Source organism: Schistocerca nitens, chromosome 2, assembly GCF_023898315.1.
Source record: "Schistocerca nitens isolate TAMUIC-IGC-003100 chromosome 2, iqSchNite1.1, whole genome shotgun sequence".
NCBI classification, from domain to species: domain Eukaryota; kingdom Metazoa; phylum Arthropoda; class Insecta; order Orthoptera; family Acrididae; genus Schistocerca; species Schistocerca nitens.
The window spans coordinates 1125858101-1126002279 of NC_064615.1; positions in this window are offsets into that span (position 1 = coordinate 1125858101).

The following is a 144179-nucleotide window of genomic DNA, read 5'->3' on the forward strand; positions in this document are numbered from 1 at the left end:
ACTGTCGAACTGCATTCCTGAGGTAGCATTGAATTGTTGTCCCCAAGTTGGCGCTGTGTCAGCAGCGCGTTTTGGCGGAGTGGACTCACTTTCTTCCTCGCTCTCTGAAACTTCGCCTTCAGACGACACAATAGCCTCCGCAACAATGCTTGCTTCATAATCAGATTCGTCATCTGTGGTGTCAACAGTGGAATCCTCGTCTGATGGAATTTCACACAATAATCGTTCGATTTCTTCATCTCGTAAGCCTCTTCTTGACATTTTCATTTTCAAACAACAGCCTGAATCCAAGTAAAGAATACGTAAGCAAAACAAAATGGAGAAAGAGCTAAAATAAGTCACAACACAATTAAAAACTAAACTTTGTAGCGGAGGATTTCGAATTTTATACTAGGAAACGAAATGCAATAGAATACTGCTACATGCACGGTGGTACAAATAATATACCACCAAAATAAATTGTATATAAATAACGGAAGATTGTGCATATGAATGTATACATGGGTTCATACCGTAGCTGTGACGTCCAAGATATGGAAAAAACACAGGCGCAACAAGAAATTCGTTATAAACCACTATTCACACGCAAAAACCATGCACAACTCAGCACGCAGCTTTCACAGTTGTAATCTATGCAATTCTTGGCGGGAACTGATTCCTTATAGGCAGTGAGTGCCATCTGTCTGATAAGTAGAGAACTAGGTGAGCATATTAGAGTGGTGGTCGTGCAGTTAAACCACTGTGCAAAGAGCCAAGAAAATTTTCAAAAGGTGGTATACTACGTATACCACCGTGCTCCAAAGAGTTACTGCATCCCTCGCTTCCTCACATTGACGAATTAACACACAATTTGCGTCCATATGAAATACTCTGGATTCCCTGCATTGTCCTTCTAAATCAAGATACGTTTCTACGGAAACGATTGGATTTTCTTTGGGGTTTCGAGTATCTCTTTTCCGATGCATTATTCCTCCTTTACTGCATTCCTCGCTAACCCACATTGACGAATTAACACACAATTTGCGTCCATATGAAATACTCTGGATTCCCTGCATTGTCCTTCTAAAACGAGATACGTTTCTACGGAAACGATAGGATTTTCTTTGGGGTTCCGAGTATCTCTTTTCCGATGCATTATTCCTCCTTTACTGCATCCCTCGCTCCCTCACATTGACGAATTAACACACAATTTGCGTCCATATGAAATACTCTGGATTCCCTGCATTGTCCTTCTAAATCGGGATTCGTTTCTACAGAAACGACAGGATTTTCTTTGGGGTTCCGAGTATCTCTTTTCCGATGCATTATTCCTCCTTTACTGCATCCCTCGCTCCCTCACATTGCCGAATTAACACACAAATTGCGTCCATATGAAATACTCTGGGTTCCCTGCATTATCTTTCTAAATCGATCTACGTTTCTACGGAAACGATAGGTTTTTCTTTTGGGAGTCGAGTATCTCTTTTCCGATGCATTATTCCGCCTTTACTGCTTCCCTCGCTCCCTCACATTGACGAATTAACACACAATTTGCGTCCATATTATATACTATGGATTCCCAGCATTGTCCTTCTAAATCGAGATACGTTTCTACGGAAACGATAGGATTTTCTTTGGGGTTCCGAGTATCTCTTTTCCTATGCATTATTCCTCCTTTACTGCATCCATCGCTCCCTCACATTGACGAATTAACACACAATTTGCGTCCATATGAAATACTCTGGATTCCCTGCATTGTCCTTCTAAATCAAGATACGTTTCTACGGAAACGATAGGATTTTCTTTGGGGTTCCGAGTATCTCTTTTCCGATGCATTATTCCTCCTTTACTGCATCCCTCGCTTCCTCACATTGACGAATTAACACACAATTTGCGTCCATACGAAATACTCTGGATTCCCTGCATTGTCCTTCTAAATCGAGATACGTTTCTACGGAAACGATAGGATTTTCTTTGGGGTTCCCAGTATCTCTTTTCCGATGCATTATTCCTCCTTTACTGCATCCCTCGCTCCCTCACATTGACGAATTAACACACAATTTGCGTCCATATGAAATACTTTGGATTCCCGGCATTGTCCTTCTAAATCGGGATACGTTTCTACGGAAATGATAGGATTTTCTTTGGGGTTCCGAGTATCTCTTTTCCGATGCATTATTCCCCCTTTACTGCATCCCTCGCTCCCGCACATTGACGAAATAACAACCAATTTGCGTCCATATGAAATACTCTGGATTCCTTGCATTGTCCTTCTAAATCGAGATACGTTTCTACGGAAACGATAGGATTTTCTTTGGGGTTCCAAGTATCTCTTTTCCGATGCATTATTCCTCCTTTACTGCATCCCTCGCTCCTTCACATTGCCGAATTAACACACAATTTGCGTCCATATGAAATACTCTAGGTTCCCTGCATTATCTTTCTAAAACGAGATACGTTTCTACGGAAACGATAGGATTTTCTTTTGGGAGCCGAGTATCTCTTTTCCGATGCATTATTCCTCCTTTACTGCATCTATTCCTCCTTTACTGCATCCCACGCTCCCTCACATTGACGAATTAACACACAATTTGCGTCCATATGAAATACTCTGGATTCCCTGCATTGTCCTTCTAAATCAAGATACGTTTCTACGGAAACGATTGGATTTTCTTTGGGGTTCCGAGTATCTCTTTTCCGATCATTATTCCTCCTTTACTGCATCCCTCGCTTCCTCACATTGACGAATTAACACACAATATGCGTCCATATGAAATACTCTGGATTCCCTGCATTGTCCTTCTAAATCGAGATACGTTTCTACGGAAACTATAGGATTTTCTTTGGGGTTCCGCGTATCTCTTTTCCGATGCATTATTCCTCCTTTACTGCATCCCTCGCTCCCTCACATTGACGAATTAACACACAATTTGCGTCCATATGAAATACCCTGGATTCCCTGCAATGTCCTTCTAAATCGAGATACGTTTCTACGGAAACGACAGGATTTTCTTTGGGGTTCCGAGAATCTCTTTTCCGATGCATTATTCCTCCTTTAGTGCATCCCTCGCTTCCTCACATTGACGAATTAACACACAATTTGCGTCCATATGAGATACTCTGTATTCCCTGCATTGTCCTTCTAAATCGAGATACGTTTCTACGGAAACGATAGGATTTTCTTTTGGGTTCCGAGTATCTCTTTTCCGATGCATTAATCCTCCTTTACTGCATCCCTCGCTCCCTCACATTGACGAATTAACACACAATTTGCGTCCATATGAAATACTCTGGATTCCCTGCATTGTCCTTCTAAATCGAGATACGTTTCTACGGAAACGATAGGATTTTCTTTGGGGTTCCGAGTATCTCTTTTCCGATGCATTATTCCTCCATTACTGCATCCCTCGCTCCCTCACATTGACGAATTAACACACAATTTGCGTCCATATGAAATACTCTGGATTCCCTGCATTGTCCTCCTAAATCGAGATACGTTTCTACGGAAACGATAGGATTTTCTTTGGGGTTCCGAGTATCTCTTTTCCGATGCATTATTCCTCCTTTACTGCATCCCTCGCTCCCTCACATTGACGAATTAACACACAATTTGCGTCCATATGAAATACTCTGTATTCCCTGCATTGTCCTTCTAAATCGGGATTCGTTTCTACGGAAACGACAGGATTTTCTTTGGGGTTCCGAGTATCTCTTTTCCGATGCATTATTCCTCCTTTACTGCATCCCTCGCTCCCTCACATTGACGAATTAACACACAAATTGCGTCCATATGAAATACTCTGGGTTCCCTGCATTATCTTTCTAAATCGAGCTACGTTTCCATGGAAACGATAGGATTTTCTTTTGGGAGTCGAGTATCTCTTTTCTGATGCATTATTCCTCCTTTACTGCATCCCTCGCTCCCTCACATTGACGAATTAACAAACAATTTGCGTCCATATGAAATACTCTGTATTCCCTGCATTGTCCTTCTAAATCAAGATACGTTTCTACGGAAACGATAGGATTTTCTTTGGGGTTCCGAGTTTCTCTTTTCCGATGCATTAATCCTCCTTTACTGCATCCCTCGCTCCCTCACATTTACGAATTAACACACAATTTGCGTCCATATGAAAAACTCTGGATTCCCTGCATTGTCCTTCCAAATCGAGATACGTTTCTACGGAAACGATAGGATTTTCTTTGGGGTTCCCAGTATCTCTTTTCCGATGCATTATTCCTCCTTTACTGCATCCCTCGCTCCCTCACATTGACGAATTAACACACAATTTGCGTCCATATGAAATACACTGGATTCCCTGCTATGTCCTTCTAAATCGAAATACGTTTCTACGGAAACGATAGGATTTTCTTTGGGGTTCCGAGTATCTCTTTTCCGATGCATTATTCCTCCTTTACTGCATCCCTTGCTCCCTGACATTGACGAATTAACACCGAATTTGCGTCCATATGAGATACTCTGGATTCCTTGCATTGTCCTTCTAAATCGAGATACGTTTCTACGGAAACGATAGGATTTTTTTTGGGAGTCGAGTATCTCTTTTCCGATGCATTATTCGTCCTTTACTGCATCTATTCCTCCTTTACTGCATCCCTCGCTCCATCACATTGACGAATTAACACACAATTTGCGTCCATATGAAATACTCTAGGTTCCCTGCATTATCTTTCTAAAACGAGATACGTTTCTACGGAAACGATAGGATTTTCTTTTGGGAGCCGAGTATCTCTTTTCCGATGCATTATTCCTCCTTTACTGCATCTATTCCTCCTTTACATCATCCCACGCTCCCTCACATTGACGAATTAACACACAATTTGCGTCCATATGAAATACTCTGGATTCCCTGCATTGTCCTTCTAAATCGAGATACGTTTCTACGGAAACGATAGGATTTTCTTTGGGGTTCCGCGTATCTCTTTTCCGATGCATTATTCCTCCTTTACTGCATCCCTCGCTCCCTCACATTGACGAATTAACACACAATTTGCGTCCATATGAAATACTCTGGATTCCCTGCAATGTCCTACTAAATCGAGATACGTTTCTACGGAAACGACAGGATTTTCTTTGGGGTTCCGAGAATCTCTTTTCCGATGCATTATTCCTCCTTTAGTGCATCCCTCGCTTCCTCACATTGACGAATTAACACACAATTTGCGTCCATATGAGATACTCTGTATTCCCTGCATTGTCCTTCTAAATCGAGATACGTTTCTACGGAAACGATAGGATTTTCTTTGGGGTACCGAGTATCTCTTTTCCGATGCATTAATCCTCCTTTACTGCATCACTCGCTCCCTCACATTGACGAATTAACACACAATTTGCGTCCATATGAAATACTCTGGATTCCCAGCATTGTCCTTCTAAATCGAGATACGTTTCTACGGAAACGACAGGATTTTCTTTGGGGTTCCGAGTATCTCTTTTCCGATGCATTATTCCTCCATTACTGCATCCCTCGCTCCCTCACATTGCCGAATTAACACACAATTTGCGTCCATATGAAATACTCTGGATTCCCTGCATTGTCCTCCTAAATCGAGATACGTTTCTACGGAAACGATAGGATTTTCTTTGGGGTTCCGAGTATCTCTTTTCCGATGCATTATTCCTCCTTTACTGCATCCCTCGCTCCCTCACAATGACGAATTAACACACAATTTGCTTCCATATGAAATACTCTGTATTCCCTGCATTGTCCTTCTAAATCGGGATTCGTTTCTACGGAAACGACAGGATTTTCTTTGGGGTTCCGAGTATCTCTTTTCCGATGCATTATTCCTCCTTTACTGCATCCCTCGCTCCCTCACATTGACGAATTAACACACAAATTGCGTCCATATGAAATACTCTGGGTTCCCTGCATTATCTTTCTAAATCGAGCTACGTTTCTATGGAAACGATAGGATTTTCTTTTGGGAGTCGAGTATCTCTTTTCCGATGCATTATTCCTCCTTTACTGCATCCCTCGCTCCCTCACATTGACGAATTAACACACAATTTGCGTCCGTATGAAATATTCTGGATTCCCTGCATTGTCCTTCTAAATCGAGATACGTTTCTACGGAAACGATAGGATTTTCTTTGGGGTTCCGAGTATCTCTTTTCCGATGCATTATTCTTCCTTTACTGCATCCCTCGCTCCCTCACATTGACGAATTAACACACAATTTGCGTCCATATGAAAACTCTGGATTCCCTGCATTGTCCTTCTAAATCGAGATACGTTTCTACGGAAACGACAGGATTTTCTTTGGGGTTCCGAGTATCTCTTTTCCGATGCATTATTCCTCCTTTACTGCATCCCTCGCTGACTCACATTGACGAATTAACACACAATTTGCGGCCATATGAAATACCCTGGATTCCCTGCATTGTCCTTCTAAATCGAGATACGTTTCTACGGAAACGATAGGATTTTCTTTTGGGAGCCGAGTATCTCTTTTCCGATGCATTATTCCTCCATTACTGCATCTATTCCTCCTTTACTGCATCCCACGCTCCCTCACATTGACGAATTAACATACAATTTGCGTCCATATGAAATACTCTGGATTCCCTGCATTGTCCTTCTAAATCAAGATACGTTTCTACGGAAACGATTGGATTTTCTTTGGGGTTCCGAGTATCTCTTTTCCGATCATTATTCCTCCTTTACTGCATCCCTCGCTTCCTCACATTGAGGAATTAACACACAATTTGCGTCCATATGAAATACTCTGGATTCCCTGCATTGTCCTTCTAAATCGAGATACGTTTCTACGGAAACGATAGGATTTTCTTTTGGGTTCCGAGTATCTCTTTTCCGATGCATTATTCCTCCTTTACTGCATCCCTCGCTCCCTCACATTGACGAATTAACACACAATTTGCGTCCATATGAAATACTCTGGATTCCCTGCATTGTCCTTTTAAATCGGGATTCGTTTCTACAGAAACGATATAATTTTCTTTGGGGTTCCGAGTATCTCTTTTCCGATGCATTATTCCTCCTTTACTGCATCCCTCGCTCCTTCACATTGCCGAATTAACACACAAATTGCGTCCATATGAAATACTCTGGGTTCCCTGCATTATCTTTCTAAATCGATCTACGTTTCTACGGAAACGATAGGTTTTTCTTTTGGGAGTCGAGTATCTCTTTTCCGATGCATTATTCCGCCTTTACTGCATCCCTCGCTCCCTCACATTGACGAATTAACACACAATTTGCGTCCATATGAAATACTCTGGATTCCCAGCATTGTCCTTCTAAATCGAGATACGTTTCTACGGAAACGATACGATTTTCTTTGGGGTTCCGAGTATCTCTTTTCCTGTGCATTATTCCTCCTTTACTGCATCCATCGCTCCCTCACATTGACGAATTAACACACAATTTGCGTCCATATGAAATACTCTGGATTCCCTGTATTGTCCTTCTAAATCAAGATACGTTTCTACGGAAACGATAGGATTTTCTTTGGGGTTCCGAGTATCTCTTTTTCGATGCATTATTCCTCCTTTACTGCATCCCTCGCTCCCTCACATTGACGAATTAACACACAATTTGCGTCCATATGAAATACTCTGGATTCCCTGCATTGTCCTTCTAAATCGAGATACGTTTCTACGGAAACGATAGGATTTTCTTTGGGGTTCCCAGTATCTCTTTTACGATGCATTATTCCTCCTTTACTGCATCCCTCGCTCCCTCACATTGACGAATTAACACACAATTTGCGTCCATATGAAATACTTTGGATTCCCGGCATTGTCCTTCTAAATCGGGATACGTTTCTACGGAAACGATAGGATTTTCTTTGGGGTTCCGAGTATCTCTTTTCCGATGCATTATTCCTCCTTTACTGCATCCCTCGCTCCCGCACATTGACGAAATAACAACCAATTTGCGTCCATATGAAATACTCTGAATTCCTTGCATTGTCCTTCTAAATCGAGATACGTTTCTACGGAAACGACAGGATTTTCTTTGGGGTTCCGAGTATCTCTTTTCCGATGCATTATTCCTCCTTTACTGCATCCCTCGCTCCCTCACATTGCCGAATTAACACACAATTTGCGTCCATATGAAATACTCTACGTTCCCTGCATTATCTTTCTAAAACGAGATACGTTTCTACGGAAACGATAGGATTTTCTTTTGGGAGCCGAGTATCTCTTTTCCGATGCATTATTCCTCCTTTACTGCATCTATTCCTCCTTTACATCATCCCACGCTCCCTCACATTGACGAATTAACACACAATTTGCGTCCATATGAAATACTCTGGATTCCCTGCACTGTCCTTCTAAATCAAGATACGTTTCTACGGAAACGATTGGATTTTCTTTGGGGTTCCGAGTATCTCTTTTCCGATCATTATTCCTCCTTTACTGCATCCCTCGCTTCCTCACATTGACGAATTAACACACAATTTGCGTCCATATGAAATACTCTGGATTCCCTGCAATGTCCTACTAAATCGAGATACGTTTCTACGGAAACGACAGGATTTTCTTTGGGGTTCCGAGAATCTCTTTTCCGATGCATTATTCCTCCTTTAGTGCATCCCTCGCTTCCTCACATTGACGAATTAACACACAATTTGCGTCCATATGAGATACTCTGTATTCCCTGCATTGTCCTTCTAAATCGAGATACGTTACTACGGAAACGATAGGATTTTCTTTGGGGTTCCGAGTATCTCTTTTCCGATGCATTAATCCTCCTTTACTGCATCACTCGCTCCCTCACATTGACGAATTAACACACAATTTGCGTCCATATGAAATACTCTGGATTCCCTGCATTGTCCTTCTAAATCGAGATACGTTTCTACGGAAACAACAGGATTTTCTTTGGGGTTCCGAGTATCTCTTTTCCGATGCATTATTCCTCCATTACTGCATCCCTCGCTCCCTCACATTGACGAATTAACACACAATTTGCGTCCATATGAAATACTCTGGATTCCCTGCATTGTCCTCCTAAATCGAGATACGTTTCTACGGAAACGATAGGATTTTCTTAGGGGTTCCGAGTATCTCTTTTCCGATGCATTATTCCTCCTTTACTGCATCCCTCGCTCCCTCACATTGACGAATTAACACACAATTTGCTTCCATATGAAATACTCTGTATTCCCTGCATTGTCCTTCTAAATCGGGATTCGTTTCTACGGAAACGACAGGATTTTCTTTGGGGTTCCGAGTATCTCTTTTCCTATGCATTATTCCTCCTTTACTGCATCCCTCGCTCCCTCACATTGACGAATTAACACACAAATTGCGTCCATATGAAATACTCTGGGTTCCCTGCATTATCTTTCTAAATCGAGCTACGTTTCTATGGAAACGATAGGATTTTCTTTTGGGAGTCGAGTATCTCTTTTCCGATGCATTATTCCTCCTTGACTGCATCCCTCGCTCCCTCACATTGACGAATTAACAAACAATTTGCGTCCATATGAAATACTCTGGATTCCCTGCATTGTCCTTCTAAATCAAGATATGTTTCTACGGAAACGATAGGATTTTCTTTGGGGTTCCGAGTTTCTCTTTTCCGATGCATTAATCCTCTTTTACTGCATCCCTCGCTCCCTCACATTTACGAATTAACACACAATTTGCGTCCATATGAAAAACTCTGTATTCCCTGCATTGACCTTCCAAATCGAGATACGTTTCTACGGAAACGACAGGATTTTCTTAGGGGTTCCCAGTATCTCTTTTCCGATGCATTATTCCTCCTTTACTGCATCCCTCGCTCCCTCACATTGACGAATTAACACACAATTTGCGTCCATATGAAATACACTGGATTCCCTGCTATGTCCTTCTAAATCGAAATACGTTTCTGCGGAAACGATAGGATTTTCTTTGGGGTTCCGAGTATCTCTTTTCCGATGCATTATTCCTCCTTTACTGCATCCCTTGCTCCCTCACATTGACGAATTAACACCGAATTTGCGTCCATATGAAATACTCTGGATTCCTTGCATTGTCCATCTAAATCGAGATACGTTTCTACGGAAACGATAGGATTTTCTTTTGGGAGTCGAGTATCTCTTTTCCGATGCATTATTCGTCCTTTACTGCATCTATTCCTCCTTTACTGCATCCCTCGCTCCCTCACATTGACGAATTAACACACAATTTGCGTCCATATGATATACTCCGGATTCCCTGCATTGTCCTTCTATATCGAGATACGTTTCTATGGAAACGATAGGATTTTCTATGGGGTTCCGAGTATCTCTTTTCCGAAGCATTATTCATCCTTTACTGCATCCCTCGCTCCCTCACATTGACGAATTAACACACAATTTGCGTCCATATGAAATACTCTGGATTCCCTGCATTGTCCTTCTAAATCGAGATACGTTTCTACGGAAACGATAGGATTTTCTTTGGGGTTCCGAGTGTCTCTTTTCCGATGCATTATTCTTCCTTTACTGCATCCCTCGCTCCCTCACATTGACGAATTAACACACAATTTGCGTCCATATGAAAACTCTGGATTCCCTGCATTGTCCTTCTAAATCGAGATACGTTTCTACGGAAACGACAGGATTTTCTTTGGGGTTCCGAGTATCTCTTTTCCGATGCATTATTCCTCCTTTACTGCATCCCTCGCTCCCTCACATTGACGAATTAACACACAATTTGCGTCCATATGAAATACTCTGGATTCCCTGCATTGTCCTTCTAAATCGAGATACGTTTCTACGGAAACGATAGGATTTTCTTTGGGGTTCCGAGTATCTCTTTTCCGATGCATTATTCCTCCTTTACTGCATCCCTCGCTCCCTCACATTGACGAATTAACACACAATTTGCGTCCATATGAAATACTTTGGATTCCCGGCATTGTCCTTCTAAATCGGGATACGTTTCTACGGAAACGATAGGATTTTCTTTGGGGTTCCGAGTATCTCTTTTCCGATGCATTATTCCTCCTTTACTGCATCCCTCGCTCCCGCACATTGACGAAATAACAACCAATTTGCATCCATATGAAATACTCTGGATTCCTTGCATTGTCCTTCTAAATCGAGATACGTTTCTACGGAAACGATAGGATTTTCTTTGGGGTTCCGAGTATCTCTTTTCCGATGCATTATTCCTCCTTTACTGCATCCCTCGCTCCCTCACATTGCCGAATTAACACACAATTTGCGTCCATATGAAATACTCTATGATCCCTGCATTATCTTTCTAAAACGAGATACGTTTCTACGGAAACGATAGGATTTTCTTTTGGGAGCCGAGTATCTCTTTTCCGATGCATAATTCCTCCTTTACTGCATCTATTCCTCCTTTACATCATCCCACGCTCCCTCACATTGATGAATTAACACACAATTTGCGTCCATATGAAATACTCTGGATTCCCTAAGCTGTCCTTCTAAAACAAGATACGTTTCTACGGAAACGATTGGATTTTCTTTGGGGTTCCGAGTATCTCTTTTCCGATCATTATTCCTCCTTTACTGCATCCCTCGCTTCCTCACATTGACGAATTAACACACAATTTGCGTCCATATGAAATACTCTGGATTCCCTGCATTGTCCTTCTAAATCGAGATACGTTTCTACGGAAACGATAGGATTTTCTTTGGAGTTCCGCGTATCACTTTTCCGATGCATTATTCCTCCTTTACTGCATCCCTCGCTCCCTCACATTGACGAATTAACACACAATTTGCGTCCATATGAAATACTCTGGATTCCCTGCAATGTCCTACTAAATCGAGATACGTTTCTACGGAAACGACAGGATTTGCTTTGGGGTTCCGAGAATCTCTTTTCCGATGCATTATTCCTCCTTTAGTGCATCCCTCGCTTCCTCACATTGACGAATTAACACACAATTTGCGTCCATATGAGATACTCTGTATTCCCTGCATTGTCCTTCTGAATCGAGATACGTTTCTACGGAAACGATAGGATTTTCTTTGGGGTTCCGAGTATCTCATTTCCGATGCATTAATCCTCCTTTACTGCATCACTCGCTCCCTCACATTGACGAATTAACACACAATTTGCGTCCATATGAAATACTCTGGATTCCCTGCATTGTCCTTCTAAATCGAGATACGTTTCTACGGAAACGATAGGATTTTCTTTGGGGTTCCCAGTATCTCTTTTCCGATGCATTATTCCTCCTTTACTGCATCCCTCGCTCCCTCACATTGACGAATTAACACACAATTGGCGTCCATATGAAATACTTTGGATTCCCGGCATTGTCCTTCTAAATCCGGAAACGTTTCTACGGAAACGATAGGATTTTCTTTGGGGTTCCGAGTATCTCTTTTCCGATGCATTATTCCTCCTTTACTGCATCCCTCGCTCCCGCACATTGATGAAATAACAACCAATTTGCGTCCATATGAAATACTCTGGATTCCTTGCATTGTCCTTCTAAATCGAGATACGTTTCTACGGAAACGATAGGATTTTCTTTGGGGTTCCGAGTATCTCTTTTCCGATGCATTATTCCTCCTTTACTGCATCCCTCGCTCCCTCACATTGCCGAATTAACACACAATTTGCGTCCATATGAAATACTCTATGTTCCCTGCATTATCTTTCTAAAACGAGATACGTTTCTACGGAAACGATAGGATTTTCTTTTGGGAGCCGAGTATCTCTTTTCCGATGCATTATTCCTCCTTTACTGCATCTATTCCTCCTTTACATCATCCCACGCTCCCTCACATTGACGAATTAACACACAATTTGCGTCCATATGAAATACTCTGGATTCCCTGCAATGTCCTTCTAAATCAAGATACGTTTCTAGGGAAACGATTGGATTTTCTTTGGGGTTCCGAGTATCTCTTTCCGATCATTATTCCTCCTTTACTGCATCCCTCGCTTCCTCACATTGACGAATTAACACACAATTTGCGTCCATATGAAATACTCTGGATTCCCTGCATTGTCCTTCTAAATCGAGATACGTTTCTACGGAAACGATAGGATTTTCTTTGGGGTTCCGCGTATCTCTTTTCCGATGCATTATTCCTCCTTTACTGCATCCCTCGCTCCCTCACATTGACGAATTAACACACAATTTGCGTCCATATGAAATACTCTGGATTCCCTGCAATGTCCTACTAAATCGAGATACGTTTCTACGGAAACGACAGGATTTGCTTTGGGGTTCCGAGAATCTCTTTTCCGATGCATTATTCCTCCTTTAGTGCATCCCTCGCTTCCTCACATTGACGAATTAACACACAATTTGCGTCCATATGAGATACTCTGTATTCCCTGCATTGTCCTTCTAAATCGAGATACGTTTCTACGGAAACTATAGGATTTTCTTTGGGGTTCCGAGTATCTCTTTTCCGATGCATTAATCCTCCTTTACTGCATCACTCGCTCCCTCACATTGACGAATTAACACACAATTTGCGTCCATATGAAATACTCTGGATTCCCTGCATTGTCCTTCTAAATCGAGATACGTTTCTACGGAAACGATAGGATTTTCTTTGGGGTTCCCAGTATCTCTTTTCCGATGCATTATTCCTCCTTTCCTGCATCCCTCGCTCCCTCACATTGACGAATTAACACACAATTGGCGTCCATATGAAATACTTTGGATTCCCGGCGTTGTCCTTCTAAATCGGGATACGTTTCTACGGAAACGATAGGATTTTCTTTGGGGTTCCGAGTATCTCTTTTCCGATGCATTATTCCTCCTTTACTGCATCCCTCGCTCCCGCACATTGATGAAATAACAACCAATTTGCGTCCATATGAAATACTCTGGATTCCTTGCATTGTCCTTCTAAATCGAGATACGTTTCTACGGAAACGATAGGATTTTCTTTGGGGTTCCGCGTATCTCTTTTCCGATGCATTATTCCACCTTTACTGCATCCCTCGCTCCCTCACATTGACGAATTAACACACAATTTGCGTCCATATGAAATACTCTGGATTCCCTGCAAGGTCCTACTAAATCGAGATACGTTTCTACGGAAACGACAGGATTTTCTTTGGGGTTCCGAGAATCTCTTTTCCGATGCATTATTCCTCCTTTAGTGCATCCCTCGCTTCCTCACATTGACGAATTAACACACAATTTGCGTCCATATGAGATACTCTGTATTCCCTGCATTGTCCTTCTAAATCGAGATACGTTTCTACGGAAACGATAGGATTTTCTTTGGGGTTCCGAGTATCTCTTTTCCGATGCATTAATCCTCCTTTACTGCATCCCTCGCTCCCTCACATTGACGAATTAACACACAAATTGCGTCCATATGAAATACTCTGGGTTCCCTGCATTATCTTTCTAAATCGAGCTACGTTTCTATGGAAACGATAGGATTTTCTTTTGGGAGTCGAGTATCTCTTTTCCGATGCATTATTCCTCCTTGACTGCATCCCTCGCTCCCTCACATTGACGAATTAACAAACAATTTGCGTCCATATGAAATACTCTGGATTCCCTGCATTGTCCTTCTAAATCAAGATACGTTTCTACGGAAACGATAGGATTTTCTTTGGGGTTCCGAGTTTCTCTTTTCCGATGCATTAATCCTCCTTTACTGCATCCCTCGCTCCCTCACATTTACGAATTAACACACAATTTGCGTCCATATGAAAAACTCTGGATTCCCTGCATTGACCTTCCAAATCGAGATACGTTTCTACGGAAACGATAGGATTTTCTTTGGGGTTCCCAGTATCTCTTTTCCGATGCATTATTCCTCCTTTACTGCATCCCTCGCTCCCTCACATTGACGAATTAACACACAATTTGCGTCCATATGAAATACACTGGATTCCCTGCTATGTCCTTCTAAATCGAAATACGTTTCTACGGAAACGATAGGATTTTCTTTGGGGTTCCGAGTATCTCTTTTCCGATGCATTATTCCTCCTTTACTGCATCCCTTGCTCCCTCACATTGACGAATTAACACCGAATTTGCGTCCATATGAAATACTCTGGATTCCTTGCATTGTCCATCTAAATCGAGATACGTTTCTACGGAAACGATAGGATTTTCTTTTGGGAGTCGAGTATCTCTTTTCCGATGCATTATTCGTCCTTTACTGCATCTATTCCTCCTTTACTGCATCCCTCGCTCCCTCACATTGACGAATTAACACACAATTTGCGTCCATATGATATACTCCGGATTCCCTGCATTGTCCTTCTATATCGAGATACGTTTCTATGGAAACGATAGGATTTTCTATGGGGTTCCGAGTATCTCTTTTCCGATGCATTATTCATCCTTTACTGCATCCCTCGCTCCCTCACATTGACGAATTAACACACAATTGGCGTCCATATGAAATACTTTGGATTCCCGGCATTGTCCTTCTAAATCGGGATACGTTTCTACCTAAACGATAGGATTTTCTTTGGGGTTCCGAGTATCTCTTTTCCGATGCATTATTCCTCCTTTACTGCATCCCTCGCTCCCGCACATTGATGAAATAACAACCAATTTGCGTCCATATGAAATACTCTGGATTCCTTGCATTGTCCTTCTAAATCGAGATACGTTTCTACGGAAACGATAGGATTTTCTTTGGGGTTCCGCGTATCTCTTTTCCGATGCATTATTCCTCCTTTACTGCATCCCTCGCTCCCTCACATTGACGAATTAACACACAATTTGCGTCCATATGAAATACTCTGGATTCCCTGCAATGTCCTACTAAATCGAGATACGTTTCTACGGAAACGACAGGATTTTCTTTGGGGTTCCGAGAATCTCTTTTCCGATGCATTATTCCTCCTTTACTGCATCCCTCGCTTCCTCACATTGACGAATTAACACACAATTTGCGTCCATATGAGATACTCTGTATTCCCTGCATTGTCCTTCTAAATCGAGATACGTTTCTACGGAAACGATAGGATTTTCTTTGGGGTTCCGAGTATCTCTTTTCCGATGCATTAATCCTCCTTTACTGCATCCCTCGCTCCCTCACATTGACGAATTAACACACAAATTGCGTCCATATGAAATACTCTGGGTTCCCTGCATTATCTTTCTAAATCGAGCTACGTTTCTATGGAAACGATAGGATTTTCTTTTGGGAGTCGAGTATCTCTTTTCCGATGCATTATTCCTCCTTGACTGCATCCCTCGCTCCCTCACATTGACGAATTAACAAACAATTTGCGTCCATATGAAATACTCTGGATTCCCTGCATTGTCCTTCTAAATCAAGATACGTTTCTACGGAAACGATAGGATTTTCTTTGGGGTTCCCAGTATCTCTTTTCCGATGCATTATTCCTCCTTTACTGCATCCCTCGCTCCCTCACATTGACGAATTAACACACAATTTGCGTCCATATGAAATACACTGGATTCCCTGCTATGTCCTTCTAAATCGAAATACGTTTCTACGGAAACGATAGGATTATCTTTGGGGTTCCGAGTATCTCTTTTCCGATGCATTATTCCTCCTTTACTGCATCCCTTGCTCCCTCACATTGACGAATTAACACCGAATTTGCGTCCATATGAAATACTCTGGATTCCTTGCATTGTCCATCTAAATCGAGATACGTTTCTACGGAAACGATAGGATTTTCTTTTGGGAGTCGAGTATCTCTTTTCCGATGCATTATTCGTCCTTTACTGCATCTATTCCTCCTTTACTGCATCCCTCGCTCCCTCACATTGACGAATTAACACACAATTTGCGTCCATATGATATACTCCGGATTCCCTGCATTGTCCTTCTATATCGAGATACGTTTCTATGGAAACGATAGGATTTTCTATGGGGTTCCGAGTATCTCTTTTCCGATGCATTATTCATCCTTTACTGCATCCCTCGCTCCCTCACATTGACGAATTAACACACAATTTGCGTCCATATGAAATACTCTGGATTCCCTGCATTGTCCTTCTAAATCGAGATACGTTTCTACGGAAACAATAGGATTTTCTTTGGGGTTCCGAGTATCTCTTTTCCGATGCATTATTCTTCCTTTACTGCATCCCTCGCTCCCTCACATTGACGAATTAACACACAATTTGCGTCCATATGAAAACTCTGGATTCCCTGCATTGTCCTTCTAAATCGAGATACGTTTCTACGGAAACGACAGGATTTTCTTTGGGGTTCCGAGTATCTCTTTTCCGATGCATTATTCCTCCTTTACTGCATCCCTCGCTGACTCACATTGACGAATTAACACACAATTTGCGGCCATATGAAATACTTTGGATTCCCTGCATTGTCCTTCTAAATCGAGATACGTTTCTACGGAAACGATCGGATTTTCTTTGGGGTTCCAAGTATCTCTTTTCCGATGCATTATTCCTCCTTTACTGCATCCCTCGTTCCCTCACATTGACGAATTAACACATAATTTGCGTCCATATGAAATACTCTGGATTCCCTGCATTGTCCTCCTAAATCGGGATTCGTTTCTACGGAAACGATAGGATTTTCTTTGGGGTTCCGAGTATCTCTTTTCCGATGCATTATTCCTCCTTTACTGCATCCCTCGCTCCCTCACATTGCCGAATTAACACACAAATTGCGTCCATATGAAATACTCTGGGTTCCCTGCATTATCTATCTAGATCGAGCTACGTTTCTACGGAAACGATAGGATTTTCTTTTGGGAGTCGAGTATCTCTTTTCCGATGCATTATTCCTCCTTTACTGCATCCCTCGCTCCCTCACATTGACGAATTAACACACAATTTGCGTCCGTATGAAATACTCTGGATTCCCTGCATTGTCCTTCTAAACCGAGATACGTTTCTACGGAAACGATATAATTTTCTTTGGGGTTCCGAGTATCTCTTTTCCGATGCATTATTCCTCCTTTTCTGCATCCCTCGCTCCCTCACATTGACGAATTAACACACAATTTGCGTCCATATGAAATACTCTGTATTCCCTGCATTGTCCTTCTAAATCAAGATACGTTTCTATGGAATCGATAGGATTTTCTTTAGGGTTCCGGGTATCTCTTTTCCGATGCATTATTCCTCCTTTACTGCATCCCTCGCTCCCTCACATTGACGAATTAACACACAATTTGCGTCCATATGAAATACTCTGGATTCCCTGCATTGTCCTTCCAAATCGAGATACGTTTCTACGGAAACGATAGGATTTTCTTTCGGGTTCCCAGTATCTCTTTTCCGATGCATTATTCCTCCTTTACTGCATCCCTCGCTCCCTCACATTGACGAATTAACACCCAATTTGCGTCCATATGAAATACTCTGGATTCCTTGCATTGTAATTCTAAATCGAGATACGTTTCTACGGAAACGATAGGATTTTCTTTTGGGAGACGAGTATCTCTTTTCCGATGCATTATTCCTCCTTTACTGCATCTATTCCTCCTTTACTGCATCCCTCGATCCCTCACATTGACGAATTAACACACAATTTGCGTCCATATGATATACTCCGGATTCCCTGCATTGTCCTTCTATATCGAGATACGTTTCTACGGAAACGATAGGATTTTCTTTGGGGTTCCGAGTATCTCTTTTCCGATGCATTATTCATCCTTTACTGCATCCCTCGCTCCCTCACATTGACGAATTAACACACAATTTGCGTCCATATGATATACTCTGGTTTCCCTGCATTGTTCTTCTAAATCGAGATATGTTTCTACGGAAACGATAGGATTTTCTTTCGGGTTCCGAGTATCTCTTTTCCGATGCATTATTCCTCCTTTACTGCATCCCTCGCTCCCTCACATTGACGAATTAACACACAATTTGCGTCCATATGAAAACTCTGGATTCCCTGCATTGTCCTTCTAAATCGAGATACGTTTCTACGGTAACGACAGGATTTTCTTTGGGGTTCCGAGTATCTCTTTTCCGATGCATTATTCCTCCTTTACTGCATCCCTCGCTCCCTCACATTGACGAATTAACACACAATTTGCGGCCATACGAAATACTCTGGATTCCCTGCATTGTCCTTCTAAATCGAGATACGTTTCTACGGAAACGATAGGATTTTATTTGGGGTTCCGAGTATCTATTTTCCGATGCATTATTCCTCCTTTACTGCATCCCTCGCTCCCTCACATTCACGAATTAACACACAATTTGCGTCCATATGATATACTCTGATTTCCCTGCATTGTCCTTCTAAATCGAGATACGTTTCCCTGGAAACGATAGGATTTTCTTTGGGGTTCCGAGTATCTCTTTTCCAATGCATTATTCCTCCTTTACTGCATTTCTCGCTCCCTCACATTGACGAATTAACACACAATTTGCGGCCATATGAAATACTCTGGATTCCCTGCATTGTCCTTCTAAAGCGGGATTCGTTTCTACGGAAACGACAGGATTTTCTTTGGGGTTTCGAGTATCTCTTTTCCGATGCATTATTCCTCCTTTACTGCATCCCTCGCTCCCTCACATTGCCGAATTAACACACAAATTGCGTCCATATGAAATACTCTGGGATCCCTGCATTATCTTTCTAAATCGAGCTACGTTTCTACAGAAACGATAGGATTTTCTTTTGGGAGTCGAGTATCTGTTTTCCGATGCATTATTCCTCCTTTACTACATCCCTCGCTCCCTCACATTGACGAATTAACACACAATTCGCGTCCATTTGAAATACTCTGGATTCCCTGCATTGTCCTTCTAAATCGAGATACGTTTCTACGGAAACGATAGGATTTTCTTTGGGGTTCCGAGTATCTCTTTTCCGATGCATTATTCCTCCTTTACTGCATCCCTCGCTCCCTCACATTGACGAATTAACACACAATTTGCGTCCATATGAAATACTCTGGATTCCCTGCATTGTCCTTCTAAATCAAGATACGTTTCTACGCAAACGATAGGATTTTCCTTGGGGTTCCGAGTATCTCTTTTCCGATGCATTATTCCTCCTTTACAGCATCCCTCGCTCCCTCACATTGACGAATTAACACACAATTTGCGTCCATATGAAATACTCTGGATTCCCTGCATTGTCCTTCTAAATCGAGATACGTTTCTACGGAAACGATAGGATTTTCTTTGGGGTTCCCAGTATCTCTTTTCCGATGCATTATTCCTCCTTTACTGCATCCCTCGCTCCCTCACATTGACGAAGTAACACACAATTTGCGTCCATATGAAATACTCTGTGTTCCCTGCATTGTCCTTCTAAATCGAGATACGTTTCTACGGAAACGATAGGATTTTCTTTGGTGTTCCGAGTATCTCTTTTCCGATGCATTATTCCTCCTTTACTGCATCCCTCGCTCCCTCACATTGCCGAATTAACACCCAATTTGCGTCCATATGAAATACTCTGGATTCCTTGCATTGTCCTTCTAAATCGAGATACGTTTTTACGGAAACGATAGGATTTTCTTTGGGGTTCCGAGTATCTCTTTTCCGATGCATTATTCCTCCTTTACTGCATCCCTCGCTCCCTCACATTGACGAATTAACACACAATTTGCGTCCAAATGAAATACTCTGGATTCCTTGCATTGTCCTTCTAAATCGAGATACGTTTCTACGGAAACGATAGGATTTTCTTTTGGGAGTCGAGTATCTCTTTTCCGATGCATTATTCCTCCTTTACTGCATCTATTCCTCCTTTACTGCATCCCTCGCTCCCTCACATTGACGAATTAACACACAATTTGCGTCCATATGATGTTGTTGTTGTTGTTGTGGTCTTCAGTCCTGAGACTGGTTTGATGCAGCTTTCCATGTTACTCTATCCTGTGCAGGCTTCTGCATCTCCCAGTACCTACTGCAACCTACATCCTTCTGAATCTGCTTAGTGTATTGATCTCTTGGTCTCCCTCAACGATTTTTACCCTCCACGCTGCCCTCCAATGCTAAATTTGTGATCGCTTGATGCCTTAAAACATGTCCTACCAACCGATCCCTTCTTCTAGTCAAGTTGTGCCACAAACTTCTCTTCTCCCCAATCCTATTCAATACCTCCTCATTAGTTACGTGATCTACCCACCTTATCCTCAGCATTCTTCTGTAGCACCACATTTCGAAAGCTTCTATTCTCTTCTTGTCCAAACTGGTTATCGTCCATGTTTCACTTCCATACATGGCTACACTCCATACAAATATTTTTAGAAACGACTTCCTGACACTTAAATCAATACTCGATGTTAACAAATTTCTCTTCTTCAGAAACGATTTCCTTGCCATTGCCAGTCTACATTTTATATCCTCTCTACTTCGACCATCATCAGTTATTTTACTCCCTAAATAGCAAAACTCCTTTACTACTTTAAGTGTCTCATTTCCTAATCTAATCCCCTCAGCATCACCCGATTTAATTTGACTACATTCCATTATCCTCGTTTTGCTTTTGTTGATATTCATCTTATATCCTCCTTTCAAGACACTGTCCATTCCGTTCAACTGCTCTTCCAAGTCCTTTGCTGTCTCTGACAGAATTACAATGTCATCGGCAAACCTCAAAGTTTTTACTTCTTCTCCATGGATTTTAGTACCTACTACAAATTTTTCTTTTCTTTCCTTTACTGCTTGCTCAATATACAGATTGAATAACATCGGGGAGAGGCTACAACCCTGTCTCACTCCTTTCCCAACCACTGCTTCCCTTTCATGCCCCTCGACTCTTATAACTGCCATCTGGTTTCTGTACAAATTGTAAATAGCCTTTCGCTCCCTGTATTTTACCCCTACCACCTTCAGAATTTGAAAGAGAGTATTCCAGTTAACGTTGTCAAAAGCTTTCTCTAAGTCTACAAATGCTAGAAATGTAGGTTTGCCTTTTCTTAATCTTTCTTCTAAGATAAGTCGTAAGGTTAGTATTGCCTCTCGTGTTCCAACATTTCTACGGAATCCAAACTGATCTTCCCCGAGGTCCGCTTCTACCAGTTTTTCCATTCGTCTGTAAAGAATTCGCGTTAGTATTTTGCAGCTGTGACTTATTAAACTGATAGTTCGGTAATTTTCACATCTGTCAACACCTGCCTTCTTTGGGATTGGAATTATTATATTCTTCTTGAAGTCTGTGGGTATTTCGCCTGTCTCATACATCTTGCTCACCAGATGGTAGAGTTTTGTCATGACTGGCTCTCCCAAGGCCATCAGTAGTTCTAATGGAATGTTGTCTACTCCCGGGGCCTTGTTTCGACTCAGGTCTTTCAGTGCTCTGTCAAACTCTTCACGCAGTATCTTATCTCCCATTTCATCTTCATCTACATCCTCTTCCATTTCCATAATACTGTCCTCAAGTACATCGCCCTTGTATAAACCCTCTATATACTCCTTCCACCTTTCTGCCTTCCCTTCTTTGCTTAGAACTGGGTTGCCATCTGAGCTCTTGATATTCATACAAGTGGTTCTCTTCTCTCCAAAGGTCTCTTTAATTTTCCTGTAGGCAGTATCTATCTTACCCCTAGTGAGACAAGCCTCTACATCCTTACATTTGTCCTCTAGCCATCCCTGCTTAGCCATTTTGCACTTTCTGTCGATCTCATTTTTGAGACGTTTGTATTCCCTTTTGCCTGCTTCATTTACTGCATTTTTGTATTTTCTCCTTTCATCAATTAAATTCAATATTTCTTCTGTTACCCAAGGATTTCTATTAGCCCTCGTCTTTTTACCTACTTGATCATCTGCTGCCTTCACTACTTGATCCCTCAGAGCTACCCATTCTTCTTCTACTGTATTTCTTTCCCCCATTCCTGTCAATTGTTCCCTTATGCTCTCCCTGAAACTCTCTACAACCTCTGGTTCTTTCAGTTTATCCAGGTCCCATCTCCTTAAATTCCCACCTTTTTGCAGTTTCTTCAGTTTCAATCTGCAGTTCATAACCAATAGATTGTGGTCAGAATCCACATCTGCCCCTGGAAATGTCTTACAATTTAAAACCTGGTTCCTAAATCTCTGTCTTACCATTATATAATCTATCTGATACCTATTAGTATCTCCAGGATTCTTCCAGGTATACAACCTTCTTTTATGATTCTTGAACCAAGTGTTAGCTATGATTAAGTTATGCTCTGTGCAAAATTCTACAAGGCGGCTTCCTCTTTCATTTCTTCCCCCCAATCCATATTCACCTACTACGTTTCCTTCTCTCCCTTTTCCTACTGACGAATTCCAGTCACCCATGACTATTAAATTTTCGTCTCCCTTCACTACCTGAATAATTTCTTTTATCTCGTCATACATTTCATCAATTTCTTCATCATCTGCAGAGCTAGTTGGCATATAAACTTGTACTACTGTAGTAGGCATGGGCTTTGTGTCTATCTTGGCCACAATAATGCGTTCACTATGCTGTTTGTAGTAGCTAACCCGCACTCCTATTTTTTTATTCATTATTAAACCTACTCCTGCATTACCTCTATTTGATTTTGTATTTATAACCCTGTAATCACCTGACCAAAAGTCTTGTTCCTCCTGCCACCGAACTTCACTAATTCCCACTATATCTAACTTTAACCTATCCATTTCCCTTTTTAAATTTTCTAACCTACCTGCCCGATTAAGGGATCTGACATTCCACGCTCCGATCCGTAGAATGCCAGTTTTCTTTCTCCTGATAACGACGTCGTCTTGAGTAGTCCCCACCCGGAGATCCGAATGGGGGACTATTTTACCTCCGGAATATTTTACCCAAGAGGACGCCATCATCATTTAATCATACAGTAAAGCTGCATGTAAAGCTGCATGTCCTCGGGAAAAATTACGGCTGTAGTTTCCCCTTGCTTTCAGCCGTTCGCAGTACCAGCACAGCAAGGCCGTTTTGGTTAATGTTACAAGGCCAGATCAGTCAATCATCCAGACTGTTGCCCCTGCAACTGCTGAAAAGGCTGCTGCCCCTCTTCAGGAACCACATGTTTGTCTGGCCTCTCAACAGATACCCCTCCGTTGTGGTTGGACCTACGGTACGGCCATCTGTATCGCTGAGGCACGCAAGCCTCCCCACCAACGGCAAGGTCCATGGTTCATGGGGGAAGTCCATATGATATACTCCGGATTCCCTGCATTGTCCTTCTATATCGAGATACGTTTCTACGGAAACGATAGTATTTTCTCTGGGGTTCCGAGTATCTCTTTTCCGATGCATTATTCATCCTTTACTGCATCCCTCGCTCCCTCTAATTGACGAATTAACACACAATTTGCGTCCATATGAAATACTCTGGATTCCCTGCATTGTCCTTCTAAATCGAGATACGTTTCTACCGAAACGATTGGATTTTCTTTGGGGTTCCGAGTATCTCTTTTCCGATGCATTATTCCTCCTTTACTGCATCCCTCGCTCCCTCACATTGACGAATTAACACACAATTTGCGTCCATATGAAAACTCTGGATTCCCTGCATTGTCCTTCTAAATCGAGATACGTTTCTACGGAAACGACAGGATTTTCTTTGGGGTTCCGAGTATCTCTTTTCCGATGCATTATTCCTCCTTTACTGCATCCCTCGCTAACTCACATTGACAAATTAACACACAATTTGCGGCCATATGAAATACTCTGGATTCCCTCCATTGTCCTTCTAAATCGAGATACGTTTCTACGGAAAAGATCGGATTTTCTTTGGGGTTCCAAGTATCTCTTTTCCGATGCATTATTCCTCCTTTACTGCATCCCTCGTTCCCTCACATTGACGAATTGACACTCAATTTGTGTCCATATGAAATACTCTGGATTCCCTTAATTGTCCTTCTAAATCGGGATTCGTTTCTACGGAAACGAAAGGATTTTCTTTGGGGTTCCGAGTATCTCTTTTCCGATGCATTATTCGTCCTTTACTGCATCCCTCGCTCCCTCACATTGACGAATTAACACACAATTTGCGTCCATATGAAATACTCTGGATTCCCTGCATTGTCCTTCTAAATCGAGATACGTTTCTACGGAAACGATAGGATTTTCTTTGGGGTTCCGAGTATCTCTTTTCATATGCATTATTCCTCCTTTACGGCATCCATCGCTCCCGCACATTGACGAATTAACACACAATTTGCGTCCATATGAAATACTCTGGATTCCCTGCATTGTCCTTCTAAATCAAGATACGTTTCTACGGAAACGATAGGATTTTCTTTGGGGTTCCGAGTATCTCTTTTCCGATGCATTATTCCTCCTTTACTACATCCCTCGCTCACTCACATTGCCGAATTAATACACAAATTGCGTCCATATGAAATACTCTGGGATCCCTGCATTATCTTTCTAAATCGAGATACGTTTGTACAGAAACGCTGGATTTTCTTTTGGGAGTCGAGTATCTCTTTTCCGATTCATCATTCCTCCTTTACTACATCCCTCGCTCCCCCACATTGACGAATTAACACACAATTCGCGTCCGTATGATATACTCTGGATTCCCTGCATTGTCCTTCTAAATCGAGATACATTTCTACGGAAACGATAGGATTTTCTTTGGGGTTCCGAGTATCTCTTTTCCGATGCATTATTCCTCCTTTACAGCATCCCTCGCTCCCTCACATTGACGAATTAACACACAATTTGCGTCCATATGAAATACACTGGATTCCCTGCATTGTCCTTCTAAATCGACATACGTTTCTATGGAAACGATAGGATTTTCTTTGGGGTTCCCAGTATCTCTTTTCCGATGCATTATTCCTCCTTTACTGCAACCCTCGCTCCCTCACATTGACGAAGTAACACACAATTTGCGTCCATATGAAATACTCTGTGTTCCCTGCATTGTCCTTCTAAATCGAGATACGTTTCTACGGAAACGATAGGATTTTCTTTGGGGTTCCGAGTATCTCTTTTAGGATGCATTATTCCTCCTTTACTGCATCCCTCGCTCCCTCACATTGACGAATTAACACCCAATTTGCGTCCATATGAAATACACTGGATTCCTTGCATTGTCCTTCTAAATCGAGATACGTTTCTACGGAAACGATAGGATTTTCTTTTGGGAGACGAGTATGTCTTTTCCGATGCATTATTCCTCCTTTACTGCATCTATTCATCCTTTACTGCATCCCTCGCTGCCTCACATTGACGAATTAACACACAATTTGCGTCCATATGATATACTCCGGATTCCCTGCATTGACCTTCTATATCGAGATACGTTTCTACGGAAACGATAGGATTTTCTTTGGGGTTCCAAGTATCTCTTTTCCGATGCATTATTCATCCTTTACTGCATCCCTCGCTCCCTCTAATTGACGAATTAACACACAATTTGCGTCCATATGAAATACTATGGATTCCCTGCATTGTCCTTCTAAATCGAGATACGTTTCTACCGAAACGATAGGATTTTCTTTGGGGTTCCGAGTATCTCTTTTCCGATGCATTATTCCTCCTTTACTGCATCCCTCGCTCCCTCACATTGACGAATTAACACACAATTTGCGTCCATATGAAAACTCTGGATTCCCTGCATTGTCCTTCTAAATCGAGATACGTTTCTACGGAAACGACAGGATTTTCCTTGGGGTTCCGAGTATCTCTTTTCCGATGCATTATTCGTCCTTTACTGCATCCCTCGCTCCCTCACATTGACGAATTAACACTCAATTTGCGTCCATATGAAATACTCTGGATTCCCTTAATTGTCATTCTAAATCGGGATTCGTTTCTACGGAAACGAAAGGATTTTCTTTGGGGTTCCGAGTATCTCTTTTCCGATGCATTATTCGTCCTTTACTGCATCCCTCGCTCCCTCACATTGACGAATTAACACACAATTTGCGTCCATATGAAATACTCTGGATTCCCTGCATTGTCCTTCTAAATCGAGATACGTTTCTACGGAAACGATAGGATTTTCTTTGGGGTTCCGAGTATCTCTTTTCCTATGCATTATTCCTCCTTTACTGCATCCATCGCTCCCGCACATTGACGAATTAACACACAATTTGCGTCCATATGAAATACTCTGGATTCCCTGCATTGTCCTTCTAAATCAAGATACGTTTCTACGGAAACGATAGGATTTTCATTGGGGTTCCGAGTATCTCTTTTCCGATGCATTATTCCTCCTTTACTGCATCCCTCGCTCCCTCACATTGACGAATTAACACACAATTTGCGTCCATATGAAATACTCTGGATTCCCTGCATTGTCCTTCTAAATCGAGATACGTTTCTACGGAAATGATAGGATTTTCTTTGGGGTTCCGCGTATCTCTTTTCCGATGCATTATTCCTCCTTTACTGCATCCCTCGCTCCCTCACATTGACGAATTAACACACAATTTGCGTCGATATGAAATACTCTGGCTTCCCTGCATTGTCCTTCTAAATCGAGATACGCTTCTACGGAAACGATAGGATTTTATTTGGGGTTCCGAGTATCTCTTTTCCGATGCATTATTCCTCCTTTACTGCATCCCTCGCTCCCTCACATTGACGAATTAACACACAATTTGCGTCCATATGAAATACTCTGGATTCCCTGCATTGTCCTTCTTAATCGAGATACGTTTCTACGGAAACGATAGGATTTTCTTTGGGGTTCCGAGTATCTCTTTTCCGATGCATTATTCCTCCTTTACTGCATCCCTCGATCCCTCACATTGACGAATTAACACACAATTTGCGTCCATATGAAATACTCTGCATTCCTTGCATTGTCCTTCTACATCGAGATACGTTTCTATGGAAACTATAGGATTTTCTTTGGGGTTCCGAGTATCTCTTTTCCTATGCATTATTCCTCCTTTACTGCATCCCTCGCTCCCTCACATTGCCGAATTAACACACAATTTGCGTCCATATGAAATACTCTGGGTTCCCTGCATTATCTTTCTAAAGCGAGATACGTTTCTACGGAAACGATAGGATTTTCTTTTGGGAGTCGAGTATCTCTTTTCCTATGCATTATTCCTCCTTTACTGCATCCCTCGCTCCCTCACATTGACGAATTAACACACAATTTGCGTCCATATGAAATACTCTGGATTCCCTGCATTGTCCTTCTAAATCGAGATACGTTTCTACGGAAATGATAGGATTTTCTTTGGGGTTCCGCGTATCTCTTTTCCGTTGCATTATTCCTCCTTTACTGCATCCCTCGCTCCCTCACATTGACGAATTAACACACAATTTGCGTCCATATGAAATACTCTGGATTCCCTGCATTGTCCTTCTAAATCGAGATACGTTTCTACGGAAACGATAGGATTTTATTTGGGGTTCCGAGTATCTCTTTTCCGATGCATTATTCCTCCTTTACTGCATCCCTCGCTCCCTCACATTGACGAATTAACACACAATTTGCGTCCATATGAAATACTCTGGATTCCCTGCATTGTCCTTCTAAATCGAGATACGTTTCTACGGAAACGATAGTATTTTCTTTTGGGAGTCGAGTATCTCTTTTCCGATGCATTATTCCTCCTTTACTGCATCCCTCGCTCCCTCACATTGACGAATTAACACACAATTTGCGTCCATATGATATACTCTGTATTCCCTGCATTGTCCTTTTAAATGGAGGTACGTTTCCCTGGAAACGATAGGATTTTCTTTGGGGTTCCGAGTATCTCTTTTCCAATGCATTATTCCTCCTTTACTGCATTTCTCGCTCCCTCACATTGACGAATTAACACACAATTTGCGTCCATATGAAACACTCTGGATTCCCTGCATTGTCCTTCTAAATCGGGATTCGTTTCTACGGAAACGACAGGATTTTCTTTGGGGTTCCGAGTATCTCTTTTCCGATGCATGATTCCTCCTTTACTGCATCCCTCGCTCCCTCACATTGCCGAATTAACACACAAATTGCGTCCATATGAAATACTCTGGGATCCCTGCATTATCTTTCTAAATCGAGCTACGTTTCTACAGAAACGATAGGATTTTCTTTTGGGAGTCGAGTATCTCTTTTCCGATGCATCATTCCTCCTTTACTACATCCCTCGCTCCCTCACATTGACGAATTAACACACAATTCGCGTCCATATGAAATACTCTGGATTCCCTGCATTGTCCTTCTAAATCGAGATACGTTTCTACGGAAACGATAGGATTTTCTTTGGGGTTCCGAGTATTTCTTTTCCGATGCATTATTCCTCCTTTACTGCATCCCTCGCTCCCTCACATTGACGAATTAACACACAATTTGCGTCCATATGAAATACTCTGGATTCCCTGCATTGTCCTTCTAAATCAAGATACGTTTCTACGGAAACGATAGGATTTTCTTTGGGGTTCCGAGTATCTCTTTTCCGATGCATTATTCCTCCTTTACAGCATCCCTCGCTCCCTCACATTGACGAATTTCACACAGTTTGCGTCCATATGAAATACTCTGGATTCCCTGCATTGTCCTTCTAAATCGAGATACGTTTCTACGGAAACGATAGGATTTTCTTTTGGGAGTCGAGTATCTCTTTTCCGATGCATTATTCCTCCTTTACTGCATCTATTCCTCCTTTACTGCATCCCTCGCTCCCTCACATTGACGAATTAACACACAATTTGCGTCCATATGATGTTGTTGTTGTTGTTGTGGTCTTCAGTCCTGAGACTGGTTTGATGCAGCTTTCCATGTTACTCTATCCTGTGCAGGCTTCTTCATCTCCCAGTACCTACTGCAACCTACATCCTTCTGAATCTGCTTAGTGTATTGATCTCTTGGTCTCCCTCTACGATTTTTACCCTCCACGCTGCCCTCCAATGCTAAATTTGTGATCGCTTGATGCCTTAAAACATGTCCTACCAACCGATCCCTTCTTCTAGTCAAGTTGTGCCACAAACTTCTCTTCTCCCCAATCCTATTCAATACCTCCTCATTAGTTACGTGATCTACCCACCTTATCTTCAGCATTCTTCTGTAGCACCACATTTCGAAAGCTTCTATTCTCTTCTTGTCCAAACTGGTTATCGTCCATGTTTCACTTCCATTCATGGCTACACTCCATACAAATATTTTTAGAAACGACTTCCTGACACTTAAATCAATACTCGATGTTAACAAATTTCTCTTCTTCAGAAACGATTTCCTTGCCATTGCCAGTCTACATTTTATATCCTCTCTACTTCGACCATCATCAGTTATTTTACTCCCTAAATAGCAAAACTCCTTTACTACTTTAAGTGTCTCATTTCCTAATCTAATCCCCTCAGCATCACCCGATTTAATTTGACTACATTCCATTATCCTCGTTTTGCTTTTGTTGATATTCATCTTATATCCTCCTTTCAAGACACTGTCCATTCCGTTCAACTGCTCTTCCAAGTCCTTTGCTGTCTCTGACAGAATTACAATGTCATCGGCAAACCTCAAAGTTTTTACTTCTTCTCCATGGATTTTAGTACCTACTACAAATTTTTCTTTTCTTTCCTTTACTGCTTGCTCAATATACAGATTGAATAACATCGGGGAGAGGCTAAAACCCTGTCTCACTCCTTTCCCAACCACTGCTTCCCTTTCATGCCCCTCGACTCTTATAACTGCCATCTGGTTTCTGTACAAATTGTAAATAGCCTTTCGCTCCCTGTATTTTACCCCTACCACCTTCAGAATTTGAAAGAGAGTATTCCAGTTAACGTTGTCAAAAGCTTTCTCTAAGTCTACAAATGCTAGAAATGTAGGTTTGCCTTTTCTTAATCTTTCTTCTAAGATAAGTCGTAAGGTTAGTATTGCCTCTCGTGTTCCAACATTTCTACGGAATCCAAACTGATCTTCCCCGAGGTCCGCTTCTACCAGTTTTTCCATTCGTCTGTAAAGAATTCGCGTTAGTATTTTGCAGCTGTGACTTATTAAACTGATAGTTCGGTAATTTTCACATCTGTCAACACCTGCCTTCTTTGGGATTGGAATTATTATATTCTTCTTGAAGTCTGTGGGTATTTCGCCTGTCTCATACATCTTGCTCACCAGATGGTAGAGTTTTGTCATGACTGGCTCTCCCAAGGCCATCAGTAGTTCTAATGGAATGTTGTCTACTCCCGGGGCCTTGTTTCGACTCAGGTCTTTCAGTGCTCTGTCAAACTCTTCACGCAGTATCTTATCTCCCATTTCATCTTCATCTACATCCTCTTCCATTTCCATAATACTGTCCTCAAGTACATCGCCCTTGTATAAACCCTCTATATACTCCTTCCACCTTTCTGCCTTCCCTTCTTTGCTTAGAACTGGGTTGCCATCTGAGCTCTTGATATTCATACAAGTGGTTCTCTTCTCTCCAAAGGTCTCTTTAATTTTCCTGTAGGCAGTATCTATCTTACCCCTAGTGAGACAAGCCTCTACATCCTTACATTTGTCCTCTAGCCATCCCTGCTTAGCCATTTTGCACTTTCTGTCGATCTCATTTTTGAGACGTTTGTATTCCCTTTTGCCTGCTTCATTTACTGCATTTTTGTATTTTCTCCTTTCATCAATTAAATTCAATATTTCTTCTGTTACCCAAGGATTTCTATTAGCCCTCGTCTTTTTACCTACTTGATCATCTGCTGCCTTCACTACTTGATCCCTCAGAGCTACCCATTCTTCTTCTACTGTATTTCTTTCCCCCATTCCTGTCAATTGTTCCCTTATGCTCTCCCTGAAACTCTCTACAACCTCTGGTTCTTTCAGTTTATCCAGGTCCCATCTCCTTAAATTCCCACCTTTTTGCAGTTTCTTCAGTTTCAATCTGCAGTTCATAACCAATAGATTGTGGTCAGAATCCACATCTGCCCCTGGAAATGTCTTACAATTTAAAACCTGGTTCCTAAATCTCTGTCTTACCATTATATAATCTATCTGATACCTATTAGTATCTCCAGGATTCTTCCAGGTATACAACCTTCTTTTATGATTCTTGAACCAAGTGTTAGCTATGATTAAGTTATGCTCTGTGCAAAATTCTACAAGGCGGCTTCCTCTTTCATTTCTTCCCCCCAATCCATATTCACCTACTACGTTTCCTTCTCTCCCTTTTCCTACTGACGAATTCCAGTCACCCATGACTATTAAATTTTCGTCTCCCTTCACTACCTGAATAATTTCTTTTATCTCGTCATACATTTCATCAATTTCTTCATCATCTGCAGAGCTAGTTGGCATATAAACTTGTACTACTGTAGTAGGCATGGGCTTTGTGTCTATCTTGGCCACAATAATGCGTTCACTATGCTGTTTGTAGTAGCTAACCCGCACTCCTATTTTTTTATTCATTATTAAACCTACTCCTGCATTACCTCTATTTGATTTTGTATTTATAACCCTGTAATCACCTGACCAAAAGTCTTGTTCCTCCTGCCACCGAACTTCACTAATTCCCACTATATCTAACTTTAACCTATCCATTTCCCTTTTTAAATTTTCTAACCTACCTGCCCGATTAAGGGATCTGACATTCCACGCTCCGATCCGTAGAATGCCAGTTTTCTTTCTCCTGATAACGACGTCGTCTTGAGTAGTCCCCACCCGGAGATCCGAATGGGGGACTATTTTACCTCCGGAATATTTTACCCAAGAGGACGCCATCATCATTTAATCATACAGTAAAGCTGCATGTAAAGCTGCATGTCCTCGGGAAAAATTACGGCTGTAGTTTCCCCTTGCTTTCAGCCGTTCGCAGTACCAGCACAGCAAGGCCGTTTTGGTTAATGTTACAAGGCCAGATCAGTCAATCATCCAGACTGTTGCCCCTGCAACTGCTGAAAAGGCTGCTGCCCCTCTTCAGGAACCACATGTTTGTCTGGCCTCTCAACAGATACCCCTCCGTTGTGGTTGGACCTACGGTACGGCCATCTCTATCGCTGAGGCACGCAAGCCTCCCCACCAACGGCAAGGTCCATGGTTCATGGGGGAAGTCCATATGATATACTCCGGATTCCCTGCATTGTCCTTCTATATCGAGATACGTTTCTACGGAAACGATAGTATTTTCTCTGGGGTTCCGAGTATCTCTTTTCCGATGCATTATTCATCCTTTACTGCATCCCTCGCTCCCTCTAATTGACGAATTAACACACAATTTGCGTCCATATGAAATACTCTGGATTCCCTGCATTGTCCTTCTAAATCGAGATACGTTTCTACCGAAACGATTGGATTTTCTTTGGGGTTCCGAGTATCTCTTTTCCGATGCATTATTCCTCCTTTACTGCATCCCTCGCTCCCTCACATTGACGAATTAACACACAATTTGCGTCCATATGAAAACTCTGGATTCCATGCATTGTCCTTCTAAATCGAGATACGTTTCTACAGAAACGATAGGATTTTCTTTGAGGTTCCGAGTATCTCTTTTCCCATGCATTATTCCTCCTTTACTGCATCCCTCGCTCCCTGACATTGACGAATTAACATACAATTTGCGTCCATATGAAATACTCTGGATTCCTTGCATTGTCCTTCTAAATCGAGATACGTTTCTACGGAAACGATAGGATTTTCTTTGGGGTTCCGAGTATCTCTTTAGAGATGCATTATTCCTCCTTTACTGCATGCCTCGCTCCCTCACATTGCCGAATTAACACACAATTTGCGTCCATATGAAATACTCTGGGTTCCCTGCATTATCTTTCTAAAACGAGATACGTTTCTACGGAAACGATAGGATTTTCTTTTGGGAGTCGAGTATCTCTTTTCCGATGCATTATTCCTCCTTTAATGCATCCCTCGCTCCCTCACATTGACGAATTAACACACAATTTGCGTCCATATGATATACTCTGGATTCCCTGCATTGTCCTTCTAAATCGAGATACGTTTCTACGGAAACGATGGGATTTTCTTTGGGGTTCCGAGTATCTCTTTTCCAATGCATTATTCCACTTTTACTGCATTTCTCGCTCCCTCACATTGACGAATTAACACACAATTTGCGTCCATATGAAATATTCTGGATTTCCTGCATTGTCCTTCTAAATCGAGATACGTTTCTACGGAACCGATAGGATTTTCTTTGGGGTTCCGTGTATCGCTTATCCGATGCATTATTCCTCCTTTACTGCATCCCTCGCTCCCTCACATTGACGAATTAACACACAATTTGCGTCCATATGGAATACTCTGGATTCCCTGCATTGTCCTTCTAAATCGAGATACGTTTCTACGGAAACGATAGGATTTTCTTTGGGGTTCCGAGTATCTCTTTTCCGATGCATTATTCCCCCTTTACTGCATCCCTCGCTCCCTCACATTGACGAATTAACACACAATTTGCGTCCATATGAAATACTCTGGATTCCCTGCATTGTCCTTCTAAATCAAGATACGTTTCCATGGAAACGATGGGATTTTCTTTGGGGTTCCGAGTATCTCTTTTCCGATGCATTACTCCTCCTTTACTGCATCCCTCGATCCCTCACATTGACGAATTAACACACAATTTGCGTCCATATGAAATACTCTGGATTCCCTGCATTATCCTTCTGAACCGAGATACGTTTCTACGGAAACGATAGGATTTTCTTTGGGGTTCCGCGTATCTCTTTCCGATGCATTATTCCTCCTTTACTGCATCCTTCGCTCCCTCACATTGACGAATTAACAAAGAATTTGCGTCCATATGAAATACTCTGGATTCCCTGCATTGTCCTTCTAAATCGAGATACGTTTCTACGGAAACGATATGATTTTCTTTGGGGTTCCGAGTATCTATTTTCCGATGAATTATTCCTCCTTTACTGCATCCCTCGCTCCCTGACATTGACGAATTAACACACAATTTGCGTCCATATGAAATACTCTGGATTCCCTGCATTGTCCTCCTAAATCGAGATACGTTTCTACGGAAACGATAGGATTTTCTTTGGGGTTCCGAGTATCTCTTTTCCGATGCATTATTAATCCTTTACTGCATCACTCGCTCCCTCACATTGACGAATTAACACACAATTTGCGTCCATATGAAATACTCTGGATTCCCTGCATTGTCCTTATAAATCGGGATTCGTTTCTACGGAAACGACAGGATTTTCTTTGAGGATCCGAGTCTCTCTTTTCCCATGCATTATTCCTCCTTTAATGCATCCCTCGATCCCTCACATTGCCGATTTAACACACAAATTGCGTCCATATGAAATACTCTGGGTTCCCTGCATTATCTTTCTAAATCGAGATACGATTCTACGGAAACGATAGGATTTTCTTTTGGGAGTCTAGTATCTCTTTTCCGATGCATTATTCCCCCTTTACTGTATCCCTCGCTCCCTCACATTGACGAATTAACACACAATTTGCGTCCATATGAAATACTCTAGATTTCCTGCATTGTCCTTCTAAATCGAGATACGTTTCTACGGAATCGATAGGATTTTCTTTGGGGTTCCGAGTATCTCTTTTCCGATGCATTATTCCCCCTTTACTGCATCCCTCGCTCCCTCACATTGACGAATTAACACACAATTTGCGTCCATATGAAATACTCTGGATTCCCTGCATTGTCCTTCTAAATCGAGATACGTTTCTACAGAAACGATAGGATTTTCTTTGAGGATCCGAGTCTCTCTTTTCCCATGCATTATTCCTCCTTTACTGCATCCCTCGCTCCCTGACATTGACGAATTAACATACAATTTGCGTCCATATGAAATACTCTGGATTCCTTGCATTGTCCTTCTAAATCGAGATACGTTTCTACGGAAACGATAGGATTTTCTTTGGGGTTCCGAGTATCTCTTTAGAGATGCATTATTCCTCCTTTACTGCATGCCTCGCTCACTCACATTGCCGAATTAACACACAATTTGTGTCCATATGAAATACTCTGGGTTCCCTGCATTATCTTTCTAAAACGAGATACGTTTCTACGGAAACGATAGGATTTTCTTTTGGGAGTCGAGTATCTCTTTTCCGATGCATTATTCCTCCTTTAATGCATCCCTCGCTCCCTCACATTGACGAATTAACACACAATTTGCGTCCATATGATATACTCTGGATTCCCTGCATGGTCCTTCTAAATCGAGATACGTTTCTACGGAAACGATAGGATTTTCTTTGGGGTTCCGAGTATCTCTTTTCCAATGCATTATTCCACTTTTACTGCATTTCTCGCTCCCTCACATTGACGAATTAACACACAATTTGCGTCCATATGAAATATTCTGGATTTCCTGCATTGTCCTTCTAAATCGAGATACGTTTCTACGGAACCGATAGGATTTTCTTTGGGGTTCCATGTATCGCTTATCCGATGCATTATTCCTCCTTTACTGCATCCCTCGCTCCCTCACATTGACGAATTAACACACAATTTGCGTCCATATGGAATACTCTGGATTCCCTGCATTGTCCTTCTAAATCGAGATACGTTTCTACGGAAACGATAGGATTTTCTTTGGGGTTCCGAGTATCTCTTTTCCGATGCATTATTCCCCCTTTACTGCATCCCTCGCTCCCTCACATTGACGAATTAACACACAATTTGCGTCCATATGAAATACTCTGGATTCCCTGCATTGTCCTTCTAAATCAAGATACGTTTCTATGGAAACGATGGGATTTTCTTTGGGGTTCCGAGAATCTCTTTTCCGATGCATTACTCCTCCTTTACTGCATCCCTCGATCCCTCACATTGACGAATTAACACACAATTTGCGTCCATATGAAATACTCTGGATTCCCTGCATTATCCTTCTAAATCGAGATACGTTTCTACGGAAACGATAGGATTTTCTTTGGGGTTCCGCGTATCTCTTTCCGATGCATTATTCCTCCTTTACTGCATCCTTCGCTCCCTCACATTGACGAATTAACACAGAATTTGCGTCCATATGAAATACTCTGGATTCCCTGCATTGTCCTTCTAAATCGAGATACGTTTCTACGGAAACGATATGATTTTCTTTGGGGTTCCGAGTATCTATTTTCCGATGCATTATTCCTCCTTTACTGCATCCCTCGCTCCCTGACATTGCCGAATTAACACACAAATTGCGTAAATATGAAATACTCTGGGTTCCCTGCATTATCTTTCTAAATCGAGAAACGATTCTACGGAAACGATAGGATTTTCTTTTGGGAGTCTAGTATCTCTTTTCCGATGCATTATTCCTCCTTTACTGTATCCCTCGCTCCCTCACATTGACGAATTAACACACAATTTGCGTCCATATGAAATACTCTAGATTTCCTGCATTGTCCTTCTAAATCGAGATACATTTCTACGGAAACGATAGGATTTTCTTTGGGGTTCCGAGTATCTCTTTTCCGATGCATTATTCCTCCTTTACTGCATCCCTCGCTCCCTCACATTGCCGAATTAACACACAAATTGCGTCCATATGAAATACTCTGGATTCCCTGCATTATCTTTCTAAATCGAGATACGATTCTATGGAAACGATAGGATTTTCTTTGGGGTTCCGTGTATCTCTTTTCCGATGCATTATTCCTCCTTTACTGTATCCCTCGCTCCTTCACATTGACGAATTAACACACAATTTGCGTCCATATGAAATACTCTGGATTCCCTGCATTGTCCTTCTAAATCGAGATACGTTTCTACGGAAACGATAGGATTTTCTTTGGGGTCCCGCGTATCTCTTTTCCGATGTATTATTCCTCCTTTACTGCATCCTTCGCTCCCTCACATTGACGAATTAACACACAATTTGCGTCCATATAAATTACTCTGGATTCCCTGCATTGTCCTTCTAAATCGAGATACGTTTCTACGGAAACGATAGGATTTTCTTTGGGGTTCCGAGTATCTCTTTTCCGATGCATTATTCCTCCTTTACTGCATGCCTCGCTCCCTCACATTGCCGAATTAACACACAATTTGCGTCCATATGAAATAGTCTGGGTTCCCTGCATTATCTTTCTAAATCTAGATACGTTTCTACGGAAACGATAGGATTTTCTTTTGGGAGTCGAGTATCTCTTTTCCGATGCATTATTCCTCCTTTAATGGATCCCTCGCTCCCTTACATTGACGAATTAACACACAATTTGCGTCCATATGATATACTCTGGATTCCCTGCATTTTTTTTCTAAATCGAGATACGTTTCTACGGAAACGATAGGATTTTCTTTGAGGTTCCGAGTATCTCTTTTCCAATGCATTATTCCACCTTTACTGCATTTCTCGCTCCCTCACATTGACGAATTAACACACAATTTGCGTCCATATGAAATATTCTGGATTCCCTGCATTGTCCTTCTAAATCGAGATACGTTTCTACGGAACCGATAGGATTTTCTTTGGGGTTCCGTGTATCGCTTATCCGATGCATTATTCCTCCTTTACTGCATCCCTCGCTCCCTCACATTGACGAATTAACACAGAATTTGCGTCCATATGAAATACTCTGGATTCCCTGCATTGTCCTTCTAAATCGAGATACGTTTCTACGGAAACGATATGATTTTCTTTGGGGTTCCGAGTATCTATTTTCCGATGCATTATTCCTCCTTTACTGCATCCCTCGCTCCCTGACATTGACGAATTAACACACAATTTGCGTCCATATGAAATACTCTGGATTCCCTGCATTGTCCTCCTAAATCGAGATACGTTTCTACGGAAACGATAGGATTTTCTTTGGGGTTCCGAGTATCTCTTTTCCGATGCATTATTCCTCCATTACTGCATCCCTCGCTAACTCACATTGACGAATTAACACACAATTTGCCTCCATATGAAATACCCTGGATTAACTGCATTGTCCTTCTAAATCGAGATACGTTTCTACGGAAACGATAGGATTTTCTTTGGGGTTCCGAGTATCTCTTTTCAGATGCATTATTCCTCCTTTACTGCATCCCTCGCTCCCTCACATTGCCGAATTAACACACAAATTGCGTCCATATGAAATACTCTGGGTTCCCTGCATTATCTTTCTAAATCGAGAAACGATTCTACGGAAACGATAGGATTTTCTTTTGGGAGTCTAGTATCTCTTTTCCGATGCATTATTCCTCCTTTACTGTATCCCTCGCTCCCTCACATTGACGAATTAACACACAATTTGCGTCCATATGAAATACTCTAGATTTCCTGCATTGTCCTTCTAAATCGAGATACATTTCTACGGAAACGATAGGATTTTCTTTGGGGTTCCGAGTATCTCTTTTCCGATGCATTATTCCTCCTTTACTGCATCCCTCGCTCCCTCACATTGCCGAATTAACACACAAATTGCGTCCATATGAAATACTCTGGATTCCCTGCATTATCTTTCTAAATCGAGATACGATTCTATGGAAACGATAGGATTTTCTTTGGGGTTCCGTGTATCTCTTTTCCGATGCATTATTCCTCCTTTACTGTATCCCTCGCTCCTTCAAATTGACGAATTAACACACAATTTGCGTCCATATGAAATACTCTGGATTCCCTGCATTGTCCTTCTAAATCGAGATACGTTTCTACGGAAACGATAGGATTTTCTTTGGGGTTCCGCGTATCTCTTTTCCGATGTATTATTCCTCCTTTACTGCATCCTTCGCTCCCTCACATTGACGAATTAACACACAATTTGCGTCCATATAAATTACTCTGGATTCCCTGCATTGTCCTTCTAAATCGAGATACGTTTCTACGGAAACGATAGGATTTTCTTTGGGGTTCCGAGTATCTCTTTTCCGATGCATTATTCCTCCTTTACTGCATGCCTCGCTCCCTCACATTGCCGAATTAACACACAATTTGCGTCCATATGAAATAGTCTGGGTTCCCTGCATTATCTTTCTAAATCTAGATACGTTTGTACGGAAACGATAGGATTTTCTTTTGGGAGTCGAGTATCTCTTTTCCGATGCATTATTCCTCCTTTAATGGATCCCTCGCTCCCTTACATTGACGAATTAACACACAATTTGCGTCCATATGATATACTCTGGATTCCCTGCATTTTTTTTCTAAATCGAGATACGTTTCTACGGAAACGATAGGATTTTCTTTGAGGTTCCGAGTATCTCTTTTCCAATGCATTATTCCACCTTTACTGCATTTCTCGCTCCCTCACATTGACAAATTAACACACAATTTGCGTCCATATGAAATATTCTGGATTCCCTGCATTGTCCTTCTAAATCGAGATACGTTTCTACGGAACCGATAGGATTTTCTTTGGGGTTCCGAGTATCTCTTTTCCGATGCATTATTCCTCCTTTACTGCATCCCTCGCTCCCTCACATTGACGAATTAACACACAATTTGCGTCCATATGATATTCTCTGGATTCCCTGCATTGTCCTTCTAAATCTAGATAAGTTTCTACGGAAACGATAGGATTTTCTTTGGGGTTCCGAGTATCTCTTTTCCGATGCATTATTCCTCCTTTACTGCATTCCTCGCTCCCTCACATTGACGAATTAACACACAATTTGCGTCCATATGATATACTCTGGATTCCCTGCATTGTCCTCCTAAATCGAGATACGTTTCTACGGAAACGATAGGATTTTCTTTGGGGTTCCGAGTATCTCTTTTCCGATGCATTATTCCTCCTTTACTGCATCCCTCGCTCCCTCACATTGACGAATTAACACACAATTTGCGTCTATATGAAATACTCAGGATTCCCTGCATTGTCCTTCTAAATCGAGATACGTTTCTACGGAAACGATAGGATTTTCTTTGGGGTTCCGAGTATCTCTTTTCCGATGCATTATTCCTCCTTTACTGCATCCCTCGCTAACTCACATTGACGAATTAACACACAATTTGCGTCCATATGAAATAGTCTGGATTCCCTGCATTGTCCTCCTAAATCGAGATACGTTTCTACGGAAACGATAGGATTTTCTTTGGGGTTCCGAGTATCTCTTTTCCGATGCATTATTCCTCCTTTACTGCATCCCTCGCTCCCTCACATTGACGAATTAACACACAATTTGCGTCCATATGAAATACTCTGGATTCCCTGCATTGTCCTTCTAAATCGAGATACGTTTCTACGGAAACGATAGGATTTTCTTTGGGGTTCCGCGTATCTCTTTTCCGATGTATTATTCCTCCTTTACTGCATCCTTCGCTCCCTCACATTGACGAATTAACACACAATTTGCGTCCATATAAATTACTCTGGATTCCCTGCATTGTCCTTCTAAATCGAGATACGTTTCTACGGAAACGATAGGATTTTCTTTGGGGTTCCGAGTATCTCTTTTCCGATGCATTATTCCTCCTTTACTGCATGCCTCGCTCCCTCACATTGCCGAATTAACACACAATTTGCGTCCATATGAAATAGTCTGGGTTCCCTGCATTATCTTTCTAAATCTAGATACGTTTGTACGGAAACGATAGGATTTTCTTTTGGGAGTCGAGTATCTCTTTTCCGATGCATTATTCCTCCTTTAATGGATCCCTCGCTCCCTTACATTGACGAATTAACACACAATTTGCGTCCATATGATATACTCTGGATTCCCTGCATTTTTTTTCTAAATCGAGATACGTTTCTACGGAAACGATAGGATTTTCTTTGAGGTTCCGAGTATCTCTTTTCCAATGCATTATTCCACCTTTACTGCATTTCTCGCTCCCTCACATTGACAAATTAACACACAATTTGCGTCCATATGAAATATTCTGGATTCCCTGCATTGTCCTTCTAAATCGAGATACGTTTCTACGGAACCGATAGGATTTTCTTTGGGGTTCCGAGTATCTCTTTTCCGATGCATTATTCCTCCTTTACTGCATCCCTCGCTCCCTCACATTGACGAATTAACACACAATTTGCGTCCATATGATATTCTCTGGATTCCCTGCATTGTCCTTCTAAATCTAGATAAGTTTCTACGGAAACGATAGGATTTTCTTTGGGGTTCCGAGTATCTCTTTTCCGATGCATTATTCCTCCTTTACTGCATCCCTCGCTCCCTCACATTGACGAATTAACACACAATTTGCGTCCATATGATATACTCTGGATTCCCTGCATTGTCCTCCTAAATCGAGATACGTTTCTACGGAAACGATAGGATTTTCTTTGGGGTTCCGAGTATCTCTTTTCCGATGCATTATTCCTCCTTTACTGCATCCCTCGCTCCCTCACATTGACGAATTAACACACAATTTGCGTCTATATGAAATACTCAGGATTCCCTGCATTGTCCTTCTAAATCGAGATACGTTTCTACGGAAACGATAGGATTTTCTTTGGGGTTCCGAGTATCTCTTTTCCGATGCATTATTCCTCCTTTACTGCATCCCTCGCTAACTCACATTGACGAATTAACACACAATTTGCGTCCATATGAAATAGTCTGGATTCCCTGCATTGTCCTCCTAAATCGAGATACGTTTCTACGGAAACGATAGGATTTTCTTTGGGGTTCCGAGTATCTCTTTTCCGATGCATTATTCCTCCTTTACTGCATCCCTCGCTCCCTCACATTGACGAATTAACACACAATTTGCGTCCATATGAAATACTCTGGATTCCCTGCATTTTCCTTATAAATCGGGATTCGTTTCTACGGAAACGGCAGGATTTTCTTTGGGGTTCCGAGTATCTCTTTTCAGATGCATTATTCCTCCTTTACTGCATCCCTCGCTCCCTCACATTGACGAATTAACACACAATTTGCGTCCATATGAAATACTCTGGATTCCCTGCATTATCTTTCTAAATCGAGATACGATTCTACGGAAACGATGGATTTTCTTTTGGGAGTCGAGTATCTCTTTTCCGATGCATTATTCCTCCTTTACTGTATCCCTCGCTCCCTCACATTGACGAATTAACACACAATTTGCGTCCATATGAAATACTCTGGATTCCCTGCATTGTCCTTCTAAATCGATGTACGTTTCTACGGAAACGATAGGATTTTCTTTGGGGTTCCGTGTATCTCTTTTCCGATGCATTATTCCCCCTTTACTGCATCCCTCGCTCCCTCACATTGACGAATTAACACACAATTTGCGTCCATATGAAATACTCTGGATTCCCTGCATTGTCCTTCTAAATCAAGATACGTTTCTATGGAAACGATAGGATTTTCTTTGGGGTTCCGTGTATCTCTTTTCCGATGCATTATTCCTCCTTTACTGCATCCCTCGCTCCCTCACATTGATGAATTAACACACAATTTGCGTCCATATGAAATACTCTGGATTCCCCCCATTGTCCTTCTAAATCGAGATACGTTTCTACGGAAACGATAGGATTTTCTTTGGGGTTCCGCGTATCTCTTTTCCGATGTATTATTCCTCCTTTACTGCATCCTTCGATCCCTCACATTGACGAATTAACACACAATTTGCGTCCATATGAAATACTCTGGATTCCCTGCATTGTCCTTCTAAATCGAGATACGTTTCTACGGAAACGATAGGATTTTCTTTGGGGTTCCGAGTATCTCTTTTCCGATGCATTATTCCTCCTTTACTGCATCCCTCGCTCCCTCACATTGACGAATTAACACACAATTTGCGTCCATATGAAATACTCTGGATTCCCTGCATTGTCCTTCTAAATCGAGATACGTTTCTACAGAAACGATAGGATTTTCTTTGGGGTTCCGAGTATCTCTTTTCCCATGCATTATTCCTCCTTTACTGCATCCCTCGCTCCCACACATTGACGAATTAACACACAATTTGCGTCCATATGAAATACTCTGGATTCCTTGCATTGTCCTTCTAAATCGAGATACGTTTCTACGGAAACGATAGGATTTTCTTTGGGGTTCCGAGTATCTCTTTTCCGATGCATTATTCCTCCTTTACTGCATGCCTCGCTCCCTCACATTGCCGAATTAACACACAATTTGCGTCCATATGAAATACTCTGGGTTCCCTGCATTATCTTTCTAAAACGAGATACGTTTCTACGGAAACGATAGGATTTTCTTTTGGGAGTCGAGTATCTCTTTTCCGATGCATTATTCCTCCTTTACTGCATCCCTCGCTCCCTCAAATTGACGAATTAACACACAATTTGCGTCCATATGATATACTCTGGATACCCTGCTATGTCCTTCTAAATCAAGATACGTTTCTACGGAACCGATAGGATTTTCTTTGGGGTTCCGTGTATCGCTTATCCGATGCATTATTGCTCCTTTACTGCATCCCTCGCTCCCTCACATTGACGAATTAACACACAATTTGCGTCCATATGGAATACTCTGGATTCCCTGCATTGTTCTTCTAAATCGAGATACGTTTCTACGGAAACGATAGAATTTTCTTTGGGTTTCCGAGTGTCTCTTTTCCGATGCATTATTCCTCCTTTACTGCATCCCTCCCTCCCCCACATTGACGAATTAACACACAATTTGCGTCCATATGAAATAGTCTGGATTCCCTATATTGTCCTTCTAAATCGAGATACGTTTCTCCGGAAACGATAGGATTTTCTATGGGGTTCCGAGTATCTCTTTTCCGATGCATTATTCCTCCTTTACTGCATCCCTCGCTCCCTCACATTGACGAATTAACACACAATTTACGTCCATATGAAATACTCTGGATTCCCTGCATTGTCCTTCTAAATCGAGAAACGTTTCTACGGAGACGATAGGATTTTCTTTGGGGTTCCGAGTATCTCTTTTCCGATGCATTATTCCCCCTTTACTGCATCCCTCGCTCCCTCACATTGACGAATTAACACACATTTTGCATCCATATGAAATACTCTGGATTCCCTGCATTGTCCTTCTAAATCAAGATACGTTTCTATGGAAACGATAGGATTTTCTTTGGGGTTCCGAGTATCTCTTTTCCGATGCATTATTCCTCCTTTACTGCATCCCTCGCTCCCTCACATTGACGAATTAACACACAATTTGCGTCCATATGAAATACTCTGGATTGCCTGCATTGTCCTTCTAAATCGAGATACGTTTCTACGGAAACGATAGGATTTTCTTTGGGGTTCCGAGTATCTCTTTTCCGATGCATTATTCCCCCTTTACTGCATCCCTCGCTCCCTCACATTGACGAATTAACACACAATTTGCGTCCATATGAAATACTCCGGATTCCCTGCATTGTCCTTCTAAATCAAGATACGTTTCTATGGAAACGATAGGATTTTCTTAGGGGTTCCGAGTATCTCTTTTCCGATGCATTATTCCTCCTTTACTGCATCCCTCGCTCCCTCACATTGACGAATTAACACACAATTTGCGGCCATATGAAATACTCTGGATTCCCTGCATTGTCCTTCTAAATCGGGATTCGTTTCTACGGGAACGACAGGATTTTCTTTGGGGTTCCGAGTATCTCTTTTGCGATGCGTTATTCCTCCTTTACTGCATCCCTCGCTCCCTCACATTGCCGAATTAACACACAAATTGCGTCCATATGAAATACTCTGGATTCCCTGCATTGTCCTTCTAAATCAAGATACGTTTCTACGGAAACGATAGGATTTTCTATGGGGTTCCGAGTATCTCTTATCTGATGCATTATTCCTCCTTTACTGCATACCTCGCTCCCTCACATTACAAATAAACACACAATTTGCGTCCATATGAAATTCTCTGGATTCCCTGGATTGTCCTTCTAAATCGGGATTTGTTTCTACAAAAACGATAGGATTTTCTTTGGGGTTCCGAGTATCTCTTTTCCGATGCATTATTCCTCCTTTACTGCATCCCTCGCTCCCTCACATTGACGAATTAACACACAATTTGCGTCCATATGAAATACTCTGGATTCCCTGCATTGTCCTTCTAAATCGAGATACTTTCTATGGAAACGATAGGATTTTCTTTGGGGTTCCGAGTATCTCTTTTCCGATGCATTATTCCTCCTTTACTGCATTCCTCGCTCCCTCACATTGACAAATTAACACACAATTTGTGACCATATGAAATACTCTGGATTCCCTGCATTGTCCTTCTAAATCGAGATACGTTTCTACGGAAACGATAGGATTTTCATTGGGGTTCCGAGTATCACTTTTCCGATGCATTATTCCTCCTTTACTGCATCCCTCGCTCCCTCACATTGAAGAATTAACTCTCAATTAGCGTCTATATGAAATACTCTGGATTCCCTGCATTGTCCTTCTAAATCTAGATACGTTTCTACGGAAACGGTAGGATTTTCCTTGGGGTTCCGAGTATCTCTTTTCCGATGCATTATTCCTCCTTTACTGCATCCCTCGCTCCCTCACATTGACGAATTAACACACAATTTGCGTCCATATGAAATACTCTGGATTCCCTGCATTGTCCTTCTAAATCGAGATACGTTTCTACGGAAACGATAGGATTTTCTTTGGTGTTCCGAGTATCTCTTTTCCGATGCATTATTCCTCCTTTACTGCATCCCTCGCTCCCTCACATTGACGAATTAACACACAATTTACGTCCATATGAAATACTCTGGATTCCCTGCATTGTCCTTCTAAATCGAGAAACGTTTCTACGGAGACGATAGGATTTTATTTGGGGTTCCGAGTATCTCTTTTCCGATGCATTATTCCCCCTTTACTGCATCCCTCGCTCCCACTCATTGACGAATTAACACACAATTTCGTCCATATGAAATACTCTGGATTCCCTGCATTGTCCTTCTAAATCAAGATACGTTTCTATGGAAAGGATAGGATTTTCTTTGGGGTTCCGAGTATCTCTTTTCCGATGCATTATTCCTCCTTTACTGCATCCCTCGCTCCCTCACATTGCCGAATTAACACACAAATTGCGTCCATATGAAATACTCTGGATTCCCTGCATTGTCCTTCTAAATCGAGATACGTTTCTACGGAAACGATAGGATTTTCTTTGGGGTTCCGAGTATCTCTTTTCCGATGCATTACTCCTCCTTTACTGCATCCCTCGCTAACTCACATTGACGAATTAACACACAATTTGCGTCCATATGAAATACTCTGGATTCCCTGCATTGTCCTTCTAAATCAAGATACGTTTCTACGGAAACGATAGGATTTTCTATGGGGTTCCGAGTATCTCTTATCTGATGCATTATTCCTCCTTTACTGCATACCTCGCTCCCTCACATTACAAATAAACACACAATTTGCGTCCATATGAAATTCTCTGGATTCCCTGGATTGTCCTTCTAAATCGGGATTTGTTTCTACAAAAACGATAGGATTTTCTTTGGGGTTCCGAGTATCTCTTTTCCGATGCATTATTCCTCCTTTACTGCATCCCTCGCTCCCTCACATTGACGAATTAACACACAATTTGCGTCCATATGAAATACTCTGGATTCCCTGCATTGTCCTTCTAAATCGAGATACTTTCTATGGAAACGATAGGATTTTCTTTGGGGTTCCGAGTATCTCTTTTCCGATGCATTATTCCTCCTTTACTGCATCCCTCGCTCCCTCACATTGAAGAATTAACACTCAATTAGCGTCTATATGAAATACTCTGGATTCCCTGCATTGTCCTTCTAAATCTAGATACGTTTCTACGGAAACGGTAGGATTTTCCTTGGGGTTCCGAGTATCTCTTTTCCGATGCATTATTCCTCCTTTACTGCATCCCTCGCTCCCTCACATTGACGAATTAACACACAATTTGCGTCCATATGAAATACTCTGGATTCCCTGCATTGTCCTTCTAAATCGAGATACGTTTCTACGGAAACGATAGGATTTTCTTTGGTGTTCCGAGTATCTCTTTTCCGATGCATTATTCCTCCTTTACTGCATCCCTCGCTCCCTCACATTGACGAATTAACACACAATTTACGTCCATATGAAATACTCTGGATTCCCTGCATTGTCCTTCTAAATCGAGAAACGTTTCTACGGAGACGATAGGATTTTATTTGGGGTTCCGAGTATCTCTTTTCCGATGCATTATTCCCCCTTTACTGCATCCCTCGCTCCCTCTCATTGACGAATTAACACACAATTTCGTCCATATGAAATACTCTGGATTCCCTGCATTGTCCTTCTAAATCAAGATACGTTTCTATGGAAAGGATAGGATTTTCTTTGGGGTTCCGAGTATCTCTTTTCCGATGCATTATTCCTCCTTTACTCCATCCCTCGCTCCCTCACGTTGACGAATTAACACACAATTTGCGTCCATATGAAATACTCTGGATTGCCTGCATTGTCCTTCTAAATCGAGATACGTTTCTACGGAAACGATAGGAGTTTCTTTGGGGTTCCGAGTATCTCTTTTCCGATGCATTATTCCCCCTTTACTGCATCCCTCGCTCCCTCACATTGACGAATTAACACACAATTTGCGTCCATATGAAATGCTCTGGATACCCTGCATTGTCCTTCTAAATCAAGATACGTTTCTATGGAAACGATAGGATTTTCTTTGGGGTTCCGTGTATCTCTTTTCCGATGCATTATTCCTCCTTTACTGCATCCCTCGCTCCCTCACATTGACGAATTAACACACAATTTGCGTCCATATGAAATACTCTGGATTCCCTGCATTGTCCTTCTAAATCGGGATTCGTTTCTACGGAAACGACAGGATTTTCTTAGGGGTTACGAGTATCTCTTTTCCGATGCATTATTACTCCTTTACTGCATCCCTCGCTCCCTCACATTGCCGAATTAACACACAATTTGCGTCCATATGAAATACTCTGGGATCCCTGCATTATCTTCCTTAATCGAGATACGTTTCTACAGAAACGATAGGATTTTCTTTTGGGAGTCGAGTATCTCTTTTCCGATGCATTATTCCTCCTTTACTGCATCCCTCGCTCCCTCACATTGACGAATTAACACACAATTTGCGTCCATATGAAATACTCTGGATTCCCTGCATTGTCCTTCTAAATCGGGATTCGTTTCTACGGAAACGACAGGATTTTCTTTGGGGTTCCGAGTATCTCTTTTCCGATGCATTATTCCTCCTTTACTGCATCCCTCGCTCCCTCACATTGCCGAATTAACACACAAATTGCGTCCATATGAAATACTCTGGCATCCCTGCACTATCTTTCTAAATCGAGATACGTTTCTACAGAAACGACAGGATTTCCTTTTGGGAGTCGAGTATCTCTTTTCCGATGCATTATTCCTCCTTTATTGCATCAATCGCTCCCTCACATTGACGAATTAACACACAATTTGCGTCCATATGAAATACTCTGGATTGCCTGCATTGTCCTTCTAAATCGAGATACTTTTCTACGGAAACGATAGGATTTTCATTGGGGTTCCGAGTACCTCTTTTCCGATGCATTATTCGTCCTTTTCTGCATCCCTCGCTCCCTCACATTGAAGAATTAACACACAATTTGCGTCTATATGAAATACTCTGGATTCCCTGCATTGTCCTTCTAAATCTAGATACGTTTCTACGGAAACGGTAGGATTTTCCTTGGGGTTCCGAGTATCTCTTGTCCGATGCATTATTCCTCCTTTACTGCATCCCTCGCTCCCTCACATTGACGAATTAACACACAATTTGCGTCCATATGAAATACTCTGGATTCCCTGCATTGTCCTTCTAAATCGAGATACGTTTCTACGGAAACGATAGGATTTTCTTTGGGGTTCCGAGTATCTCTTTTCCGATGCATTATTCCTCATTTACTGCATCCCTTGCTCCCTCACATTGACGAATTAACACACAATTTGCGTCCATATGATATACTCTGGATTCCCTGCATTGTCCTTCTAAATCGAGATACGTTTCTACGGAAACGATAGGATTTTCTATGGGGTTCCGAGTATCTGTTTTCCGATGCATTATTCCTCCATTACTGCATCCCTCGCTCCCTCACATTGACGAATTAACACACAATTTGCGTCCATATGAAATACTCTGGATTCCCAGCATTGTCCTCCTAAATCGAGATACGTTTCTACGGAAACGATAGGATTTTCTTTGGGGTTCCGAGTATGTCTTTTCCGATGCATTATTCCTCCTTTACTGCATCACTCGCTCCCTCACATTGACGAATTAACACACAATTTGCGTCCATATGAAATACTCAGGATTCCCTGCATTGTCCTTCTAAATCGAGATACGTTTCTACGGAAACGATAGGATTTTCTTTGGGGTTCCGAGTATCTCTTTCCCGATGCATTATTCCTCCTTTACTGCATCCCTCGCTCCCTCACATTGACGAATTAACACAAAATTTGCGTCCATATGAAATACTCTGGATTCCCTGCATTGTCCTTCTAAATCGAGATATGTTTCTACGGAAACGATAGGATTTTCTTTGGGGTTCCGAGTATCTCTTTTCTGATGCATTATTCCTCCTTTACTGCATACCTCGCTCCCTCACATTGACCAATTAACACACAATTTGCGTCCATATGAAATTCTCGGGATTCCCTGCATTATCCTTCTAAATCGGGATTCGTTTCTACGGAAACGATAGGATTTTCTTTGGGGTTCCGAGTATCTCTTTTCCGATGCATTATTCCTCCTTTACTGCATCCCTCGCTCCCTCACATTGACGAATTAACACACAATTTGCGTCGATATGAAATACTCTGGATTCCCTGCATTGTCCTTCTAAATCGGGATTCGTTTCTACGGAAACGACAGGATTTTCTTTGGGGTTCCGAGTATCTCTTTTCCGATGCATTATTCCTCCTTTACTGCATCCCTCGCTCCCTCACATTGCCGAATTAACACACAAATTGCGTCCATATGAAATACTCAGGATTCCCTGCATTGTCCTTCTAAATCGAGATACGTTTCTACGGAAACGATAGGATTTTCTTTGGGGTTCCGAGTATCTCTTTTCCGATGCATTACTCCTCCTTTACTGCATCCCTCGCTAACTCACATTGACGAATTAACACACAATTTGCGTCCATATGAAATACTCTGGATTCCCTGCATTGTCCTTCTAAATCGGGATTCGTTTCTACGGAAACGACAGGATTTTCTTTGGGGTTCCGAGTATCTCTTTTCCGATGCATTATTCCACCTTTACTGCATCCCTCGCTCCCTCACATTGCCGAATTAACACACAAATTGCGTCCATATGAAATACTCTGGCATCCCTGCACTATCTTTCTAAATCGAGATACGTTTCTACAGAAACGATAGGATTTCCTTTTGGGAGTCGAGTATCTCTTTTCCGATGCATTGATCCTCCTTTATTGCATCAATCGCTCCCTCACATTGACGAATTAACACACAATTTGCGTCCATATGAAATACTCTGGATTCCCTGCATTGTCCTTCTAAATCGAGATACTTTTCTACGGAAACGATAGGATTTTCTTTGGGGTTCCGAGTATCTCTTTTTCTGATGCATAATTCTTCCTTTACTGCATTCCTCGCTCCCTCACATTGACGAATTAACACACAATTGGCGGCCATATGAAATACTCTGGATTCCCTGCATTGTCCTTCTAAATCAAGATACGTTTCTACGGAAACGATAGGATTTTCATTGGGGTTCCGAGTATCTCTTTTCCGATGCATTATTCCTCCTTAACTGCATCCCTCGCTCCCTCACATTGACGAATTAACACACAATTTGCGTCCATATGATATACTCTGGATTCCCTGCATTGTCCTTCTAAATCGAGATACGTTTCTACGGAGACGATAGGATTTTCTTTGGGGTTCCGCGTATCTCTTTTCCGATGCATTATTCCTCCTTTACTGCATCCCTCGCTTCCTCACATTGACGAATTAACACACAATTTGCGTCCATATGAAATATTCTGGATTCCCTGCATTGTCCTTCTAAATCGAGATACGTTTCTACGGAAACGATACGATTTTCTTTGGGGTTCCGAGTATCTCTTTTCCGATGCATTATTCCTCCATTACTGCATCCCTCGCTCCCTCACATTGACGAATTAACACACAATTTGCGTCCATATGAAATACTCTGGATTCCCTGCATTGTCCTTGTAAATCGAGATACGTTTCTACGGAAACGATAGGATTTTCTTTGGGGTTCCGAGTATCTCTTTTCCGATGCATTATTCCTCCTTTACTGCATCCCTCGCTCCCTCACATTGACGAATTAACACACAATTTGCGTCCATATGATATACTCTGGATTCCCTGCATTGTCCTTCTAAATCGAGTTACGTTTCTACAGAAACGATAGGATTTTCTTTGTTTCCGAGTATCTTTTTTCCGATGCATTATTCCTCCTTTACTGCATCCCTCGCTCCCTCACATTGACGAATTAACACACAATTTGCGTCCATACGAAATACTCAGGATTCCCTGCATTGTCCTTCTAAATCGAGATACGTTTCTACGGAAACGATAGGATTTTCTTTGGGGTTCCGAGTATCTCTTTTCCGATGCATTACTCCTCCTTTACTGCATCCCTCGCTAACTCACATTGACGAATTAACACACAATTTGCGTCCATATGAAATACTCTGGAGTCCCTGCATTGTCCTTCTAAATCGAGATACGTTTCTACGGAAATGATAGGATTTTCTTTGGGGTTCCGAGTATCTCTTTTCCGATGCATTATTCCTCCTTTACTGCAGCCCTCGCTCCCTCACATTGACGAATTAACTCACAATTTGCGTCCATATGAAATACTCTGGTTTCCCAGCATTGTCCTTGTAAATCGGGATTCGTTTCGACGGAAACGACAGGATTTTCTTTGGGATTCCGAGTATCTCTTTTCCGATGCATTATTCCTCCTATACTGCATCCCTCGCTCCCTCACATTGCCGAATTAACACACAAATTGCGTCCATATGAAATACTCTGGGTTCCCTGCATTATCTTTCTAAATCGAGATACGATTCTACGGAAACGATAGGATTTTCTTTTGGGAGTCGAGTATCTCTTTTCCGATGCATTATTCCTCCTTTACTGCATCCCTCGCTCACTCACATTGACGAAATAACACACAATTTGCGTCCATATGAAATACTCTGGATTCCCTGCATTGTCCTTCTAAATCGAGATACGTTTCCACGGACACGATAGGATTTTCTTTGGGGTTCCGAGTATCTCTTTTCCAATGCATTATTCCTCCTTTACTGCATCACTCGCTCCCTCACATTGACGAATTAACACTCAATTTGCGTCCATATGAAATACTCTGGATTCCCTGCATTGTCCTTCTAAATCGGGATTCGTTTCTACGGAAATGACAGGATTTTCTTTGGGGTTCCGAGTATCTCTTTTCCGATGCATTATTCCTCCTTTACTGCATCCCTCGCTCCCTCACATTGCCGAATTAACACACAAATTGCGTCCATATGAAATACTCTGGGATCCCTGCATTATCTTTCTAAATCGAGATACGTTTCTACAGAAACGATAGGATTTTCTTTTGGGAGTCGAGTATCTCTTTTCCGATGCATTATTCCTCCTTTACTGCATCCCTCACTGCCTCACATTGACGAATTAACACACAATTTGCGTCCATATGAAATACTCTGGATTCCCTGCATTGTCCTTCTAAATCGAGATACGTTTCTACGGAAACGATAGGATTTTCTTTGGGGTTCCGAGTATCTCTTTTCCGATGCATTATTCCTCCTTTACTGCATCCCTCGCTCCCTCACATTGCCGAATTAACACACAAATTGCGTCCATATGAAATACTCTGGCATCCCTGCACTATCTTTCTAAATCGAGATACGTTTCTACAGAAACGATAGGATTTCCTTTTGGGAGTTGAGTATCTCTTTTCCGATGCATTATTCCTCCTTTATTGCATCAATCGCTCCCTCACATTGACGAATTAACACACAATTTGCGTCCATATGAAATACTCTGGATTCCCTGCATTGTCCTTCTAAATCGAGATACTTTTCTACCGAAACGATAGGATTTTCTTTGGGGTTCCGAGTATCTCTTTTTCTGATGCATAATTCTTCCTTTACTGCATTCCTCGCTCCCTCAAATTGACGAATTAACACACAATTTGCGTCCATATGAAATACTCTGGATTCCCTGCATTGTCCTTCTAAATCAAGATACGTTTCTACGGAAACGATAGGATTTTCATTGGGTTTCCGAGTATCTCTTTTCCATTGCATTATTCCTCCTTTACTGCATCCCTCGCTCCCTCACATTGCCGAACTAACACACAATTTGCGTCCATATGAAATACTCTGGATTCCCTGCATTGTCCTTCTAAATCGAGATACGTTTCTACGGAAACGATAGGATTTTCTTTGGGGTTCCGCGTATCTCTTTTCCGATGCATTATTCCTCCTTTACTGCATCCCTCGCTTCCTCACTTTGACGAATTAACACACAATTTGCGTCCATATGAAATACTCTGGATTCCCTGCATTGTCCTTCTAAATCGAGATACGTTTCTACGGAAACGATAGGATTTTCTTTGGGGTTCCGAGTATCTCTTTTCCGATGCATTATTCCTCCATTACTGCATCCCTCGCTCCCTGACATTGACTAATTAACACACAATTTGCGTCCATATGAAATACTCTGGATTCCCTGCATTGTCCTTGTAAATCGAGATACGTTTCTTGGGAAACGATAGGATTTTCTTTGGGGTTCCGAGTATCTCTTTTCCGATGCATTATTCCTCCTTTACTGCATCCCTCGCTCCCTCACATTGACGAATTAACACACAATTTGCGTCCATATGATATACTCTGGATTCCCTGCATTGTCCTTCTAAATCGAGATACGTTTCTACGGAAACGATAGGATTTTCTTTGGGGTTCCGAGTATCTCTTTTCCGATGCATTACTCCTCCTTTACTGCATCCCTCGCTAACTCACATTGACGAATTAACACACAATTTGCGTCCATATGAAATACTCTGGAGTCCCTGCATTGTCCTTCTAAATCGAGATACGTTTCTACGGAAATGATAGGATTTTCTTTGGGGTTCCGAGTATCTCTTTTCCGATGCATTATTCCTCCTTTACTGCAGCCCTCGCTCCCTCACATTGACGAATTAACTCACAATTTGCGTCCATATGAAATACTCTGGGTTCCCAGCATTGTCCTTATAAATCGGGATTCGTTTCGACGGAAACGACAGGATTTTCTTTGGGATTCCGAGTATCTCTTTTCCGATGCATTATTCCTCCTATACTGCATCCCTCGCTCCCTCACATTGCCGAATTAACACACAAATTGCGTCCATATGAAATACTCTGGGTTCCCTGCATTATCTTTCTAAATCGAGATACGATTCTACGGAAACGATAGGATTTTCTTTTGGGAGTCGAGTATCTCTTTTCCGATGCATTATTCCTCCTTTACTGCATCCCTCGCTCACTCACATTGACGAAATAACACACAATTTGCGTCCATATGAAATACTCTGGATTCCCTGCATTGTCCTTCTAAATCGAGATACGTTTCCACGGACACGATAGGATTTTCTTTGGGGTTCCGAGTATCTCTTTTCCGATGCATTATTCCTCCTTTACTGCATCCCTCGCTCCCTCACATTGACGAATTAACACACAATTTGCGTCCATATGAAATACTCTGGATTCCCTGCATTGTCCTTCTAAATCGGGATTCGTTTCTACGGAAATGACAGGATTTTCTTTGGGGTTCCGAGTATCTCTTTTCCGATGCATTATTCCTCCTTTACTGCATCCCTCGCTCCCTCACATTGCCGAATTAACACACAAATTGCGTCCATATGAAATACTCTGGGATCCTTGCATTATCTTTCTAAATCGAGATACGTTTCTACAGAAACCATAGGATTTTCTTTTGGGAGTCGAGTATCTCTTTTCCGATGCATTATTCCTCCTTTACTGCATCCCTCACTGCCTCACATTGACGAATTAACACACAATTTGCGTCCATATGAAATACTCTGGATTCCCTGCATTGTCCTTCTAAATCGAGATACGTTTCTACGGAAACGATAGGATTTTCTTTGGGGTTCCGAGTATCTCTTTTCCGATGCATTATTCCTCCTTTACTGCATCCCTCGCTCCCTCACATTGCCGAATTAACACACAAATTGCGTCCATATGAAATACTCTGGCATCCCTGCACTATCTTTCTAAATCGAGATACGTTTCTACAGAAACGATAGGATTTCCTTTTGGGAGTTGAGTATCTCTTTTCCGATGCATTATTCCTCCTTTATTGCATCAATCGCTCCCTCACATTGACGAATTAACACACAATTTGCGTCCATATGAAATACTCTGGATTCCCTGCATTGTCCTTCTAAATCGAGATACTTTTCTACCGAAACGATAGGATTTTCTTTGGGGTTCCGAGTATCTCTTTTTCTGATGCATAATTCTTCCTTTACTGCATTCCTCGCTCCCTCAAATTGACGAATTAACACACAATTTGCGTCCATATGAAATACTCTGGATTCCCTGCTTTGTACTTCTAAATCAAGATACGTTTCTACGGAAACGATAGGATTTTCATTGGGTTTCCGAGTATCTCTTTTCCGATGCATTATTACTCCTTTACTGCATCCCTCGCTCCCTCACATTGCCGAATTAACACACAATTTGCGTCCATATGAAATACTCTGGGATCCCTGCATTATCTTCCTTAATCGAGATACGTTTCTACAGAAACGATAGGATTTTCTTTTGGGAGTCGAGTATCTCTTTTCCGATGCATTATTCCTCCTTTACTGCATCCCTCGCTCCCTCACATTGACGAATTAACACACAATTTGCGTCCATACGAAATACTCTGGATTCCCTGCATTGTCCTTCTAAATCGGGATTCGTTTCTACGGAAACGACAGGATTTTCTTTGGGGTTCCGAGTATCTCTTTTCCGATGCATTATTCCTCCTTTACTGCATCCCTCGCTCCCTCACATTGCCGAATTAACACACAAATTGCGTCCATATGAAATACTCTGGCATCCCTGCACTATCTTTCTAAATCGAGATACGTTTCTACAGAAACGATAGGATTTCCTTTTGGGAGTCGAGTATCTCTTTTCCGATGCATTATTCCTCCTTTATTGCATCAATCGCTCCCTCACATTGACGAATTAACACACAATTTGCGTCCATATGAAATACTCTGGATTGCCTGCATTGTCCTTCTAAATCGAGATACTTTTCTACGGAAACGATAGGATTTTCATTGGGGTTCCGAGTACCTCTTTTCCGATGCATTATTCGTCCTTTACTGCATCCCTCGCTCCCTCACATTGAAGAATTAACACACAATTTGCGTCTATATGAAATACTCTGGATTCCCTGCATTGTCCTTCTAAATCTAGATACGTTTCTACGGAAACGGTAGGATTTTCCTTGGGGTTCCGAGTATCTCTTGTCCGATGCATTATTCCTCCTTTACTGCATCCCTCGCTCCCTCACATTGACGAATTAACACACAATTTGCGTCCATATGAAATACTCTGGATTCCCTGCATTGTCCTTCTAAATCGAGATACGTTTCTACGGAAACGATAGGATTTTCTTTGGGGTTCCGAGTATGTCTTTTCCGATGCATTATTCCTCCTTTACTGCATCACTCGCTCCCTCACATTGACGAATTAACACACAATTTGCGTCCATATGAAATACTCAGGATTCCCTGCATTGTCCTTCTAAATCGAGATACGTTTCTACGGAAACGATAGGATTTTCTTTGGGGTTCCGAGTATCTCTTTCCCGATGCATTATTCCTCCTTTACTGCATCCCTCGCTAACTCACATTCACGAATTAACACACAATTTGCGTCCATATGAAATACTCTGGATTCCCTGCATTGTCCTTCTAAATCGAGATACGTTTCTACGGAAACGATAGGATTTTCTTTGGGGTTCCGAGTATCTCTTTTCCGATGCATTATTCCTCCTTTACTGCATCCCTCGCTCCCTCACATTGACGAATTAACACACAATTTGCGTCGATATGAAATACTCTGGATTCCCTGCATTGTCCTTCTAAATCGGGATTCGTTTCTACGGAAACGACAGGATTTTCTTTGGGGTTCCGTGTATCTCTTTTCCGATGCATTATTCCTCCTTTACTGCATCCCTCGCTCCCTCACATTGACTAATTAACACACAATTTGCGTCCATATGAAATACTCTGGATTCCCTGCATTGTCCTTCTAAATCGGGATTCGTTTCTACGGAAACGACAGGATTTTCTTAGGGGTTCCGAGTATCTCTTTTCCGATGCATTATTACTCCTTTACTGCATCCCTCGCTCCCTCACATTGCCGAATTAACACACAATTTGCGTCCATATGAAATACTCTGGGATCCCTGCATTATCTTCCTTAATCGAGATACGTTTCTACAGAAACGATAGGATTTTCTTTTGGGAGTCGAGAATCTCTTTTCCGATGCATTATTCCTCCTTTACTGCATCCCTCGCTCCCTCACATTGACGAATTAACACACAATTTGCGTCCATATGAAATACTCTGGATTGCCTGCATTGTCCTTCTAAATCGAGATACTTTTCTACGGAAACGATAGGATTTCCATTGGGGTTCCGAGTACCTCTTTTCCGATGCATTATTCGTCCTTTACTGCATCCCTCGCTCCCTCACATTGAAGAATTAACACACAATTTGCGTCTATATGAAATACTCTGGATTCCCTGCATTGTCCTTCTAAATCTAGATACGTTTCTACGGAAACGGTAGGATTTTCCTTGGGGTTCCGAGTATCTCTTGTCCGATGCATTATTCCTCCTTTACTGCATCCCTCGCTCCCTCACATTGACGAATTAACACACAATTTGCGTCCATATGAAATACTCTGGATTCCCTGCATTGTCCTTCTAAATCGAGATACGTTTCTACGGAAACGATAGGATTTTCTTTGGGGTTCCGAGTATCTCTTTTCCGATGCATTATTCCTCATTTACTGCATCCCTTGCTCCCTCACATTGACGAATTAACACACAATTTGCGTCCATATGATATACTCTGGATTCCCTGCATTGTCCTTCTAAATCGAGATACGTTTCTACGGAAACGATAGGATTTTCTTTGGGGTTCCGAGTATCTCTTTCCCGATGCATTATTCCTCCTTTACTGCATCCCTCGCTAACTCACATTCACGAATTAACACACAATTTGCGTCCATATGAAATACTCTGGATTCCCTGCATTGTCCTTCTAAATCGAGATACGTTTCTACGGAAACGATAGGATTTTCTTTGGGGTTCCGAGTATCTCTTTTCCGATGCATTATTCCTCCTTTACTGCATCCCTCGCTCCCTCACATTGACGAATTAACACACAATTTGCGTCCATACGAAATACTCTGGATTCCCTGCATTGTCCTTCTAAATCGAGATACGTTTCTACGGAAATGATAGGATTTTCTTTGGGGTTCCGAGTAACTCTTCTCCGATGCATTATTCCTACTTTACTGCAGCCCTCGCTCCCTCACATTGACGAATTAACACACAATTTGCGTCTATATCAAATACTCTGGGTTCCCAGCATTGTCCTTATAAATCGGGATTCGTTTCGACGGAAACGACAGGATTTTCTTTGGGATTCCGAGTATCTCTTTTCCGATGCATTATTCCTCCTATACTGCATCCCTCGCTCCCTCACATTGCCGAATTAACACACAAATTGCGTCCATATGAAATACTCTGGGTTCCCTGCATTATCTTTCTAAATCGAGATACGATTCTACGGAAACGATAGGATTTTCTTTTGGGAGTCGAGTATCTCTTTTCCGATGCATTATTCCTCCTTTACTGCATCCCTCGCTCACTCACATTTACGAAATAACACACAATTTGCGTCCATATGAAATACTCTTGATTCACTGCATTGTCCTTCTAAATGGAGATACGTTTCTACGGAAACGATAGGATTTTCTTTGGGGTTCCGAGTATCTCTTTTCCGATGCATTATTCCACCTTTACTGCATCCCTCGCTCCCTCACATTGACGAATTAACACACAATTTGCGTCCATATGAAATACTCTGGATTCCCTGCATTGTCCTTCTAAATCGGGATTCGTTTCTACGGAAATGACAGGATTTTCTTTGGGGTTCCGAGTATCTCTTTTCCGATGCATTATTCCTCCTTTACTGCATCCCTCGCTCCCGCACATTGCCGAATTAACACACAAATTGCGTCCATATGAAATACTCTGGGATCCCTGCATTATCTTTCCAAATCGAGATACGTTTCTACAGAAACGATAGGCTTTTCTTTTGGGAGTCGAGTATCTCTTTTCCGATGCATTATTCCTCCTTTACTGCATCCCTCGCTGCCTCACATTGACGAATTAACACACAATTTGCGTCCATATGAAATACTCTGGATTCCCTGCATTGTCCTTCTAAATCGGGATTCGTTTCTACGGAAACGACGGGAGTTTCTTTGGGGTTCCGAGTATCTATTTTCCGATGCATTATTCCTCCTTTACTGCATCCCTCGCTCCCTCATATTGCCGAATTAACACACAAATTGCGTCCATATGAAATACTCTGGGATCCCTGCACTATCTTTCTAAAACGAGATACGTTTCTACAGAAACGATGGGATTTCTTTTTGGGAGTCGAGTATCTCTTTTCCGATGCATTATTCCTCCTTTACTGCATCCCTTGCTCCCTCACATTGACGAATTAACACACAATTTGCGTCCATATGAAATACTCTGGATTCCCTGCATTGTCCTTCTAAATCGAGATACGTTTCTACGGAAACGATAGGATTTTCTTTGGGGTTCCGCGTATCTCTTTTCCGACGCATTATTCCTCCTTTACTGCATCCCTCGCTTCCTCACATTGACGAATTAACACACAATTTGCGTCCATATGAAATACTCTGGATTCCCTGCATTGTCCTTCTAAATCGAGATACGTTTCTACGGAAATGATAGGATTTTCTTTGGGGTTCCGAGTAACTCTTTTCCGATGCATTATTCCTCCTTTACTGCAGCCCTCGCTCCCTCACATTGCCGAATTAACACACAAATTGCGTCCATATGAAATACTCTGGGATCCCTGCACTATCTTTCTAAAACGAGATACGTTTCTACAGAAACGATGGGATTTCTTTTTGGGAGTCGAGTATCTCTTTTCCGATGCATTATTCCTCCTTTACTGCATCCCTCGCTCCCTCACATTAACGAATTAACACACAATTTGCGTCCATACGAAATACTCTGGATTCCCTGCATTGTCCTTCTAAATCGAGATACGTTTCTACGGAAATGATAGGATTTTCTTTGGGGTTCCGAGTAACTCTTTTCCGATGCATTATTCCTCCTTTACTGCAGCCCTCGCTCCCTCACATTGACGAATTAACACACAATTTGCGTCCATATGAAATACTCTGGGTTCCCAGCATTGTCCTTATAAATCGGGATTCGTTTCGACGGAAACGAAAGGACTTTCTTTGGGATTCCGAGTATCTCTTTTCCGATGCATTATTCCTCCTATACTGCATCCCTCGCTCCCTCACATTGCCGAATTAACACACAAATTGCGTCCATATGAAATACTCTGGGTTCCCTGCATTATCTTTCTAAATCGAGATACGATTCTACGGAAACGATAGGATTTTCTTTTGGGAGTCGAGTATCTCTTTTCCGATGCATTATTCCTCCTTTACTGCATCCCTCGCTCACTCACATTTACGAAATAACACACAATTTGCGACCATATGAAATACTCTTGATTCACTGCATTGTCCTTCTAAATCGAGATACGTTTCTACGGAAACGATAGGATTTTCTTTGGGGTTCCGAGTATCTCTTTTCCGATGCATTATTCCCCCTTTACTGAATCCCTCGCTCCCTCACATTGACGAATTAACACACAATTTGCGTCCATATGAAATGCTCTGGATTCCCTGCATTGTCCTTCTAAATCAAGATACGTTTCTATGGAAACGATAGGATTTTCTTTGGGGTTCCGAGTATCTCTTTTCCGATGCATTATTCCTCCTTTACTGCATCCCTCGCTCCCTCACATTGACGAATTAACACACAATTTGCGTCCATATGAAATACTCTGGATTCCCTGCATTGTCCTTCTAAATCGGGATTCGTTTCTACGGAAACGACAGGATTTTCTTAGGGGTTCCGAGTATCTCTTTTCCGATGCATTATTACTCCTTTACTGCATCCCTCGCTCCCTCACATTGCCGAATTAACACACAAATTGCGTCCATATGAAATACTCTGGGATCCCTGCATTATCTTCCTTAATCGAGATACGTTTCTACAGAAACGATAGGATTTTCTTTTGGGAGTCGAGTATCTCTTTTCCGATGCATTATTCCTCCTTTACTGCATCCCTCGCTCCCTCACATTGACGAATTAACACACAATTTGCGTCCATATGAAATACTCTGGATTCCCTGCATTGTCCTTCTAAATCGGGATTCGTTTCTACGGAAACGACAGGATTTTCTTTGGGGTTCCGAGTATCTCTTTTCCGATGCATTATTCCTCCTTTACTGCATCCCTCGCTCCCTCACATTGCCGAAATAACACACAAATTGCGTCCATATGAAATACTCTGGCATCCCTGCACAATCTTTCTAAATCGAGATACGTTTCTACAGAAACGATAGGATTTCCTTTTGGGAGTCGAGTATCTCTTTTCCGATGCATTATTCCTCCTTTATTGCATCAATCGCTCCCTCACATTGACGAATTAACACACAATTTGCGTCCATATGAAATACTCTGGATTCCCTGCATTGTCCTTCTAAATCGAGATACTTTTCTACGGAAACGATAGGATTTTCTTTGGGGTTCCGAGTATCTCTTTTTGTGATGCATAATTCTTCCTTTACTGCATTCCTCGCTAACTCACATTGACGAAATAACACACAATTTGCGTCCATATGAAATACTCTGGATTCCCTGCATTGTCCTTCTAAATCAAGATACGTTTCTACGGAAACGATAGGATTTTCTATGGGGTTCCGAGTATCTCTTATCTGATGCATTATTCCTCCTTTACTGCATACCTCGCTCCCTCACATTACAAATTAACACACAATTTGCGTCCATATGAAATTCTCTGGATTCCCTGGATTGTCCTAAATCGGGATTTGTTTCTACAAAAACGATAGGATTTTCTTTGGGGTTCCGAGTATCTCTTTTCCGATGCATTATTCCTCCTTTACTGCATCCCTCGCTCCCTCACATTGACGAATTAACACACAATTTGCGTCCATATGAAATACTCTGGATTCCCTGCATTGTCCTTCTAAATCTAGATACGTTTCTACGGAAACGGTAGGATTTTCCTTGGGGTTCCAAGTAATCTCTTGTCCGATGCATTATTCCTCCTTTACTGCATCCCTCGCTCCCTCACATTGACGAATTAACACACAATTTGCGTCCATATGAAATACTCTGGATTCCCTGCATTGTCCTTCTAAATCGAGATACGTTTCTACGGAAACGATAGGATTTTCTTTGGGGTTCCGAGTATCTCCTTTCCGATGCATTATTCCTCATTTACTGCATCCCTTGCTCCCTCACATTGGCGAATTAACACACAATTTGCGTGCATATGATATACTCTGGATTCCCTGCATTGTCCTTCTAAATCGAGATACGTTTCTACGGAAACGATAGGATTTTCTATGGGGTTCCGAGTATCTGTTTTCCGATGCATTATTCCTCCATTACTGCATCCCTCGCTCCCTCACATTGACGAATTAACACACAATTTGCGTCCATATGAAATACTCTGGATTCCCAGCATTGTCCTCCTAAATCGAGATACGTTTCTACGGAAACGATAGGATTTTCTTTGGGGTTCCGAGTATCTCTTTTCCGATGCATTATTCCTCCTTTACTGCATCACTCGCTCCCTCACATTGACGAATTAACACACAATTTGCGTCCATATGAAATACTCAGGATTCCCTGCATTGTCCTTCTAAATCGAGATACGTTTCTACGGAAACGATAGGATTTTCTTTGGGGCTCCGAGTATCTCTTTCCCGATGCATTATTCCTCCTTCACTGCATCCCTCGCTAACTCACATTCACGAATTAACACACAATTTGCGTCCATATGAAATACTCTGGATTCACTGCATTGTCCTTCTAAATCGAGATACGTTTCTACGGAAACGATAGGATTTTCTTTGGGGTTCCGAGTATCTCTTTTCCGATGCATTATTCCTCCTTTACTGCATCCCTCGCTCCCTCACATTGACGAATTAACACACAATTTGCGTCGATATGAAATACTCTGGATTCCCTGCATTGTCCTTCTAAATCGGGATTCGTTTCTACGGAAACGACAGGATTTTCTTTGGGGTTCCGAGTATCTCTTTTCCGATGCATTATCCCTCCATTACTGCATCCCTCGCTCCCTCACATTGCCGAATTAACACACAAATTGCGTCCATATGAAATACTCAGGATTCCCTGCATTGTCCTTCTAAATCGAGATACTTTTCTACGGAAACGATAGGATTTTCTTTGGGGTTCCGAGTATCTCTTTTCCGATGCATTACTCCTCCTTTACTGCATCCCTCGCTAACTCACATTGACGAATTAACACACAATTTGCGTCCATATGAAATACTCTGGATTCCCTGCATTGTCCTTCTAAATCGGGATTCGTTTCTACGGAAACGACAGGATTTTCTTTGGGGTTCCGAGTATCTCTTTTCCGATGCATTATTCCACCTTTACTGCATCCCTCGCTCCCTCACACTGCCGAATTAACACACAAATTGCGTCCATATGAAATACTCTGGCATCCCTGCACTATCTTTCTAAATCGAGATACGTTTCAACAGAAACGATAGGATTTCCTTTTGGGAGTCGAGTATCTCTTTTCCGATGCATTGATCCTCCTTTATTGCATCAATCGCTCCCTCACATTGACGAATTAACACACAATTTGCGTCCATATGAAATACTCTGGATTCCCTGCATTGTCCTTCTAAATCGAGATACTTTTCTACGGAAACGATAGGATTTTCTTTGGGGTTCCGAGTATCTCTTTTTCTGATGCATAATTCTTCCTTTACTGCATTCCTCGCTCCCTCACATTGACGAATTAACACACAATTTGCGTCCATATGAAATACTCTGGATTCCCTGCATTGACCTTCTAAATCAAGATACGTTTCTACGGAAACGATAGGATTTTCATTGGGGTTCCGAGTATCTCTTTTCCAATGCATTATTCCTCCTTAACTGCATCCCTCGCACCCTCACATTGACGAATTAACACACAATTTGCGTCCATATGAAATACTCTGGATTCCCTGCATTGTCCTTCTAAATCGAGATACGTTTCTACGGAAACGATAGGATTTTCTTTGGGGTTCCGCGTATCTCTTTTCCGATGCATTATTCCTCCTTTACTGCATCCCTCGCTTCCTCACAGTGACGAAGTAACACACAATTTGCGTCCATATGAAATACTCTGGATTCCCTGCATTGTCCTTCTAACTCGAGATACGTTTCTACGGAAACGATAGGATTTTCCTTGGGGTTCCGAGTATCTCTTTTCCGATGCATTATTCCTCCATTACTGCATCCCTCGCTCCCTCACATTGACGAATTAACACACAATTTGCGTCCATATGAAATACTCTGGATTCCCTGCATTGTCCTTGTAAATCGAGATACGTTTCTACGGAAACGATAGGATTTTCTTTGGGGTTCCGAGTATCTCTTTTCCGATGCATTATTCCTCCTTTACTGCATCCCTCGCTCCCTCACATTGACGAATTAACACACAATTTGCGTCCATATGATATACTCTGGATTCCCTGCATTGTCCTTCTAAATCGAGTTACGTTTCTACAGAAACGATAGGATTTTCTTTGTTTCCGAGTATCTTTTTTCCGATGCATTATTCCTCCTTTACTGCATCCCTCGCTCCCTCACATTGACGAATTAACACACAATTTGCGTCCATACGAAATACTCAGGATTCCCTGCATTGACCATCTAAATCGAGATACGTTTCTACGGAAACGATAGGATTTTCTTTGGGGTTCCGAGTATCTCTTTTCCGATGCATTACTCCTCCTTTACTGCATCCCTCGCTAACTCACATTGACGAATTAACACACAATTTGCGTCCATATGAAATACTCTGGAGTCCCTGCATTGTCCTTCTAAATCGAGATACGTTTCTACGGAAATGATAGGATTTTCTTTGGGGTTCCGAGTATCTCTTTTCCGATGCATTATTCCTCCTTTACTGCAGCCCTCGCTCCCTCACATTGACGAATTAACTCACAATTTGCGTCCATATGAAATACTCTGGGTTCCCAGCATTGTCCTTATAAATCGGGATTCGTTTCGACGGAAACGACAGGATTTTCTTTGGGATTCCGAGTATCTCTTTTCCGATGCATTATTCCTCCTATACTGCATCCCTCGCTCCCTCACATTGCCGAATTAACACACAAATTGCGTCCATATGAAATACTCTGGGTTCCCTGCATTATCTTTCTAAATCGAGATACGATTCTACGGAAACGATAGGATTTTCTTTTGGGAGTCGAGTATCTCTTTTCCGATGCATTATTCCTCCTTTACTGCATCCCTCGCTCACTCACATTGACGAAATAACACACAATTTGCGTCCATATGAAATACTCTGGATTCCCTGCATTGTCCTTCTAAATCGAGATACGTTTCTACGGACACGATAGGATTTTCTTTGGGGTTCCGAGTATCTCTTTTCCGATGCATTATTCCTCCTTTACTGCATCCCTCGCTCCCTCACATTGACGAATTAACACACAATTTGCGTCCATATGAAATACTCTGGATTCCCTGCATTGTCCTTCTAAATCGGGATTCGTTTCTACGGAAATGACAGGATTTTCTTTGGGGTTCCGAGTATCTCTTTTCCGATGCATTATTCCTCCTTTACTGCATCCCTCGCTCTCTCACATTGCCGAATTAACACACAAATTGCGTCCATATGAAATACTCTGGGATCCCTGCATTATCTTTCTAAATCGAGATACGTTTCTACAGAAACGATAGGATTTTCTTTTGGGAGTCGAGTATCTCTTTTCCGATGCATTATTCCACCTTTACTGCATCCCTCACTGCCTCACATTGACGAATTAACACACAATTTGCGTCCATATGAAATACTCTGGATTCCCTGCATTGTCCTTCTAAATCGAGATACGTTTCTACGGAAACGATAGGATTTTCTTTGGGGTTCCGAGTATCTCTTTTTCTGATGCATAATTCTTCCTTTACTGCATTCCTCGCTCCCTCACATTGACGAATTAACACACAATTTGCGTCCATATGAAATACTCTGGATTCCCTGCATTGTCCTTCTAAATCAAGATACGTTTCTACGGAAACGATAGGATTTTCATTGGGTTTCCGAGTATCTCTTTTCCGATGCATTATTCCTCCTTTATTGCATCAATCGCTCCCTGACATTGACGAATTAACACACAATTTGCGTCCATATGAAATACTCTGGATTCCCTGCATTGTCCTTCTAAATCGAGATACTTTTCTACCGAAACGATAGGATTTTCTTTGGGGTTCCGAGTATCTCTTTTTCTGATGCATAATTCTTCCTTTACTGCATTCCTCGCTCCCTCACATTGACGAATTAACACACAATTTGCGTCCATATGAAATACTCTGGATTCCCTGCATTGTCCTTCTAAATCAAGATACGTTTCTACGGAAACGATAGGATTTTCATTGGGTTTCCGAGTATCTCTTTTCCGATGCATTATTCCTCCTTTACTGCATCCCTCGCTCCCTGACATTGACTAATTAACACACAATTTGCGTCCATATGAAATACTCTGGATTCCCTGCATTGTCCTTGTAAATCGAGATACGTTTCTTGGGAAACGATAGGATTTTCTTTGGGGTTCCGAGTATCTCTTTTCCGATGCATTATTCCTCCTTTACTGCATCCCTCGCTCCCTCACATTGACGAATTAACACACAATTTGCGTCCATATGATATACTCTGGATTCCCTGCATTGTCCTTCTAAATCGAGATACGTTTCTACGGAAACGATAGGATTTTCTTTGTTTCCGACTATCTCTTTTCCGATGCATTATTCCTCCTTTACTGCATCCCTCGCTCCCTCACATTGACGAATTAACACACAATTTGCGTCCATATGATATACTCTGGATTCCCTGCATTGTCCTTCTAAATCGGGATTCGTATCGACGGAAACGACAGGATTTTCTTTGGGATTCCGAGTATCTCTTTTCCGATGCATTATTCCTCCTATACTGCCTCCCTCGCTCCCTCACATTGCCGAATTAACACACAAATTGCGTCCATATGAAATACTCTGGGTTCCCTGCATTATCTTTCTAAATCGAGATACGATTCTACGGAAACGATAGGATTTACTTTTGGGAGTCGAGTATCTCTTTTCCGATGCATTATTCCTCCTTTACTGCATCCCTCGCTCACTCACATTTACGAAATAACACACAATTTGCGTCCATATGAAATACTCTTGATTCGCTGCATTGTCCTTCTAAATCGAGATACGTTTCTACGGAAACGATAGGATTTTCTTTGGGGTTCCGAGTATCTCTTTTCCGATGCATTATTCCTCCGTTACTGCATCCCTCGCTCCCTCACATTGACGAATTAACACACAATTTGCGTCCATATGAAATACTCTGGATTCCCTGCATTGTCTTCTAAATCGGGATTCGTTTCTACGGAAATGACAGGATTTTCTTTGGGGTTCCGAGTATCTCTTTTCCGATGCATTATTCCTCCTTTACTGCATCCCTCGCTCCCGCACATTGCCGAATTAACACACAAATTGCGTCCATATGAAATACTCTGGGATCCCTGCATTATCTCTCTAAATCGAGATACGTTTCTACAGAAACGATAGGATTTTCTTTTGGGAGTCGAGTATCTCTTTTCCGATGCATTATTCCTCCTTTACTGCATCCCTCGCTGCCTCACATTGACGAATTAACACACAATTTGCGTCCATATGAAATACTCTGGATTCCCTGCATTGTCCTTCTAAATCGGGATTCGTTTCTACGGAAACGACGGGATTTTCTTTGGGGTTCCGAGTATCTCTTTTCCGATGCATTATTCCTCCTTTACTGCATCCCTCGCTCCCTCACATTGCCGAATTAACACACAAATTGCGTCCATATGAAATACTCTGGGATCCCTGCACTATCTTTCTAAAACGAGATACGTTTCTACAGAAACGATGGGATTTCTTTTTGGGAGTCGAGTATCTCTTTTCCGATGCATTATTCCTCCTTTACTGCATCCCTCGCTCCCTCACATTGACGAATTAACACACAATTTGCGTCCATATGAAATACTCTGGATTCCCTGCATTGTCCTTCTAAATCGAGATACTCTTCTACGGAAACGATAGGATTTTCTTTGGGGTTCCGAGTATCTCTTTTTCTGATGCATAATTCTTCCTTTACTGCATTCCTCGCTCCCTCACATTGACGAATTAACACACAATTTGCGTCCATATGAAATACTCTGGATTCCCAGCATTGTCCTTCTAAATCAAGATACGTTTCTACGGAAACGATAGGATTTTCATTGGGGTTCCGAGTATCTCTTTTCCGATGCATTATTCCTCCTTTACTGCATCCCTCGCTCCCTCACATTGACGAATTAACACACAATTCGCGTCCATATGAAATACTCTGGATTCCCTGCATTGTCCTTCTAAATCGAGATACGTTTCTTCGGAAATGATAGGATTTTCTTTGGGGTTCCGAGTAACTCTTTTCCGATGCATTATTCCTCCTTTACTGCAGCCCTCGCTCCCTCACTTTGCCGAATTAACACACAAATTGCGTCCATATGAAATACTCTGGGATCCCTGCACTATCTTTCTAAAACGAGATACGTTTCTACAGAAACGATGGGATTTCTTTTTGGGAGTCGAGTATCTCTTTTCCGATGCATTATTCCTCCTTTACTGCATCCCTCGCCCCCTCACATTGACGAATTAACACACAATTTGCGTCCATACGAAATACTCTGGATTCCCTGCATTGACCTTCTAAATCGAGATACGTTTCTACGGAAATGATAGGATTTTCTTTGGGGTTCCGAGTAACTCTTTTCCGATGCATTATTCCTCCTTTACTGCAGCCCTCGCTCCCTCACATTGACGAATTAACACACAATTTGCGTCCATATGAAATACTCTGGGTTCCCAGCATTGTCCTTATAAATCGGGATTCGTTTCGACGGAAACGAAAGGATTTTCTTTGGGATTCCGAGTATCTCTTTTCCGATGCATTATTCCTCCTATACTGCATCCCTCGCTCCCTCACATTGCCGAATTAACACACAAATTGCGTCCATATGAAATACTCTGGGTTCCCTGCATTATCTTTCTAAATCGAGACACGATTCTACGGAAACGATAGGATTTTCTTTTGGGAGTCGAGTATCTCTTTTCCGATGCATTATTCCTCCTTTACTGCATCCCTCGCTCACTCACATTTAAGAAATAACACACAATTTGCGTCCATATGAAATACTCTTGATTCACTGCATTGTCCTTCTAAATCGAGATACGTTTCTACGGAAACGATAGGATTTTCTTTGGGGTTCCGAGTATCTCTTTTCCGATGCATTATTCCACCTTTACTGCATCCCTCGCTCCCTCACATTGACGAATTAACACACAATTTGCGTCCATATGAAATACTCTGGATTCCCTGCATTGTCCTTCTAAATCGGGATTCGTTTCTACGGAAATGAAAGGATTTTCTTTGGGGTTCCGAGTATCTCTTTTCCGATGCATTATTCCTCCTTTACTGCATCCCTCGCTCCCGCACATTGCCGAATTAACACACAAATTGCGTCCATATGAAATACTCTGGGATCCCTGCATTATCTTTCTAAATCGAGATACGTTTCTACAGAAACGATAGGATTTTCTTTTAGGAGTCGAGTATCTCTTTTCCGATGCATTATTCCTCCTTTACTGCATCCCTCGCTGCCTCACATTGACGAATTAACACACAATTTGCGTCCATATGAAATACTCTGGATTCCCTGCACTGTCCTTCTAAATCGGGATTCGTTTCTACGGAAACGACGGGATTTTCTTTGGGGTTCCGAGTATCTATTTTCCGATGCATTATTCCTCCTTTACTGCATCCCTCGCTCCCTCACATTGCCGAATTAACACACAAATTGCGTCCATATGAAATACTCTGGGATCCCTGCACTATCTTTCTAAAACGAGATACGTTTCTACAGAAACGATGGGATTTCTTTTTGGGAGTCGAGTATCTCTTTTCCGATGCATTATTCCTCCTTTACTGCATCCCTCGCTCCCTCACATTGACGAATTAACACACAATTTGCGTCCATATGAAATACTCTGGATTCCCTGCATTGTCCTTCTAAATCGAGATACTTTTCTACGGAAACGATAGGATTTTCTTTGGGGTTCCGAGTATCTCTTTTTCTGATGCATAATTCTTCCTTTACTGCATTCCTCGCTCCCTCACATTGACGAATTAACACACAATTTGCGTCCATATGAAATACTCTGGGTTCCCAGCATTGTCCTTATAAATCGGGATTCGTTTCGACGGAAACGACAGGATTTTCTTTGGGATTCCGAGTATCTCTTTTCCGATGCATTATTCCTCCTATACTGCATCCCTCGCTCCCTCACATTGCCGAATTAACACACAAATTGCGTCCATATGAAATACTCTGGGTTCCCTGCATTATCTTTCTAAATCGAGATACGATTCTACGGAAACGGTAGGATTTTCTTTTGGGAGCCGAGTATCTCTTTTCCGATGCATTATTCCTCCTTTACTGCATCCCTCGCTCACTCACATTGACGAAATAACTCACAATTTGCGTCCATATGAAATACTCTGGATTCCCTGCATTGTCCTTCTAAATCGAGATACGTTTCTACGGAAACGATAGGATTTTCTTTGGGGTTCCGAGTATCTCTTTTCCGATGCATTATTCCTCCTTTACTGCATCCCTCGCTGCCTCACATTGACGAATTAACACACAATTTGCGTCCATATGAAATACTCTGGATTCCCTGCATTGTCCTTCTAAATCGGGATTCGTTTCTACGGAAACGACGGGATTTTCTTTGGGGTTCCGAGTATCTCTTTTCCGATGCATTATTCCTCCTTTACTGCATCCCTCGCTCCCTCACATTGACGAAGTAACACACAATTTGCGTCCATATGAAATACTCAGGATTCCCTGCATTGTCCTTCTAAATCGAGATACGTTTCTACGGAAACGATAGGATTTTCTTTGGGGTTCCGCGTATCTCTTTTCCGATGCATTACTCCTCCTTTACTGCATCCCTCGCTAACTCACATTGACGAATTAACACACAATTTGCGTCCATATGAAGTACTCTGGATTCCCTGCATTGTCCTTCTAAATCGAGATACGTTTCTACGGAAACGATAGGATTTTCTTTGGGGTTCCGAGTATCTCTTTTCCGATGCATTATTCCTCCTTTACTGCAGCCCTCGCTCCCTCACATTGACGAATTAACACACAATTTGCGTCCATATGAAATACTCTGGGTTCCCAGCATTGTCCTTACAAATTGGGATTCGTTTCGACGGAAACGACAGGATTTTCTTTGGGATTCCGAGTATCTCTTTTCCGATGCATTATTCCTCCTATACTGCATCCCTCGCTCCCTCACATTGCCGAATTAACACACAATTTGCGTCCATATGAAATACTCTGGGTTCCCTGCATTATCTTTCTAAATCGAGATACGATTCTACGGAAACGATAGGATTTTCTTTTGGGAGTCGAGTATCTCTTTTCCGATGCATTATTCCTCCTTTACTGCATCCCTCGCTCACTCACATTGACGAAACAACACACAATTTGCGTCCATATGAAATACTCTGGATTCCCTGCATTGTCCTTCTAATTCGAGATACGTTTCTACGGAAACGATAGGATTTTCTTTGGGGTTCCGAGTATCTCTTTTCCGATGCATTATTCCTCCTTTACTGCATCCCTCGCTCCCTCACATTGACGAATTAACACACAATTTGCGTCCATATGAAATACTCTGGATTCCCTGCATTGTCCTTCTAAATCGAGATACGTTTCTACGGAAACGATAGGATTTTCTTTGGGGTTCCGAGTATCTCTTTTCCGATGCATTATTCCTCCTTTACTGCATCCCTCGCTCCCTCACATTGACGAATTAACACACAATTTGCGTCCATATGAAATACTCTGGATTCCCTGCATTGTCCTTCTAAATCGAGATACCTTTCTTCGGAAACGATAGGATTTTCTTTGGGGTTCCGAGTATCTCTTTTCCGATGCATTATGCCTCCTTTACTGCATCCCTCGCTCCCTCACATTGACGAATTAACACACAATTTGCGTCCATATGAAATACTCTGGGTTCCCTGCATTATCTTTCTAAATCGAGATACGATTCTACGGAAACGGTAGGATTTTCTTTTGGGAGTCGAGTATCTCTTTTCCGATGCATTATTCCTCCTTTACTGCATCCCTCGCTCACTCACATTGACGAAACAACACACAATTTGCGTCCATATGAAATACTCTGGATTCCCTGCATTGTCCTTCTAAATCGAGATACGTTTCTACGGAAACGATAGGATTTTCTTTGGGGTTCCGAGTATCTCTTTTCCGATGCATTATTCCTCCTTTACTGCAACCCTCGCTCCCTCACATTGACGAATTAACACACAATTTGCGTCCATATGAAATACTCTGGAATCCCTGCATTGTCATTCTAAATCGAGATACGTTTCTACGGAAACGATAGGATTTTCTTTGGGGTTCCGCGTATCTCTTTTCCGATGCATTATTCCTCCTTTACTGCATCCCTCGATCCCTCACATTGCCGAAATAACACACAAATTGCGTCCATATGAAATACTCTGGGTTCCCTGCATTATCTTTCTAAATCGAGATACGATTCTACGGAAACGATAGGATTTTCTTTTGGTAGTCGAGAATCTCTTTTCCGATGCATTATTCCTCCTTTACTGCATCCCTCGCTCCCTCACATTGACGAAATAACACACAATTTGCGTCCATATGAAATACTCTGGATTCCCTGCATTGTCCTTCTAAATCGAGATACGTTTCTACGGAAATGATAGGATTTTCTTTGGGGTTCCGAGTATCTCTTTTCCGATGCATTATTCCTCCTTTACTGCATCCCTCGCTCCCTCACATTGACGAATTAACACACAATTTGCGTCCATATGAAATACTCTGGATTCCCTGCATTGTCCTTCTAAATCTAGATACGTTTCTACGGAAACGATAGGATTTTCTTTGGGGTTCCGAGTATCTCTTTTCCGATGCATTATTCCTCCTTTACTGCAGCCCTCGCTCACTCACATTGACGAATTAACACACAAGTTGCGTCCATATGAAATACTCTGGGTTCCCAGCATTGTCCTTATAAATCGGGATTCGTTTCGACGGAAACGACAGGATTTTCTTTGGGATTCCGAGTATCTCTTTTCCGATGCATTATTCCTCCTTTACTGCATCCCTCGCTTCCTCACATTGACGAATTAACACACAATTTGCGTCCATATGAAATACTCTGGGTTCCCAGCATTGTCCTTATAAATCGGGATTCGTTTCGACGGAAACGACAGGATTTTCTTTGGGATTCCGAGTATCTCTTTTCCGATGCATTATTCCTCCTATTCTGCATCCCTCGATCCCTCACATTGCCGAAATAACACACAAATTGCGTCCATATGAAATACTCTGGGTTCCCTGCATTATCTTTCTAAATCGAGATACGATTCTACGGAAACGATAGGATTTTCTTTTGGTAGTCGAGTATCTCTTTTCCGATGCATTATTCCTCCTTTACTGCATCCCTCGCTCCCTCACATTGACGAAATAACACACATTTTGCGTCCATATGAAATACTCTGGATTCCCTGCATTGTCCTTCTAAATCGAGATACGTTTCTACGGAAACGATAGGATTTTCTTTGGGGTTCCGAGTATCTCTTTTCCGATGCATTATTCCTCCTTTACTGCATCCCTCGCTCCCTCACATTGACGAATTAACACACAATTTGCGTCCATATGAAATACTCTGGATTCCCTGCATTGTCCTTCTAAATCTAGATACGTTTCTACGGAAACGATAGGATTTTCTTTGGGGTTCCGAGTATCTCTTTTCCGATGCATTATTCCTCCTTTACTGCAGCCCTCGCTCCCTCACATTGACGAATTAACACACAATTTGCGTCCATATGAAATACTCTGGGTTCCCAGCATTGTCCTTATAAATCGGGATTCGTTTCGACGGAAACGACAGGATTTTCTTTGGGATTCCGAGTATCTCTTTTCCGATGCATTATTCCTCCTATACTGCATCCCTCGATCCCTCACATTGCCGAAATAACACACAAATTGCGTCCATATGAAATACTCTGGGTTCCCTGCATTATCTTTCTAAATCGAGATACGATTCTACGGAAACGATAGGATTTTCTTTTGGTAGTCGAGTATCTCTTTTCCGATGCATTATTCCTCCTTTACTGCATCCCTCGCTCCCTCACATTGACGAAATAACACACATTTTGCGTCCATATGAAATACTCTGGATTCCCTGCATTGTCCTTCTAAATCGAGATACGTTTCTACGGAAACGATAGGATTTTCTTTGGGGTTCCGAGTATCTCTTTTCCGATGCATTATTCCTCCTTTACTGCATCCCTCGCTCCCTCACATTGACGAATTAACACACAATTTGCGTCCATATGAAACACTCTGGATTCCCTGCATTGTCCTTCTAAATCAAGATACGTTTCTACGCAAAAGATAGGATTTTCTTTGGGGTTCCGAGTATCTCTTTTCCGATGCAATATTCCTCCTTTACTGCATACCTCGCTCCCTCACATTGACGAATTAACACACAATTGGCGTCCATATGAAATACTCAGGATTCCTTGCATTGTCCTTCTAGATCGAGATACGTTTCTACGGAAACGATAGGATTTTCTTTGGGTTTCCGAGTATCTCTTTTCCGATGCATTATTCCTCCTTTACTGCATCCCTCGCTCCCTCACGTTGCCGAATTAACACACAATTTGCGTCCATATGAAATACTCTGGGTTCCCTGCATTATCTTTCTAAAACCAGATACGTTTCTACGGAAACGATAGGATTTTCTTTTGGGAGTCGAGTATCACTTTTCCGATGCATTATTCCTCCTTTACTGCATCCCTCGCTAACTCACATTGACGGATTAACACACAATTTGCGTCCATGTGAAATACTCTGGGTTCCCAGCATTGTCCTTTTAAATCGGGATTCGTTTCTACGAAAACGATAGGATTTTCTTTGGGGTTCCAAGTATCTCTTTTCCGATACATTATTCGTCCTTTACTGCATCCCTCGCTCCCTCACATTGACCAATTAACACACAATTTGCGTCCATATGTAATACTCTGGATTCCCTGCATTGTCCTTCTAAATCGAGATATGTTTCTACGGAAACGATAGGATTTTCTTTGGGATTCCGAGTATCTCTTTTCTGATGCATTATTCCTCCTTTACTACACACCTCGCTCCCTCACATTGACAAATTCACATACAATTTGCGTCCATATGAAATTCTCTGGATTCCCTGGATTGTCCTTCTAAATCGGGATTTGTTTCTACGGAAACGATAGGATTTTCTTTGGGGTTCCGCGTATCTCTTTTCCGATGCATTATTCCTCCTTTACTGCATCCCTCGATCCCTCACATTGCCGAAATAACACACAAATTGCGTCCATATGAAATACTCTGGGTTCCCTGCATTATCTTTCTAAATCGAGATACGATTCTACGGAAACGATAGGATTTTCTTTTGGTAGTCGAGAATCTCTTTTCCGATGCATTATTCCTCCTTTACTGCATCCCTCGCTCCCTCACATTGACGAAATAACACACAATTTGCGTCCATATGAAATACTCTGGATTCCCTGCATTGTCCTTCTAAATCGAGATACGTTTCTACGGAAATGATAGGATTTTCTTTGGGGTTCCGAGTATCTCTTTTCCGATGCATTATTCCTCCTTTACTGCATCCCTCGCTCCCTCACATTGACGAATTAACACACAATTTGCGTCCATATGAAATACTCTGGATTCCCTGCATTGTCCTTCTAAATCTAGATACGTTTCTACGGAAACGATAGGATTTTCTTTGGGGTTCCGAGTATCTCTTTTCCGATGCATTATTCCTCCTTTACTGCAGCCCTCGCTCACTCACATTGACGAATTAACACACAAGTTGCGTCCATATGAAATACTCTGGGTTCCCAGCATTGTCCTTATAAATCGGGATTCGTTTCGACGGAAACGACAGGATTTTCTTTGGGATTCCGAGTATCTCTTTTCCGATGCATTATTCCTCCTTTACTGCATCCCTCGCTTCCTCACATTGACGAATTAACACACAATTTGCGTCCATATGAAATACTCTGGGTTCCCAGCATTGTCCTTATAAATCGGGATTCGTTTCGACGGAAACGACAGGATTTTCTTTGGGATTCCGAGTATCTCTTTTCCGATGCATTATTCCTCCTATTCTGCATCCCTCGATCCCTCACATTGCCGAAATAACACACAAATTGCGTCCATATGAAATACTCTGGGTTCCCTGCATTATCTTTCTAAATCGAGATACGATTCTACGGAAACGATAGGATTTTCTTTGGGGTTCCGCGTATCTCTTTTCCGATGCATTATTCCTCCTTTACTGCATCCCTCGCTCCCTCACATTGACGAAATAACACACATTTTGCGTCCATATGAAATACTCTGGATTCCCTGCATTGTCCTTCTAAATCGAGATACGTTTCTACGGAAACGATAGGATTTTCTTTGGGGTTCCGAGTATCTCTTTTCCGATGCATTATTCCTCCTTTACTGCATCCCTCGCTCCCTCACATTGACGAATTAACACACAATTTGCGTCCATATGAAATACTCTGGATTCCCTGCATTGTCCTTCTAAATCTAGATACGTTTCTACGGAAACGATAGGATTTTCTTTGGGGTTCCGAGTATCTCTTTTCCGATGCATTATTCCTCCTTTACTGCAGCCCTCGCTCCCTCACATTGACGAATTAACACACAATTTGCGTCCATATGAAATACTCTGGGTTCCCAGCATTGTCCTTATAAATCGGGATTCGTTTCGACGGAAACGACAGGATTTTCTTTGGGATTCCGAGTATCTCTTTTCCGATGCATTATTCCTCCTATACTGCATCCCTCGATCCCTCACATTGCCGAAATAACACACAAATTGCGTCCATATGAAATACTCTGGGTTCCCTGCATTATCTTTCTAAATCGAGATACGATTCTACGGAAACGATAGGATTTTCTTTTGGTAGTCGAGTATCTCTTTTCCGATGCATTATTCCTCCTTTACTGCATCCCTCGCTCCCTCACATTGACGAAATAACACACATTTTGCGTCCATATGAAATACTCTGGATTCCCTGCATTGTCCTTCTAAATCGAGATACGTTTCTACGGAAACGATAGGATTTTCTTTGGGGTTCCGAGTATCTCTTTTCCGATGCATTATTCCTCCTTTACTGCATCCCTCGCTCCCTCACATTGACGAATTAACACACAATTTGCGTCCATATGAAACACTCTGGATTCCCTGCATTGTCCTTCTAAATCAAGATACGTTTCTACGCAAAAGATAGGATTTTCTTTGGGGTTCCGAGTATCTCTTTTCCGATGCAATATTCCTCCTTTACTGCATACCTCGCTCCCTCACATTGACGAATTAACACACAATTGGCGTCCATATGAAATACTCAGGATTCCTTGCATTGTCCTTCTAGATCGAGATACGTTTCTACGGAAACGATAGGATTTTCTTTGGGTTTCCGAGTATCTCTTTTCCGATGCATTATTCCTCCTTTACTGCATCCCTCGCTCCCTCACGTTGCCGAATTAACACACAATTTGCGTCCATATGAAATACTCTGGGTTCCCTGCATTATCTTTCTAAAACCAGATACGTTTCTACGGAAACGATAGGATTTTCTTTTGGGAGTCGAGTATCACTTTTCCGATGCATTATTCCTCCTTTACTGCATCCCTCGCTAACTCACATTGACGGATTAACACACAATTTGCGTCCATGTGAAATACTCTGGGTTCCCAGCATTGTCCTTTTAAATCGGGATTCGTTTCTACGAAAACGATAGGATTTTCTTTGGGGTTCCAAGTATCTCTTTTCCGATACATTATTCGTCCTTTACTGCATCCCTCGCTCCCTCACATTGACCAATTAACACACAATTTGCGTCCATATGTAATACTCTGGATTCCCTGCATTGTCCTTCTAAATCGAGATATGTTTCTACGGAAACGATAGGATTTTCTTTGGGATTCCGAGTATCTCTTTTCTGATGCATTATTCCTCCTTTACTACACACCTCGCTCCCTCACATTGACAAATTCACATACAATTTGCGTCCATATGAAATTCTCTGGATTCCCTGGATTGTCCTTCTAAATCGGGATTTGTTTCTACGGAAACGATAGGATTTTCTTTGGGGTTCCGAGTATCTCTTTTCCGATGCATTATTCTTCCTTTACTGCATACGTCTCTCCCTCACATTGACGAATTAACACCCAATTTGCGTACATATGAAATACTCTGGATTCCCTGCATTATCTTTCTAAAACGAGATACGTTTCTACAGAAACGATGGGATTTCTTTTTGGGAGTCGTGTATCTCTTTTCCGATGCATTATTCCTCCTTTACTGCATCCCTCGCTCCCTCACATTGACGAATTAACACACAATTTGCGTCCATATGAAATACTCTGGATTCCCTGCATTGTCCTTCTAAATCGAGATACTTTTCTACGGAAACAATAGGATTTTCTTTGGGGTTCCGAGTCTCTCTTTTTCTGATGCATAATTCTTCCTTTACTGCATTCCTCGCTCCCTCACATTGACGAATTAACACACAATTTGCGTCCATATGAAATACTCTGGATTCCCAGCATTGTCCTTCTAAATCGGGATTCGTTTCTATGGAAACGATAGGATTTTCATTGGGGTTCCGAGTATCTCTTTTCCGATGCATTATTCCTCCTTTACTGCATCCCTCGCTCCCTCACATTGACGAATTAACACACAATTTGCGTCCATATGAAATACTCGGGATTCCCTGCATTGTCCTTCTAAATCGAGATACGTTTCTACGGAAACGATAGGATTTTCTTTGGGGTTCCGCGTATCTCTTTTCCGATGCATTATTCCTCCTTTACTGAATCCCTCGCTTCCTCACACTGACGAATTAACACACAATTTGCGTCCATATGAAATACTCTGGATTCCCTGCATTGTCCTTCTAAATCGAGATACGTTTCTACGGAAACGATAGGATTTTCATTGGGGTTCCGAGTATCTCTTTTCCGATGCATTATTCCTCCATTACTGCATCCCTCTCTCATTGACATTGACGAATTAACACACAATTTGCGTCCATATGAAATACTCTGGATTCCCTTCATTGTCCTTGTAAATCGAGATACGTTTCTACGGAAACGATAGGATTTTCTTTGGGGTTCCGAGTATCTCTTTTCCGATGCATTATTCCTCCTTTACTGCACACCTCGCTCCCTCACATTGACGAATTAACACACAATTTGCGTCCATATGAAATACTCTGGGTTCCCAGCATTGTCCTTATAAATCGGGATTCGTTTCGACGGAAACGACAGGATTTTCTTTGGGATTCCGAGTATCTCTTTTCCGATGCATTATTCCTCCTATACTGCATCCCTCGATCCCTCACATTGCCGAAATAACACACAAATTGCGTCCATATGAAATACTCTGGGTTCCCTGCATTATCTTTCTAAATCGAGATACGATTCTACGGAAACGATAGGATTTTCTTTTGGTAGTCGAGTATCTCTTTTCCGATGCATTATTCCTCCTTTACTGCATCCCTCGCTCCCTCACATTGACGAAATAACACACATTTTGCGTCCATATGAAATACTCTGGATTCCCTGCATTGTCCTTCTAAATCGAGATACGTTTCTACGGAAACGATAGGATTTTCTTTGGGGTTCCGAGTATCTCTTTTCCGATGCATTATTCCTCCTTTACTGCATCCCTCGCTCCCTCACATTGACGAATTAACACACAATTTGCGTCCATATGAAACACTCTGGATTCCCTGCATTGTCCTTCTAAATCAAGATACGTTTCTACGCAAAAGATAGGATTTTCTTTGGGGTTCCGAGTATCTCTTTTCCGATGCAATATTCCTCCTTTACTGCATACCTCGCTCCCTCACATTGACGAATTAACACACAATTGGCGTCCATATGAAATACTCAGGATTCCTTGCATTGTCCTTCTAGATCGAGATACGTTTCTACGGAAACGATAGGATTTTCTTTGGGTTTCCGAGTATCCCTTTTCCGATGCATTATTCCTCCTTTACTGCATCCCTCGCTCCCTCACGTTGCCGAATTAACACACAATTTGCGTCCATATGAAATACTCTGGGTTCCCTGCATTATCTTTCTAAAACCAGATACGTTTCTACGGAAACGATAGGATTTTCTTTTGGGAGTCGAGTATCACTTTTCCGATGCATTATTCCTCCTTTACTGCATCCCTCGCTAACTCACATTGACGGATTAACACACAATTTGCGTCCATGTGAAATACTCTGGGTTCCCAGCATTGTCCTTTTAAATCGGGATTCGTTTCTACGAAAACGATAGGATTTTCTTTGGGGTTCCAAGTATCTCTTTTCCGATACATTATTCGTCCTTTACTGCATCCCTCGCTCCCTCACATTGACCAATTAACACACAATTTGCGTCCATATGTAATACTCTGGATTCCCTGCATTGTCCTTCTAAATCGAGATATGTTTCTACGGAAACGATAGGATTTTCTTTGGGATTCCGAGTATCTCTTTTCTGATGCATTATTCCTCCTTTACTGCACACCTCGCTCCCTCACATTGACAAATTCACATACAATTTGCGTCCATATGAAATTCTCTGGATTCCCTGGATTGTCCTTCTAAATCGGGATTTGTTTCTACGGAAACGATAGGATTTTCTTTGGGGTTCCGAGTATCTCTTTTCCGATGCATTATTCCTCCTTTACTGCATCCGTCTCTCCCTCACATTGACGAATTAACACCCAATTTGCGTACATATGAAATACTCTGGATTCCCTGCATTATCTTTCTAAAACGAGATACGTTTCTACAGAAACGATGGGATTTCTTTTTGGGAGTCGTGTATCTCTTTTCCGATGCATTATTCCTCCTTTACTGCATCCCTCGCTCCCTCACATTGACGAATTAACACACAATTTGCGTCCATATGAAATACTCTGGATTCCCTGCATTGTCCTTCTAAATCGAGATACTTTTCTACGGAAACGATAGGATTTTTTTGGGGTTCCGAGTCTCTCTTTTTCTGATGCATAATTCTTCCTTTACTGCATTCCTCGCTCCCTCACATTGACGAATTAACACACAATTTGCGTCCATATGAAATACTCTGGATTCCCAGCATTGTCCTTCTAAATCGGGATTCGTTTCTATGGAAACGATAGGATTTTCATTGGGGTTCCGAGTATCTCTTTTCCGATGCATTATTCCTCCTTTACTGCACACCTCGCTCCCTCACATTGACGAATTAACACACAATTTGCGTCCATATGATATACTCTGGATTCCCTGAATTGTCCTGCTAAATCGAGATACGTTTCTTCGGAAACGATAGGATTTTCTTTGGGGTTCCGAGTATCTCTTTTCCGATGCATTATTCCTCCTTTACTGCATCCCTCGCTCCCTCACATTGGCGAATTAACACACAATTTGCGTCCATACGAAATACTCAGGATTCCCTGCATTGTCCTTCTAAATCGAGATACGTTTCTACGGAAACGATAGGATTTTCTTTGGGGTTCCGAGTATCTCTTTTCCGATGCATTACTCCCCCTTTACTGCATCCCTCGCTAACTCACATTGACGAATTAACACACAATTTGCGTCCATATGAAATACTCTGGATTCCCTGCATTGTCCTTCTAAATCGAGATACGTTTCTACGGAAACGATAGGATTTTCTTTGGGGTTCCGAGTATCTCTTTTCCGATGCATTATTCCTCCTTTACTGCAGCCCTCGCTCCCTCACATTGACGAATTAACACACAATTTGCGTCCATATGAAATACTCTGGGTTCCCAGCATTGTCCTTACAAATTGGGATTCGTTTCCACGGAAACGACAGGATTTTCTTTGGGATTCCGAGTATCTCTTTTCCGATGCATTATTCCTCCTATACTGCATCCCTCGCTCCCTCACATTGCCGAATTAACACACAATTTGCGTCCATATGAAATACTCTGGGTTCCCTGCATTATCTTTCTAAATCGAGACACGATTCTACGGAAACGATAGGATTTTCTTTTGGGAGTCGAGTATCTCTTTTCCGATGCATTATTCCTCCTTTACTGCATCCCTCGCTCACTCACATTGACGAAACAACACACAATTTGCGTCCATATGAAATACTCTGGGTTCCCAGCATTGTCCTTATAAATCGGGATTCGTTTCGACGGAAAAGACAGGATTTTCTTTGGGATTCCGAGTATCTCTTTTCCGATGCATTATTCCTCCTACACTGCATCCCTCGCTCCCTCACATTGCCGAATTAACACACAAATTGCGTCCATATGAAATACTCTGGGTTCCCTGCATTATCTTTCTAAATCGAGATACGATTCTACGGAAACGGTAGGATTTTCTTTTGGGAGTCGAGTATCTCTTTTCCGATGCATTATTCCTCCTTTACTGCATCCCTCGCTCACTCACATTGACGAAACAACACACAATTTGCGTCCATATGAAATACTCTGGATTCCCTGCATTGTCCTTCTAAATCGAGATACGTTTCTACGGAAACGATAGGATTTTCTTTGGGGTTCCGAGTATCTCTTTTCCGATGCATTATTCCTCCTTTACTGCATCCCTCGCTCCCTCACATTGACGAATTAACACACAATTTGCGTCCATATGAAATACTCTGGATTCCCTGCATTGTCATTCTAAATCGAGATACGTTTCTACGGAAACGATAGGATTTTCTTTGGGGTTCCGCGTATCTCTTTTCCGATGCATTATTCCTCCTTTACTGCATCCCTCGCTTCCTCACATTGACGAATTAACACACAATTTGCGTCCATATGAAATACTCTGGATTCTTTGTATTGTCCTTCTAAATCTAGATACGTTTCTACGGAAACGATATGATTTTCTTTGGGGTTCCGAGTATCTCTTTTCCGATGCATTATTCCTCCTTTACTGCAGACCTCGCTCCCTCACATTGACGAATTAACACACAATTTGCGTCCATATGAAATACTCTGGGTTCCCAGCATTGTCCTTATAAATCGGGATTCGTTTCGACGGAAACGACAGGATTTTCTTTGGGATTCCGAGTATCTCTTTTCCGATGCATTATTCCTCCTATACTGCATCCCTCGATCCCTCACATTGCCGAAATAACACACAAATTGCGTCCATATGAAATACTCTGGGTTCCCTGCATTATCTTTCTAAATCGAGATACGATTCTACGGAAACGATAGGATTTTCTTTTGGTAGTCGAGTATCTCTTTTCCGATGCATTATTCCTCCTTTACTGCATCCCTCGCTCCCTCACATTGACGAAATAACACACATTTTGCGTCCATATGAAATACTCTGGATTCCCTGCCTTGTCCTTCTAAATCGAGATACGTTTCTACGGAAACGATAGGATTTTCTTTGGGGTTCCGAGTATCTCTTTTCCGATGCATTATTCCTCCTTTACTGCATCCCTCGCTCCCTCACATTGACGAATTAACACACAATTTGCGTCCATATGAATTACTCTGGATTCCCTCCATTGTCCTTCTAAATCTAGATACGTTTCTACGGAAACGATAGGATTTTCTTTGGGGTTCCGAGTATCTCTTTTCCGATGCATTATTCCTCCTTTACTGCAGCCCTCGCTCCCTCACATTGACGAATTAACACACAATTTGCGTCCATATGAAATACTCTGGGTTCCCAGCATTGTCCTTATAAATCGGGATTCGTTTCGACGGAAACGACAGGATTTTCTTTGGGATTCCGAGTATCTCTTTTCCGATGCATTATTCCTCCTATACTGCATCCCTCGATCCCTCACATTGCCGAAATAACACACAAATTGCGTCCATATGAAATACTCTGGGTTCCCTGCATTATCTTTCTAAATCGAGATACGATTCTACGGAAACGATAGGATTTTCTTTTGGTAGTCGAGTATCTCTTTTCCGATGCATTATTCCTCCTTTACTGCATCCCTCGCTCCCTCACATTGACGAAATAACACACATTTTGCGTCCATATGAAATACTCTGGATTCCCTGCATTGTCCTTCTAAATCGAGATACGTTTCTACGGAAACGATTGGATTTTCTTTGGGGTTCCGAGTATCTCTTTTCCGATGCATTATTCCTCCTTTACTGCAGCCCTCGCTCCCTCACATTGACGAATTAACACACAATTTGCGTCCATATGAAATACTCTGGGTTCCCAGCATTGTCCTTACAAATTGGGATTCGTTTCCACGGAAACGACAGGATTTTCTTTGGGATTCCGAGTATCTCTTTTCCGATGCATTATTCCTCCTATACTGCATCCCTCGCTCCCTCACATTGCCGAATTAACACAGAATTTGCGTCCATATGAAATACTCTGGGTTCCCTGCATTATCCTTCTAAATCGAGATACGATTCTACGGAAACGATAGGATTTTCTTTTGGGAGTCGAGTATCTCTTTTCCGATGCATTATTCCTCCTTTACTGCATCCCTCGCTCACTCACATTGACGAAACAACACACAATTTGCGTCCATATGAAATACTCTGGGTTCCCAGCATTGTCCTTATAAATCGGGATTCGTTTCGACGGAAACGACAGGATTTTCTTTGGGATTCCGAGTATCTCTTTTCCGATGCATTGTTCCTCCTATACTGCATCCCTCGCTCCCTCACATTGCCGAATTAACACACAAATTGCGTCCATATGAAATACTCTGGGTTCCCTGCATTATCTTTCTAAATCGAAATACGATTCTACGGAAACGGTAGGATTTTCTTTTGGGAGTCGAGTATCTCTTTTCCGATGCATTATTCCTCCTTTACTGCATCCCTCGCTCACTCACATTGACGAAACAACACACAATTTGCGTCCATATGAAATACTCTGGATTCCCTGCATTGTCCTTCTAAATCGAGATACGTTTCTACGGAAACGATAGGATTTTCTTTGGGGTTCCGAGTATCTCTTTTCCGATGCATTATTCCTCCTTTACTGCATCCCTCGCTCCCTCACATTGACGAATTAACACACAATTTGCGTCCATATGAAATACTCTGGATTCCCTGCATTATCATTCTAAATCGAGATACGTTTCTACGGAAACGATAGGATTTTCTTTGGGGTTCCGCGTATCTCTTTTCCGATGCATTATTCCTCCTTTACTGCATCCCTCGCTTCCTCACATTGACGAATTAACACACAATTTGCGTCCATATGAAATACTCTGGATTCCCTGCATTGTCCTTCTAAATCTAGATACGTTTCTACGGAAACGATAGGATTTTCTTTGGGGTTCCGAGTATCTCTTTTCCGATGCATTATTCCTCCTTTACTGCAGCCCTCGCTCCCTCACATTGACGAATTAACACACAATTTGCGTCCATATGAAATACTCTGGGTTCCCAGCATTGTCCTTATAAATCGGGATTCGTTTCGACGGAAACGACAGGATTTTCTTTGGGATTCCGAGTATCTCTTTTCCGATGCATTATTCCTCCTATACTGCATCCCTCGATCCCTCACATTGCCGAAATAACACACAAATTGCGTCCATATGAAATACTCTGGGTTCCCTGCATTATCTTTCTAAATCGAGATACGATTCTACGGAAACGATAGGATTTTCTTTTGGTAGTCGAGTATCTCTTTTCCGATGCATTATTCCTCCTTTACTGCATCCCTCGCTCCCTCACATTCACGAAATAACACACATTTTGCGTCCATATGAAATACTCTGGATTCCCTGCATTGTCCTTCTAAATCGAGATACGTTTCTACGGAAACGATAGGATTTTCTTTGGGGTTCCGAGTATCTCTTTTCCGATGCATTATTCCTCCTTTACTGCATCCCTCGCCCCCTCACATTGACGAATTAACACACAATTTGCGTCCATATGAAATACTCTGGATTCCCTGCATTGTCCTTCTAAATCTAGATACGTTTCTACGGAAACGATAGGATTTTCTTTGGGGTTCCGAGTATCTCTTTTCCGATGCATTATTCCTCCTTTACTGCAGCCCTCGCTCCCTCACATTGACGAATTAACACACAATTTGCGTCCATATGAAATACTCTGGGTTCCCAGCATTGTCCTTATAAATCGGGATTCGTTTCGACGGAAACGACAGGATTTTCTTTGGGATTCCGAGTATCTCTTTTCCGAAGCATTATTCCTCCTTTACTGCATCCCTCGATCCCTCACATTGCCGAAATAACACACAAAAATGCGTCCATATGAAATACTCTGGGTTCCCTGCATTATCTTTCTAAATCGAGATACGATTCTACGGAAACGATAGGATTTTCTTTTGGTAGTCGAGTATCTCTTTTCCGATGCATTATTCCTCCTTTACTGCATCCCTCGCTCCCTCACATTGACGAAATAACACACATTTTGCGTCCATATGAAATACTCTGGATTCCCTGCATTGTCCTTCTAAATCGAGATACGTTTCTACGGAAACGATAGGATTTTCTTTGGGGTTCCGAGTATCTCTTTTCCGATGCATTATTCCTCCTTTACTGCATCCCTCGCTCCCTCACATTGACGAATTAACACACAATTTGCGTCCATATGAAATACTCTGGATTCCCTGCATTGTCCTTCTAAATCAAGATACGTTTCTACGCAAAAGATAGGATTTTCTTTGGGGTTCCGAGTATCTCTTTTCCGATGCATTATTCCTCCTTTACTGCATCCCTCGCTCTCTCACATTGACGAATTAACACACAATTTGCGTCCATATGAAATACTCTGGATTCCCTGCATTGTCATTCTAAATCGAGATACGTTTCTACGGAAACGATATTATTTTCTTTGGGGTTCCACGTATCTCTCTTCCGATGCATTATTCCTCATTTACTGCATCCCTCGCTTCCTCACATTGACGAATTAACACACAATTTGCGTCCATATGAAATACTCTGGATTCCCTGCATTGTCCTTCTAAATCGAGATACGTTTCTACGGAAACGAGAGGATTTTCTTTGGGGTTCCGAGTATCTCTTTTCCGATGCATTATTCCTCCTTCACTGCATCCCCCGCTCCCTCACATTGATGAATTAACACACAATTTGCGTCCGTATGAAATACTCTGGATTCCCTGCATTGTCCTTCTAAATCGAGATACGTTTCTACGGAAACGATAGGATTTTCTTTTGGGTTCCGAGTATCTCTTTTCCGATGCATTATTCCTCCTTTACTGCATACCTCGCTCCCTCACATTGACGAATTAACACACAATTGGCGTCCATATGAAATACTCTGGATTCCTTGCATTGTCCTTCTAGATCGAGATACGTTTCTACGGAAACGATAGGATTTTCTTTGGGGTTCCGAGTATCTCTTTTCCGATGCATTATTCCTCCTTACTGCATCCCTCGCTCCCTCACGTTGCCGAATTAACACACAATTTGCGTCCATATGAAATACTCTGGGTTCCCTGCATTATCTTTCTAAAACGAGATACGTTTCTACGGAAACGATAGGATTTTCTTTTGGGAGTCGAGTATCACTTTTCCGATGCATTATTCCTACTTTACTGCATCCCTCGCTAACTCACATTGACGGATTAACACACAATTTGCGTCCATGTGAAATACTCTAGAATCCCTGCATTGTCCTTCTAAATCGAGATACGTTTCTACGGAAACGATAGGATTTTCTTTGGGGTTCCGAGTATCTCTTTTCCGATGCATTATTCCTCCATCACTGCATCCCTCGCTCCCTCACATTGATGAATTAACACACAATTTGCGTCCGTATGAAATACTCTGGATTCCCTGCATTGTCCTTCTAAATCGAGATACGTTTCTATGGAAATGATAGGATTTTCTTTGGGGTTCCGAGTATCTCTTTTCCGATGCATTATTCCTCCTTTACTGCATCCCTCGCTCCCTCACATTGACGAATTAACACACAAATTGCGTCCATATGAAATACTCTGGGTTCCCAGCATTGTCCTTTTAAATCGGGATTCGTTTCTACGAAAACGATAGGATTTTCTTTGGGGTTCCAAGTATCTCTTTTCCGATACATTATTCCTCCTTTACTGCATCCCTCGCTCCCTCACATTGACCAATTAACACACAATTTGCGTCCATATGAAATACTCTGGATTCCCTGCATTGTCCTTCTAAATCGAGATATGTTTCTACGGAAACGATAGGATTTTCTATGGGGTTCCGAGTATCTCTTTTCTGATGCATTATTCCTCCTTTACTGCACACCTCGCTCCCTCACATTGACAAATTCACATACAATTTGCGTCCATATGAAATTCTCTGGATTCCCTGGATTGTCCTTCTAAAGCGGGATTTGTTTCTAAGGAAACGATAGGATTTTCTTTGGGGTTCCGAGTATCTCTTTTCCGATGCATTATTCCTCCTTTACTGCATCCCTCTCTCCCTCACATTGACGAATTAACAACCAATTTGCGTACATATGAAATACTCTGGAATCCCTGCATTGTCCTTCTAAATCGAGATACGTTTCTGTGGAAACGATAGGATTTTCTTTGGGGTTCCGAGTATCTCTTTTCCGATGCATTATTCCTCCTTTACTGCATCCCTCGCTCCCTCACATTGACGAATTAACACACAATTTGCGTCCATATGAAATACTCTGGATTCCCTGCATTGTCCTTCTAAATCTAGATACGTTTCTACGGAAACGATAGGATTTTCTTTGGGGTTCCGAGTATCTCTTTTATGATGCATTATTCCTCCTTTACTGCAGCCCTCTCTCCCTCACATTGACGAATTAACACACAATTTGCGTCCATATGAAATACTCTGGGTTCCCAGCATTGTCCTTATAAATCGGGATTCGTTTCGACGGAAACGACAGGATTTTCTTTGGGATTCCGAGTATCTCTATTCCGAAGCATTATTCCTCCTTTACTGCATCCCTCGATCCCTCACATTGCCGAAATAACACACAAATTGCGTCCATATGAAATACTCTGGGTTCCCTGCATTATCTTTCTAAATCGAGATACGATTCTACGGAAAAGATAGGATTTTCTTTTGGTAGTCGAGTATCTCTTTTCCGATGCATTATTCCTCCTTTACTGCATCCCTCGCTCCCTCACATTGACGAAATAACACACATTTTGCGTCCATATGAAATACTCTGGATTCCCTGCATTGTCCTTCTAAATCGAGATACGTTTCTACGGAAACGATAGGATTTTCTTTGGGGTTCCGAGTATCTCTTTTCCGATGCATTATTCCTCCTTTACTGCATCCCTCGCTCCCTCACATTGACGAATTAACACACAATTTGCGTCCATATGAAATACTCTGGATTCCCTGCATTGTCCTTCTAAATCAAGATACGTTTCTACGCAAAAGATAGGATTTTCTTTGGGGTTCCGAGTATCTCTTTTCCGATGCATTATTCCTCCTTTACTGCATCCCTCGCTCCCTCACATTGACGAATTAACACACAATTTGCGTCCATATGAAATACTCTGGATTCCCTGCATTGTCCTTCTAAATCGAGATACGTTTCTACGGAAACGATAGGATTTTCTTTGGGGTTCCGAGTATCTCTTTTCCGATGCATTATTCCTCCTTTACTGCATACCTCGCTCCCTCACATTGGCGAATTAACACACAATTGGCGTCCATATGAAATACTATGGATTCCTTGCATTGTCCTTCTAGATCGAGATACGTTTCTACGGAAACGATAGGATTTTCTTTGGGGTTCCGAGTATCTCTTTTCCGATGCATTATTCCTCCTTACTGCATCCCTCGCTCCCTCACGTTGCCGAATTAACACACAATTTGCGTCCATATGAAATACTCTGGGTTCCCTGCATTATCTTTCTAAAGCGAGATACGTTTCTACGGAAACGATAGGATTTTCTTTTGGGAGTCGAGTATCACTTTTCCGATGCATTATTCCTCCTTTACTGCATCCCTCGCTAACTCACATTGACGGATTAACACACAATTTGCGTCCATGTGAAATACTCTAGAATCCCTGCATTGTCCTTCTAAATCGAGATACGTTTCTACGGAAACGATAGGATTTTCTTTGGGGTTCCGAGTATCTCTTTTCCGATGCATTATTCCTCCATCACTGCATCCCTCGCTCCCTCACATTGATGAATTAACACACAATTTGCGTCCATATGAAATACTCTGGATTCCCTGCATTGTCCTTCTAAATCGAGATACGTTTCTATGGAAATGATAGGATTTTCTTTGGGGTTCCGAGTATCTCTTTTCCGATGCATTATTCCTCCTTTACTGCATCCCTCGCTCCCTCACATTGACGAATTAACACACAAATTGCGTCCATATGAAATACTCTGGGTTCCCAGCATTGTCCTTTTAAATCGGGATTCGTTTCTACGAAAACGATAGGATTTTCTTTGGGGTCCAAGTATCTCTTTTCCGATACATTATTCCTCCTTTACTGCATCCCTCGCTCCCTACATTGACCAATTAACACACAATTTGCGTCCATATGAAATACTCTGGATTCCCTGCATTGTCCTTCTAAATCGAGATATGTTTCTACGGAAACGATAGGATTTTCTATGGGGTTCCGAATAGCTCTTTTCTGATACATTATTCCTCCTTTACTGCACACCTCGCTCCCTCACATTGACAAATTCACATACAATTGGCGTCCATATGAAATTCTCTGGATTCCCTGGATTGTCCTTCTAAATCGGGATTTGTTTCTAAGGAAACGATAGGATTTTCTTTGGGGTTCCGAGTATCTCTTTTCCGATGCATTATTCCTCCTTTACTGCATCCCTCTCGACCTCACATTGACGAATTAACACCCAATTTGCGTACATATGAAATACTCTGGATTCCCTGCATTGTCCTTCTAAATCGAGATACGTTTCTGTGGAAACGATAGGAATTTCTTTGGGGTTCCGAGTATCTCTTTTCCGATGCATTATTCCTCCTTTACTGCAATCCTCGCTCCCTAACATTGACGAATTAACACACAATTTGTGTCCATATGAAATACTCTGGATTCCCTGCATTGTCCTTCTAAATCGAGATACGTTTCTACGGAAACGATAGGATTTTCATTGCGGTTCCGAGTATCTCTTTTCCGATGCATTATTCCTCCTTTACTGCATCCCTCGCTCCCTCACATTGACGAATTAACACACAATTTGCGTCCATATGAAATACTCGGGATTCCCTGCTTTGTCCTTCTAAATCGGGATTCGTTTCTACGGAAACGACAGGATTTTCTTTGGGGTTCCGAGTATCTCTTTTCCGATGCATTATTCCTCCTTTACTGCATCCCTCGCTCCCTCACATTGCCGAATTAACACACAAATTGCGTCCATATGAAATACTCTGGGATCCCTGCATTATCTTTCTAAATCGAGATACGTTTCTACAGAAACGATAGGATTTTCTTTTGGGAGTCGAGTATCTCTTTTCCAATGCATTATTCCTCCTTTACTGCATCCCTCGCTCCCTCACATTGACGAATTAACACACAATTTGCGTCCATATGAAATACTCTGGATTCCCTGCATTGTCCTTCTAAATCGAGATATTTTTCTACGGAAACGATAGGATTTTCTTTGGGGTTCCGAGTATCTCTTCTTCTGATGCATAATTCTTCCTTTACTGCATTCCTCGCTCCCTCACATTGACGAATTAACACACAATTTGCGTCTATATGAAATACACTGGATTCCCTGCATTGTCCTTCTAAATCATGATACGTTTCTACGAAAACGATAGGATTTTCTTTGGGGTTCCGAGTATCTCTCTTCCGATGCATTATTCCTCCTTTACTGCATCCCTCGCGCCCTCACATTGACGAATTAACACACAATTTGCGGCCATATGAAATACTCTGGATTCCCTGCATTGTCCTTCTAAATCGAGATACGTTTCTACGGAAACGATAGGATTTTCTTTGGGGTTCCGCGTATCTCTTTTCCGATGCATTATTCCTCCATTACTGCATCCCTCGCTCCCTGACATTGACGAATTAACACACAATTTGCGTCCATATGAAATACTCTGGATTCCCTGCATTGTCCTTGTAAATCGAGATACGTTTCTACGGAAACGATAGGATTTTGTTTGGGGTTCCGAGTATCTCTTTTCCGATGCATTATTCCTCCTTTACTGCATCCCTCGCTCCCTCACATTGACGAATTAACACACACATTTTTGTCCATATGATATACTGTGGATTCCCTGCATTGTCCTTCTAAATCGAGATACGTTTCTACGGAAACGATAGGATTTTCTTTGGGGTTCCGAGTATCTCTTTTCCGATGCATTATTCCTCCTTTACTGCATCCCTCGCTCCCTCACATTGACGAATTAACACACAATTTGCGTCCATATGAAATACTCAGGATTCCCTGCATTGTCCTTCTAAATCGAGATACGTTTCTACGGAAACGATAGGATTTTCTTTGGGGTTCCGAGTATCTCTTTTCCGATGCATTACTCCTCCTTTACTGCATCCCTCGCTAACACACATTGACGAATTAACACACAATTTGCGTCCATATGAAATACTCTGGATTCCCTGCATTGTCCTTCTAAATCGAGAAACGTTTCTACGGAAACGATAGGATTTTCTTTGGGGTTCCGAGTATCTCTTTTCCGATGCATTATTCCTCCTTTACTGCAGCCCTCGCTCCCTCACATTGACGAATTAACACACAATTTGCGTCCATATGAAATACTCTGGGTTCCCAGCATTGTCCTTATAAATCGGGATTCGTTTCGACGGAAACGACAGGATTTTCTTTAGGATTCCGAGTATCTCTTTTCCGATGCATTATTCCTTCTATACTGCATCCCTCCCTCCCTCACATTGACGAATTAACACACAAATTGCGTCCATATGAAATACTCTGGGTTCCCTGCATTATCTTTCTAAATGGAGATACGATTCTACGGAAACGATAGGATATTCTTTTGAGAGTCGAGTATCTCTTTTCAGATGCATTATACCTCCTTTACTGTATCCCTCGCTCCCTCACATTGACGAAATAACACACAATTTGCGTCCATATGAAATACTCTGGATTCCCTGCATTGTCCTTCTAAATCGAGATACGTTTCTACGGAAACGATAGGATTTTCTTTGGGGTTCCGAGTATCTCTTTCCGATGCATTATTCCTCCTTTACTGCATCCCTCGCTCCCTCACATTGACGAATTAACACACAATTTGCGTCCATATGAAATACTCTGGATTCCCTGCATTGTCCTTCTAAGTCAAGATACGTCTCTACGGAAACGATAGGATTTTCTTTGGGGTTCCGAGTATCTCTTTTCCGATGCATTATTCCTCTTTTACTGCATCCCTCGCTCCCTCACATTGACGAATTAACACACAATTTGCGTCCATATGAAATACTCTGGATTCCCTGCATTGTCATTCTAAATCGAGATACGTTTCTACGGAAACGATAGGATTTTCTTTGGGGTTCCGCGTATCTCTTTTCCGATGCATTATTCCTCCTTTACTGCATCCCTCGCTCCCTCACATTGACGAATTAACACACAATTTGCGTCCATATGAAATACTCTGGATTCCCTGCATTGTCCTTCTAAATCGAGATACGTTTCTACGGAAACGATAGGATTTTCTTTGGGGTTCCGAGTATCTCTTTTCCGATGCATTATTCCTCCTTCACTGCATTCCTCGCTCCCTCACATTGACGAATTAACACACAATTTGCGTCCATATGAAATACTCTGCATTCCCTGCATTGTCCTTCTAAATCGAGATACGTTCCTACGGAAACGATAGGATTTTTTTTGGGGTTCCGAGTATCTCTTTTCCGATGCATTTTTCCTCCTTTACTGCATACCTCGCTCCCTCACATTGACGAATTAACACACAATTTGCGTCCATATGAAATACTCTGGATTCCTTGCATTATCCTTATAGATCGAGATACGTTTCTACGGAAACGATAGGATTTTCTTTTGGTAGTCGAGTATCTCTTTTCCGATGCATTATTCCTCCTTTACTGCATCCCTCGCTCCCTCACGTTGCCGAATTAACACACAATTTGCGTCCATATGAAATACTCTGGGTTCCCTGCATTATCTTTCTAAAACGAGATACGTTTCTACGGAAACGATAGGATTTTCATTGCGGTTCCGAGTATCTCTTTTCCGATGCATTATTCCTCCTTTACTGCATCCCTCGCTCCCTCACATTGACGAATTAACACACAATTTGCGTCCATATGAAATACACTGGATTCCCTGCATTGTCCTTCTAAATCGGGATTCGTTTCTATGGAAACGACAGGATTTTCTTTGGGGTTCCGAGTATCTCTTTTCCGATGCATTATTCCTCCTTTACTGCATCCCTCGCTCCCTCACATTGCCGAATTAACACACAAATTGCGTCCATATGAAATACTCTGGGATCCCTGCATTATCTTTCTAAATCGAGATACGTTTCTACGGAAACGATAGGATTTTCTTTTGGGAGTCGAGTATCTCTTTTCCGATGCATTATTCCTCCTTTACTGCATCCCTCGTTCCCTCACATTGACGAATTAACACACAATTTGCGTCCATATGAAATACTCTGGATTCCCTGCATTGTCCTTCTAAATCGAGATATGTTTCTACGGAGACGATAGGATTTTCTATGGGGTTCCGAGTATCTCTTTTCTGATGCATTATTCCTCCTTTACTGCACACCTCGCTCCCTCACATTGACAAATTCACATAACTTTGCGTCCATATGAAATTCTCTGGATTCCCTGGATTGTCCTTCTAAATCGGGATTTGTTTCTAAGGAAACGATAGGATTTTCTTTGGGGTTCCGAGTATCTCTTTTCCGATGCATTATTCCTCCTTTACTGCATCCCTCTCTCCCTCACATTGACGAATTAACACCCAATTTGCGTACATATGAAATACTCTGGATTCCCTGCATTGTCCTTCTAAATCGAGATACATTTCTGTGGAAACGATAGGATTTTCTTTGGGGTTCCGAGTATCTCTTTTCCGATGCATTATTCCTCCTTTACTGCAATCCTCGCTCCCTAACATTGACGAATTAACACACAATTTGTGTCCATATGAAATACTCTGGATTCCCTGCATTGTCCTTCTAAATCTAGATACGTTTCTACGGAAACGATAGGAATTTCATTGCGGTTCCGAGTATCTCTTTTCCGATGCATTATTCCTCCTTTACTGCATCCCTCGCTCCCTCACATTGACGAATTAACACACAATTTGCGTCCATATGAAATACTCTGGATTCCCTGCTTTGTCCTTCTAAATCGGGATTCGTTTCTACGGAAACGACAGGATTTTCTTTGGGGTTCCGAGTATCTCTTTTCCGATGCATTATTCCTCCTTTACTGCATCCCTCGCTCCCTCACATTGCCGAATTAACACACAAATTGCGTCCATATGAAATACTCTGGGATCCCTGCATAATCTTTCTAAATCGAGATACGTTTCTACAGAAACGATAGGATTTTCTTTTGGGAGTCGAGTATCTCTATTCCGATGCATTATTCCTCCTTTACTGCATCCCTCGCTCCCTCACATTGACGAATTAACACACAATTTGCGTCCATATGATATACTCTGGATTCCCTGCATTGTCCTTCTAAATCGAGATACTTTTCTACGGAAACGATAGGATTTTCTTTGGGGTTCCGAGTATCTCTTCTTCTGATGCATAATTCTTCCTTTACTGCATTCCTCGCTCCCTCACATTGACGAATTAACACACAATTTGCGTCCATATGAATTACACTGGATTCCCTGCATTGTCCTTCTAAATCATGATACGTTTCTACGAAAACGATAGGATTTTCTTTGGGGTTCCGAGTATCTCTTTTCCGATGCATTATTCCTCCTTTAATGCATCCCTCGCGCCCTCACATTGACGAATTAACACACAATTTGCGGCCATATGAAATACTCTGGATTCCCTGCATTGTCCTTCTAAATCGAGATACGTTTCTACGGAAACGAGAGGATTTTCTTTGGGGTTCCGCGTATCTCTTTTCCGATGCATTATTCCTCCATTACTGCATCCCTCGCTCCCTGACATTGACGAATTAACACACAATTTGCGTCCATATGAAATACTCTGGATTCCCTGCATTGTCCTTGTAAATCGAGATACGTTTCTACGGAAACGATAGGATTTTGTTTGGGGTTCCGAGTATCTCTTTTCCGATGCATTATTCCTCCTTTACTGCATCCCTCGCTCCCTCACATTGACGAATTAACACACACATTTTTGTCCATATGATATACTGTGGATTCCCTGCATTGTCCTTCTAAATCGAGATACGTTTCTACGGAAACGATAGGATTTTCTTTGGGGTTCCGAGTATCTCTTTTCCGATGCATTATTCCTCCTTTACTGCATCCCTCGCTCCCTCACATTGACCAATTAACACACAATTTGCGTCCATATGAAATACTCAGGATTCCCTGCATTGTCCTTCTAAATCGAGATACGTTTCTACGGAAACGATAGGATTTTCTTTGGGGTTCCGAGTATCTCTTTTCCGATGCATTACTCCTCCTTTACTGCATCCCTCGCTAACACACATTGACGAATTAACACACAATTTGCGTCCATATGAAATACTCTGGATTCCCTGCATTGTCCTTCTAAATCGAGAAACGTTTCTACGGAAACGATAGGATTTTCTTTGGGGTTCCGAGTATCTCTTTTCCGATGCATTATTCCTCCTTTACTGCAGCCCTCGCTCCCTCACATTGACGAATTAACACACAATTTGCGTCCATATGAAATACTCTGGGTTCCCAGCATTGTCCTTATAAATCGGGATTCGTTTCGACGGAAACGACAGGATTTTCTTTAGGATTCCGAGTATCTCTTTTCCGATGCATTATTCCTTCTATACTGCATCCCTCCCTCCCTCACATTGACGAATTAACACACAAATTGCGTCCATATGAAATACTCTGGGTTCCCTGCATTATCTTTCTAAATGGAGATACGATTCTACGGAAACGATAGGATATTCTTTTGAGAGTCGAGTATCTCTTTTCAGATGCATTATACCTCCTTTACTGTATCCCTCGCTCCCTCACATTGACGAAATAACACACAATTTGCGTCCATATGAAATACTCTGGATTCCCTGCATTGTCCTTCTAAATCGAGATACGTTTCTACGGAAACGATAGGATTTTCTTTGGGGTTCCGAGTATCTCTTTCCGATGCATTATTCCTCCTTTACTGCATCCCTCGCTCCCTCACATTGACGAATTAACACACAATTTGCGTCCATATGAAATACTCTGGATTCCCTGCATTGTCCTTCTAAGTCAAGATACGTCTCTACGGAAACGATAGGATTTTCTTTGGGGTTCCGAGTATCTCTTTTCCGATGCATTATTCCTCTTTTACTGCATCCCTCGCTCCCTCACATTGACGAATTAACACACAATTTGCGTCCATATGAAATACTCTGGATTCCCTGCATTGTCATTCTAAATCGAGATACGTTTCTACGGAAACGATAGGATTTTCTTTGGGGTTCCGCGTATCTCTTTTCCGATGCATTATTCCTCCTTTACTGCATCCCTCGCTCCCTCACATTGACGAATTAACACACAATTTGCGTCCATATGAAATACTCTGGATTCCCTGCATTGTCCTTCTAAATCGAGATACGTTTCTACGGAAACGATAGGATTTTCTTTGGGGTTCCGAGTATCTCTTTTCCGATGCATTATTCCTCCTTCACTGCATTCCTCGCTCCCTCACATTGACGAATTAACACACAATTTGCGTCCATATGAAATACTCTGCATTCCCTGCATTGTCCTTCTAAATCGAGATACGTTCCTACGGAAACGATAGGATTTTTTTTGGGGTTCCGAGTATCTCTTTTCCGATGCATTTTTCCTCCTTTACTGCATACCTCGCTCCCTCACATTGACGAATTAACACACAATTTGCGTCCATATGAAATACTCTGGATTCCTTGCATTATCCTTATAGATCGAGATACGTTTCTACGGAAACGATAGGATTTTCTTTTGGTAGTCGAGTATCTCTTTTCCGATGCATTATTCCTCCTTTACTGCATCCCTCGCTCCCTCACGTTGCCGAATTAACACACAATTTGCGTCCATATGAAATACTCTGGGTTCCCTGCATTATCTTTCTAAAACGAGATACGTTTCTACGGAAACGATAGGATTTTCATTGCGGTTCCGAGTATCTCTTTTCCGATGCATTATTCCTCCTTTACTGCATCCCTCGCTCCCTCACATTGACGAATTAACACACAATTTGCGTCCATATGAAATACACTGGATTCCCTGCATTGTCCTTCTAAATCGGGATTCGTTTCTATGGAAACGACAGGATTTTCTTTGGGGTTCCGAGTATCTCTTTTCCGATGCATTATTCCTCCTTTACTGCATCCCTCGCTCCCTCACATTGCCGAATTAACACACAAATTGCGTCCATATGAAATACTCTGGGATCCCTGCATTATCTTTCTAAATCGAGATACGTTTCTACGGAAACGATAGGATTTTCTTTTGGGAGTCGAGTATCTCTTTTCCGATGCATTATTCCTCCTTTACTGCATCCCTCGTTCCCTCACATTGACGAATTAACACACAATTTGCGTCCATATGAAATACTCTGGATTCCCTGCATTGTCCTTCTAAATCGAGATATGTTTCTACGGAGACGATAGGATTTTCTATGGGGTTCCGAGTATCTCTTTTCTGATGCATTATTCCTCCTTTACTGCACACCTCGCTCCCTCACATTGACAAATTCACATAACTTTGCGTCCATATGAAATTCTCTGGATTCCCTGGATTGTCCTTCTAAATCGGGATTTGTTTCTAAGGAAACGATAGGATTTTCTTTGGGGTTCCGAGTATCTCTTTTCCGATGCATTATTCCTCCTTTACTGCATCCCTCTCTCCCTCACATTGACGAATTAACACCCAATTTGCGTACATATGAAATACTCTGGATTCCCTGCATTGTCCTTCTAAATCGAGATACATTTCTGTGGAAACGATAGGATTTTCTTTGGGGTTCCGAGTATCTCTTTTCCGATGCATTATTCCTCCTTTACTGCAATCCTCGCTCCCTAACATTGACGAATTAACACACAATTTGTGTCCATATGAAATACTCTGGATTCCCTGCATTGTCCTTCTAAATCTAGATACGTTTCTACGGAAACGATAGGAATTTCATTGCGGTTCCGAGTATCTCTTTTCCGATGCATTATTCCTCCTTTACTGCATCCCTCGCTCCCTCACATTGACGAATTAACACACAATTTGCGTCCATATGAAATACTCTGGATTCCCTGCTTTGTCCTTCTAAATCGGGATTCGTTTCTACGGAAACGACAGGATTTTCTTTGGGGTTCCGAGTATCTCTTTTCCGATGCATTATTCCTCCTTTACTGCATCCCTCGCTCCCTCACATTGCCGAATTAACACACAAATTGCGTCCATATGAAATACTCTGGGATCCCTGCATAATCTTTCTAAATCGAGATACGTTTCTACAGAAACGATAGGATTTTCTTTTGGGAGTCGAGTATCTCTATTCCGATGCATTATTCCTCCTTTACTGCATCCCTCGCTCCCTCACATTGACGAATTAACACACAATTTGCGTCCATATGATATACTCTGGATTCCCTGCATTGTCCTTCTAAATCGAGATACTTTTCTACGGAAACGATAGGATTTTCTTTGGGGTTCCGAGTATCTCTTCTTCTGATGCATAATTCTTCCTTTACTGCATTCCTCGCTCCCTCACATTGACGAATTAACACACAATTTGCGTCCATATGAATTACACTGGATTCCCTGCATTGTCCTTCTAAATCATGATACGTTTCTACGAAAACGATAGGATTTTCTTTGGGGTTCCGAGTATCTCTTTTCCGATGCATTATTCCTCCTTTAATGCATCCCTCGCGCCCTCACATTGACGAATTAACACACAATTTGCGGCCATATGAAATACTCTGGATTCCCTGCATTGTCCTTCTAAATCGAGATACGTTTCTACGGAAACGAGAGGATTTTCTTTGGGGTTCCGCGTATCTCTTTACCGATGCATTATTCCTCCATTACTGCATCCCTCGCTCCCTGACATTGACGAATTAACACACAATTTGCGTCCATATGAAATACTCTGGATTCCCTGCATTGTCCTTGTAAATCGAGATACGTTTCTACGGAAACGATAGGATTTTGTTTGGGGTTCCGAGTATCTCTTTTCCGATGCATTATTCCTCCTTTACTGCATCCCTCGCTCCCTCACATTGACGAATTAACACACACATTTTTGTCCATATGATATACTGTGGATTCCCTGCATTGTCCTTCTAAATCGAGATACGTTTCTACGGAAACGATAGGATTTTCTTTGGGGTTCCGAGTATCTCTTTTCCGATGCATTATTCCTCCTTTACTGCATCCCTCGCTCCCTCACATTGACCAATTAACACACAATTTGCGTCCATATGAAATACTCAGGATTCCCTGCATTGTCCTTCTAAATCGAGATACGTTTCTACGGAAGCGATAGGATTTTCTTTGGGGTTCCGAGTATCTCTTTTCCGATGCATTACTCCTCCTTTACTGCATCCCTCGCTAACTCACATTGACGAATTAACACACAATTTGCGTCCATATGAAATACTCTGGATTCCCTGCATTGTCCTTCTAAATCGAGATATGTTTCTACGGAAACGATAGGATTTTCTTTGGGGTTCCGAGTATCTCTTTTCCGATGCATTATTCCTCCTTTACTGCAGCCCTCGCTCCCTCACATTGACGAATTAACACACAATTTGCGTCCATATGAAATACTCTGGGTTCCCAGGATTGTCCTTATAAATCGGGATTCGTTTCGACGGAAACGACAGGATTTTCTTTAGGATTCCGAGTATCTCTTTTCCGATGCATTATTCCTTCTATACTGCATCCCTCGCTCCCTCACATTGACGAATTAACACACAAATTGCGTCCATATGAAATACTCTGTGTTCCCTGCATTATCTTTCTAAATCGAGATACGATTCTACGGAAACGATAGGATTTTCTTTTGGGAGTCGAGTATCTCTTTTCCGATGCATTATTCCTCCTTTACTGTATCCCTCGCTCCCTCACATTGACGAAATAACACACAATTTGCGTCCATATGAAATACTCTGGATTCCCTGCATTGTCCTTCTAAATCGAGATACGTTTCTACGGAAACGATAGGATTTTCTTTGGGGTTCCGAGTATCTCTTTCCGATGCATTATTCCTCCTTTACTGCATCCCTCGTTCCCTCACATTGACGAATTAACACACAATTTGCGTCCATATGAAATACTCTGGATTCCCTGCATTGTCCTTCTAAGTCAAGATACGTTTCTACGGAAACGATAGGATTTTCTTTGGGGTTCCGAGTATCTCTTTTCCGATGCATTATTCCTCTTTTACTGCATCCCTCGCTCCCTCACATTGACGAATTAACACACAATTTGCGTCCATATGAAATACTCTGGATTCCCTGCATTGTCATTCTAAATCGAGATACGTTTCTACGGAAACGATAGGATTTTCTTTGGGGTTCCGCGTATCTCTTTTCCGATGCATTATTCCTCCTTTACTGCATCCCTCGCTCCCTCACATTGACGAATTAACACACAATTTGCGTCCATATGAAATACTCTGCATTCCCTGCATTGTCCTTCTAAATCGAGATACGCTCCTACGGAAACGATAGGATTTTTTTTGGGGTTCCGAGTATCTCTTTTCCGATGCATTATTCCTCCTTTACTGCATACCTCGCTCCCTCACATTGACGAATTAACACACAATTTGTGTCCATATGAAATACTCTGGATTCCTTGCATTATCCTTCTAGATCGAGATACGTTTCTACGGAAACAATAGGATTCTCTTTTGGTAGTCGAGTATCTCTTTTCCGATGCATTATTCCTCCTTTACTGCATCCCTCGCTACCTCACGTTGCCGAATTAACACACAATCTGCGTCCATATGAAATACTCTGGGTTCCCTGCATTATCTTTATAAAACGAGATACGTTTCTACGGAAACGATAGGATTTTCATTGCGGTTCCGAGTATCTCTTTTCCGATGCATTATTCCTCCTTTACTGCATCCCTCGCTCCCTCACATTGACGAATTAACACACAATTTGCGTCCATATGAAATACTCTGGATTCCCTGCATTGTCCTTCTAAATTGGGATTCGTTTCTATGGAAACGACAGGATTTTCTTTGGGGTTCCGAGTATCTCTTTTCCGATGCATTATTCCTCCTTTACTGCATCCCTCGCTCCCTCACATTGCCGAATTAACACACAAATTGCGTCCATATGAAATACTCTGGGATCCCTGCATTATCTTTCTAAATCGAGATACGTTTCTACAGAAACGATAGGATTTTCTTTTGGGAGTCGAGTATCTCTTTTCCGATGCATTATTCCTCCTTTACTGCATCCCTCGCTCCCTCACATTGACGAATTAACACACAATTTGCGTCCATATGATATACTGTGGATTCCCTGCATTGTCCTTCTAAATCGAGATACGTTTCTACGGAAACGATAGGATTTTCTTTGGGGTTCCGAGTATCTCTTTTCCGATGCATTATTCCTCCTTTACTGCATCCCTCGCTCCCTCACATTGACGAATTAACACACAATTTGCGTCCATATGAAATACTCAGGATTCCCTGCATTGTCCTTCTAAATCGAGATACGTTTCTACAGAAACGATTGGATTTTCTTTTGGGAGTCGAGTATCTCTTTTCCGATGCATTATTCCTCCTTTACTGCATCCCTCGCTCCCTCACATTGACGAAATAACACACAATTTGCGTCCATATGAAATACTCTGGATTCCCTGCATTGTCCTTCTAAATCGAGATACGTTTCTACGGAAACGATAGGATTTTCTTTGGGGTTCCGAGTATCTCTTTCCGATGCATTATTCCTCCTTTACTGCATCCCTCGCTCCCTCACATTGACGAATTAACACACAATTTGCGTCCATATGATATACTCTGGATTCCCTGCATTGTCCTTCTAAATCAAGATACGTTTCTACGGAAACGATAGGATTTTCTTTGGGGTTCCGAGTATCTCTTTTCTGATGCATTATTCCTCCTTTACTGCATCCCTCGCTCCCTCACATTGACGAATTAACACACAATTTGCGTCCATATGAAATACTCTGGATTCCCTGCATTGTCATTCTAAATCGAGATACGTTTCTACGGAAACGATAGGATTTTCTTTGGGGTTCCGCGTATGTCTTTTCCGATGCATTATTCCTCCTTTACTGCATCCCTCGCTCCCTCACATTGACGAATTAACACACAATTTGCGTCCATATGAAATACTCTGGATTCCCTGCATTGTCCTTCTAAATCGAGATACGTTTCTACGGAAACAATAGGATTTTCTTTGGGGTTCCGAGTATCTCTTTTCCGATGCATTATTCCTCCTTCACTGCATCCCTCGCTCCCTCACATTGACGAATTAACACACAATTTGCGTCCATATGAAATACTCTGCATTCCCTGCATTGTCCTTCTAAATCGAGATACGTTCCTACGGAAACGATAGGATTTTTTTTGGGGTTCCGAGTATCTCTTTTCCGATGCATTATTCCTCCTTTACTGCATACCTCGCTCCCTCACATTGACGAATTAACACACAATTTGCGTCCATATGAAATACTCTGGATTCCTTGCATTATCCTTCTAGATCGAGATACGTTTCTACGGAAACGATAGGATTTTCTTTGGGGTTCCGCGTATCTCTTTTCCGATGCATTGTTCCTCCTTTACTGCATCCCTCGCTCCCTCACGTTGCCGAATTAACACACAATTTGCGTACATATGAAATACTCTGGGTTCCCTGCATAATCTTTCTAAAACGAGATACGTTTCTACGGAAACGATAGGATTTTCATTGCGGTTCCGAGTATCTCTTTTCCGATGCATTATTCCTCCTTTACTGCATCCCTCGCTCCCTCACATTGACGAATTAACACACAATTTGCGTCCATATGAAATACTCTGGATTGCCTGCATTGTCCTTCTAAATCAGGATTCGTTTCTACGGAAACGATAGGATATTCTTTGGGGTTCCGAGTATCTCTTTTCCGATGCATTATTCCTCCTTTACTGCATCCATCGCTCCCTCACATTGCCGAATTAACACACAAATTGCGTCCATATGAAATACTCTGGGATCCCTGCATTATCTTTCTAAATCGAGATACGTTTCCACAGAAACGATAGGATTTTCTTTTGGGAGTCGAGTATCTCTTTTCCGATGCATTATTCCTCCTTTACTGCATCCCTCGCTCCCTCACATTGACGAATTAACACACAATTTGCGTCCATATGAAATACTCAGTATTCCCTGCATTGTCCTTCTAAATCGGGATTCGTTTCTACGGAAACGACAGGATTTTTCTTTGGGGTTCCGAGTATCTCTTTTCCGATGCATTATTCCTCCTTTACTGCATCCCTCGCTCCCTCACATTGCCGAATTAACACACAAATTGCGTCCATATGAAATACTCTGGGATCCCTGCATTATCTTTCTAAATCGAGATACGTTTCTACAGAAACGATAGGATTTTCTTTTGGGAGTCGAGTATCTCTTTTCCGATGCATTATTCCTCCTTTACTGCATCCCTCGCTCCCTCACATTGACGAATTAACACACAATTTGCGTCCATATGATATACTGTGGATTCCCTGCATTGTCCTTCTAAATCGAGATATGTTTCTACGGAAACGATAGGAATTTCTTTGGGGTTCCGAGTATCTGTTTTCCGATGCATTATTCCTCCTTTACTGCATCCCTCGCTCCCTCACATTGAAGAATTAACACACAATTTGCGTCCATATGAAATACTCAGGATTCCCTGCATTGTCCTTCTAAATCGAGATACGTTTCTACGGAAACGATAGGATTTTCTTTGGGGTTCCGAGTATCTCTTTTCCGATGCATTACTCCTCCTTTACTGCATCCCTCGCTAACTCACATTGACGAATTAACACACAATTTGCGTCCATATGAAATACTCTGGATTCCCTGCATTGTCCTTCTAAATCGAGATACGTTTCTACGGAAACGATAGGATTTTCTTTGGGGTTCCGAGTATCTCTTTTCCGATGCATTATTCCTCCTTTACTGCAGCCCTCGCTCCCTCACATTGACGAATTAACACACAATTTGCGTCCATATGAAATACTCTGGGTTCCCAGCATTGTCCTTATAAATCGGGAATCGTTTCGACGGAAACGACAGGATTTTCTTTAGGATTCCGAATATCTCTTTTCCGATGCATTATTCCTCCTATACTGCATCCCTCGCTCCCTCACATTGACGAATTAACACACAAATTGCGTCCATATGAAATACTCTTGGTTCCCTGCATATCTTTCTAAATCGAGATACGATTCTACGGAAACGATAGGATTTTCTTTTGGGAGTCGAGTATCTCTTTTCCGATGCATTATTCCTCCTTTACTGCATCCCTCGCTCCCTCACATTGACGAAATAACACACAATTTGCGTCCATATTAAATACTATGGATTCCCTGCATTGTCCTTCTAAATCGAGATACGTTTCTACGGAAACGAAAGGATTTTCTTTGGGGTTCCGAGTATCTCTTTCCGATGCATTATTCCTCCTTTACTGCATCCCTCGCTCCCTCACATTGACGAATTAACACACAATTTGCGTCCATATGAAATACTCTGGATTCCCTGCATTGTCCTTCTAAATCAAGATACGTTTCTACGGAAACGATAGGATTTTCTTTGGGGTTCCGAGTATCTCTTTTCCGATGCATTATTCCTCCTTTACTGCATCCCTCGCTCCCTCACATTGACGAATTAACACACAATTTGCGTCCATATGAAATACTCTGGATTCCCTGCATTGTCATTCTGAATCGAGATACGTTTCTACGGAAACGATAGGATTTTCATTGGGGTTCCGTGTATCTCTTTTCCGATGCATTATTCCTCCTTTACTGCATCCCTCGCTCCCTCACATTGACGAATTAACACACAATTTGCGTCCATATGAAATACTCTGGATTCCCTGCATTGTCCTTCTAAATCGAGATACGTTTCTACGGAAACGATAGGATTTTCTTTGGGGTTCCGAGTATCTCTTTTCCGATGCATTATTCCTCCTTCACTGCATCCCTCGCTCCCTCACATTGACGAATTAACACACAATTTGCGTCCATATGAAATACTCTGCATTCCCTGCATTGTCCTTCTAAATCGAGATACGTTCCTACGGAAACGAGAGGATTTTTTTTGGCGTTCCGAGTATCTCTTTTCCGATGCATTATTCCTCCTTTACTGCATACCTCGCTCCCTCACATTGACGAATTAACACACAATTTGCGTCCATATGAAATACTCTGGATTCCTTGCATTGTCGTTCTAGATCGAGATACGTTTCTACGGAAACGATAGGATTTTCTTTGGGGTTCCGAGTATCTCTTTTCCGATGCATTATTCCTCCTTTACTGCATCCCTCGCTCCCTCACGTTGCCGAAGTAACACACAATTTGCGTCCATATGAAATACTCTGGGTTCCCTGCATTATCTTTCTAAAATGAGATACGTTTCTTCGGAAACGATAGGATTTTCATTGGGGTTCCGAGTATCTCTTTTCCGATGCATTATTCCTCCTTTACTGCATCCCTCGCTCCCTCACATTCACGAATTAACACACAATTTGCGTCCATATGAAATACTCTGTATTCCCTGCATTGTCCTTCTAAATCGGGATTCGTTTCTACGGAAACGACAGGATTTTCTTTGGGGTTCCGAGTATCTCTTTTCCGATGCATTATTCCTCCTTTACTGCATCCATCGCTCCCTCACATTGACGAATTAACACACAATTTGCGTCCATATGAAATACTCTGGGTTCCCAGCATTGTCCTTATAAATCGGGATTCGTTTCGACGGAAACGACAGGATTTTCTTTAGGATTCCGAATATCTCTTTCCCGATGCATTATTCCTCCTATACTGCATCCCTCGCTCCCTCACATTGACGAAATAACACACAATTTGCGTCCATATGAAATACTCTGGATTCCCTGCATTGTCCTTCTAAATCGAGATACGTTTCTACATAAACGATAGGATTTTCTTTGGGGTTCCGAGTATCTCTTTCCGATGCATTATTCCTCCTTTACTGCATCCCTCGCTCATTCACATTGACGAATTAACACACAATTTGCGTCCATATGAAATACTCTGGATTCCCTGCATTGTCCTTCTAAATCAAGATACGTTTCTACGGAAACGATAGGATTTTCTTTGGGGTTCCGAGTATCTCTTTTCCGATGCATTATTCCTCCTTTACTGCATCCCTCGCTCTCTCACATTGACGAAATAACACACAATTTGCGTCCATATGAAATACTCTGGATTCCTTGCATTGTCCTTCTAAATCGAGATACGTTTCTACGGAAACGATAGGATTTTCTTTGGGGTTCCGAGTATCTCTTTCCGATGCATTATTCCTCCTATACTGCATCCCTCGCTCCCTCACATTGACGAATTAACACACAAATTGCGTCCATATGAAATACTCTGGGTTCCCTGCATTATCTTTCTAAATCGAGATACGATTCTACGGAAACGATAGGATTTTCTTTTGGGAGCCGAGTATCTCTTTTCCGATGCATTATTCCTCCTTTACTGCATCCCTCGCTCCCTCACATTGACGAATTAACACACAATTTGCGTCCATATGAAATACTCTGGATTCCCTGCATTGTCCTTCTAAATCGAGATACGTTTCTACGGAAACGATAGGATTTTCTTTGGGGTTCCGAGTATCTCTTTTCCGATGCATTATTCCTCCTTCACTGCATCCCTCGCTCCCTCACATTGACGAATTAACACACAATTTGCGTCCATATGAAATACTCTGCATTCCCTGCATTGTCCTTCTAAATCGAGATACGTTCCTACGGAAACGATAGGATTTTTTTTGGGGTTCCGAGTATCTCTTTTCCGATGCATTATTCCTCCTTTACTGCATACCTCGCTCCCTCACATTGACGAATTAACACACAATTTGCGTCCATATGAAATACTCTGGATGCCTTGCATTGTCCTTCTATATCGAGATACGTTTCTACGGAAACGATAGGATTTTCTTTGGGGTTCCGAGTATCTCTTTTCCGATGCATTATTCCTCCTTTACTGCATCCATCGCTCCCTCACATTGCCGAATTAACACACAAATTGCGTCCATATGAAATACTCTGGGATCCCTGCATTATCTTTCTAAATCGAGATACGTTTCCACAGAAACGATAGGATTTTCTTTTGGGAGTCGAGTATCTCTTTTCCGATGCATTATTCCTCCTTTACTGCATCCCTCGCTCCCTCACATTGACGAATTAACACACAATTTGCGTCCATATGAAATACTCAGTATTCCCTGCATTGTCCTTCTAAATCGGGATTCGTTTCTACGGAAACGACAGGATTTTTCTTTGGGGTTCCGAGTATCTATTTTCCGATGCATTATTCCTCCTTTACTGCATCCCTCGCTCCCTCACATTGACGAATTAACACACAATTTGCGTCCATATGAAATACTCAGGATTCCCTGCATTGTCCTTCTAAATCGAGATACGTTTCTACGGAAACGATAGGATTTTCTTTGGGGTTCCGAGTATCTCTTTTCCGATGCATTACTCCTCCTTTACTGCATCCCTCGCTAACTCACATTGACGAATTAACACACAATTTGCGTCCATATGAAATACTCTGGATTCCCTGCATTGTCCTTCTAAATCGAGATACGTTTCTACGGAAACGATAGGATTTTCTTTGGGGTTCCGAGTATCTCTTTTCCGATGCATTATTCCTCCTTTACTGCAGCCCTCGCTCCCTCACATTGACGAATTAACACACAATTTGCGTCCATATGAAATACTCTGGGTTCCCAGCATTGTCCTTATAAATCGGGATTCGTTTCGACGGAAACGACAGGATTTTCTTTAGGATTCCGAATATCTCTTTTCCGATGCATTATTCCTCCTATACTGCATCCCTCGCTCCCTCACATTGACGAATTAACACACAAATTGCGTCCATATGAAATACTCTTGGTTCCCTGCATATCTTTCTAAATCGAGATACGATTCTACGGAAACGATAGGATTTTCTTTTGGGAGTCGAGTATCTCTTTTCCGATGCATTATTCCTCCTTTACTGCATCCCTCGCTCCCTCACATTGACGAAGTAACACACAATTTGCGTCCATTTGAAATACTCTAGATTCCCTGCATTGTCCTTCTAAATCGAGATACGTTTCTACGGAAACGATAGGATTTTCTTTGGGGTTCCGAGTATCTCTTTCCGATGCATTATTCCTCCTTTACTGCATCCCTCGCTCCCTCACATTGACGAATTAACACACAATTTGCGTCCATATGAAATACTCTGGATTCCCTGCATTGTCCTTCTAAATCAAGATACGTTTCTACGGAAACGATAGGATTTTCTTTGGGGATCCGAGTATCTCTTTTCCGATGCATTATTCCTCCTTTACTGCATCCCTCGCTCCCTAACATTGCCGAATTTACACACAATTTGCGTCCATATGAAATACTCTGAGTTCCCTGCATTGTCCTTCTATATCGAGATACGTTTCTACGGAAACGATAGGATTTTCTTTGGTGTTCCGAGTATCTCTTTTCCGATGCATTATTCCTCCTTTACTGCATACCTCGCTTCCTCACATTGACGAATTAACACACAATTTGCGTCCATATGAAATACTGCTGATTCCTTGCATTGTCCTTCTAGATCGAGATACGTTTCTACGGAAACGATAGGATTTTCTTTGGGGTTCCGAGTATCTCTTTTCCGATGCATTATTCCTCCTTTACTGCATCCCTCGCTCCCTCACATTGACGAATTAACACACAATTTGCGTCCATATGAAATACTCTGGATTCCCTGCATTGTCCTCCTAAATCGAGATACGTTTCTACGGAAACGATAGGATTTTCTTTGGGGTTCCGAGTATCACTTTTACAATGCATTATTCCTCCTTTACTGCATTTCTCGCTCCATCACATTGACGAATTAACACACAATTTGCGTCCATATGAAATACTCTGGATTCCCTGCATTGTCCTTCTAAATCGAGCTACGTTTCTACGGAAACGATAGGATTTTCTTTGGGGTCCCGTGTATCGCTTATCCGATGCATTATTCCTCCTTTACTGCATCCCTCGCTCCCTCACATTGACGAATTAACACACTATTTGCGTCCATATGGAATACTCTGGATTCCCTGCATTGTCCTTCTAAATCGAGCTACGTTCCTACGGAAACGATAGGATTTTCTTTGGGGTTCCGAGTATCTCTTTTCCGATGCATTATTCCCCCTTTACTGCATCCCTCGCTCCCTCACATTGACGAATTAACACACAATTTGCGTCCATATGGAATACTCTGGATTCCCTGCATTGTCCTTCTAAATCGAGATACGTTTCTACGGAAACGATAGGATTTTCTTTGGGGTTCCGCGTATCTCTTTTCCGATGCAATATTCCTCCTTTACTGCATCCCTCGCTCCCTCACATTGACGAATTAACACACAATTTGCGTCCATATGAAATACTCTGGATTCCCTGCACTGTCTTTCTAAATCGAGATACGTTTCTACGGAAACGATAGGATTTTCTTTGGGGTTCCGAGTATCTCTTTTCCGATGCATTATTCCTCCTTTACTGCATCCCTCGCTCCCTCACATTGACGAATTAACACACAAATTGCGTCCATATGAAATACTCTGGATTCCCTGCATTGTCCTTCTAAATCGAGATACGTTTCTACGGAAACGATAGGATTTTCTTTGGGGTTCCGAGTATCTCTTTTCCGATGCATTATTCCTCCTTTACTGCATCCCTCGCTCCCTCACATTGACGAATTAACACACAATTTGCGTCCATATGAAATACTCTGGATTCCCTGCATTGTCGTTCTAAATCGAGATACGTTTCTACGGAAACGCCTGGATTTTCTTTGGGATTCCGAGTATCTCTTTTCCGCTGCATTATTCCTCCTTTACTGCATCCCTCGCTAACTCACATTGACGAATTAACACACAATTTGCGTCCATGTGAAATACTCTGGATTCCCTGCATTGTCCTTCTAAATCGAGATACGTTTCTACGGAAACGATAGGATTTTCTTTGGGGTTCCGAGTATCTCTTTCCGATGCATTATTCCTCCTTTACTGCATCCCTCGCTCCCTCACATTGACGAATTAACACACAATTTGCGTCCATATGAAATACTCTGGATTCCCTGCATTGTCCTTCTAAATCAAGATACGTTTCTACGGAAACGATAGGATTTTCTTTGGGGATCCGAGTATCTCTTTTCCGATGCATTATTCCTCCTTTACTGCATCCCTCGCTACCTAACATTGCCGAATTTACACACAATTTGCGTCCATATGAAATACTCTGAGTTCCCTGCATTGTCCTTCTATATCGAGATACGTTTCTACGGAAACGATAGGATTTTCTTTGGTGTTCCGAGTATCTCTTTTCCGATGCATTATTCCTCCTTTACTGCATACCTCGCTCCCTCACATTGACGAATTAACACACAATTTGCGTCCATATGAAATACTGCTGATTCCTTGCATTGTCCTTGTAGATCGAGATACGTTTCTACGGAAACGATAGGATTTTCTTTGGGGTTCCGAGTATCTCTTTTCCGATGCATTATTCCTCCTTTACTGCATCCCTCGCTCCCTCACGTTGCCGAATTAACACACAATTTGCGTCCATATGAAATACTCTGGGTTCCCTGCATTATCTTTCTAAAACGAGATACGTTTCTACGGAAACGATAGGATTTTCTTTTGGGAGTCGAGTATCTCTTTTCCGTTGCATTATTCCTCCTTTACTGCATCTATTCCTCCTTTACTGCATCCCTCGCTCCCTCACATTGACGAATTAACACACAATTTGCGTCCATATGATATACTCCGGATTCCCTGCATTGTCCTTCTATATCGAGATACGTTTCTACGGAAACGATAGGATTTTCCCTGGGGTTCCGAGTATCTCTTTTCCGATGCATTATTCCTCCTTTACGGCATCCCTCGCTCCCTCACATTGACGAATTAACACACAATTTGCGTCCATATGAAATACTCTGGATTCCCTGCATTGTCCTTCTAAATCGAGATACGTTTCTACGGAAACGACTGGATTTTCTTTGGGATTCGGAGTATCTCTTTTCCAATGCATTATTCCTCCTTTACTGCATCCCTCGCTCCCTCACATTGACGAATTAACACACAATTTGCGTCCTTGTGAAATACTCAGGATTCCCTGCATTGTCCTTCTAAATCGAGATACGTTCCTACGGAAACGATAGGATTTTCTTTGGGGTTCCGAGTATCTCTTTTCCAATGCATTATTCCTCCTTTACTGCATCCCTCGTTCCCTCACATTGACGAATTAACACACAATTTGCGACCATATGAAATACTCTGGATTCCCTGCATTGTCCTTCTAAATCGAGATACGTTTCTACGGAAACGATAGGATTTTCTTTGGGGTTCCGAGTATCTCTTTTCCGATGCATTATTCCTCCTTTACTGCATCCCTCGTTCCCTCACATTGACGAATTAACAAACAATTTTCGATCATATGAAATACTCTGGATTCCCTGCAATGTCCTTCTAAATCGAGATACGTTTCTACGGAAACGATAGGATTTTCTTTGGGGTTCCGCGTATCTCTTTTCCGATGCATTATTCCTCCTTTACTGCATCCCTCGCTCCCTCACATTGACGAATTAACACACAATTGGCGTCCATATGAAATACTCTGTATTCCCTGCATTGTCCTTCTAAATCGAGATACGTTTCTACGGAAACGATAGGATTTTCTTTGGGGTTCCGAGTATCTCTTTTCCGATGCATTATTCCTCCTTTACTGCATCCCTCGCTTCCTCACATTGACGAATTAACACACAATTTGCGTCCATATGAAATACTCTGGATTCCCTGCATAGTCCTTCTAAATCGAGATACGTTTCTACGGAAACGATAGGATTTTCTTTGGGGTTCAGAGTATCACTTTTCCAATGTATTATTCCTCCTTTACTGCAATTCTCGCTCCATCACATTGACGAATTAACACACAATTTGCGTCCATATGAAATACTCTGGATTCCCTGCATTGTCCTTCTAAATCGAGCTACGTTTCTACGGAAACGATAGGATTTTCTTTGGGGTCCCGTGTATCGCTTATCAGATGCATTATTCCTCCTTTACTGCATCCCTCGCTGCCTCACATTGACGAATTAACACACTATTTGCGTCCATATGGAATACTCTGGATTCCCTGCATTGTCCTTCTAAATCGAGATACGTTTCTACGATAACGATAGGATTTTCTTTGGGGTTCCGAGTATCTCTTTTCCGATGCATTATTCCTCCTTTACTGCATCCCTCGCTCCCTCACATTGACGAATTAACACACAATTTGCGTCCATATGAAATACTCTGGATTCCCTGCATTGTCGTTCTAAATCGAGATACGTTTCTACGGAAACGCCTGGATTTTGTTTGGGATTCCGAGTATCTCTTTTCCGCTGCATTATTCCTCCTTTACTGCATCCCTCGCTAACTCACATTGACGAATTAACACACAATTTGCGTCCATGTGAAATACTCTGGATTCCCTGCATTGTCCTTCTAAATCGAGATACGTTTCTACGGAAACGATAGGATTTTCTTTGGGGTTCCGAGTATCTCTTTCCGATGCATTATCCCTCCTTTACTGCATCCCTCGCCCCCTCACATTGACGAATTAACACACAATTTGCGTCCATATGAAATACTCTGGATTCCCTGCACTATCTTTCTAAAACGAGATACGTTTCTACGGAAACGATAGGATTTTCTTTTGGGAGTCGAGTATCTCTTTTCCGTTGCCTTATTCCTCCTTTACTGCATCTATTCCTCCTTTACTGCATCCCTCGCTCCCTCACATTGACGAATTAACACACAATTTGCGTCCATATGATATACTCCGGATTCCCTGCATTGTCCTTCTATATCGAGATACGTTTCTACGGAAACGATAGGATTTTCTTTGGGGTTCCGAGTATCTCTTTTCCGATGCATTATTAATCCTTTACTGCTTCCCTCGCTCCCTCACATTGACGAATTAACACACAATTTGCGCCCATATGAAATACACTGGATTCCCTGCATTGTCCTTCTAAATCGAGATACGTTTCTACGGAAACGATAGGATTTTCCTTGGGGTTCCGAGTATCTCTTTTCCGATGCATTATTCCTCCTTTACGGCATCCCTCGCTCCCTCACATTGACGAATTAACACACAATTTGCGTCCATATGAAATACTCTGGATTCCCTGCATTGTCCTTCTAAATCGAGATACGTTTCTACGGAAACGACTGGATTTTCTTTGGGATTCGGAGTATCTCTTTTCCAATGCATTATTCCTCCTTTACTGCATCCCTCGCTCCCTCACATTGACGAATTAACACACAATTTGCGTCCTTGTGAAATACTCTGGATTCCCTGCATTGTCCTTCTAAATCGAGATACGTTCCTACGGAAACGATAGGATTTTCTTTGGGGTTCCGAGTATCTCTTTTCCAATGCATTATTCCTCCTTTACTGCATCCCTCGTTCCCTCACATTGACGAATTAACACACAATTTGCGACCATATGAAATACTCTGGATTCCCTGCATTGTCCTTCTAAATCGAGATACGTTTCTACGGAAACGATAGGATTTTCTTTGGGGTTCCGAGTATCTCTTTTCCGATGCATTATTCCTCCTTTACTGCATCCCTCGTTCCCTCACATTGACGAATTAACAAACAATTTTCGACCATATGAAATACTCTGGATTCCCTGCAATGTCCTTCTAAATCGAGATACGTTTCTACGGAAACGAGAGGATTTTCTTTGGGGTTCCGCGTATCTCTTTTCCGATGCATTATTCCTCCTTTACTGCATCCCTCGCTCCCTCACATTGACGAATTAACACACAATTGGCGTCCATATGAAATACTCTGTATTCCCTGCATTGTCCTTCTAAATCGAGATACGTTTCTACGGAAACGATAGGATTTTCTTTGGGGTTCCGAGTATCTCTTTTCCGATGCATTATTCCTCCTTTACTGCATCCCTCGCTTCCTCACATTGACGAATTAACACACAATTTGCGTCCATATGAAATACTCTGGATTCCCTGCATAGTCCTTCTAAATCGAGATACGTTTCTACGGAAACGATAGGATTTTCTTTGGGGTTCAGAGTATCACTTTTCCAATGTATTATTCCTCCTTTACTGCAATTCTCGCTCCATCACATTGACGAATTAACACACAATTTGCGTCCATATGAAATACTCTGGATTCCCTGCATTGTCCTTCTAAATCGAGCTACGTTTCTACGGAAACGATAGGATTTTCTTTGGGGTCCCGTGTATCGCTTATCAGATGCATTATTCCTCCTTTACTGCATCCCTCGCTGCCTCACATTGACGAATTAACACACTATTTGCGTCCATATGGAATACTCTGGATTCCCTGCATTGTCCTTCTAAATCGAGATACGTTTCTACGATAACGATAGGATTTTCTTTGGGGTTCCGAGTATCTCTTTTCCGATGCATTATTCCTCCTTTACTGCATCCCTCGCTCCCTCACATTGACGAATTAACACACAATTTGCGTCCATATGAAATACTCTGGATTCCCTGCATTGTCGTTCTAAATCGAGATACGTTTCTACGGAAACGCCTGGATTTTGTTTGGGATTCCGAGTATCTCTTTTCCGCTGCATTATTCCTCCTTTACTGCATCCCTCGCTAACTCACATTGACGAATTAACACACAATTTGCGTCCATGTGAAATACTCTGGATTCCCTGCATTGTCCTTCTAAATCGAGATACGTTTCTACGGAAACGATAGGATTTTCTTTGGGGTTCCGAGTATCTCTTTCCGATGCATTATCCCTCCTTTACTGCATCCCTCGCCCCCTCACATTGACGAATTAACACACAATTTGCGTCCATATGAAATACTCTGGATTCCCTGCATTGTCCTTCTAAATCAAGATACGTTTCTACGGAAACGATAGGATTTTCTTTGGGGATCCGAGTATCTCTTTTCCGATGCATTATTCCTCCTTTACTGCATCCCTCGCTCCCTCACATTCACGAATTAACACACAATTTGCGTCCATATGAAATACTCTGGATTCCCTGCATTGTCATTCTAAATCGAGATACGTTTCTACGGAAACGATAGGATTTTCTTTGGGTTTCCGCGTATCTCTTTTCCGACGCATTATTCCTCCTTCACTGCATCCCTCGCTCCCTCACATTGACGAATTAACACACAATTTGCGTCCATATGAAATACTCTGGATTCCCTGCATTGTCCTTCTAAATCGAGATACGTTCCTACGGAAACGATAGGATTTTCTTTGGGGTTCCGAGTATCTCTTTTCCGATGCTTTATTCCTCCTTTACTGCATACCTCGCTCCCTCACATTGACGAGTTAACACACAATTTGCGTCCATATGAAATACTCTGGATTCCTTGCATTGTCGTCCTAGATCGAGATACGTTTCTACGGAAACGATAGGAATTTCTTTGGGGTTCCGAGTATCTCTTTTCCGATGCATTATTCCTCCTTTACTGCATCCCTCGCTCCCTCACGTTGCCGAATTAACACACAATTTTCGTCCATATGAAATACTCTGGGTTCCCTGCATTATCTTTCTAAAACGAGATACGTTTCTACGGAAACGATAGGATTTTCTTTTGGGAGTCGAGTATCTCTTTTCCGATGCATTATTCCTCCTCTACTGCATCTATTCCTCCTTTACTGCATCCCTCGCTCCTTCACATTGACGAATTAACACACAATTTGCGTCCATATGATATACTGCGGAATCCCTGCATTGTCCTTCTATATCGAGATACGTTTCTACGGAAACGATAGGATTTTCTTTGGGGTTCCGAGTATCTCTTTTCCGATGCATTATTAATCCTTTATTGCATCCCTCGCTCCCTCACATTGACGAATTAACACACAATTTGCGCCCATATGAAATACACTGGATTCCCTGCATTGTCCTTCTAAATCGAGATACGTTTCTACGGAAACGATAGGATTTTCTTTGGGGTTCCGAGTATCTCTTTTCCGATGCATTATTCCTCCTTTACGGCATCCCTCGCTCCCTCACATTGACGAATTAACATACAATTTGCGTCCATATGAAATACTCTGTATTCCCTGCATTGTCCTTCTAAATCGAGATACGTTTGTACGGAAACGACTGGATTTTCTTTGGGATTCCGAGTATCTCTTTTCCGATGCATTATTCCTCCTTTACTGCATCCCTCGCTCCCTCACATTGACGAATTAACACACAATTTGCATCCTTGTGAAATACTCTGGATTCCCTGCATTGTCCTTCTAAATCGAGATACGTTCCTACGGAAACGATAGGATATTCTTTGGGGTTCCGAGTATCTCTTTTCCGATGCATTATTCCTCCTTTACTGCATCCCTCGTTCCCTCACATTGACGAATTAACACACAATTTTCGACCATATGAAATACTCTGGATTCCCTGCAATGTCCTTCTAAATCGAGATACGTTCCTACGGAAACGATAGGATTTTCCTTGGGGTTCCGAGTATCTCTTTTCCGATGCATTATTCCTCCTTTACGGCATCCCTCGCTCCCTCACATTGACGAATTAACACACAATTTGCGTCCATATGAAATACTCTGGATTCCCTGCATTGTCCTTCTAAATCGAGATACGTTTCTACGGAAACGCCTGGATTTTGTTTGGGATTCCGAGTATCTCTTTTCCGCTGCATTATTCCTCCTTTACTGCATCCCTCGCTAACTCACATTGACGAATTAACACACAATTTGCGTCCATGTGAAATACTCTGGATTCCCTGCATTGTCCTTCTAAATCGAGATACGTTTCTACGGAAACGATAGGATTTTCTTTGGGGTTCCGAGTATCTCTTTCCGATGCATTATCCCTCCTTTACTGCATCCCTCGCCCCCTCACATTGACGAATTAACACACAATTTGCGTCCATATGAAATACTCTGGATTCCCTGCACTATCTTTCTAAAACGAGATACGTTTCTACGGAAACGATAGGATTTTCTTTTGGGAGTCGAGTATCTCTTTTCCGTTGCCTTATTCCTCCTTTACTGCATCTATTCCTCCTTTACTGCATCCCTCGCTCCCTCACATTGACGAATTAACACACAATTTGCGTCCATATGATATACTCCGGATTCCCTGCATTGTCCTTCTATATCGAGATACGTTTCTACGGAAACGATAGGATTTTCTTTGGGGTTCCGAGTATCTCTTTTCCGATGCATTATTAATCCTTTACTGCTTCCCTCGCTCCCTCACATTGACGAATTAACACACAATTTGCGCCCATATGAAATACACTGGATTCCCTGCATTGTCCTTCTAAATCGAGATACGTTTCTACGGAAACGATAGGATTTTCCTTGGGGTTCCGAGTATCTCTTTTCCGATGCATTATTCCTCCTTTACGGCATCCCTCGCTCCCTCACATTGACGAATTAACACACAATTTGCGTCCATATGAAATACTCTGGATTCCCTGCATTGTCCTTCTAAATCGAGATACGTTTCTACGGAAACGACTGGATTTTCTTTGGGATTCGGAGTATCTCTTTTCCAATGCATTATTCCTCCTTTACTGCATCCCTCGCTCCCTCACATTGACGAATTAACACACAATTTGCGTCCTTGTGAAATACTCTGGATTCCCTGCATTGTCCTTCTAAATCGAGATACGTTCCTACGGAAACGATAGGATTTTCTTTGGGGTTCCGAGTATCTCTTTTCCAATGCATTATTCCTCCTTTACTGCATCCCTCGTTCCCTCACATTGACGAATTAACACACAATTTGCGACCATATGAAATACTCTGGATTCCCTGCATTGTCCTTCTAAATCGAGATACGTTTCTACGGAAACGATAGGATTTTCTTTGGGGTTCCGAGTATCTCTTTTCCGATGCATTATTCCTCCTTTACTGCATCCCTCGTTCCCTCACATTGACGAATTAACAAACAATTTTCGACCATATGAAATACTCTGGATTCCCTGCAATGTCCTTCTAAATCGAGATACGTTTCTACGGAAACGAGAGGATTTTCTTTGGGGTTCCGCGTATCTCTTTTCCGATGCATTATTCCTCCTTTACTGCATCCCTCGCTCCCTCACATTGACGAATTAACACACAATTGGCGTCCATATGAAATACTCTGTATTCCCTGCATTGTCCTTCTAAATCGAGATACGTTTCTACGGAAACGATAGGATTTTCTTTGGGGTTCCGAGTATCTCTTTTCCGATGCATTATTCCTCCTTTACTGCATCCCTCGCTTCCTCACATTGACGAATTAACACACAATTTGCGTCCATATGAAATACTCTGGATTCCCTGCATAGTCCTTCTAAATCGAGATACGTTTCTACGGAAACGATAGGATTTTCTTTGGGGTTCAGAGTATCACTTTTCCAATGTATTATTCCTCCTTTACTGCAATTCTCGCTCCATCACATTGACGAATTAACACACAATTTGCGTCCATATGAAATACTCTGGATTCCCTGCATTGTCCTTCTAAATCGAGCTACGTTTCTACGGAAACGATAGGATTTTCTTTGGGGTCCCGTGTATCGCTTATCAGATGCATTATTCCTCCTTTACTGCATCCCTCGCTGCCTCACATTGACGAATTAACACACTATTTGCGTCCATATGGAATACTCTGGATTCCCTGCATTGTCCTTCTAAATCGAGATACGTTTCTACGATAACGATAGGATTTTCTTTGGGGTTCCGAGTATCTCTTTTCCGATGCATTATTCCTCCTTTACTGCATCCCTCGCTCCCTCACATTGACGAATTAACACACAATTTGCGTCCATATGAAATACTCTGGATTCCCTGCATTGTCGTTCTAAATCGAGATACGTTTCTACGGAAACGCCTGGATTTTGTTTGGGATTCCGAGTATCTCTTTTCCGCTGCATTATTCCTCCTTTACTGCATCCCTCGCTAACTCACATTGACGAATTAACACACAATTTGCGTCCATGTGAAATACTCTGGATTCCCTGCATTGTCCTTCTAAATCGAGATACGTTTCTACGGAAACGATAGGATTTTCTTTGGGGTTCCGAGTATCTCTTTCCGATGCATTATCCCTCCTTTACTGCATCCCTCGCCCCCTCACATTGACGAATTAACACACAATTTGCGTCCATATGAAATACTCTGGATTCCCTGCATTGTCCTTCTAAATCAAGATACGTTTCTACGGAAACGATAGGATTTTCTTTGGGGATCCGAGTATCTCTTTTCCGATGCATTATTCCTCCTTTACTGCATCCCTCGCTCCCTCACATTCACGAATTAACACACAATTTGCGTCCATATGAAATACTCTGGATTCCCTGCATTGTCATTCTAAATCGAGATACGTTTCTACGGAAACGATAGGATTTTCTTTGGGTTTCCGCGTATCTCTTTTCCGACGCATTATTCCTCCTTCACTGCATCCCTCGCTCCCTCACATTGACGAATTAACACACAATTTGCGTCCATATGAAATACTCTGGATTCCCTGCATTGTCCTTCTAAATCGAGATACGTTCCTACGGAAACGATAGGATTTTCTTTGGGGTTCCGAGTATCTCTTTTCCGATGCTTTATTCCTCCTTTACTGCATACCTCGCTCCCTCACATTGACGAGTTAACACACAATTTGCGTCCATATGAAATACTCTGGATTCCTTGCATTGTCGTCCTAGATCGAGATACGTTTCTACGGAAACGATAGGAATTTCTTTGGGGTTCCGAGTATCTCTTTTCCGATGCATTATTCCTCCTTTACTGCATCCCTCGCTCCCTCACGTTGCCGAATTAACACACAATTTTCGTCCATATGAAATACTCTGGGTTCCCTGCATTATCTTTCTAAAACGAGATACGTTTCTACGGAAACGATAGGATTTTCTTTTGGGAGTCGAGTATCTCTTTTCCGATGCATTATTCCTCCTCTACTGCATCTATTCCTCCTTTACTGCATCCCTCGCTCCTTCACATTGACGAATTAACACACAATTTGCGTCCATATGATATACTGCGGAATCCCTGCATTGTCCTTCTATATCGAGATACGTTTCTACGGAAACGATAGGATTTTCTTTGGGGTTCCGAGTATCTCTTTTCCGATGCATTATTAATCCTTTATTGCATCCCTCGCTCCCTCACATTGACGAATTAACACACAATTTGCGCCCATATGAAGTACACTGGATTCCCTGCATTGTCCTTCTAAATCGAGATACGTTTCTACGGAAACGATAGGATTTTCTTTGGGGTTCCGAGTATCTCTTTTCCGATGCATTATTCCTCCTTTACGGCATCCCTCGCTCCCTCACATTGACGAATTAACATACAATTTGCGTCCATATGAAATACTCTGTATTCCCTGCATTGTCCTTCTAAATCGAGATACGTTTGTACGGAAACGACTGGATTTTCTTTGGGATTCCGAGTATCTCTTTTCCGATGCATTATTCCTCCTTTACTGCATCCCTCGCTCCCTCACATTGACGAATTAACACACAATTTGCATCCTTGTGAAATACTCTGGATTCCCTGCATTGTCCTTCTAAATCGAGATACGTTCCTACGGAAACGATAGGATATTCTTTGGGGTTCCGAGTATCTCTTTTCCGATGCATTATTCCTCCTTTACTGCATCCCTCGTTCCCTCACATTGACGAATTAACACACAATTTTCGACCATATGAAATACTCTGGATTCCCTGCAATGTCCTTCTAAATCGAGATACGTTTCTACGGAAACGATAGGATTTTCTTTGGGGTTCCGCGTATCTCTTTTCCGATGCATTATTCCTCCTTTACTGCATCCCTCGCTCCCTCACATTGACGACTTAACACACAATTGGCGTCCATATGAAATACTCTGTATTCCCTGCATTGTCCTTCTAAATCGAGATACGTTTCTACGGAAACGATAGGATTTTCTTTGGGGTTCCGAGTATCTCTTTTCCGATGCATTATTCCTCCTTTACTGCATCCCTCGCTCCCTCACATTGACGAATTAACACACAATTTGCGTCCATATGAAATACTCTGGGTTCCCTGCATTACCTTTCTAAAACGAGATACGTTTCTACGGAAACGATAGGATTTTCTTTGGGAGTCGAGTATCTCTTTTCCGATGCATTATTCCCCCTTTACTGCATCCCTCGCTCCCTCACATTGACGAATAAACACACAATTTGCGTCCATATGGAATACTCTGGATTCCCTGCATTGTCCTTCTAAATCGAGATACGTTTCTACGTAAACGATAGGATTTTCTTTGGGGTTCCGAGTATCTCTTTTCCGATGCATTATTCCTCCTTTACTGCATCCCTCGCTCCCTCACATTGACGAATTAACACACAATTTGCGTCCATATGAAATACTCTGGATTCCCTGCATTGTCCTTCTAAATCGAGATACGTTTCTACGGAAACGATAGGATTTTCTTTGGGGTTCCGAGTATCTCTTTTCCGATGCATTATTCCTCCTTTACTGCATCCCTCGCTCCCTCAAATTGACGAATTAACACACAATTTACGTCCATATGAAATACTCTGCATTCCCTGCATTGTCCTTCTAAATCGAGATACGTTTCTACGGAAACGATAGGATTTTCATTGGGGTTCCGAGTATCTCTTTTCCGATGCATTATTCCTCCTTTACTGCATCCCTCGCTCCCTCACATTGACGAATTAGCACACAATTTGCGTCCATATGAAATACTCTGGATTCCCTGCATTGTCGTTCTAAAACGAGATACGTTTCTACGGAAACGCCTGGATTTTCTTTGGGATTCCGTGTATCTCTTTTCCGATGCATTATTCCTCCTATACTGCATCCCTCGCTAACTCACGTTGACGAAGTAACACACAATTTGCGTCCATGTGAAATACTCTGGATTCCCTGCATTGTCCTTCTAAATCGAGATACGTTTCTACGGAAACGATAGGATTTTCTTTGGGGTTCCGAGTATCTCTTTTCCGATGCATTATTCCTCCTTTACTGCATCCCTCGTTCCCTCACATTGACGAATTAACACACAATTTGCGTCCATATGAAATACTCTGGATTCCCTGCATTGTCCTTCTAAATCGGGATTCGTTTCTACGGAAACGATAGGATTTTCTTTGGGGTTCCGAGGATCTCTTTTCCAATGCATTAATCCTCCTTTACTGCATCCCTCGCTCCCTCACGTTGCCGAATTAACACACAATTTGCGTCCATATGAAATACTCTGGGTTCCCTGCATTATCTTTCTAAAACGAGATACGTTTCTACGGAAACGATAGGATTTTCTTTTGGGAGTCGAGTATCTCTTTTCCGATGCATTATTCCTCCTTTACTGCATCTATTCCTCCTTTACTGCATCCCTCGCTCCCTCACATTGACGAATTAACACACAATTTGCGTCCATATGATATACTCCGGATTCCCTGCATTGTCCTTCTATATCGAGATACGTTTCTACGGAAACGATAGGATTTTCTTTGGGGTTCCGAGTATCTCTTTTCCGATGCATTATTAATCCTTTATTGCATCCCTCGCTCCCTCACATTGACGAATTAACACACAATTTGCGCCCATATGAAATACACTGGATTCCCTGCATTGTCCTTCTAAATCGAGATACGTTTCTACGGAAACGATAGGATTTTCTTTGGGGTTCCGAGTAACTCTTTTCCGATGCATTATTCCTCCTTTACGGCATCCCTCGCTCCCTCACATTTACGAATTAACATACAATTTGCGTCCATATGAAATACTCTGTATTCCCTGCATTGACCTTTTAAATCGAGATACGTTTGTACGGAAACGACTGGATTTTCTTTGGGATTCCGAGTATCTCTTTTCCGATGCATTATTCCTCCTTTACTGCATCCCTCGCTCCCTCACATTGACGAATTAACACACAATTTGCGTCCTTGTGAAATACTCTGGATTCCCTGCATTGTCCTTCTAAATCGAGATACGTTCCTACGGAAACGATAGGATATTCTTCGGGGTTCCGAGTTTCTCTTTTCCGATGCATTATTCCTCCTTTACTGCATCCCTCGTTCCCTCACATTGACGAATTAACACACAATTTTCGACCATATGAAATACTCTGGATTCCCTGCAATGTCCTTCTAAATCGAGATACGTTTCTACGGAAACGATAGGATTTTCTTTGGGGTTCCGCGTATCTCTTTTCCGATGCATTATTCCTCCTTTACTGCATCCCTCGCTCCCTCACATTGACGACTTAACACACAATTGGCGTCCATATGAAATACTCTGTATTCCCTGCATTGTCCTTCTAAATCGAGATACGTTTCTACGGAAACGATAGGATTTTCTTTGGGGTTCCGAGTATCTCTTTTCCGATGCATTATTCCTCCTTTACTGCATGCCTCGCTCCCTCACATTGACGAATTAACACACAATTTGCGTCCATATTAAATACTCTGGATTCCCTGCATTGTCCTTCTAAATCGAGATACGTTTCTACGGAAACGATAGGATTTTCTTTGGGGTTCCGAGTATCTCTTTTCCGATGCATTATGCCTCCTTTACTGCATCCCTCGCTCCCTCACATTGACGAATTAACACACAATTTGCGTCCATATGAAATACTCTGGATTCCTTGCATTGTCCTTCTAAATCGAGATACGTTTCTACGGAAACGATAGGATTTTTCTTTGGGGTTCCGAGTATCTCTTTTCCGATGCATTATTCCTCCTTTACTGCATCCCTCGCTCCCTCACATTGCCGAATTAACACACAATTTGCGTCCATATGAAATACTCTGGGTTCCCTGCATTACCTTTATAAAACGAGATACGTTTCTACGGAAACGATAGGATTTTCTTTGGGAGTCGAGTATCTCTTTTCCGATGCATTATTCCCCCTTTACTGCATCCCTCGCTCCCTCACATTGACGAATAAACACACAATTTGCGTCCATATGGAATACTCTGGATTCCCTGCATTGTCCTTCTAAATCGAGATACGTTTCTACGTAAACGATAGGATTTTCTTTGGGGTTCCGAGTATCTCTTTTCCGATGCATTATTCCTCCTTTACTGCATCCCTCGCTCCCTCACATTGACGAATTAACACACAATTTGCGTCCATATGAAATACTCTGGATTCCCTGCATTGTCCTTCTAAATCGAGATACGTTTCTACGGAAACGATAGGATTTTCTTTGGGGTTCCGAGTATCTCTTTTCCGATGCATTATTCCTCCTTTACTGCATCCCTCGCTCCCTCAAATTGACGAATTAACACACAATTTACGTCCATATGGAATACTCTGCATTCCCTGCATTGTCCTTCTAAATCGAGATACGTTTCTACGGAAACGATAGGATTTTCATTGGGGTTCCGAGTATCTCTTTTCCGATGCATTATTCCTCCTTTACTGCATCCCTCGCTCCCTCACATTGACGAATTAGCACACAATTTGCGTCCATATGAAATACTCTGGATTCCCTGCATTGTCGTTCTAAAACGAGATACGTTTCTACGGAAACGCCTGGATTTTCTTTGGGATTCCGTGTATCTCTTTTCCGATGCATTATTCCTCCTATACTGCATCCCTCGCTAACTCACATTGACGTACTAACACACAATTTGCGTCCATGTGAAATACTCTGGATTCCCTGCATTGTCCTTCTAAATCGAGATACGTTTCTACGGAAACGATAGGATTTTCTTTGGGGTTCCGAGTATCTCTTTTCCGATGCATTATTCCTCCTTTACTGCATCCCTCGTTCCCTCACATTGACGAATTAACACACAATTTGCGTCCATATGAAATACTCTGGATTCCCTGCATTGTCCTTCTAAATCGGGATTCGTTTCTACGGAAACGATAGGATTTTCTTTGGGGTTCCGAGTATCTCTTTTCCGATGCATTATTCCTCCTTTACTGCATCCCTCGCTCCCTCACATTGCCGAATTAACACACAAATTGCGCCCATATGAAATACTCTGGATTCCCTGCATTGTCCTTCTAAATCGAGATACGTTTTTACGGAAACGATAGGATTTTCTTTGGGGTTCCGCGTATCTCTTTTCCGATGCATTATTCCTCCTTTACTGCATCCCTCGCTCCCTCACATTGACGAATTAACACACAATTTGCGTCCATATGAAATACTCTGGATTCCCTGCATTGTCCTTCTAAATCGAGATACGTTTCTACGGAAACGATAGGATTTTCTTTGGGGTTCCGAGTATCTCTTTTCCGATGCATTATTCCTCCTTTACTGCATCCCTCGCTCCCTCACATTGACGAATTAACACACAATTTGCGTCCATATGGAATACTCTGGATTCCCTGCATTGTCCTTCTAAATCGAGATACGTTTCTACGGAAACGATAGGATTTTCTTTGGGGTTCCGAGTATCTCTTTTCCGATGCATTATTCCCCCTTTACTGCATCCCTCGCTCCCTCACATTGACGAATTAACACACAATTTGCGTCCATATGGAATACTCTGGATTCCCTGCATTGTCCTTCTAAATCGAGATACGTTTCTACGGAAACGATAGGATTTTCTTTGGAGTTCCGAGTATCTCTTTTCCGATGCATTATTCCTCCTTTACTGCATCCCTCGCTCCCTCAAATTGACGAATGAACACACAATTTGCGTCCATATGAAATACTCTGGATTCCCAGCATTGTCCTTCTAAATCGAGATACGTTTCTATGGAAACGATAGGATTTTCTTTGGGGTTCCGAGTAACTCTTTTCCGATGCATTATTCCTCCTTTACTGCATCCCTCGCTCCCTCACATTGACGAATTAACACACAATTTGCGTCCATATGAAATACTCTGGATTCCCTGCATTGTCCTTCTAAATCGAGATACGTTTCTACGGAAACGATAGGATTTTCTTTGGGGTTCCGAGTATCTCTTTTCCGATGCATTATTCCTCCTTTACTGCATCCCTCGCTCCCTCACATTGACGAATTAACACACAATTTGCGTCCATATGAAATACTCTGGATTCCCTGCATTGTCGTTCTAAATCGAGATACGTTTCTACGGAAACGCCTGGATTTTCTTTGGGATTCCGAGTATCTCTTTTCCGATGCATTATTCCTCCTTTACTGCATCCCTCGCTAACTCACATTGACGAATTAACACACAATTTGCGTCCATGTGAAATACTCTGGATTCCCTGCATTGTCCTTCTAAATCGAGATATGTTTCTACGGAAACGGTAGGATTTTCTTTGGGGTTCCGAGTATCTCTTTTCCGATGCATTATTCCTCCTTTACTGCATACCTCGTTCCCTCACATTGACGAATTAACACACAATTTGCGTCCATATGAAATACTCTGGATTCCCTGCATTGTCCTTCTAAATCGGGATTCGTTTCTACGGAAACGATAGGATTTTCTTTGGGGTTCCGAGTATCTCTTTTCCGATGCATTATTCCTCCTTTACTGCATCCCTCGCTCCCTCACATTGCCGAATTAACACACAAATTGCGCCCATATGAAATACTCTGGATTTTCCTGCATTGTCCTTCTAAATCGAGATACGTTTTTACGGAAACGATAGGATTTTCTTTGGGGTTCCGCGTATCTCTTTTCCGATGCATTATTCCTCCTTTACTGCATCCCTCGCTCCCTCACATTGACGAATTAACACACAATTTGCGTCCATATGAAATACTCTGGATTCCCTGCATTGTCCTTCTAAATCGAGATACGTTTCTACGGAAACGATAGGATTTTCTTTGGGGTTCCGAGTATCTCTTTTCCGATGCATTATGCCCCCTTTACTGCATCCCTCGCTCCCTCACATTGACGAATTAACACACAATTTGCGTCCATATGGAATACTCTGGATTCCCTACATTGTCCTTCTAAATCGAGATACGTTTCTACGGAAACGATAGGATTTTCTTTGGGGTTCCGAGTATCTCTTTTCCGATGCATTATTCCCCCTTTACTGCATCCCTCGCTCCCTCACATTGACGAATTAACACACAATTTGCGTCCATATGTAATACTCTGGATTCCCTGCATTGTCCTTCTAAATCGAGATACGTTTCTACGGAAACGATAGGATTTTCTTTGGGGTTCCGAGTATCTCTTTTCCGATGCATTATTCCTCCTTTACTCCATCCCTCGCTCCCTCACATTGACGAATTAACACACAATTTGCGTCCATATGAAATACTCTGCATTCCCTGCATTGTCCTTCTAAATCGAGATACGTTTCTACGGAAACGATAGGATTTTCTTTGGGGTTCCGAGTATCTCTTTTCCGATGCATTATTCCTCCTTTACTGCATCCCTCGCTCCCTCACATTGACGAATTAACACACAATTTGCGTCCATATGAAATACTCTGGATTTCCTGCATTGTCCTTCTAAATCGAGATACGTTTCTACGGAAACGATAGGATTTACTTTGGGGTCCCGTGTATCGCTTATCCGATGCATTATTCCTCCTTTACTGCATCCCTCGCTCCCTCACATTGACGAATTAACACACTATTTGCGTCCATATGAAATACTCTGGATTCCCTGCATTGTCCTTCTAAATCGAGATACGTTTCTACGGAAAAGATTGGATTTTCTTTGGGGTTCCGAGTATCTCTTTTCCGATGCATTATTCCCCCTTTACTGCATCCCTCGCTCCCTCACATTGACGAATTAACAAACAATTTGCGTCCATATGGAATACTCTGGATTCCCTGCATTGTCCTTCTAAATCGAGATACGTTTCTACAGAAACGATAGGATTTTCTTTGGGGTTCCGAGTATCTCTTTTCCGATGCATTATTCCTCCTTTACTGCATCCCTCGCTCCCTCACATTGACGAATTGACACACAATTTGCGTCCATATGAAATACTCTGGATTCCCTGCATTGTCCTTCTAAATCGAGATACGTTTCTACGGAAACGATAGGATTTTCTTTGGGGTTCCGAGTATCTCTTTTCCGATGCATTATTCATCCTTTACTGCATCCCTCGCTCCCTCACATTGACGAATTAACACACAATTTGCGTCCATATGAAATACTCTGTATTCCCTGCATTGTCCTTCTAAATGGAGATACGTTTCTACGGAAACGATAGGATTTTCTTTGGGGTTCCGAGTATCTCTTTTCCGATGCATTATTCCTCCTTTACTGCATCCCTCGCTAACTCACATTGACGAATTAACACACAATTTGCGTCCATGTGAAATACTCTGGATTCCCTGCATTGTCCTTCTAAATCGAGATACGTTTCTACGGAAACGATAGGATTTTCTTTGGGGTTCCGAGTATCTCTTTTCCGATGCATTATTCCTCCTTTACTGCATCCCTCGTTCCCTCACATTGACGAATTAACACACAATTTGCGTCCATATGAAATACTCTGGATTCCCTGCATTGTCCTTCTAAATCGGGATTCGTTTCTACGGAAACGATAGGATTTTCTTTGGGGTTCCGAGTATCTCTTTTCCGATGCATTATTCCTCCTTTACTGCATCCCTCGCCCCTCACATTGCCGAATTAACACACAAATTGCGCCCATATGAAATACTCTGGATTCCCTGCATTGTCCTTCTAAATCGAGATACGTTTTTACGAAAACGAAAGGATTTTCTTTGGGGTTCCGCGTATCTCTTTTCCGATGCATTATTCCTCCTTTACTGCATCCCTCGCTCCCTCACATTGACGAATTAACACACAATTTGCGTCCATATGAAATACTCTGGATTCCCTGCATTGTCCTTCTAAATCGAGATACGTTTCTACGGAAACGATAGGATTTTCTTTGGGGTTCCGAGTATCTCTTTTCCGATGCATTATTCCTCCTTTACTGCATCCCTCGCTCCCTCACATTGACGAATTAACACACAATTTGCGTCCATATGAAATACTCTGGATTCCCTGCATTGTCCTTCTAAATCGAGATACGTTTCTATGGAAACGATAGGATTTTCTTTGGGGTTCCGAGTATCTCTTTTCCGATGCATTATTCCTCCTTTACTGCATCCCTCGCTCCCTCACATTGACGAATTAACACACAGTTTGCGTCCATATGAAATACTCTGGATTCCTTGCATTGTCCTTCTAAATCGAGATACGTTTCTACGGAAACGATAGGATTTTCTTTGGGGTTCCGAGTATCTCTTTTCCGATGCATTATTCCTCCTTTACTGCATCCCTCGCTCCCTCACATTGCCGAATTAACACACAATTTGCGTCCATATGAAATACTCTGGGTTCCCTGCATTATCTTTCTAAAACGAGATACGTTTCTACGGAAACGATAGGATTTTCTTTTGGGAGTCGAGTGTCTCATTTCCGATGCATTATTCCTCCTTTACTGCATCCCTCGCTCCCTCACATTGACGAATTAACACACAATTTGCGTCCATATGATATACTCTGGATTCCCTGCATTGTCCTTCTAAATCGAGATACGTTTCTACGGAAACGATAGGATTTTCTCTGGGGTCCCGTGTATCGCTTATCCGATGCATTATTCCTCCTTTACTGCATCCCTCGCTCCCTCACATTGACGAATTAACACACTATTTGCGTCCATATGAAATACTCTGGATTCCCTGCATTGTCCTTCTAAATCGAGATACGTTTCTACGGAAAAGATAGGATTTTCTTTGGGGTTCCGAGTATCTCTTTTCCGATGCATTATTCCCCCTTTACTGCATCCCTCGCTCCCTCACATTGACGAATTAACAAACAATTTGCGTCCATTTGGAATACTCTGGATTCCCTGCATTGTCCTTCTAAATCGAGATACGTTTCTACGGAAACGATAGGATTTTCTTTGGGGTTCCGAGTATCTCTTTTCCGATGCATTATTCCTCCTTTACTGCATCCCTCGCTCCCTCACAATGACGAATTGACACACAATTTGCGTCCATATGAAATACTCTGGATTCCCTGCATTGTCCTTCTAAATCGAGATACGTTTCTACGGAAACGATAGGATTTTCTTTGGGGTTCCGAGTATCTCTTTTCCGATGCATTATTCATCCTTTACTGCATCCCTCGCTCCCTCACATTGACGAATTAACACACAATTTGCGTCCATATGAAATACTCTGTATTCCCTGCATTGTCCTTCTAAATGGAGATACGTTTCTACGGAAACGATAGGATTTTCTTTGGGGTTCCGAGTATCTCTTTTCCGATGCATTATTCCTCCTTTACTGCATCCCTCGCTAACTCACATTGACGAATTAACACACAATTTGCGTCCATGTGAAATACTCTGGATTCCCTGCATTGTCCTTCTAAATCGAGATACGTTTCTACGGAAACGATAGGATTTTCTTTGGGGTTCCGAGTATCTCTTTTCCGATGCATTATTCCTCCTTTACTGCATCCCTCGTTCCCTCACATTGACGAATTAACACACAATTTGCGTCCATATGAAATACTCTGGATTCCCTGCATTGTCCTTCTAAATCGGGATTCGTTTCTACGGAAACGATAGGATTTTCTTTGGGGTTCCGAGTATCTTTTCCGATGCATTATTCCTCCTTTACTGCATCCCTCGCCCCTCACATTGCCCAATTAACACACAAATTGCGCCCATATGAAATACTCTGGATTCCCTGCATTGTCCTTCTAAATCGAGATACGTTTTTACGAAAACGATAGGATTTTCTTTGGGGTTCCGCGTATCTCTTTTCCGATGCATTATTCCTCCTTTACTGCATCCCTCGCTCCCTCACATTGACGAATTAACACACAATTTGCGTCCATATGAAATACTCTGGATTCCCTGCATTGTCCTTCTAAATCGAGATACGTTTCTACGGAAACGATAGGATTTTCTTTGGGGTTCCGAGTATCTCTTTTCCGATGCATTATTCCTCCTTTACTGCATCCCTCGCTCCCTCACATTGACGAATTAACACACAATTTGCGTCCATATGAAATACTCTGGATTCCCTGCATTGTCCTTCTAAATCGAGATACGTTTCTATGGAAACGATAGGATTTTGTTTGGGGTTCCGAGTATCTCTTTTCCGATGCATTATTCCTCCTTTACTGCATCCCTCGCTCCCTCACATTGACGAATTAACACAAAATTTGCGTCCATATGAAATACTCTGGATTCCTTGCATTGTCCTTCTAAATCGAGATACGTTTCTACGGAAACGATAGGATTTTCTTTGGGGTTCCGAGTATCTCTTTTCCGATGCATTATTCCTCCTTTACTGCATCCCTCGCTCCCTCACATTGCCGAATTAACACACAATTTGCGTCCATATGAAATACTCTGGGTTCCCTGCATTATCTTTCTAAAACGAGATACGTTTCTACGGAAACGATAGGATTTTCTTTTGGGAGTCGAGTATCTCATTTCCGATGCATTATTCCTCCTTTACTGCATCCCTCGCTCCCTCACATTGACGAATTAACACACAATTTGCGTCCATATGATATACTCTGGATTCCCTGCATTGTCCTTCTAAATCGAGATACGTTTCTACGGAAACGATTGGATTTTCTTTGGGGTTCCGAGTATCTCTTTTCCGATGCATTATTCCTCCTTTACTGCATCCCTCGCTCCCTCACATTGCCGAATTAACACACAAATTGCGCCCATATGAAATACTCTGGATTCCCTGCATTGTCCTTCTAAATCGAGATACGTTTTTACGGAAACGATAGGATTTTCTTTGGGGTTCCGCGTATCTCTTTTCCGATGCATTATTCCTCTTTTACTGCATCCCTCGCTCCCTCACATTGACGAATTAACACACAATTTGCGTCCATATGAAATACTCTGGATTCCCTGCATTGTCCTTATAAATCTTTATTCGTTTCGACGGAAACGAAAAGATTTACTTTGGGATTCCGAGTATCTCTTTTCCGATGCATTATTCCTCCTTTACTGCATCCCTCGCTCCCTCACATTGACGAATTAACACACAATTTGCGTCCATATGAAATACTCCGGATTCCCTGCATTGTCCTTCTAAATCGAGATACGTTTCTACGGAAACGATAGGATTTTCTTTGGGGTTCCGAGTATCTCTTTTCCGATGCATTATTCCTCCTTTACTGCATCCCTCGCTCCCTCACATTGACGAATTAACACACAATTTGCGTCCATATGAAATACTCTGGATTCCCTGCATTGTCGTTCTAAATCGAGATACGTTTCTACGGAAACGCCTGGATTTTCTTTGGGATTCCGAGTATCTCTTTTCCGATGCATTATTCCTCCTTTACTGCATCCCTCGCTAACTCACATTGACGAATTAACACACAATTTGCGTCCATGTGAAATACTCTGGATTCCCTGCATTGTCCTTCTAAATCGAGATACGTTTCTACGGAAACGATAGATTTTCTTTGGAGTTCCGAGTATCTCTTTTCCGATGCATTATTCCTCCTTTACTGCATCCCTCGCTCCCTCACATTGACGAATGAACACACAATTTGCGTCCATATGAAATACTCTGGATTCCCAGCATTGTCCTTCTAAATCGAGATACGTTTCTATGGAAACGATAGGATTTTCTTTGGGGTTCCGAGTAACTCTTTTCCGATGCATTATTCCTCCTTTACTGCATCCCTCGCTCCCTCCCATTGACGAATTAACACACAATTTGCGTCCATATGAAATACTCTGGATTCCCTGCATTGTCCTTCTAAATCGAGATACGTTTCTACGGAAACGATAGGATTTTCTTTGGGGTTCCGAGTATCTCTTTTCCGATGCATTATTCCTCCTTTACTGCATCCCTCGCTCCCTCACATTGACGAATTAACACACAATTTGCGTCCATATGAAATACTCTGGATTCCCTGCATTGTCGTTCTAAATCGAGATACGTTTCTACGGAAACGCCTGGATTTTCTTTGGGATTCCGAGTATCTCTTTTCCGATGCATTATTCCTCCTTTACTGCATCCCTCGCTAACTCACATTGACGAATTAACACACAATTGGCGTCCATGTGAAATACTCTGGATTCCCTGCATTGTCCTTCTCAATCGAGATATGTTTCTACGGAAACGGTAGGATTTTCTTTGGGGTTCCGAGTATCTCTTTTCCGATGCGTTATTCCTCCTTTACTGCATACCTCGTTCCCTCACATTGACGAATTAACACACAATTTGCGTCCATATGAAATATTCTGGATTCCCTGCATTGTCCTTCTAAATCGGGATTCGTTTCTACGGAAACGATAGGATTTTCTTTGGGGTTCCGAGTATCTCTTTTCCGATGCATTATTCCTCCTTTTTCTGCATCCCTCGCTCCCTCACATTGCCGAATTAACACACAAATTGCGCCCATATGAAATACTCTGGATTCCCTGCATTGTCCTTCTAAATCGAGATACGTTTTTACGGAAACGATAGGATTTTCTTTGGGGTTCCGCGTATCTCTTTTCCGATGCATTATTCCTCCTTTACTGCATCCCTCGCTCCCTCACATTGACGAATTAACACACAATTTGCGTCCATATGAAATACTCTGGATTCCCTGCATTGTCCTTCTAAATCGAGATACGTTTCTACGGAAACGATAGGATTTTCTTTGGGGTTCCGAGTATCTCTTTTCCGATGCATTATGCCCCCTTTACTGCATCCCTCGCTCCCTCACATTGACGAATTAACACACAATTTGCGTCCATATGGAATACTCTGGATTCCCTACATTGTCCTTCTAAATCGAGATACGTTTCTACGGAAACGATAGGATTTTCTTTGGGGTTCCGAGTATCTCTTTTCCGATGCATTATTCCCCCTTTACTGCATCCCTCGCTCCCTCACATTGACGAATTAACACACAATTTGCGTCCATATGGAATACTCTGGATTCCCTGCATTGTCCTTCTAAATCGAGATACGTTTCTACGGAAACGATAGGATTTTCTTTGGGGTTCCGAGTATCTCTTTTCCGATGCATTATTCCTCCTTTACTCCATCCCTCGCTCCCTCACATTGACGAATTAACACACAATTTGCGTCCATATGAAATACTCTGCATTCCCTGCATTGTCCTTCTAAATCGAGATACGTTTCTACGGAAACGATAGGATTTTCTTTGGGGTCCCGTGTATCGCTTATCCGATGCATTATTCCTCCTTTACTGCATCCCTCGCTCCCTCACATTGACGAATTAACACACTATTTGCGTCCATATGAAATACTCTGGATTCCCTGCATTGTCCTTCTAAATCGAGATACGTTTCTACGGAAACGATAGGATTTTCTTTGGGGTTCCGAGTATCTCTTTTCCGATGCATTATTCCCCCTTTACTGCATCCCTCGCTCCCTCACATTGACGAATTAACAAACAATTTGCGTCCATATGGAATACTCTGGATTCCCTGCATTGTCCTTCTAAATCGAGATAAGTTTCTACGGAAACGATAGGATTTTCTTTGGGGTTCCGAGTATCTCTTTTCCGATGCATTATTCCTCCTTTACTGCATCCCTCGCTCCCTCACATTGACGAATTGACACACAATTTGCGTCCATATGAAATACTCTGGATTCCCTGCATTGTCCTTCTAAATCGAGATACGTTTCTACGGAAACGATAGGATTTTCTTTGGGGTTCCGTGTATCTCTTTTCCGATGCATTATTCCTCCTTTACTGCATCCCTCGCTCCCTCACATTGACGAATTAACACACAATTTGCGTCCATATGAAATACTCTGTATTCCCTGCATTGTCCTTCTAAATGGAGATACGTTTCTACGGAAACGATAGGATTTTCTTTGGGGTTCCGAGTATCTCTTTTCGGATGCATTATTCCTCCTTTACTGCATCCCTCGCTAACTCACATTGACGAATTAACACACAATTTGCGTCCATGTGAAATACTCTGGATTCCCTGCATTGTCCTTCTAAAACGAGATACGTTTCTACGGAAACGATAGGATTTTCATTGGGGTTCCGAGTATCTCTTTTCGGATGCATTATTCCTCCTTTACTGCATCCCTCGTTCCCTCACATTGACGAATTAACACACAATTTGCGTCCATATGAAATACTCTGGATTCCCTGCATTGTCCTTCTAAATCGGGATTCGTTTCTACGGAAACGATAGGATTTTCTTTGGGGTTCCGAGTATCTCTTTTCCGATGCATTATTCCTCCTTTACTGCATCCCTCGCCCCTCACATTGCCGAATTAACACACAAATTGCGCCCATATGAAATACTCTGGATTCCCTGCATTGTCCTTCTAAATCGAGATACGTTTTTACGAAAACGATAGGATTTTCTTTGGGGTTCCGCGTATCTCTTTTCCGATGCATTATTCCTCCTTTACTGCATCCCTCGCTCCCTCACATTGACGAATTAACACACAATTTGCGTCCATATGAAATACTCTGGATTCCCTGCATTGTCCTTCTAAATCGAGATACGTTTCTACGGAAACGATAGGATTTTCTTTGGGGTTCCGAGTATCTCTTTTCCGATGCATTATTCCTCCTTTACTGCATCCCTCGCTCCCTCACATTGACGAATTAACACACAATTTGCGTCCATATGAAATACTCTGGATTCCCTGCATTGTCCTTCTAAATCGAGATACGTTTCTATGGAAACGATAGGATTTTCTTTGGGGTTCCGAGTATCTCTTTTCCGATGCATTATTCCTCCTTTACTGCATCCCTCGCTCCCTCACATTGACGAATTAACACACAGTTTGCGTCCATATGAAATACTCTGGATTCCTTGCATTGTCCTTCTAAATCGAGATACGTTTCTACGGAAACGATAGGATTTTCTTTGGGGTTCCGAGTATCTCTTTTCCGATGCATTATTCCTCCTTTACTGCATCCCTCGCTCCCTCACATTGCCGAATTAACACACAATTAGCGTCCATATGAAATACTCTAGGTTCCCTGCATTATCTTTCTAAAACGAGATACGTTTCTACGGAAACGATAGGATTTTCTTTTGGGAGTCGAGTATCTCATTTCCGATGCATTATTCCTCCTTTACTGCATCCCTCGCTCCCTCACATTGACGAATTAACACACAATTTGCTTCCATATGATATACTCTGGATTCCCTGCATTGTCCTTCTAAATCGAGATACGTTTCTACGGAAACGATAGGATTTTCTTTGGGGTTCCGAGTATCTCTTTTCCGATGCATTATTCCTCCTTTACTGCATCGCTCGCTCCCTCACATTGCCGAATTAACACACAAATTGCGCCCATATGAAATACTCTGGATTCCCTGCATTGTCCTTCTAAATCGAGATACGTTTTTACGGACACGATAGGATTTTCTTTGGGGTTCCGCGTATCTCTTTTCCGATGCATTATTCCTCTTTTACTGCATCCCTCGCTCCCTCACATTGACGAATTAACACACAATTTGCGTCCATATGAAATACTCTGGATTCCCTGCATTGTCCTTATAAATCTTTATTCGTTTCGACGGAAACGAAAAGATTTACTTTGGGATTCCGAGTATCTCTTTTCCGATGCATTATTCCTCCTATACTGCATCCCTCGCTCCCTCACATTGCCGAATTAACACACAAATTGCGTCCATATGAAATACTCTGGGTTCTCTGCATTATCTTTCTAAATCGAGATACGATTCTACGGAAACGATAGGAATTTCTTTTGGGAGTCGAGTATCTCTTTTCCGATGCATTATTCCTCCTTTACTGCATCCCTCGCTCCCTCACATTGACGAATTAACACACAATTTGCGTCAATATGATATACTCTGGATTCCCTGCATTGTCCTTCTAAATCGAGATACGTTTCTACGGAAACGATAGGATTTTCTTTGGGGTTCCGAGTATCTCTTTTCCGATGCATTATTCCCCCTTTACTGCATCCCTCGCTCCCTCACATTGACGAATTAACACACAATTTTGGTCCATATGGAATACTCTGGATTCCCTGATTTGTCCTTCTAAATCGAGATACGTTTCTACGGAAACGATAGGATTTTCTTTGGGGTCCCGAGTATCTCTTTTCCGATGCATTATTCCTCCTTTACTCCATCCCCCGCTCACTCACATTGACGAATTAACACACAATTTGCGTCCATATGAAATACTCTGCATTCCCTGCATTGTCCTTCTAAATCGAGATACGTTTCTACGGAAACGATAGGATTTTCTTTTGGGAGTCGAGTATCTCTTTTCCGATGCATTATTCCTCCTTTACTGCATCCCTCGCTCCCTCACATTGACGAAATAACACACAATTTGCGTCCATATGAATTACTCTGGAATCCCTGCATTGTCCTTCTAAATCGAGATTCGTTTCTACGGAAACGATAGGATTTTCTTTGGGGTTCCGAGTATCTCTTTTCCGATGCATTATTCCCCCTTTACTGCATCCCTCGCTCCCTCACATTGACGAATTAACACAGAATTTGCGTCCATATGGAATACTCTGGATTCCCTGCATTGTCCTTCTAAATCGAGATAAGTTTCTACGGAAACGATAGGATTTTCTTTGGGGTTCCGAGTATCTCTTTTCCGATGCATTATTCCTCCTTTACAGCATCCATCGCTCCCTCACATTGACGAATTAACACACAATTTGCGTCCATATGAAACACTCTGGATTCCCTGCATTGTCCTTCTAAATCGAGATACGTTTCTACGGAAACGATAGGATTTTCTTTGGGGTCCCGTGTATCGCTTATCCGATGCATTATTCCTCCTTTACTGCATCCCTCGCTCCCTCACATTGACGAATTAACACACTATTTGCGTCCATATGGAATACTCTGGATTCCCTGCATTGTCCTTCTAAATCGAGATACGTTTCTACGGAAACGATAGGATTTTCTTTGGAGTTCCGAGTATCTCTTTTCCGATGCATTATTCCCCCTTTACTGCATCCGTCGCTCCCTCACATTGACGAATTAACACACAATTTGCGTCCATATGGAATACTCTGGATTCCCTGCATTGTCCTTCTAAATGGAGATACGTTTCTACGGAAACGATAGGATTTTCTTTGGGGTTCCGAGTATCTCTTTTCCGATGCATTATTCCTCCTTTACTGCATCCCTCGCTCCCTCACATTGACGAATTAACACACAATTTGCGTCCATATGAAATACTCTGGATTCCCTGCATTGTCCTTCTAAAACGAGATACGTTTCTACGGAAACGATAGGATTTTCTTTGGGGTTCCGAGTATCTCTTTTCCGATGCATTATTCCTCCTATACTGCATCCCTCGCTCCCTCACATTGACGAATTAACACACAATTTGCGTCCATATGAAATACTCTGGATTCCTTGCATTGTCCTTCTAAATCGAGATACGTTTCTACGGAAACGATAGGATTTTCTTTGGGGTTCCGAGTATCTCTTTTCCGATGCATTATTCCTCCTTTACTGCATCCCTCGCTCCCTCACATTGACGAATTAACACACAATTTGCGTCCATATGAAATACTCTGGATTCCCTGCATTGTCCTTCTAAATCGAGATACGTTTCTACGGAAACGATAGGATTTTCTTTGGGGTTCCGAGTATCTCTTTTCCGATGCATTATTCCTCCTTTACTGCATCCCTCGCTAACTCACATTGACGAATTAACACACAATTTGTGTCCATGTGAAATACTCTGGATTCCCTGCATTGTCCTTCTAAATCGAGATACGTTTCTACGGAAACGATAGGATTTTCTTTGGGGTTCCGAGTATCTCTTTTCCGATGCATTATTCCTCCTTTACTGCATCCATCGTTCCCTCACATTGACGAATTAAAACACAATTTGCGTCCATATGAATTACTCTGGATTCCCTGCATTGTCCTTCTAAATCGGGATTCGTTTCTACGGAAACGATAGGATTTTCTTTGGGGTTCCGAGTATCTCTTTTCCGATGCATTATTCCTCCTTTACTGCATCCCTCGCTCCCTCACATTGCCGAATTAACACACAAATTGCGCCCATATGAAATACTCTGGAATCCCTGCATTGTCCTTCTAAATCGAGATAAGTTTTTACGAAAACGATAGGATTTTCTTTGGGGTTCCGCGTATCTCTTTTCCGATGCATTATTCCTCCTTTACTGCATCCTTCGCTCCCTCACATTGACGAATTAACACACAATTTGCGTCCATATGAAATACTCTGGATTCCCTGTATTGTCCTTCTAAATCGAGATACGTTTCTACGGAAACGATAGGATTTTCTTTGGGGTTCCGAGTATCTCTTTTCCGATGCATTATTCCTCCTTTACTGCATCCCTCGCTCCCTCACATTGACGAATTAACACACAATTTGCGTCCATATGAAATACTCTGGATTCCCTGCATTGTCCTTCTAGATCGAGATACGTTTCTACGGAAACGATAGGATTTTCTTTGGGGTTCCGAGTATCTCTTTTCCGATGCATTATTCCTCCTTTACTGCATCCCTCGCTCCCTCACATTGACGAATTGACACACAATTTGCGTCCATATGAAATACTCTGGATTCCTTGCATTGTCCTTATAAATCGAGATACGTTTCTACGGAAACGATAGGATTTTCTTTGGGGTTCCGAGTATCTCTTTTCCGATGCATTATTCCTCCTTTACTGCATCCCTCGCTCCCTCACATTGCCGAATTAACACACAATTTGCATCCATATGAAATACTCTGGGTTCCCTGCATTATCTTTCTAAAACGAGATACGATTCTACGGAAACGATAGGATTTTCTTTTGGGAGTCGAGTATCTCTTTTCCGATGCATTATTCCTCCTTTACTGCATCCCTCGCTCCCTCACATTGACGAAATAACACACAATTTGCGTCCATATGAAATACTCTGGATTCCCTGCATTGTCCTTCTAAATCGAGATACGTTTCTACGGAAACGATAGGATTTTCTTTGGGGTTCCGAGTATCTCTTTTCCGATGCATTATTCCCCCTTTACTGCATCCCTCGCTCCCTCACATTGACGAATTAACACACAATTTGCGTCCATATGGAATACTCTGGATTCCCTGCATTGTCCTTCTAAATCGAGATACGTTTCTACGGAAACGATAGGATTTTCTTTGGGGTTCCGAGTATCTCTTTTCCGATGCATTATTCCTCCTTTACTGCATCCCTCGCTCCATCACATTGACGAATTAACACACAATTTGCGTCCATATGAAACACTCTGGATTCCCTGCATTGTCCTTCTAAATCGAGATACGTTTCTACCGAAACGATAGGATTTTCTTTGGGGTTCCGAGTATCTCTTTTCCGATGCATTATTCCTCCTTTACTGCTGCCCTCGCTCCCTCACATTGACGAATTAACACACAATTTGCGTCCATATGAAATACTCTGGATTCCCTGCATTGTCCTTATAAATCTTTATTCGTTTCGACGGAAACGACAGGATTTACTTTGGGATTCCGAGTATCTCTTTTCCGATGCATTATTCCTCCTATACTACATCCCTCGCTCCCTCACATTGCCGAATTAACACACAAATTGCGTCCATATGAAATACTCTGGATTCCCTGCATTATCTATCTAAATCGAGATACGTTTCTACGGAAACGATAGGATTTTCTTTGGGGTTCCGAGTATCTCTTTTCCGATGCATTATTCCTCCTTTACTGCATCCCTCGCTCCCTCACATTGACGAATTAACACACAATTTGCGTCCATATGAAATACTCTGCATTCCCTGCATTGTCCTTCTAAATCGAGATACGTTTCTACGGAAACGATAGGATTTTCTTTGGGGTTCCGAGTATCTCTTTTCCGATGCATTATTCCTCCTTTACTGCATCCCACGCACCCTCACATTGACGAATTAACACACAATTTGCGTCCATATGAAATACTCTGGATTCCCAGCATTGTCCTTCTAAATCGAGATACGTTTCTACGGAAACGATAGGATTTTCTTTGGGGTTCCGAGTATCTCTTTTCCGATGCATTATTCCTCCTTTACTGCATCCCTCGCTAACTCACATTGACGAATTAACACACAATTTTCGTCCATGTGAAATACTCTGGATTCCTAGCATTGTCCTTCTAAATCGAGATACGTTTCTACGGAAACGATAGGATTTTCTTTGGGGTTCCGAGTATCTCTTTTCCGATGCATTATTCCTCCTTTACTGCATCCCTCACTCCCTCACATTGCCGAATTAACACACAATTTGCGTCCATATGAAATACTCTGGGTTCCCTGCATTATCTTTCTAAAACGAGATACGTTTCTACGGAAACGATAGGATTTTCTTTTGGGAGTCGAGTATCTCTTTTCCGATGCATTATTCCTCCTTTACTGCATCCCTCGCTCCCTCAAATTGACGAATTAACACACAATTGGTGTCCATATGAAATACTCTGGATTCCCTGCATTGTCCTTCTAAATCGAGATACGTTTCTACGGAAACGATAGGATTTTCTTTGGAGTTCCGAGTATCTCTTTTCCGATGCATTATTCCCCCTTTACTGCATCCCTCGCTCCCTCACATTGACGAATTAACACACAATTTGCGTCCATATGGAATACTCTGGATTCCCTGCATTGTCCTTCTCAATCGAGATACGTTTCTACGGAAACGATAGGATTTTCTTTGGGGTTCCGAGTATCTCTTTTCCGATGCATTATTCCTCCTTTACTGCATCCCTCGCTCCCTCACATTGACGAATTAACACACAATTTGCGTCCATATGAAACACTCTGGATTCCCTGCATTGTCCTTCTAAATCGCAATACGTTTCTACGGAAACGATAGGATTTTCTTTGGGGTTCCGAGTATCTCTCTTCCGATGCATTATTCCTCCTTTACTGCTGCCCTCGCTCCCTCACATTGACGAATTAAC